At 48.0% G+C, this 142,659-nt stretch overlaps 2 protein-coding genes, 2 long non-coding RNA genes and 1 pseudogene across 12 annotated transcripts; 3 read left to right on the top strand and 2 right to left on the bottom strand.

Annotated features, from left to right (window-relative positions):
- Positions 1 to 15,230: 15,230 nt before the first annotated feature.
- Positions 15,231 to 15,359, bottom strand: LOC123365517 (annotated as a pseudogene).
- Positions 15,360 to 19,839: 4,480 nt separating this feature from the next.
- Positions 19,840 to 20,987, top strand: LOC123363484. Its single transcript, XR_006576777.1, has 3 exons — positions 19,840 to 19,954; positions 20,534 to 20,704; positions 20,844 to 20,987. It is a non-coding gene; the product is annotated as an uncharacterized LOC123363484 (long non-coding RNA).
- A 37,497-nt stretch (positions 20,988 to 58,484) lies between these two features.
- Positions 58,485 to 74,300, top strand: LOC123364150 (low molecular weight neuronal intermediate filament-like). The gene is made up of 4 exons (XM_045006001.1): positions 58,485 to 59,338; positions 65,451 to 65,768; positions 67,168 to 67,292; positions 71,508 to 74,300. Exons 1-4 carry the CDS (start codon positions 58,628 to 58,630, stop codon positions 71,761 to 71,763), a joined length of 1,410 nt encoding a protein of 469 aa, XP_044861936.1. The 5' UTR covers positions 58,485 to 58,627; the 3' UTR covers positions 71,764 to 74,300.
- Positions 74,301 to 79,332: 5,032 nt separating this feature from the next.
- On the top strand, positions 79,333 to 141,946 carry LOC123365036 (aldo-keto reductase family 1 member A1-A-like). Of its 9 annotated transcripts, none has more exons than XM_045007647.1 (12): positions 79,333 to 79,563; positions 92,495 to 92,524; positions 114,614 to 114,781; positions 116,697 to 116,813; positions 118,427 to 118,495; positions 120,499 to 120,615; positions 121,700 to 121,806; positions 133,828 to 133,915; positions 134,116 to 134,199; positions 135,124 to 135,212; positions 137,236 to 138,279; positions 138,485 to 139,580. In XM_045007647.1, the coding sequence occupies exons 1-10, from the start codon at positions 79,546 to 79,548 to the stop codon at positions 135,199 to 135,201; spliced, it is 876 nt and encodes a 291-aa protein (XP_044863582.1). In that variant the 5' UTR covers positions 79,333 to 79,545; the 3' UTR covers positions 135,202 to 135,212; positions 137,236 to 138,279; positions 138,485 to 139,580. The 9 variants fall into 9 exon arrangements, with proteins under 9 accessions (XP_044863582.1, XP_044863585.1, XP_044863584.1 ...); XM_045007650.1 differs by having other exon boundaries at positions 79,335 to 79,563; positions 114,698 to 114,781; XM_045007645.1 differs by lacking the exons at positions 79,333 to 79,563; positions 92,495 to 92,524 and adding exons at positions 102,626 to 102,745; positions 141,892 to 141,946 and having other exon boundaries at positions 138,485 to 139,399.
- On the bottom strand, positions 104,411 to 122,004 carry LOC123365037. Its single transcript, XR_006577401.1, has 3 exons — positions 121,881 to 122,004; positions 116,072 to 116,123; positions 104,411 to 105,102 (listed from the first exon to the last, which is right to left on the bottom strand). It is a non-coding gene; the product is annotated as an uncharacterized LOC123365037 (long non-coding RNA).
- Positions 141,947 to 142,659: the final 713 nt, after the last annotated feature.

Below are 142,659 nucleotides of genomic sequence, written 5' to 3'. Positions count from 1 at the left end.
CAGAAGAGAAGAGTGAGGGGGGATTTGATAGCAGCCTTCAACTAGTTGACGAGGGGGATCCAAAGAGGATGGAGATTGGCTGTTCTCAGTGGTGGCAGATGACAGAACAAAGAGCAATGGTCTCAAGTTGCAGTGGGGGAGGTCTAGGTTGGATATTAGGAAAAAGTATTTCACTAGGAGAGTGATGAAGCACTGGAATGGGTTCCCTAGGGAGGTGGTGGAATCTCTATCCTTAGAGGTTTTTAAGGTCAGGCTTAACAAAGCCCTGGCTGGGATGATTTAGTTAGGGTAGGTCCTGCTTTTAGCAGGGGGTTGGACTAGATGACTTCCTGAGGTCTCTTCCAATCCTGATATTCTATGATTCCTCCCCCTGTTTGGAATAGTAGCTGGAGATGCACCAAGAAGGAAAGTCACATGTTTATATTATGCTTCCTGCCCCCTCCCCCATCTGTTCTGGGTTAGGCATGCAGTTCGACTACGTGGATTCTCCACACAGCAGACTTCTAAACCCATGAGATCAGGAGCTTCCTGTCCAAAGATGTCATGCGGTGACTGTGAAAGGGGGAATGGATAGAGGCAGTTCTTCTTGAGAAACTGGATTTGTGTCACAATGATGTTGCAATGCCTGTTTGTGCAGCCCTTGGAAGGTGTGGCGCGTGTGACTGAGCTATTTGGTGTCATCTTGGGTTATAAGAGCAGCCACTGACATTCCTCCATGTCTGGTCAGTAACTATCCCTAGTGACTGCTGTGGTTCATTGGTGGAGCTGCCATATAGGTTGGAAGGATGGGTAAGGAGCTGGACTGGAGATCCAGGTTAAATTCCAAGCTCTGCCGCAGACTCTTGATGTGGCCTTGGGCAAGTAGTGTCCCCTTTCTGCCTCGGTTCTCCAGCTGTAAAATGGGTATAATACATACACCGCTAATGTTGTGATGTTAAAATATTGAGCTGCTCAGCTATTACAGGGATGTGGGTCTGCTAAGTACCTAGGGAAGTACTGTGCTCTTGTTTGGGATAAGCTACGTTTTCGACACAGTGTATTTGCCATGCAGGACAGTTGTACTTCTCTAAATTCCAAGTTCTCATGTGTCTTTGTCTAAATCATAAAGAAATTAAATCTTCAGGAATGATTTAACATCTTTAGTCACAGACTTATCTCCTTAAAAGATCCAATCAATTACCAGAAAATGTATACCCATTACACGTATTTCTGGTTTGGTGGCACTAGCTTTGTAGTTATTGTCTTGGTTTAAAAGTTTGTACAGGTCCAGACACAGTGTGGCAAAGTATAAGGGTGAGGGCAGCTAACCCTGGGAACAGCTTAACAAGGGATATGGTGGATTCTCCACCATTTGGAGTCTTTACATAAATCTTGGGGGTCTTTCTGTTCAACTACAAGCTAATAAGGTCAATGCAGGAATCACCCTGTGTGAAACTCTATGGCCTGTATTATGTAGGAGGTCAGAATATGGATTGCCAGACAGGATCGGACCCAAGGTCCATCTTGTCCCGAGTCATATCCCTGACGCAGTGGCTGGCACCAGATATTTCAGTGCAAGACTCCGACTGTGCATAAACATAGGATAATCTCTATCTCACAGTAGGTCTCATCCATATCTCAGATAGGCAGAAATTGGTTTAAGCCCTGAAGTCTGAGATTTAATATCCTTTCAAAATGTGTTAGCACTAACTGTTATATAACTTTGAATATTCATATTATCCTTCTAAGGGTCCAATCTTTTTTTAATCTTGCTGAATTCTTGGCCTTGTCTATTTCCTGTGGCAATGAGTTCCACAGTCTAATGACACATTGTGTGAGAAAGTTGCCATTTATCAGTTTCAAATTTGCGACCTCCTTAATTTCATTAGCAGTCCACTTGTTTTCGTGTTATGAGAAAGGGAGAGGAGAAGTTCCCTTAGGTGACTACAGATTAGATTCTCCCAGTAATTCCTTCTCACCTTGATCCATAAAACAAAGAAGTTTTCTCATCTCTTCTACATCCCCAGCCCTATCTGGACTCCTTTTTATAATGCCCCCAAGAGTCAATTGTACCTATCCCTCCATTTTGAAGTGTACTGGTTCCTGGATTAGCATGGGTGGGAAACGATTTTCCCATCCTTGTGCTAACTGTTGAGATTTTTTGTAAAAAATCCTGTTCTGCGTTAGGAAGAAACAGATCTTTTGAAATTTTTGAGATAGATGTACCAGAATAGCACATAGCCAGTTAGAGCATTTGCCTGGGATGAGGGAGATGCATGGACTCAAACTTGGGTCCCCCATGTCCCCAGTGAGTGCCCTAATCCCCAGTCTAGTGGCTATTATGGGGTAGGTGTCTTTCTGCGGTTTTGACCAGAAATCTCATTCTGAGAACCCTTCCCAGCAAAGGTTTAACTGAAACCAACCCTTTCCCCTGGAATATTTCTATTTTGATGCATTGACAATTTTGATGGAAAAACTGTTTCATTAAAAATCCCAGTTGATTCTAGTCCGCATCCTGCAGTCTGATCCATACGGGTGGACCCCGGTGCCGACGCACCATTCCATTGCTTCCATTTAATAGAACTCAACATGAGCAAAAGGACCTGCCTGCACAGAGTCCCATGAGAGTCCACAGGTCTCGACTCATGCCGGTTGTTGCCTGGGAGTGAAACTGAATAGCAGCACACTCTTCTTGCTGTTCCCTTTGTTTTTCCTCCGCTCCACAGACAGGCTGTGCCTTTCTGTCTCTAACGCACATGACAGCCCTGGGGTGTGTTAGAACAACCATCCTCGTCCTCTTACTACGTACTGGGCTAGTTGCTAAACCAAACTGCCAGTGAGCTTGTTGCGATCCAGCTGCCACTGAAATCTGTGGGAGCGCGGCCATTTCATACAGGGCGTGAGACCCTTGTATGAACTCACTCGGCTATTTTTGGTCCAGGTCTGTGTCAATATTTGCAGGGAGAGGGAGGCCAGGGCAGCTGGCTTAGGTACACACTGGTTTGGAGTGACATTCCATCTATTTTTTGCACGCTACTGAGGAAGGAGCTGTAATGAGTAGCCGGGCCACCTAATGACTCATAAAGGTGTTTCCTCCCATTAGGATAATGACATATAAGTAGGGTTATGGTTTCCTCATTTTATTTTTAAACCTGTACCTAGGCCCTCCCCACTAGATCAGCCCACTGACGATGGAGTGCTTTCTTTGTAGCCAGAAACAGATGGTGCCCTTGGATTGGCTAGTTCAGCGCTGAGGGATGAGGAATGTGGGTGGTACTGCTGCGGGGGGTGGAATAACTTGCTGCGCTATACACAGTGTCTGACCTGTTGCTGAGCAAAGAGATCCAGCATCTAATCCCTTTTCAGCTGCTGTATGACCTTGGGCAAGTTGCTTAAACCTCTGTGCCGTCTCAGCCTGTTAAAACGGGGGTTGGTGAATAGCTAATGTCAAAGGGCTCGGCGATTGCTGGCATCTTTCATAAACGCGCCCTGCTGTTGTATACAGAAGCTTGAGTTTCCATTAACTTATTTCAAATCTATCTTTGTACGGATTCTCTTTAGAGACCGAAGGGAGGTGGTGCACAGCAACAGGTAGCCCAGATTCAAAAAGCAAGCAGTCCTTTACATATCTTGTCAACCTGGGTATACCAATTGCAAGACCTGGGTTTCACAGCCATGCTAAGGCATCCATGGTGCACTACACAGACCTTTTGACTCGGGTCTGCAGCTTGAGTCCACGCTGCAAAATGACAGGGCTTGGACCAGAGTCTCAGCATCTGACCACCTCTTAGCAAGGTTCTAGGACCTGGGTCTTGAGTGCTTGCTGAACCGAGTCAGACTGACTAGTGTGTGGACAGAAGTGGGTCTTGCACTCAAACCTGAGTCAGAGCCTTGGCTTAGTGTGGGGTGTAGACACAGGGCTGCCCAGAGGATTCAGGGGGCCTGGGGCAAAGCGGGGAGCTGTGGCGCTTGTACTCACCCGGCGGTGGTCCGGGTCTTCAGCGGCATTTCGGCGGCGGGGGGCCCTTCAGTCGCTCCGCGTCTTTGGCAGCACTGAAGGGCCTCCTGCCGCTGAAATGCTGCCGAAGACCCAGAGTGCTGCCAGGTCAGGGCTCGCAGAGCCTCTGCGGGGCCCGGGGCCTGAGGCAAATTGCCCCACTTGCCCCCCCCCGGGCGGCCCTGTGTAGACATACTGTGTGTGTGGGGGGGGGTATTTCCCTTCCCCTCCTTTGTGTGCATGTCAGTATTTCCTTGTCTTCAGCTTTTAAAATGCCTCCTCTTAATGATGCAAGTTAAATGCCAGACCAGGTGACTGATAACATTTCCACCGACACACCTTGCTTTGGAGGGGAAGTGGTAGTCACCTGATGGTGTCTATTGCCTATGACATTACTCATCCCTCCTGACAGTCAGGACCACCTTCTACAAGAAACCCAATTAGCGTTTGGGCAAGACAGCCGCTGGATGAGGTAGTGTCTTGTTTGATTCACTTGCAGCACAGCGAGAGGGGAGAGACCTTAGCCTTAGTGTCTGGGATCATCCAGAGAGAACAGGTCATGCGTATGCACAAAGAGAGGAATACTCACCCCACAGTTCATGACAGCTTTGTGTACACACCCGACTGGATGGCATTAATCATCTGTCTGTCATGCATACACACGGCATCAACAGGATTTGAACGCAGATCCGAGTAGGCCTCAGGCTGCTTAGCGTGTGAGATGGGAGTGGGCCTGCTCAGTATTTGGTTGGGTCACCGAGGGAGAGGCTGAGTGTTTCTGGCAATGGTGTAAATCAGAGCTGGGCAAACTATGACCCACGGGCCACATCCAGCCCGCAGGACCATCCTGCCTGGCCCTTGAGCTCCCGGCCAGGGAGGCTTGCCCCCGGACCGTCCCTTGGAGCCATGCTGCCGCACGAGCATCACTCTGGACGGTGGGGCTGTGAGCTCCTGCCGAGCAGAGTGGCAGCATGTCTAGCTCCGGCCTGGCAGCGCGGCTGCCAGACATGCTGCTCTGAGCGGCATGGTAAGGGGGCCAGGTCGGGTTGGATAAGGGGCGGGGGATCCCGCGGGGCAGTCAGGGGACAGGGAGCAGGGGGCGATTGGATGGGGCAGAGCTTCTGCGGGGGTGGGGGGTGGTCAGCGGACGGGGAACAGGGGGGGTTGGATAGGCGTGGGGTCCTGTGGGGCCTGTCAGGGGGCAGGGGTGTGGATAGGGGTCGGGTGACTGGGAGCAGGGGAGGTAGGATAGGGGGTGGGGTCCCAGGGTGTCTCAGGAGGGGGCGGTTAGGGGACAAGGAGCAGGGGGGTTGGATGGTTCTGAGAGGGGCAGGAAGTGGGAGAGGGCAGACAGGGGACAGGCTGTTTGGGGAGGCACAGCCTTCCCTACCCGGCCCTCCATACAGTTTTGCAACCTCAATGTGGCCCTTGGACCAAAACGTTTGCCCACCCCTGGTGTAAATCATTCCGTAGTGGTGCTCTGCCCGCTAAGTAGGTGTCAGACCCTTACCTCCACTTGGTATCCTAAGGGTATAACTACATTGCAATAAAAAAAAAAAGCCAACACCAAATCTCAGAGCCCAGGCCAAGAGACAGATCCAGTCACAGACTGGTATAACACTGACTTCAGTGGGGTGATTTCAGCTTCACGCTGACATAATGGAGATGGGAATCTGGCACTTAAGGTGGCGTAAGAGGGGCATCTCCAGTGTGTGGCCTCTGGGAAAGGGCAGTACATAGCCTCTGGAAAAGGCTACAGCCAACAGCTTCCTATAACAAGCTCAGGCATAAACCCCAAGCTGAGCCCTGCTCTCTGCATTCTGGGAGCAGGCACAGACAGTGTGGCTAAGTGGGTCAGGGCCTAATGAGCATACTGGCATTAAGCCAGTCAGGGGTGGAGAACTCACCGATTCTAACCCTTACGACCTGGTTGGAAGAAATTTAGCTGTGAAACCCTCTTGTCTGTGGGTGTATGCGTATTATGAGAAGATTGTAGGTTTAGCGCCTACATGCTCTGAGGGGGTTTGCTGGGGGATGGACCTGTCTGAGAGGTTGACATGGATATTTGTGTGTGTTGTACCAGAAAACAATTTTGCCCTGTATAGGAATTGGATAGTCTCCTTTTAAATAGTCGTGCTCACCGTGTTCTGTTTGAGGACCTTCCAGGGCAGCAGTATGTATGTAGCTAAACCTTGCATGGTTATGTATAGCTAGTAAATGGTTATCTAGACACAGCGATGTCTGTGGCTTCTTCATATTTTGCTTGTGTAAAGAGAAAAAACCCCAACAATGGGTTACCAGGATGGGGTAAGGTGGAACAGAGTGGCTGGAGATGCCAAGTGAGACTGATCCAGTTGAAAATGATCTTTCGGCTCTGATCAAGGGAAAAGTCCTGTTGGAGACGCCTACCCTTGTTGTCTGGTGACTTTGGAAATGTCGTCTGTTGGGGTAGCGTGGCACTAATTAATCCTTCCATTGGCTGCCTCAGCAGAGACCAAAGACTTACGTAGGCTATGAAGGCTGAACTGCTTTTTCTATCCTTCTAGGGTCAGGAGCTGATTTGCAGAATCTCTTGTTCAAAGCTCCAGATGTTCTGCTCTCTAGAATAACTCGCCTCTGAGCTATGACTGTGCATGTATGTCTTCTTAAAAGGGCCAGATCCTTAGCTGGTGTCCATTGATAGAGCTCCATGGATTTCAATGGAGCTGTGTGCAAATTTATACCACTTGGGGCTCTGCCCTGAAGTTGGTGTTGGCCATATCCAAACTCTAGGTGGCTTTGTTCCTTTCGAAAGATGTTAAGCAACAACTGCCGTGACAGAGGATTGGCTGTGGCTTGTCGGATGAGACTGTTGCCTCAGTGTTGCAGATATTGCCCCACATGCTTTCAGAAGTGTTTTTGTTTTTCCTCTGACTCACTGATAGTTGGGTTGCAGAAGAGCGGCTGCTTTCAGTGAGCTCACTGTGAGTTCGAGGTGCCATCGGAGAGGTGGAGGGAGCCTGAAACAGCTGACTAACCTCCATGTCAGTTCCCCCGTTCTCTCTCCCCTGTCCCTCCACCAGCTTTCACATTCCTCCTCCAGACCAGTCTCCAATCCCTCACTCAGCCTGGACTCCAGAAAGGCCTCCACAGGGTCCGGGTCGGGGACAAGGTTGAGGGATGGTACATGGGGACTAGCAGACTCCTTTTGCCAGGGAGGGAGAGCCATGCATGGAAGTTCCTCTCCGTGCGCAGAGCTAGGAGTGCAAGCTGGTCCCATCTGCAGACCTCTCATGGATTCTTCTCACCCCATAGCTGCAGATGCAGCTCCATAACTTGGCCAGCTACCCTGCCTGTGACCAGTGGTCTCAGTTGTGTCCATGGCCATCTGCTCTGCACTAGGCTCTTGAACCTCTAATATCACCTCTGAACCGTATCTACCAGAGATACAGACAAGGGTTCCATCCAGTCTGGTACCCAGTGACTAATATGGGTTGTGTTAGAAAGGAAGACGTAAACATAGAAAACTGTGAAATACCTTATCAAAGGAGAAGATGGATTTGTTCCTGATCATCAGCTTATCCCTTGAAGCATGGAGACCAATAGCTCTTGGAAGTCTACCTAGCATAACTATTGGTGCCATTTGTATAAATGCTGAATCCATTCTTTTGAAAACTCATTGAGCCATTTACCCTCTGGCGTTGAGTGAACTGTTGCACTGGGTCTCTGAACGCGTCTCATAGTAAGACAAGAGATATTCCTAGTCATCATTTAAGAGACTGTATCCGGCACTTAACACAGTGGGGTCTTAGTCCATGACTGTGACTCCTAATAACTACAACAATACAAAAAACCTAAAACCTTGGCAGTGTAAGTATTATTATGGCCCACATCCTGAGATCCTTGACCCAGATATTCAAAAGGGACTAGTGACTTTGGGGCTCAACTTGGACTCTCTAAGGGGCCTGTTTTTCAGAGGGAGGATGCTTAGCACTTTCTGCGGAGAAGGCCTCTGTACCTCCAGTTGAGCGCCCAAAACCACGAGTCACTTTTGAAAAATTTAGCTCATTCTCTCTGGCAAAATGCCCAGTGGATGGACCCTGTTTTTGCTCTTGGTTAAATAGATAGAAGGAAACCTCCTGGCTTAAATACTTACTTGGGACTGACATCAGTGAGAATGAGAGAACGGTCTTGTCCTGCGGACTCCAAATGGAGTTGGCTGGAGTTGCGAATCGCTGGAACGTGGACGTATGAAAATAAACCTTTTGATCTCTCTGCTAGAAAGAGTGCATGCATACTGCTAATTAACTCTGACTTCAGTCAGCTGTGTTCAGAATTAAACGGGCATTAATGGAATGGCACAAAGGTTGTATACAGAAGAAACCTTTTGTTTTATTTACTATAGAGGTTCTGAAGCTTTCTGCAAGAGGTTTTAGTCAATTGTATCCAATGGGATTTCTTAACACTGACCCAGGCCACTCATTCAACTTCAGCATTGGCTCTGTTATCCTGATCAGTTATGCTGTTATGTAGTCAGGTTCTGGTTTGTGCTTAGGGCAGGATCTTTTAAATTAGCGAAAGGATCTCTCTGTAGCTTCACTTTGATCAATTGCAGGCATTTGGTATTTTTTCTTTCCCCAGAGGTACCAGCAGAATCAAAGGGGTGTGGACTAACCTGGGAGCCAGGAGCTAACAGCGCTTCTGGTACTGACTTTCCTTTTTGGCCAAGAGCAAGTCATTTAAGCTCACACTTCCATATCGGTCCATTCATTTTGATTGTCTCCCTTTCTGAGGACCCAACTTGAGATTCAATAAAGGGATTTCATATTGACCACCCCAAAATTGAGGGATCTAAACTGAGTTGCAATGGCAGAAAATGTTGGCCTGGATGCCCCTGCCTCAGTTTCCCCATCTGTAAAATAGGGGCAATATTGCTTGCCTACCTCACATGAGGTTGGCATGATGAATAGCTTTATGCTTTGAATTCTAGCCATTTATGTGGCTTCAAAGAGTTTGGTTGCCTCATGTGCTTGCAATATTTAGGATCAGAAAGTTACTGGTTTACATTTTTGTTGTTCTGAGGGACACTGGGTCCCCCCCCCCATCCCCACACACACCACTACTGGATCAGTTATTGGGGATCCACTGTTGGAGATCCACTATGCCTATCTCACATGATCAGCTGCCTGTACTTTTCATTGTACTCTGATCCCACTGAAGAATGTCCCTTGCCTCTACAAACAACCTACAGTCTGTCTGTGGGCAACACATCTGGAGGGAAGCTGGACTGAAAAGAGCCCTTGTCCTCCAACATTGGTTTATACCATAATCCCTGATGCTTTGTGGAGACATGCAAAAATACAGCTGAAATTGAAGGTCCCCGTCCCCCACCTCCCCGCTGCCGCCTGACACCATTGCAGTTAGCTCTGCTGAATGGGCAGTGAGATAGTTTAGCTGCAGAATGGAAATGTGCTGCTAGGGAAAGACAATAAGACAAGGTCCGGATAGGACATAGGAACACCCATTCTGAATCAGACTGGTGAGCTCAGTTTCTGTTCATCTTTTGTGGAGGAAGAATAAAACTGTTTGCAAATTAGATGTATGGGCGCATCTTGGATTTAAAGCTAACAGGGCTGGATCCGTGGTCAGTTCAGTACTGGCTTGGCTACACTGGTTTATGCCACTGCAGATTAGATCCCCCAATTTGCATGCGCATTAGCAAGCTGCCATGAAAGGCAGCATTGTCTAGTAGACAGAGCACTAGACTGGAGAGTTGAGTTCTATTCCCCATTCTGTCACTGACCATGGCTAAGTGATGTCCCCTCTCTGTAGCTGTTTCTCCCTTCTACAGCCTTTTTTAGACTGTAATCTCCTTGGGGAAGAGACTGTCTCCTGTGATGTCAGTACAGCACCTGGCATGATTGGGCTCTGGTCCTAGCTAGCGCTTCTATGCCACCATACGACAGATAAATTGCCAATGCAGCCATTGTTGCAAAGTTTCGGCCCCCCTGCTACATGAGTGAGATGATGCTGCTTCATTCGGTGACATGCATTCAAAGCGGGCCTTGTAGCAGTGAAGACACTTTACGCCCACTCTCGAGAGATCCAAACGTGGCAGCAAAGCTCCCCTGCTTTTGAAATGAAAACAAGCAGCAGCCACGTCTAAAGGAAACCCACATGTTGGCAAACCACCAGGCGGAAACACAAACAAAATGACACTGCAATTATCTGCTGCCAATCTCCTCCTCTACGTGCTGCGAAACTTGGCTCCCAGGCTGCCTCCCGTCCTGCTTTAAAACGTAAAACTATTTTTAAACTGGCTGAATCATTTTTCGAAGCTGGAGCTCAGCCCAAAATAGATCCAATTCTTGGAGTCCGAGACAACCCAAGCACGCTGGCCAAATTCCAGTCTGGGGAATCACATCGTGCCTACCTAAAAACTCCATTCCCATGGTTTCAACTTGAGAGGGTATTTCTCTGGCCTTGGGAGTTGTGTGGTGTCTGAGATAAAGGTGCGGTTGGGATGGTTGCTTCACAAATGCATAGTAAGATAGTGTTTGCACTGGCAACCTTGCAAGCTATGGGCTTGCTCCTGCAGACACTTACATTTGTACTTGTATCTTGCTGGAGACTTGCTCAGGTCCTGTGATCAAGAAAGCGCTTCTATGGGACATTAGCATGTGCCAGACAGAGATGCTTTCCTGCATCAGGGCCCAGGTGAACATACCTCTCCAGGCTCCAATGGGGAACACTGTGATTTAGACCCCAAATGACAGAGACGGACATTCATGCAAGAAAACGGAAATATTTGTGGGATTCCCTCTTCTTGCATCAATAACTCTCCACAGCTTCTGTTTGTGTCTCTTTCTGAGTGGGATGCCGGGGTGAAATCCTGGCCCCACTGACGTCAAGGAGAGGTTTTTTTTGCAATTAGCCTCAACGAGGCCCAGATTTCACCCTAAATCTGTGTGGGGCTTTGGAATGGCAAGACCCTTAAAACGAGGTTCATTGGAGACTCGTGTGGAAATGTGTACAGGATTGTGCCCTAATTTAAGACTGAAGGGTGTAACAAGCAATGCGGGAGGGAAGATTAGGGTAATGGAAATGGGAATTCATAGATTAGCCATGGGCCTGAGACGACGCTCATCGAAGTTAAGACTCCAGGAGCTCTGGATCAGGCCCCAGGGACACAACTAGTTAGTCTTGAATCACCTGAGTCATGAATCAAAAGTCAGCGGCATTTTGGGTCTGTGGATAGGATCTAGTCCCAGCTCTGCCACTGCCCTGCTGTGACCGTAGGTAAGTCCCTGCCCCTCTCTGCCTCAGTTTCCTCTCACACCCTTTATCTAGAGTATTACCGGTGATGCTGGGCAGCTAACGCCTTGAACGTTCAGGTGGGTCAAAGGCCGGAGGCCGGATCTGTGCACCCCCATGTACCAACTGATCCAATTGGCTTTTGAGGGAGATCAGCATTCTGCTGGGTTAGGTCAGTGTCCAATAACTCCTCTTGGTGTTGAGTCATTGAGAACACATTAGCAAGTGCTTATGCGGCAGGTAGAAAGGGAGAATCGCTCTGCATAGACCACTGGGCTGGAAAGACAAGAGGCGTGGGGTTGTGTTTGCAGTGGTGGCTTCGGGCAAATTGTCTTCCTTTTCTGCTAACCATCTTGGCCCACCATTTGGGTAGTGGTGTGAGATCGACAGATGGACAACCTGGATCAGAGCTGTGCACTATTAGTGTAACAAATGCGGGATATTAAAGCCTATCTGCGGATGCCCCTTTAAAAGAGAAGTAAGTAGGGTCAGAGCCGCCCGGTGGTAAAGCGATGGAGCACATAGCACGGATTTACAATGCATGAGTCACTTTTACAAGGGTTGTTTTTCACACCGCATCAGCAGGCCCCATGTGCATCTGGTATGCAATCAGGAAGTGGCGGTTTACAAGAATTGATGAGGCTTTTTCTTCTAGAAACAAACAGCATCAGCTGATTTCAAAGAAATGACTGAGGGAGGGCTGGGAGCCCTCTATAATGGCACAAGAGGTTGTTTACAGTAACAATACCTAGCTCACAGTCTTTTTCATTGGTAGATCTCAAAGCGCTCCACGAAGGAAGTCAGCATCATTATCCCTATTTTACAGATGGGGAGATTGTGTGGTCCAGTGGAAGGACGTGCAGTGAATTGGCCAAAGTCACCCAGCAGGAGAGCTGGGATTAGTTTCAGTCATGTGCATTATCCACTAGGCCAAACTGTCTCCCTTAAAAATGTCTTGTCCCACAGAGCAGGTGTGAGCGATGAATGGGCCATTTTTGCCTAGTCACCCTAGAGAAGCTCACTGAAGCCAAGTGGAACTTGGGTGGCACTTGTGTAACTAAGAGCAGAACATAGTCTAACGTCGGCCTTCGGGGGTGATAGTTACAAAGAAGCAGAGAGTCTTGCTCTCTCTTGACGCTCCTGGCCATGACTTTGGCTCATCCAAAGCCGAGACCCGAGCCCGGCGATATTTTTTGGCCAAACCTTTTTTTGCTGAAACATGCAAATTCTGGTCGTCTGAAACATTTCAAGAATTCATGTTGATTTTTGGCAAATGGGTTTTTGTTTTTTAAATGGGGCTAAGATCACAAAACAGAGCAGGTGGTGCGAGGGTATTCACCTGGGAGAGGCTCAAGTCCCTGCTTCAGAACAGGGGTTCAAACCTGGATCACCCCATCCTAGGCAGAGGTGGTGTTTGTGTCACAGCCACCAGTGGTGGGGGTGCCACCTCGATTTTATGAATCTAGCCCAAATTTTCATTTGTTTCATTTAAAAAAAAAGTTTTAAATGCCCAAAATTGAAACAAAACATTTTGGTTTTGACCTGAAATGAATTTTTTTCTCACATTCTGGTTCTCCGAAAAGTCTGAAATTTCAGTTCAGAGTTGAACCAAAGCAAACTTGATTTTATTTCATTTTTGTTTTTTCAGAACAGCTAGTGAACTGGAAACAAAAAACAGTTGTTCACGGAGCTCTAGTTAAGCCAGTTCCTAAAGAATCAGGTCAGGTCAGGGCCTTCTCTGGGGTAAGTCAGCATAGCTCTATGAAGTTAAGTGGATTTGCGCTCACTGAATATTTTGCCCTCCTTTTTTGAGTGACGTTTCAGAGGGCTGTTTTATATCCAATTTCCCTTCCCAAGTTTGAAGCAGACTGTATCTGGCTTGAATTACAGCTGTGAGATTGAGCCCATGTGCTGTCTGAGATCTTGGAAAGTCTTCCTGTTAAATTCTCCAAGCCTCTTTATAGCTTTCTATGGCACTAGCACTATCTATTAGTCAGACACATTCGGTACTGTTCCATCAGTCTATGAAAGATCTCATTTCGCCTGTAAAATCCCCAGCTGCATAAGCTACTTGGCCAAATGAAAACGAATCAGTGACATTTGGTTTGGTTTGGTTTGGAAAAGTTCCCACGAAGGCACTTAGATCTGGATCCACAAAAGTACTTACCCCCAGATGTAGGTGCCTAAGTCCCGTTTTTAGGCTCCATTGCTATCCACAAAATCTTGTAGGCGCCTAAACTCACTCGGCACTGAAACAGACAGAATAAAAGTTCCCTCGACGCCCGTGTTCCTGCTCGCTATGTATCCAGCACAATCATTTGCTAGTAACAACTTCTGGGGAGAGCTGGTCAGAAAACAGAATAGCAACCCTGTGGGGAGATTCTGACATTTTGAAATTTTGTTTTTGTTCCAAATTGTGTGTATATGTGTGCGGGGGGAGGGAATAATCAGAAGTTGGAAACATAGCAGAATGGGAATTCCAAAAATTTTTGATTCTGAAGCTTTTTGATAGGGTAAAACCATTATAAGAGCAAATATTCAATATATTTTATATATGGAACATGATAATTATTATGTCAGAACAATTTGTTTTTACCTTAATTAAACAATTAATTTCCATCTAAGCTGACGTGTTCCCCCGAAAGGGTTACATTTGAACAAAACTGCATTTTCCAATGGAAAGCAGCTCCATCGACATTTTTCGACTCTCTCTACTTCTGGGCAGGAATGATCCAGGCTACTAATCAAACTGGAGATTAGGGGTCAGATTCTTCTAATTTACATCACCATAATTCAGCTAATTTGGAAAAATGCTGGTGAAGGCAGAGCAGAATAAGCTCTTGGAGTTCAAACAATGGTTTGCACTCTTGGAGTCATAGAGTTTAAGTCCAGAAGGGACCACTAGATCATCTATTCTGACCTCCTGTCTGTCACATGCCACCGAAGCCACCCAGCACCCGTTCACTAACCCAACATCTGCAATGAGACCAAATTATTACAGCCCACAGGAGACTAGAAAATTATGTGCCACAGGCAGAGAGTAGGAGAGACTGAGGTGCCCCAGCGCTCGAGGATCCTGCAATGGCAAGGAAGTGATTATGAATCCTGGTGAGTGACCCACACCCAGCAGAGAAAGGTTAAAAAAAAAAAACCCAAGGTCACTGCCTGGGGGACAATTCCTTCCCGACCCCACACATGGTGATCAGTTAGACCCTGAGCATGTGAGCGAGAACCAGCCAGCCAAGCACCTCAGAGAAAGGATGCTCAGTGCCCCCTCAGAGCTCTGGCCCACCCCATCCAGCGTCTCATCTCCAGTCGTGGCCATCCCTGATGCTTCAGAGGAAGGAGATGGGGAACAAAACTAGAATACATTGGAGAGGGGGATACTTTCCTGACCCCTGCCAGTGGCCAGTGAACCCCTGAACACAAGACATGGCCTCAGGGTTCTCTAAGCACTCCTAGCCCTAGAGCTGGGTTGAGGAGACTAATCCAAACTAGTAAGACCCTGCTCCAGCAAAGTGCTTAAATTAAGACCAAGGATGGCATTAGAGGGATTGTTTTAGAGTGGTACGAGTGAGCGTATCTAGAAGCTAGGGGATGAAATGGAGCAAAGGAAAATGCAAACTGAACTCAACATGTTCTTGACAGTGAGATCTGCAAGGTCATAGAGCAGAATGCCAAGCACTTGGAAACCCCACTGCTAAGACATGCAAGACTAGACACGAGGACATGTACAATTTAGGGTGGTAGTATATATGAATAGAGTAGTATCTCTTTAAATAGTTTGAGTTCCTTAGTGGCATTCACCACTTACCATGTTCCGTGTTCTGGATGCCACCAGAAACTAGTCCAAGCCAGCTATATACATCATGCTGGCTGGATCGTGTTAATAATCATTATCAAACCAGCATCTTCACAGTGAAACTCTTTTTGTTTTTCTAACCAGAAGATTCTCCCCAAAAGGAGATGCACCATTCCCAGAGACACTGCAATACCAGGTCAATGCATGGGATGGACAGAGCAAGCTCCTATTCCAGCCCCCTGTTTCAAAAATCAATTTAATATACAGTCCTCAAATAAAGGAAATTTTTCTTTGTGTAGAGGAAACATGATTATTTGGGATCCAGCTCTGCCCAGGCCGTTCCTGCATATTGTTAGTTGTCATCTCTTGCTCTTTACCCAAAGGTGCAATCTTGCACTGTCCGAGAGAAAGATGGATGGGGGCTGTTAGGATCTAGTCCAGTTCTAATTCCAACGGCTGCTCATTTTTGTGTTTAAATATGGGGCCCGATGCCCAGAGCTGCAGCCCAGTCAACAGGGTCATGCCAATTTACACCATCTGAAGATCTGTCCCCTTGTCTCTGAGCCAGACTAAAAACTGAACCTCAGACATGCCCCTCTCCAATTACCCCAACCTTATGTTTGGCAGAAATTTGTTATCTGTCGTAGCTGAATGTCTGGATGAAACTGCTTTCAGAGGGAAGTGGTTAGGCCCCATGTACTTGCATTCAAATGAGCACAAGCAGTGCAGCAGTTGGTTTCCTGTGTTGCCTTTCGTGAGCGGATGGACAGAACCCCCATTTTCAAATTTGATGCTTTCCTGGTGAACTCTCAGCACCGCAGAGCATAATCTGACGACTGATCGCTCTGAAGCATGCACTGTGCAGTGCGGCGGGATTACGTAAGGAAAGAGGGCAATGCCAACCTACAGCCATCTGTCATCATTCTATAAATACACCGTATGCAGAGTAAATGCACAACACCCGAGCTGCTTAGAGATTCCCATCCAGTCTCGCCCAGTTCTCTGGCTGGCAGCAGCCTGTGGGAATGTGCCACAGCTCGGGTTATCTGGACCCCATTTGAGCTCTCTTCTTTGCCAGCTCTACAACGTTTCTGCATCCTCAGCTCCAGAAGTTGGGGGTGGTTTAGATCTGGGATTCTGATCCTGTCTTGCCTTTGTACCAACTTAATGGGCCCGAAATCTGGTCTTGCTTCATTTCAAATGGGACTCCCAAGAGAACAGGCCCAACTCTCTTCACCTACGGCAGGGCCACGTTCTGATGGCAGTTATGCAGGAGTAACTCTGTTGAAGTCAGTGAGGTCACTCTGGATTGAGATGGGTGCAGCTGTGAGCAGAATCTGACCTAAAGGCGGCACAGCAGGATACGTGAGATCAGAACTGGCCCTGGACGTATAGAATACAGAGGGCTGCATGGCAGCTGTATGATTGGCACTGCCACTGGCAGCTTTATAGAGGATGCCTGTACTTGCAAAACGAAGGGCTTTTCCAGCATAAGTGCCATCTCCTCAATGGGATTTAGGCCCATGCTTAAAGTTGGTGCTTTCCTGAATTGGTGCCTATATACCCCATGGAACAGCCAACCTTTTGTTTTAAAGAATGGCCATGGTAAGCAAAGTATCTGGTCACAGGGCAACTTGTTACCCCACAGAATTGTTTCCTCAATGGCATTCTGCTCTGACACTAGCATAACGTAGTCCCCTGCCTTGAGTGAGAGCTTCAACTACATCCACGCGCCCGATCCACAAACTGGAGACCCCTCTCCCAATTCTTCATGTGTGCCTGCGTGATCCCAGCGCCTGCAGCAAATATTGACCTGCCTTCCCCTGCTCACTCCTGGGAAGGGGGCACTATGGAGAGCCATGCATTTCTGGGGCTGCAAACGTTGGAAAATGCCCCTTTATCCCTTGGCAGCTGCGCCTGCTTTTTAATAAGCACTTGCCAGCCTCTGGCATTAATAACCCCAAGCATCAGCAGTTAAGGGTATCTGGGCAAAACATGAAATATGGCCAGGTTCTGTGATAGAAAAGACCTGAATGGAGCTGAGCACTAATGGGATTCAAGACTGAAAGGAAAGGTGACCAAAAAGCGGTGAGCACTCTATAAGTAGAGTAGGAAACCCACATAGAGTGGGAAAATGCAAAGCCAGAAGAGACCCTGTGATTTGCTCCAAGCAAAAATGTGTTGTCCTTTTGGCCCCGGCCACTTGTTAAATGCCTCTCTAGTGGTTTATTCCTGGCAACATGCCACTTTTCCACCCCTCATTCAGTGGGATGGTGCAACCCTTAGCAGACTCTGGAGCAGACCTGCGCCAAGCTCTCACTGCTGGCTAACACAGTCCCCTGGGTGACTTGGAAAGCATTGTGTGGTGGACTCTGTCCGTGCCCCTGCGCTGGGTGGGCACGAGCAGTGGATGGTATAGATCCAGCTTTGCACCATCCCATAATTCTCTGATGCAGGAAGGAATTGCCAGCTGGGCCTTTAAAGTTGTTTTAAGTCACCTTTGGGTCCTCAGTAATGTGGATCTGGCCTGTTCAAGGCAAGAAATGTTTCAAAGGAGAGAAATCTCTTGTAATGGGGTTGGGCATTTCCATTGATTTGTTGTAAGTTGGTATTTAAGAACTGTGCTGTTAATTTCCGATGGGGTCCTATGCACTAATAATATCTGCTTAGCTCCTGTGCGGTGCCTGAGCTGAGCTGAGAAATGACCTTATGGGCAAAAACAGCTGGAAGCTGACATTTTCTGATGGTTTTGCCTGATAAAGGTCCAGAGCTAGACAGACTTCAACCAGCTGATGGTCTGGCCCAGTGTGCTTTCTATGCCTTGCTCAGAGCCATGAAAATGTAAAGCCCTCTATGAAATGGTAAGCTTAAGCTCTTGAGTGTGGAAAAGTCTGTAAAGCCAGATTTGATGGCATAGCAAATGCAATAGGCTAGAGGAATAATGATGAGTTCTTTCCAAAGGTTCTAGCAAAGTGTTTACCCAGGGCTGGGTGAATACAGTGGCGTGACAAAGAAAACAGAGCCCTGCCCTGCACACCGAGTGTGTGGTGAGCTTGCCAGATCTGACCCAACCCCATCTTTTTCCAATTGCAGCAAATGTAGTAACCTAAAAATAATTGCTTCCACCACAGAATTAACTTCGCAACTCAGTATCCTGCTGCTTCTTCTGTGGAGAAGTGTTCAGAGTCACTTTCAATACTGGGCCAAATTCTGCTCTTTGTTACAACTGTGTGAATCTGGAGTGGCTTCTTTGGCTACCTTGGATTTACTTCATTCTAAATAGGAGCAGAATTTGGCACTCCCGTATAATATATATAATATCTCTAAAGCTACGGGGAGAGGGGAATCGCTCTGCTCTTCATGATCCAGATTCTGATCTCAGTTATACCAATGTGAATCCATTGACTGACATGAATCAATCAGGATTTACACCAATGTAAATGAGCTCAGAACTTGGCAGGGTGTGTGTAACTCCTCATCGATGTACCTTTGAATTTACACGTTAAAACAGAGGAGAACAGACTCCTGGCACACAACTGATTGCGGCTATATTCACTTACCAACAAAAATCTGTTGTTTATTAATGTGGTTCCATTCTTATAATTTGTGGGTGGGGGTGGGTTGTCTGCTTGTTTTTTCCCTTGAAGTGAAAACACAGTTCTTGCAGAGACCCCTGCAGATTTTCAAACGTGATAGCAAATTTGAAATTGCTGAGAGGACTGGGCGTGAAGTCCTGAAACTGCAGAATAGTTGCAGACTTTTGCATAATCCTGTGCAAAAACTCATGACAGCTCACATGTTGAGTGACTTGCTCTTCAGAGCTTTGAAGGGGTATTCCCAGCTCCCAGACTCCAAAACTGAGCCAGCACCCCCAAATTCAGAGATGAAAAATAATCTTTCATATGTTTTCTGGTTTTTAAACTTGAGGGTGCATTTGGGCACTGGTGCACTTTCAGTCCATCCTATTCTCTGCCTGTGGCACAGAATAGCCTAGTCTTCCGAGGGCTGTAATACTTTGGTCTCATTTCGGGTGGTGGGTTTAGTGTGCAGCTGCTGGGTGGGGTTGGAGGCCTTTAGAATCATAAAATCATAGAATATCAGGGTTGGAAGGGACCTCAGGGAGTCATCTAGTCCAACCCTCTGCTCAAAGCAGGACCAATCCCCAACTAAATCATCCCAGCCAGGGCTTTGTCAAGCCAGGCCTTAAAAACCTCTAAGGAAGGAGATTCCACCACCTCCCTAGGTAACCCATTCCAGTGCTTCACCACCCTTCTAGTGAAATAGTGTTTACTAATATCCAACCTAAACCTCCCGCATTTCAACTTGAGACCATTACTCCTTGTTCTGTAATCTGGTACCACTGAGAACAGTCTAGATCCATCCTCTCTGGAACCCCCTTTCAGGTAGTTGAAAGCAGCTATCAAATCACCCCTCATTCTTCTCTTCTGCAGACTAAACAATCCAAGTTCCCTCAGCCTCTCCTCATAAGTCATGTGCTCCAGCCCCCTAATCATTTTTGTTGCCCTCCGCTGGACTCTCTCCAATTTTTCCACATCCTTCTTGTAGTGTGGGGTCCAAAACTGGACACAGTGTTCCAGATGAGGCCTCACCAGTGTCGAATAGAGGGGAATGATCACGTCCCTTGATCTGCTGGCAATGCCCCTACTTACACAGCCCAAAATGCCATTAGCCTTCTTGGCAACAAGGGCACACTGTTGACTCATATCCAGCTTCTCATCCACTGTAACCCCTAAGTCCTTTTGTTTTACAGGAAGTCGGACCAGATGATCTGGTGGTCTCCTCTGGCCTGTGACACTCGGATCTGACTTTCCAGTTTTCCTCTGCAATGATGAAGGCTAGAATTGTGCTGAGATTGTCACATGGTAACATGACCACTGTAGCCAGGGCTTTAAGATGACATCAAGTATTATGAGCTTTGTGATAACATTTAGCCTTGTCGACACTGCTAGAAGGGCATTTAGTTCGCAATGCACATCCTTGCACTGTCAGTGCTTTGGTGTGGTTTCACTGAGTAACTACCCTGATTCTCATTCGGGTGAGAGCAGAATCCGGCTTTTTGTCTGCTTGTTTCAGTGGTGGGTGGTTCCTTGCATGCTGCTAGCTGTGAGACTCGGTTTCCCAAGTCAGGCTCTCATTATTGGGTGCACCAATTGCACCCCTAGCTCTTGCACACATGTCCGGATACTTGGGCACACAACTGTCTGCATAAGTTAGGCACTGCAGTCCTGTGCATGCAGTCATGGGCATCTGGCTCCGATATGGTTAGGGGCAGCAGTAACAGCACAGGGAAGGAGAGGTCAATCCTGTGAACCAAATGGAGTTGTCTAACAAGTTCTAAGTTCGACATCACCATGACTGACAACATTCTTCTTTTTACTGATGACCAGATACTGGCTTCCCTATTCTTTTAAATGCTGTCAGCCTCTTTGTTTTTCCCCCAGGATGTGCTCTCATGTGAGTAGTATTTATCAGATGGACACACTCAATCTGTGGTTTTTAGCCATGCATCTGTGGTCCATACTTGGATGGGAGGCTTCTAAAGGTATCCCCGGTTATTGCAGGAAGTGGTGTTGCTGACTCAAGCACAGAGAAATCTCCCATTGGAGTCTGAGGTGAGCCAGTGTCCTGGTGTGGTGGTGTGGGCATCCAGGTAGCACCTCCACTAAAAGATGGCAGAACTAAGGTCCTCCTGCCTGCTTGTGGCCTCTGGTGATGACTTTGGTCTATGACTCCTCTGTAAATTCTTCCCAGGCTTATGCTGGTTGGCCATCAAGGAATCCACCCACCCATGAGGAGGTGCTGAGCTGTGGACATCATCTCCAGTGTCACTCCCACAAGCCCTATTGACCATCAGCTGCAGAACACCAAGGAAAGTCGGCTGTGGCATTGGCCCGCATGACCACCTGCGAAGGGTTCATCCATCATCAAAAGCAGCTTCCACGATTGGCCCGCAAAGCTTGCACAGCATCAGCAACCTTGGAGAGCAACTTTTTTCTGTATGAGACACTTAAAAAGGCCAAAGTTTAAAGAATAGACTTATTGGAGACACTCTATCTTCTTCTTGCCACAGCAGGAGAGTGGGTGTTGGACTGCTTGGTTCACCGCTGACTTGCTCTGTGACTTTGGGCCAGCAGTTTCTTGTCCCAACTATTTAAGAGCTGCTCTGAAACTCAGGCTGCTAGCTTTGTCACTACTTCAGTCTCCCAATATTATAAAATGGGAACAATAAAATTTCCCTGGTTCAGAGGGAACCTGTGAGAAGGAGCTCAGTGATTTTTTTTTCCTGGCAAATAAACTATTCCTCTGAAAAATTTCATCCAGTTCTATTTCTGAGGCCAATACAATAGGTTTGCAGATGGCTCGGAGAAGTGCTAGAGAAGGACAGTGTCTGCTAAGCTCCTTGTCCACTCAGTATCCTGAGCATGTTATTCATCTACATGAAACGTGCCCAGTTCTCCTAGAAGGGATGAAAAAGCCTCTAATCTAAACAACTGGATGATGCTAAGTTGCTCTATTTCAGAGCAGGCCAATCAGATGCTACTTCCTCATACTGTCTATGCCTGTTCTAGTGACAGGAGATACCACACTCCTTGCAGCAATCACACTAATTATAGAAAATGGGCACTGCAATAAAACTTAAAGCAGAGAGCGCACAATGCCAGGCACGCCTTAATAACACACTTAGCTTTGGGAAAAAGCCAGACAGTTGAAGAGTTCAACTCAAACAAGCTGCCAGGAGTTATTAAAAAAACAACAACAGAATTTCCCACAGTGGGGAAACAAATATCAGGGTGTTCTTCAGTGAAGAAAGCAAATTCCTTTTATTCAAATAATGCCTGGAAGTCTTGACTTCATTAGTGATCTAGAAGGAGGAATAAAGTAAAACCTCAGAGTAACGAACATGTCGGGAATGGAGGTTGTTCATAACTCTGAAATGTTCATAACTGCGAACAAATCATTCTGGTTGTTCTTTCAAAAGTTTACAACTGAACATTGACTTAATACAGCTTTGAAACTTTACATTGCAGAAGAAAAATGCTGCTTTTAACCATCTTAATTTAAATTAAACAAGTACAGAAACAGTTTCCTTACCTTGCAAATCTTTTTTTTTAAACTTTCCCTTTATTTTTTAGTAGTTTACGTTTAACACAGTACTGTACTGTATTTGCTTTTTTTCTTCTCATCTCTGCTGCTGCCTAAATGCATACTTCCAGTTCCAAATGAGGTGTGTGGCTGACTGGTTGGTTCATAACTCTGGTGTTCGTAACTCTGGAGTTCTTCTCATATGGTGCACTGGCATCACTGATTCTTAACGAGGAGGAGCTGTAGAGAAATAATGCAAAGGGAGCTGGAAAGAATAGAAATTTAGTCAGTCTGGAAACAAAGTGATCTGAAACATGTCACTCCATGAAGAGGAGAAATCTGGGAAGAAGTTTCTTTCTTTCTTTCTATTACATGTGGTAGCACCTATAAGCCTTGCATTTAGGCACCACTCTTGCAAGAACTCATCCCTCTGTGTTCATTGGGCATTTGTACAGCTGTAGCTGCCAATAATTCTCTTTCCTGCTGGTTCGAGGTTCATGAGGGTGCAGGGCAGGGGTTCCTGATGGTGAGTCAGGAGAAAGCAGCTTATGAAGATCTGACCCCTAATTAGATGCCAAAACAGGAGAAGAGATCTTTGCCGACAGTGATCTGGAACGCACCCCTTCTTCCCTTTTGGAGCAGCGTCCTTTGGTTTGAGACATCTGCCTTTGCTGTTTTCCTTATGTTTCGGGTGAAGCACTTTCCAAATGCCAGGTGCGGAAGATGCGGCTGCTGCCCGGGGGCAGGAATAGGTCATGTCCTTGCCATTCACACCACTGGATGTGAGCTTTGGCTCTCACGCTTACCGTGCCCATCCACTGGAAGAAGTAGTGCTATTGTATAATGGGCACGAATACCCTTTAGACTGGGAACTTCTGGGGCTGCACCTTCCCTTCTCATGCACAGTAGAGATATGCAACTCCTCGAGCCCCGTGGTTGCATTGCAACTTGCAAAACGGGGCCTTGTGGGTGACACCTAAATGGGAATAGATAAAGGATCTGTTGATAGAAAAGGTCCAAGCCCGACAGCCTCTGACTTGATTTGCAAATATGTGGGGGCACGCCCAGAATTAGAGCTGGTCAAAAAACGTTGACAACACTTCTGTTGAAAAATGCTGTTTCATTGCACCTGAAATGTTTTGCAGACACACATTGGTTTTGATAATTTTTTTTCATGTCTAGGATGGAATGGAGAGGAGACACCCATTTCAGATTTGCCAGTACCCAAAAGGACTTGAACTTGGGTGTCCCCCATTCCGGGTGAGTGCCCTAACCGCTGGATTGCTGGGGTGGGTTAGCTCTCCTGCTTGTCACAAAAAATGTTGAAAGGTCGCTGTTTCATTCTGCATCGCAACAAAAATGCATTTCAAAACCTCAACATTTTTTGTGCTACGGAATTGTTTTCCAGCCAGTCCTGGCCACAACTCCCACTGGCGTTGGTGAAAGGAGCACAGGAACTTTTTGTGCCTGAGTCAAAGATGAGCTAGTTCAGATGATCCAGTCCTCTGTACACAACCTACGGAGCACCACTCCCATTCCCAGCATGGCTAGCTCCTTTGCTGCCCTGCCGGTGGTCATGCTTGTAGGACTCCTGCAATGGGATCATGGGTGAGGGAGAGGCTGTTAAAGCCGCTCAGGGTGTGATGGGGGGATGACGGTCTCTCTTACTGTAGAATGCTGTGGTGATTTCTTTAGTATGAGGTAGCATCGGTTTAAAGAAATCGGAGTGGAAGAGGGGAGGGGGTGATATCAGAAAATGGTTGGTAACTTAAGAGCATTTCCCAGAACCTTGTGATGTTGTCAGGCCAACTTCCCAGCTGACCACAGGGTGGATTTCAACAGGCCTGGCACGTTAGTTACAGCGCGTTACTCCACATCCCAGGAGTGATGCAACAATAATAAGGCTAGAAGGGGCCACCAGATCATCTAGTCTGATCTCCTGTACATCACAGGCCACCAGCCCCACCCAGCGAATGCACACTATAGTTGATAACCAATAGATTATAGCCCACAGGAGCCTATTCTGTACCATGGGCGGAGAATAGGATCATAGAATCATAGACTATCAGGGTGGAAGGGACTTTAGGAGGCCATCTAGTCCAACCCCCAGCTCAAAGCAGGACCAATCCCCCCAACTAAATCATCACAGCCAGGGCTTTGTCAAGCCTGACCTTAAAAACCTCTAAGGAAGGAGATTCCACCACCTCCCTAGGGGAACCCATTCCAGTGCTTCACCACCCTCCTAGTGAAATAATGTTTCCTAATATCCAACCTAGACCTCTCCCTCTGCAACTTGAAACCATTGATTCTTGTTCTGTCATTTCCAGAACTGAGAATAGCCGAGTTCCATCCTCTTTGGAACCCCCCTTCAGGTAGTTGAAGGCTGCTATCAAATCCCCCCTCACTCTTCTGCAGACTAAATAACCCCAGTTCCCTCAGCCTCTCCTCATAAGTCATGTGCCCCAGCCCCCTCATTATTTTTGTTGTCCTCCACAGTGGCAGGAATTGATTAATTCCCCTGATGCATCACAGTCTGTGATTTCTCTCTCTCCCCCACCTGTCCCAGAGAAGTGTAGGGGCACAACGAGCTACAGCAAATGCCAGCCGCTAGATGGCACTGGCAGATCATCAGCTTGCAGGGGTCTGTGTTTCTGTCTAGCGTCTCTTTAGAAGCCAGCTTTGTGCTGGAAAAGCTTCTAGGGGAGCCATCTCCAGCAGGGCGTCCTGCCTTTTGTCCCAAACCACTCCGTGTGAGCATCCATCAGTCCCTGGCCCGAGACCCTCGTGTCCCTAGTTGTCGGTAGTTCTCTAGCATCCTGGCTGGAAGCTAATGAAGGGACCAGGATTCTTAATGTGAGCTCCTGGTAATAGGTTCTTTTTCCTGGCCCTTCCCATGAGCCTCTTGGTTTGTCTATTGTGCCACATGCTGAAGAATCACATCCCTCTTAGGCAGAGATGGTTCCAGGCACCTCCAGAATCCAGCTACCTCTGGGAACCTCTGAAGGCTTCCGAAGGCTACTTCCACTCACCTTGTTGACCCCTCCATGTGGGAACCAGGCCAACTCATGTTCTTTGTTTCTTTCTCCTTTCCTGCCCCATTGTCAAAGGGAGGTGGTGGAGAAAGACATGTCACCTTGCAGGCCAAAGGTTATTGCAGCTTAAAGTCAACCATTTTTAGATCCCAAAGGCTGGGGAATTGGCATAGCATGAAAGGAGGAGTGAAAATCCAATAGAGAGGAATAGGAAGTGGGGGGGGGAAACGGGCTCAGGGTACTCAAAGTCTCCTGGCCTGGCTGGTGAATAGCCTGTATTTTTCACTTACCTGGTCTTGAATTATTGGGAGTAGAAACTCACTCCAGCTTCCCAGTGATGCGGAGCAGATTGTTCTAGCTGGATCAGCTCAGGAGATATTGGCCCTTCCAGTTAGAGCTGGCTGCAAAGTGCCAGTTATTAAGGAAAAAATTTCATTTTAAAAACTTCCTGCAAAACTGTGGGTTTTTTTTTTCTTACAAACCAAAATTTGGGGGTGAATTTTTGGCTTTTGAAAACACAACCCCAACTTTCTCCTGAAAACGAAACCAACACAATTAAGAATCTTAACCAGAATATTCCATTTGTTATTTTTTAATCTAAAATTTCAGCCATAAAGATGGTTTTCTGCAAAAAAAAGTTTGCAGTTTGTCAAGTACATTGATGACAGTACGTGAATCGTATTAGCTGAATTATTCCTCTGCATGTTTGCTTTGTCCTGTGCTTTTATAGAATAAAGTCTGAGCAGCTGGCCCAGCCGATAGCCCTGATGGACAGGGGGATGAAATTGATCACTGCAACTTTTCAAAGACAACTTGCGGGATGGTAATTTCCAGAGCTGCTCACCTGGTACCTTTCACCAGCATGTAGGGATTGATGCATAAAAAAGAGCTCCGCATCCTTCTGAAAATCTGGCCTCAGTCGCAGGTGCCGAGTGCTTGCAAACCTGCCCCTTGCGGTTCTCTTTTAGAACCGGAGCAGCATATGAAGCAGCACCGCAGACTTCCATGCGCTGCCCCATCAGCTGTGATCTTCCACAAAGTAGCTCAGCCTTTCTAGCCTCACAACTGAACTGCTACGGATGGACCTAGCGCAGCTCCTGCTGAAGTCGATGGGTGTGGGTTGCTATTGATTTAGATACAGTGTGGCAAATGATCTGCTCGCTAGAGAGGTGGGCAGGATTCTCTCCCAGGCCCCCAGCAAATCATCTCTGCACTGGGTGGGGGGGGATCCCTCTCAACACAGCCATCGTGGGTCCTCCTTTTGCACATCAGTCAGCAATACGGAGAAACCACGCTGGCACGTCTGAGTCCCAAATAACTATATTTACTAAACTATTTGAAGGGATGCTGCCCTATTCCTATTCTCCTCTTTGGTAGCTCACGCTCTTTGAAAGTATTTCATTGGTTCTGAGAAGTCTCCAGTTTTCCCCCCATGGAAATTCCCAGCTGAGAGATCTGAGTGTTTCATTTCTTCTTTGGAATTTCTCCAGCCCTGAGATTTCCCCTGTAAGCTCCTGTTCTTGGCAGGAACCTACGTTTCCATCGGGGACGTCCTTTTCCAGCTTCCATTTTTACTTTTGTTTTCATATTCTCACCTGGCTGACTCACTCGCAGCTGATGCATCTCACGTGGCATTTACTACTAAGATACTTAAACGAAACTTAATTGGGTAGGGCAAGGCCAAGGTAGGTACCAGGGCAGGGTAGTGACTGGAGCCAGGGGTGGAGTCAGGACTCCTGGGTTCTACTTAGTTAGACAGTTTTCTGACACTCCCCATTACTTCCCACAACTGTGAAAATTTAACTCAGTATAAATCAAAATGATGCTTAAAAACAAACCTCAACATTATAGAATCATAGAATATCAGGGTTGGAAGAGACCTCAGGAGGTATCTAGTCTAATCCCACTGCTCAAAGCAGGACCAATCCCCAACTAAATCATCCCAGCCAGGGCTTTGTTAAGCTGGGCCTTAAAAACCTCTAAGGATGGAGATTCCACCACCTCCCCAGGTAACCCATTCCAGTGCTTCACCACCCTCCTAGTGAAATAGTGTTTCCTAATATCCAGCCTAGACCTCCCGCACTGCAACTTGAGACCATTATTCCTTGTTCTGTCATTATATCTATTGAAATTATTTTAAAAAAAATGTGACGTCTGCCCAGCTGAGTTATACTGAGCTGAGATGTTGTTCCTTGGCACGCCCGCCTACGATAATCATAGGTTGCAGAGCTCTGTACATTAACTAATCTCTCAGTTGATTGACCAGGGAGATAGCAGTCTCTCTTCTTGAGTTTATACCTAAAAGCCGTGGGTCGCACGACTTCCACCGGAGAGATGCCGCTGTTGCAATGGCCCATGCTTGCCCAAGTAAACCTCGGGCTTCTGTTTGAGGCTGAAAAAGAAGGGGCCCTCTCCAACTCATGCCGCATGCACAGGCAAAGTCAACTCGTGCACGCCAGTGTGGCAAAAGCTAAGAGGCTGAAACGAAGTCTGCCAATAAGAGGCTGAAAGGAAGTCTGCCGATGTGGACCAAGGCTGAAGGGCTGCACTGCAGTCAGGAGGCGTGATTGCAGCCCGTGTAGACGGACCTGAGCTATCTTTGATCCAGCTAGATCAAAGCTCGCTCACATAACAATAGCAGTGAAGCAATAGCAGCACGGGCAGCTGCCTGGGCTAACCCTGCTTGCTCAGGACCCCGAGTCCATGCCGCGCTGCTATATCATCTAGACATACCCGAAGTTATGGGAGCTGTCTTAATAGACAGCTGTGGCCAGGGGCGGCTCTACAAATTTGGCCGCCCCAAGCAATCATGCCCGGGAGGCGCCCCCGAGCTGCGGGAGCAGCGGACCTCCCGCGGGCATGACTGCGGAGGGTCCGCTGGTTGCGCGGCTCGGCTGGACCTCCCGCAGCTGCGGGCAGTTCGCTGGTCCGGCGGCTCTGGTTGAGCTGCCGCAGGCATGCCTGCGGGAGGTCCAGCCGAGCCGCGGGACCAGCGAACTGTCCGCAGTCATGCCTGCGGGAGGTCCACTGGAGCCGCCGGCCGAGCGTCTCCTCCGCAGTCATGCCTGCGGCAGGTCCGGTCGTCCCGGGGCTCCGGTGGACCTCCCGCAGGCATGACTGCGGCAGGTCCGCCGGCCCAGCCTGCCGCCCCCCCGGGAAAGGGCCGCCCCACGCGCGTGCTTGCCCCGCTGGGCTCCGGAGCCGGCCCTGGCTGTGGCGACACTTACCCCTATGCAGAGAGCCCAGGCCTACGTGCCTCCAAATCCCACGTATGGCCCATTTAAGTGGGTGTAAGTTGTCTAGAGGCCTCGTGCTGGCTCTCTGCTGTCCCATGTGTATGTAGTGGAGGTTTTACAGCTCCGGGGCTCTGTTCCCATATAGGGCCGGATTTTACTGACTATGTGTCACAGCGGGAGCGTGCTGCGAGCTGAGCTCTCTAAAAAGCCTGGCCCTGACGGTGGGCACTGAGTGTTTGAAAATCTGGCCCCCCCAGTGACTGACTTGCACCCTGGGGACAGGGGTGGCTCCAGGCCCCAGCACGCCAAGCATGTGCTTGGGGCGGCAAGCAGCGGGGGGCGCTCTGCTGGTCGCAGCGGGGGCAGCAGGTGGGCTGCCTTTGGCGGCTTGCCTGCGGGAGGTCCGCTAGTCCTGCGGCTTCGGCGGATCTCCTGTAGGCACGGCTGCGGGAGGTCCGCCGAAGCCGTGGGACCTGCAGACCCTCCGCAGGCAAGCCGCCGAACGCAGCCTGCCTGCCATGCTTGGGGCGGCGAAATGCCTAGAGCCACTCCTGCCTGGGGAGCCCCTTCTGCCTGTGCCACGTGGCTGGAGAAGGATACCGTACCAATCCCCACCCACGCTGCACAGATATAAGCGACTCCCCGAGCTGCAAAGTGGGGGGGGGGGGATTTGCAGGCTACGGTGTGTCAGTTTCTCCACTGTGCTGGTACAAAGAGGTGAAGCTGCGCAAGCATCCTCCGTGCTACGGACCAGACCTCTGTGCTCATGTGAGCCACCCCACTCGCTTCAGTGGGTCACTGCTAGAGTGACCAGACAGCAAGTGTGAAAAATCGGGACAAAGGGTGGGGGGTAATAGGAGCCTATATAAGAAAAAGCCCCAAATATCAGGACTGTCCCTATCAGGGCCGGCTCTAGGTTTTTTGCCACCCCAAGCAAAAAAAATTTTGGCTGCCTCCCACCCCAGCCCTGGGCTTTCACCCCCCCACCACCAGTGCCCTCCCCCACCCTCACCCCCTGCTGCCCCAGCCCTGGGCTCTCTCTGTTCCCCCACCCGCACACCCCTGCTGGCCCAGCCCTGGGCTCCCCCCCACCAATGCTGACTCCACCCACTCCCCCCTCGCCTCCAGCCGGTCCAGTGCTGGCAGGGTTGGGGTAAGCAGCGGGGCTTCCAGGCCACGCCTCAGCCCAGGGTCCCTCCAGCCAGGGCTCCCACCTCCAGGACCGGCTGGGACCCAGGAGGGCAGAGCTGGGGGACTGCCCCAGCAGGGGGCTGAGGAGCCGGGGTAGGGTAGCCCCAGAGGGAGCGGAGCTCCAGAAAGCAGGACGTGGGCCCCACATGGCAGCGCCCCGCCCTCTACGGCCCTGCTGCTGCTGCTTCTGGCCGCCCTGCTGCAGTCCCTGGGCGGCTCGAGCCCCAGTTGTGGCCCTGGGGGGCGGCTGCACCGAGGCACCTGCAGGCGGCTCGTGTGCCTCGCGGGGCGGCCCCCAGCCTGAGTGTCCCCTGCTCAGAGCCTGCCTGGCCCAGCCACAAGGTGCGGGCGCTGCTTCCCCGCGGCACGAACCGCAGTCCCCAGGGCGCCTCCCGCGCTGCTGCTGCCAGGGCCGGCTCTAGGCTTTTGCCGTCCGAAGAAAAAAAAAAGGCCAAATGCCGCCCCTGAAAATGTGCTGCCCCAAGCATGTGCTTGGTTTGCTGGTGCCTAGAGCCGGCCCTGGTCCCTATAAAAATCAGGACATCTGGTCACCCTATCACTGCGCATCAGTGAGGCTGGACCCCGTCCAGCAGCCCTTAGCCTTGGAAGCGCCACCTTGGGGTGAGAAGTTGTCTCCATGGTCTCTCTGCTGAGATGGCCACCAACGGTGCCAGTTGGGATGGGCAGTTGCCTCCGTGGTTGGTAGGGTGACCAGACAGCAAGCATGAAAAATCGGGACGGGGTGGGGGTTATAGGAGCCTATATAAGAAAAAGCCCCAAATATCAGGACTGTCCCTATAAAATCAGGACATCTGGTCAGCCTAGTGGTTGGGTCACTTGCCTGCTGGGAATAAACAAGCTGATAAAGAGCCAGCAGAACCTCTCTGCTCTCTGGGGCCAGTTGTGCATGGCTCAGGGCTGCCCAGAGGATTCTGGGGGCCTGGAGGCCTCGGTGGCGGGGGGGCCTTCCACTCCGGGACCCGCCGCTGAAGTGCCCTGAAGACCTGCGGCGGGGGCCCCCCACCGCCGAATTACTGCCGAAGACCCGGCTGCACTTTGGTGGCGGGTCCCGTTGGCGAAGACCAGGAGCGGAAGAAGCTCCGGGAGCCCCGTGAGAGTTTTCTGGGGCCCCCAGAGCGAGTGAAGGACCCCGCTCCAGGGGCCCCAAAAAACTCTCGTGGGGGCCCCTGCAGGGCTCGGGGACTAGGGCAAATTGCCCCACTTGCGCCCCCCCCACCCCCCCGGGGCGGCCCTGGCATGGCTGACCTCAAGGCAAAGGGGTAACTTTTTGTGCGGCAGTCTGCATTTTTATTGCAATTGACCTCTCAGATTCCCCTGCTCCGACAGTATGCTAGCCTTGGAATTCTCCCTTGGAGATGGAGACAGGCAGAGCCCCTTGTTTCACAGGTGGGGAAACTGAGGCATGGAGGTGCAGTGACGTGCCTGTGGTCACCCAGGCCTTGTGAGTCCTAGCCCTTCAGAACACAAAACACAGTGAAACCTGTGGAATTCCAGCCGAACGTTTAGGCAGTTGGACTGATGAGGATTATAATAGACGGTACGGCAATGTGGCATGGAGACATATGATGCAATTCAGATTGCACATCTGCTTGGAGCCATGTTATAAATGACTGCAGCTTCCTGGCCCAGCTTCTGTCGCAGGAGTTTATCAGGTGAGGTAGAATAGCCTATCAGATTTCACTGGTTGCTGGGAGAAAGACTCCAGTGTAATCTACTGGGCAGGGCACAGAGTTGTTTGAGGTTCTCCTGGGCTCGCAATTAATTAAAGGAGGCCAGGGTTGCAGCCCGGGGCCAAGAGGGCTTGTTCTCCACCTGCACCTGGCTAGGAGGTTGCAACCTGTCAGATGAGGTGCTCGCCACTGTGTCTCTATCACTGCAGTGAGCTTCACTTGAAGACCACTCCGGAACTCCTGCTACCTCGTGACATGGCTGGCTGCCAGTCCAGCATTGCTCCTTCCCCTCAGCACATCTCCCCGTTGCTCTATAGACTCCTGGTTTCAGCCTCCAAAGGTGTCTGTGGTTTGTGCCTGGTTTATCTGAGGTCTCTCCTTTTTCTTCATGTTATGAGATAAGCTGAGGTCCTGCAGCAGGTGGACCCTGTATGTGTAAGTAGGGGGGGCTAGGAACCTGCCGTTCTCAGTGGAATGCCCTTGACTTTTGGGTATTTCTAAGACACCTACCTCCTTGGTATCTTAGACTCGACAAACCTCTCCATCCCTCTCAGTCCAAATGGATTTGTGGCCCTACAGTCTGCAGATGAGAAGAATGAGGGGGGATTTGATAGCTGCTTTCAACTACCTGAAAGGGGGTTCCAAAGAGGATGGATCTAGACTGTTCTCAGTGGTGGCAGATGACAGAACAAGGAGCAATGGTCTCAAGTTGCAGTGGGGGAGGTTTAGGTTGGATATCAGGAAACACTATTTCACTAGGAGGATGGTGAAGCACTGGAACGGGTTACCTAGGGAGGTGGTGGAATCTCCTTCCTTAGAGGTTTTTAAGGTCAGGCTTGACAAAGCCCTGGCTGGGATGATTTAGTTGGGATTGGTCCTGCTTTGAGCAGGGGGTTGGACTAGATGACCTCCTGAGGTCCCTTCCAACCCTGATATTCTATGATTCTATGTGGCAAAGCTTCTCTCCTAACTGAGGCTTGTAAAGACTGGGAAGGGTTCTAGTCTCCGTGGGATGGGCAATGCTTTCTCTGCTATTAGACTTTTCAGTTGAATGGGCCTGTTGAGCTCTCCCAAGGTGCATCAGGGTGAATTTCACCCCCAGAGCCAAGACCATGTGGTGCATAGTAGAGCTGGCTGAAAAATGCCAATTCGTCGAAAGCAAATCATTGGTGGAAACGTGTCTTTTTTGACAAATTTCTCATGAAAAAACACAGGCCAGGTCTGGAGGGAACTCTGCCTGCTAAGTTATCATTCGAAACTTGCAAGTTACGCAGGTTTTCATGCCAAGGCATCTGCTCCGATGCTCTGCAAGCTGCCTGAAGGACTCTCCTGGGGTCAGAGACCTCAGAGCTTCTAGGCCCCTGGTGTTTTAACCACAGGGTCATCCTTCTGTTCTGCTCCCACTTCTGTGAGTTCACCTCTGGATCAGTGTGGGGAATGACCTATCCAGGAGTTCTCCAAGCCACCACCCTCTCATTGCTGGACATAAGAGGGACATGACACAATGTCCATAAGAAGTGAACCAACCCAAAGTAAAATAGGAGGTCCAAGCAATACCTTTCCTGCAGTGCCCCAGTTCCATGTTGTTCTCTCTGGGTCTATCTTTGACCATAAGTAGCTATCACTGGGGACTGAACTTTGGGGTTTCCAAAACTAACATAGGACGATAAGAGGCCTCAAGACATCATCAAGTGCAGCCCCCTACGCTAAGACAGGACCAAGTAAACCGTCCTAGAGCATCTCTGTTAGGTGTTTATCCCCAATGACCAGGGATTCCACAGCCTCCCATGGGAGCCTATTCTAGAGCTTAATTACTCTTAGAGTTAGAAAGTTTTTTTCCTAATAGCTCATCTAAATCTCCTTTGCTGCAGATTAAGCCCATTGACATGGAGAACAATTGATCACTATCCTCTTTATAACACCCCTTAATATAGCTGAAGACTGTTATGTCTCCCCTCAGTCTTCTTTTCTCAAGACTAAACAGGTCCAGTTTTTTAACCTTTCCGCACAGGTCAGGTCTTCTAAACCTTTTATCATTTTTGTTGCTTTCTTTTGGACTCTCTCCAATTTGTCCACAACTTTCCTAAAGCAGGCCCCCAGAACTGGGCTCAGTACTTCAGCGGGGCCTCACCAGTGCAGAGTAGAGTGGGAGACTTATCTCCTGTGTCTTACATACAACACTCCTGTTAATATCTCCTGAAATGATGTTAGTCTGTTTTGCAACTGCACCACATTGTTGGTTCATATTCAATTTGTGATCCACTGTAACTCCCCGATCCTTTTTAGCATTACTGCTACCAACCAGTTATTCCCCACTTTGTAGTGGTGGATTTGATTTTTCCTTGTGACGTGCTTAGCACTTGTCTTTATTGAATTTCATCTTGTTGATTTCAGATCAATTCTCCAAATGACCAGGATCATCTGGACATTTTAATCCTCTCCTCCTAAGTGCTTGCAACCCCTCCCAGCGTTGTGTCAGCTGCAGATTTGGTAAGCATACTCTCCACTCCATTATCCAAGGCATTAATGAAAATATTGAATAGTACCAGACGCAGGACTGACCCCTGTGGGAGCCCACTAGATACGCTCTCCAAGTTGACAGTGAACTGTTGATAATTACTCTTAGCATGCACTGCTATGAGCCTGGGTGCTAATTCCCCCGGTGGGGATTTGTAGCAGGCTGTGTAGTGACCTAGAGGGCTTCCTGGGCCATGCATTGAACAGTGGGTTACAGTACGGTTTCTTACATCAGGCAGATGCATTTGAAAGACTGAATCATTTGGGAGCAAACCCGTGTCCAGTTCCGATTTCAGCCTGGAGCTCAGTTTATAGATTTGAGTTGAAAGTGCATGAAACTCAGCAGCTCTGAAAAAGCCTCTTGCAAGGGGAGACGTTGGAGAGTCTCTGAGCCAATGACTGCAAACCTCGACCTATCTCAGTCAGAGAACGAAGATCTCAGTGAGCCAGTCACCTGACGCACGCAGCAGCCTTTGCAGAGAATGGATCTAATAGCAGCTGACAAGACAGAGGCCAGTCTGATAGTCGATAGATGGAGAAAAATAACCCCTGAGAGAAACGCCTCTGATATAAGTGAGAACTGCTGCAGGGTGAGGGCGGGTGAGACTCTCGCCCTTTGCTGGGTTGCTGCTGATGGATGCTGCAGATGGGTTAGTTTGGGGCGTTAGCTTTGTGCTCTTAACATGCCCAGTACAAAGACTGTGTCCCCTTGGCACTGGCAGCCAAGAGATCTGCGATGTGTTCTCTGGGCCGCTCGGCTGTGTGACTCGGACACGTCACTTCACCTTTCTTCCCCTCCCACCCGTTGCTGCCTAGTTGAACCGACAAGTTCTATGGGCAGGGCCTCTCTCCCTTGGGGCAGTGTTTAGCACGGGCGGAGGGGCTGTTACGAGTGGCACAAAGCTCATTTGCAGCGCAAGGCAAAGCAGTACTCGGGATGTTCAAATCAGGAAGGGAACATGTCCACCCCCCTGTGCAGAGGGCCAGTGTAAGCGTCCCTGGTCCTGCAAAACCCAGGGACAGCCACATATCGTCGTGGCCCTTTATCCAGGAGCTCTCTACAGCCTTGACATTCCTGTAACAGGCCACGATCTGGGCTGGTTTGGGGGCAGGCGCTCCCATAATACAAACAATAATTTCATCAGGGTTGTCTTTGACCAGTATATAATGAGACCTGCTCAGTGAGCCAGGAGATCTGCCCAAGGATCCCTCCAGGTGAGAGGTGAGATGCTGCTTCCATGGGATCTGTAATCCCCCCTCTATCGGACCGGGCAGTCGTCACACTGGTGCATAAGGAAGGAATCTTCCCTCCCCCTTGTACTTTGCATTCAGGGGTCAGCCACTCTTGCACCCCATGCTCTCCTTAGTGCAGGTATTGCTGCCTGCTGCACCCCTGGAGCATGGGGAGAGGTAGCCCCACTCCCCCATCCGCACTGGCCAGCAGAGGGGTGTGCACTTGTGAGCTTCTGTGGGCACTGCAAACTGCTGGATCTCCCCTGGGGCGATACCGCTCTGCCCCACCTCCAGCCTGGGAGCATCCCAGGAGGCCTGTGTGAATTGCAGCGGTTGACTAGAAGAGGTGACCCAGCTAGAGGCAAACAAGCTGGGTTCTCTCCTGGCACTGCCTATGCAAACATCAGCGGGTGGCCTGGGGGGAGCCTGAAGCGAGGTGAATCCAGCCGAGGGTGAGTTTGCCTTCCCAGCAGCTTCAAGCAGAGCGGGCCCCTGGTTGAGCATGAAGCAATACAGAGACCCATGATGTCATTCTCAGGGAGTCACTTCTCGGGCCATCACTGCAGCAGCGGGCCTGGAGAGTCCAGCCGTGCTGCGTATGGAGTGCAGGGATGTTCTGGCGTGCGGCTGGCACTTGGTGTTCTGCAGCACAACCTGCTGGAGGGAACTGCAACCGGCTGCCTCTAACCCTGGTGTTTACTGCGGGATCTGAGCACGTGGATGCTGAGTGGAGGCTGGGGAGGGGAAGAGATGACGTAATCTATCTCAGGGAGAGCATCTTCAGACTGGAGCGTCTAGCACAACCCTAATGTCCTCCTGAGCTCAAAGGGTCTGTCTACACTGACCCTGGGCAAATCAGTCTGACTCAGATCAGCAAGTACTTGGGGCCCGGGCCCCAGGATCCCTCTAGGTGGGTGGGTCAGAGCCCGAGTCCTGCTGAGACTCGGGTCCAAGCCCTGTCACTGTGCAGTGTGAATGCAGCTCAAGCTGCAGACCCGAGTCACAGGGTCTGGACAGTGCGGTATGGACACGTTAGCTCGGCTGTGAGACCCGGGCCCGGCAATTGTAAACCCAGTGTAGATGCCCAAGTGAGGGCTTGGAAACCCTGAGTTCACAAGCCAGGTCCCACAGACCCGAGTTTACAATGCAGGGTAGATATACCCCATGTCTGCTGAGCGCTGGCTGCCCAGGGTCGGCTGGTTGAACCACTTCCTGCAGGCTCAGGCTACATGTCTTTCCTCTTGGCTCTGCTTTGTATTGCAGTAGGACCTAAAGACCCCATCTGATATCAGGCCCTGTTGCACTCAGAACTGTACATAGTTAAGCAGTCCCCGTTTCCAAGGACCTTCTGATCTAAACACACAAAGGATGGGAAGGGAAATTGAGGCAGCAGGGAAGTGACTTGCCCAAAGTGCCACAGTAGCCCAGTGCCAGAGTTGGGAACAGAGCCTGGAGCTCAGGTACCGGTCTAGTGCTCTACTCACTGGATCACACTGGGACGGGTGAAGGAACCCTCTTGGATGCTCTCTGACTCTCTGCCTGACACACTATTCGCTCTCTTGGGGTCACTCCTGAATGCTAGTACTGAGTCTAGCCTCCTTCTCTAACTCCCCTTTCCACACCCCTTGTCCCTCCCCTGGACCAAAACCACCTGGAAATCTCTGGATGTGACTCCTAGGAAGAGGTTAAGTGTGGAAACTCCTAGAGGGAGCAGCCAGCATTCAGGGCCCCCCTCTGCAGGATAACAGGGAGGTGATGGTTGCTCCGCAGGGCAGGCAGTGGGATAGGACGGGACGACCTGGTGCTGGGCCTGGTTTTGAAATGGATACATTAGGATTCTCACCTGCTGCTGCGAACTCACTCGGAGGAACTGTCTGGTTTTTGTCTTCACCTGCCCTCTTCCAGAGGCCACCAGCGAAGGGACCCACATGCACAGGACATGCTGCCAGCTAAAGGATCTAAAATTGGAGGTGTGGAGGGAGACTCAAACTCTGACACTGGAGTCTGATCCCCCTCTTCGTTTTGAGCTCAGGTCTCTGGATCCAAACTTGCTTCCTGTGGGCCTGGTCCCAGGTCAGATCTGAAACGGGAAAGGAGCTCAGTATTCCAGTGGGGGTTTGGAGGTGTCTGAAATCTCATGAGAGCTGCTGTTCTCCTAAGGCTTTGACCCAAGCTGGCTGCTCTCATTGTCAAAAACGTACTTGTGGTGATCACCCCTGGGCAGAGAGTCAGTGCCCAGGGGTGATCACCACACCCTGGCACCACTTAAGGCCTCAAAATAGCGCTTGAGTGTTGCATAGGTCTTGTGCTGCAGGATGAATTTCACCCTAAAAGAAGAATGTCTGAAAATGTTGAAACAACAGGTGCCTCCGAACCTTGGATTGCTGCTAAGCAAACAGTGTCGTGCAATGCCGTAGGTTTATGGGTAGATCCTCACTTGCTGTAAATGGAGTCAGAGCAGCTCCGCTCATTTTACACTGGCTGAGGAACTGCCCCGCTATATCTGTTAATAGTTGTTTTTCTGTCTATTAAACACATCCACTTTGTCCACGCTAGGTGCATGTGCAGGGGCCTTGATGGGGTCTGATGTCCGGATTGTTTCCTGCCTCTGTGGATACCAGCGTCAGCCTCAATGCACAACTCTGCTGCTTTTCAATAAACAGTGCAGTTTCCAGGCTGTCACCAGGAGGCACCATCCATCTGCCAGAACCAGCCTCCTGCATCATTCATAATCCTCCTTTCTCACCTGGTCTCCAGGGCTCTTGGCTACCTCATCAGTTCTTCTTTGCAAGAGGGAAGAGGAGTCAGTTGAGTTTTGTATTGCAAACCATGCATGGCAGTTGCCTTGCGTCATTCTGTACAGCCTCAGCGTCAAACAGGTGGATGGAAAGGGAAAAGTGACCTTGAAAAACCTGCTGTTTGCCAGATGCACATTATTAAACAGAGGCAAAGACTTTTCTCTAGGCTGGGGACGAGCTTTTCTTTTGTGATAAGAATATAACACTTTTCAGAGCCCTTTGAGATCCCTGGATGGAAGAAGCTAGTAAATTAAACCTGAAGAAAACACCCCAGTGAGGTAAGTAGATGCTTATTATTCCATTATACAGCCTGGGGAAACGGAAGCCTAGAGGGGTTAAAGTGACTTTCCTGAAGCTACAAAGTGAATTGGAAGAAATGTAAAATGTGAGGTTTTGATCGCTAACGATCCCACGGAATCTGTGGAAAGGAACAATGAGTTAGCTTTGTCTCCCTGGCCTACTGCCAAATGTGTTGCATTTGATCCGCTCTCGGGGGAGTTAACTGAAAGTGCATTTTTCACTTGAAAAAGACAAGTGAGTGCTATAACCTTGATCAGAATGGGGTCAACCAAAGTGTGCTCCCTAGATCTGCCAACAGGGGTCAGGGTAGGCTAAAGCAAGTGCCTCTGAGAGCCATAGGATTGCTTGAGGCTGAAAAACTTGGACTTGCTGATTTTCTAGAGATCTGGACTTTAGCCAAGTTCACGCATAAATGCCAGATATATGCTGCTAAAGTGACACTCCCAGACCAGGGACAGTTTTAAAACAGTGGTTTTATTGTACTTGGCATCCAAAACCAAACACACACAGCTTGCACAAACCCCATTGCTGCTGCGGCCTTCGGTGCACACCAAGGTATGCTGCTGCAGGCACATGTCTTCAGTGGCAGAGCACAGCCCAGCTAAATACAGCCCTGGCACTCCCTTGTGTGTGCTACACAAGCGTCCAGCACGCGTCTGGACTGTGCGGCTGGCCCAAGAGCAATAACTGATGTGATCAGTAGGCGTCCCTGTTTACAAGAGTCAGTCGTGCAGTTTTAACTTTGTGGAAGGGTAATGTGAATGCAGAAGCAGCTTTTAAATAACATCCAAAGGATAGAGCCTCAGCTGGTATAAATCTTCACTGCAGAGCAGCTGCATTAGTTTACACCTGCTGAGTGTCTGACCCTGAGGAGGGAAGAGATGGGGTCCCTCTGGGGCTGCCCTGCTCCTGGAGAACAGGGATTAAAAGCAGCCAAGCTAGGCTGATGGGGGAAGCAGCCACAGCTGGGGCCACGCCCAATCAGGGCCCAACTGGCCCTGATATGAGGGCTGGGGGTCAGAAGCTAGAGGAGTCTCACTCTAGGCCTGGAGTGGGAAGGCCTACACAGGCAGTGGGGCTACAGCGGTGCATCTTGGGCTTAGGCAGAGGCAGCCGGTCCGAACCCCTTGCCAATGAGTGGCCATTACAGGCTGCCCCAGGGAGCAGGGGCTAGACGATGACTGGTAGTCGCCACTGAGGCAAGGTGGGTTGAGAGGGTTGGGGGTTCTCCTGGGAGGGGAGACCCAGAGCGTGGCAGGGTACTGCTGAGGCAGAACCCCGAGGTAAAGGGCACCGGGGTCTGGGAGGGACACGGGGGCCAGCGGCAGGCAAGACACCAGCCATCAGGAGGTGCTCTGAGTGCTGGGGAGCTAATTCCCGAGACTACCAGCAGGAGGCGCCGTGCAGGTGAGTCTTCGCTTTGCTACAGGCAGGCATGAGGCATATTGGTAGAGGCCTTGCGGGGGTGGTCAGTAGCTTGCTGACACAGTGAGCATGCTGTACCTGCTAGGTGGCTAGAGATTTTCAGGTTCCCGGGCTGTCAATACAGCCCCACTGAACGTACTTACTCCTGCAAGACAAAGGGGGCTGAATCTAGTCGTCATCCGTGGCCAGATCAATGCCCTGACTCACACTGAGGCATATGTTACTCCTTTGAGTGATCCCTACGATTTCAATAGAGAACGCGGAGTCAGGGACTACCCAGCCTGAACAAGGCCCTGAGTACAGCCATGATTTAAAAGCGATTTGAAGCCATAACTGAGAGCGTTTCCAGAGTTCATAGGGCAGAGACACACATCCTGCAGTGGTACTGAAAGCAGCTCTCCCTCCATAACCCCCTTGCACCTGCAACACACAGCTTCAAACACGCCTCTGCCATTCCCCCAACAAGGGGCGGTGGAGGGAAGAGGCCGGGGGAGAAAAGCCGTGGCCTGCAGCGCAGAGCCCTGCTAATTGGCATGAAGCTTGGTCAGAACAAGGAGCAATGGTCTCAAGTTGCAGTGGGGGAGGTCTAGCTTGGATATCAGGAAACACTATTTCATTAGGAGGGTGGTGAAGCACTGGAATGGGTTACGTAGGGAGGTGGTGGAATCTCCTTCCTTAGAGGTTTTTAAGGCCTGGCTTGACAAAGCCCTGGCTGGGATGATTTAGGTGGGGATTGGTCCTGCTTTGAGCAGGGGGTTGGACTAGATGACCTGAGGTCTCTTCCAACCCTAATCTTCTGATTCTATGATTCTAGGGGTGGAAACATTGATCTGGCAGAGGTGTGAGGAGGACTTGAGGGAGTCTAGGCTCTCTACAAGGTGGGCGGAGTGCAGGAGCAGCAGTGACAACAGTAGAAAGGCCATGGGGTCACGCAAGGCGATGCGGAAAGAGGCCAATGGGCCAGATTTCCACATGCACGTTAGAGCAGGGAAATGTGAACTGCGCCCTCCCGTGCTAGCAAGGGGTACTGCACCGAGCTGGAGAGCCACCGCCAGGTGGCCTTTTTCCCCGCGGAAGTGGCTCTCAATGAGTGCAGCCCTTCCCACGTCCCCAACCCAGGGGTGGCACTGACACCTGCAGGCCGCCGCGTGGAAAGGAGGTTGCCAGCATGAAAGCAGAATGCAATGGAGGGAGGTGGCATCACCAGCCTGGAAAGGGGGCCGCAGCCGGGGGAGGGAATGCTGTATCCAAGCCAGGGGGGCAGAAGGGGAGCGCTCCTGTGCACTTTAACCCCGGCATTGCCAGCACTTTGCACTGCCCCAATGGAGATCCTGTCACAGGGCACGTACCGGCGTCTGCCAGACTAGACCCTGGAGTTAATCTGGCCCAAACATTTTCTCTTGTTTAATAACACTTCCCCTTCCCCGCCCGCCGCGAACAGTGTTGAATGAGGAAGGCGTGAAGGCTGTGGGCTAGTTAAACTCCAGCTGACCTACCAAGTAGCTCTATGAGCACCCGGCGTTGCCGTAATGGTGTGTCTGGCCACGTGGCCTTTTGCAGTGAATATTTTGCTTTCGAATGTCGTTGGCACGCAGATATCACAGCGTGGACGTGAGTGAGAACACTCGTGGGGGATAACAGTTCCTGGCCCTGTAGCCTCTGATGGAGTTTCCATCAGTTCCAGCCCTCTGCCTGGCAATCAATACTTGGCTGCGTGCTTTCTGCAGGTCCAAGCGCCGCATACATCTTTTACAACATGTATATTAGGTTTGCTTTGTTCATCCCCACCCCCACTTCCCCTTGTCGCTATGTAGGAGTTTATTCCCTAATAATCAATCCCTAAAACAACCTCCAGGAGAGCCTAGGTACTCCTAGGGCCAAATCCTCAGCTGGTATAAATAGTGTAACTCCATCGACGTACACCAGCCGAGGATCTGTCCACAAGCCTTTCGTGCGAACTGGCTATTGTATGGGACACAGCAAGCAAACTGGACAGGATCTCAGTCTACACGAGCAAAAGGATTTGAGCGCAGACACAGTTAAAGCAAGTAATTTCCTAGCGATGAGATGAAGAAAGCCATGATGAGGGCATTATTTTGCTGCATGAAAACATGGATTCAATGGTACTAAAGGCAGAGAGCAGGGATGTTTGAAAATGGGAATATATGGGCCAGATGGTCAGCTAGTGTAAATCTGTCTAGCTCCACTGACACCTTTGGCGCTGCTCTGATTGACCCCAGCTCAGGATCTGGCCTATTAAGGTTAGCATGGGCGCCAGGTTTGTATAATTTTTGGTGGTGCCCAGAACGGGTCCAAGCAGAGTCATCCCATCTCTACCGACAGCTCTGAAAATATAAGCCCAAACACTGGTGGAGCCAGGCCCACATTCCTGAATATTGGTGGAGCATGGGCACCACAGGCCCATGTAACTCACCACCTATGAAGGTTAGAACAATAAATCCCCACGATTGTGTGTCCTAAGATTGGCAGGTGTCCATGGGTCGATACAAGTAGCACATTACCAGCACGGTAAAACAATTTCAGTAGCAGCCGATAGCAATGTGAGTTTTCTAGTGTGCTCAGCGATGTGTTCTTGTGTCGATTCTACCGTTGTCCCCGGTCAGATGACTTCAGGGACAATGACAGAAATGCAGGGCTGGAAGGGACCTCCAGAGATCATCAAATCCAGCCCCCTGCACTGAGGACCAAGTAAACCTAGACCATCGCTGACAGGTGTTTGTCCAGCCTGTCTTTAAAACCTCCAGTGACGGGGATTCCACAAGCCTATTCCAGAACTTAACTCCCCTTAGAGTTGGAATTTCCTCCCCCCTAATATTTAACTTAAATCTCCTTTGCTGCAGATCAAGCTAATTACTTCTGGTCCTACCTTCAGGCAGGGCCAGCTCCAAGCACCAGCCCAGCAACCAGCTGCTTGGGGCAGCCAACGGTGAGGGGCGGCACGTCCGGGTCTTCGGTGGCAATTCGGCGGCGGGTCCTTCACTCCGAGAGGGACCCGCCATCGAATTGCCGCCGAAGACTGAAGCGGCGGTGGTAGAGCTGTAGATCGAGATCGTGGCTTTTTTATTTTTTTTATTTTTTATTTTTGCTGCTTGGGCAGCAAAAACCCTGGAGCCGGCCCTGCCTTTAGGGGACATGGAGAAAAATTGATCACCATCCTCGTTATACCAGCCCTTACACCCTTAAGGCGTCATTGATTGATTTTTAAAAAGGCATAATTTGCCATCTCATGAAAATGTACAGGAGAGTTAGGCTCGGTGCACTATGATGAACTAGTAACCATTTTAAATGGTAAGTGACGTGAATATGGACAAGACAGGAATTACTTAGTGAAATGATACGACCTGCGTTATGCAGGCGGTCGGACAAGACGATTGTTAAAAACTTAAGGATTTTGTTTAGTGGCAGTTAAGATTCCACCAAAACATTGCCCCCCCTTCTTCCCCTCCTCCCCCGCAAACCTTAAACTGTAAAAATACAACAACCACAAGGGAAACGTCCTGTGTTCCTCGCCACTTTCACATTGCCTGTAAACCGAATGGATAACACACTCCATAAGGATTTGCTTGCACCTCTAGCAGATAACCACAAAGCAATTTGCACCCTACCTTCAACCACACTCTTGGGCAAAACTTTAACAGTGACCTCAGCAGCATGACGCAGATCATGACCTCTTGTCACCCAACACGTCCAGTGAAGCGTCTAAGAAGGAGGAAAACTTGTGCAGCGTAAGCGCCTCTTTGTATTCACCATGGAGCTGACAATAGTGTCAGACACATCAATTATTCACCCCCTCTGCCCCTCCCATCTACCTTAGCTGGCCTGGGATTCATCAGTTATTTTCAGTTTCTGTTACCAGGGTGATGATGTATGCTAATTTAATACAAGTGGCAGTGATGATCTGCCTACATGAGCTCCTAGGTAGATCACTTTCTTCCTAATGTATGTTTCCTCCCTTAGGAATGAGACTCTTAACAATGTAGTTTTATCTAAGACCTATAAAATTAGACTGACTCCATATGGTACTAATAGGCCCTTACAAGGGGGCATTGTTCCTAGCGTGGCTTAGGCAGATGCGGCCTGATCCTGTGAAGGCTTGCTTACAAGTGCTTGTGCTGCAGGCAATGAACAGTTACTAAGGTGGGGATTTTTCAAAGGAGTTTAAGGGAGCTGGGCACTTTGCTCACATTGGATTTTCATGGGATGGGGGCGTGAATTGCATGCACCCCCTGGGGAAGAGTGACAGCAACTCAGATCCTTCGGCTCCAGAGCAGGGCAGTAGTTCCATTTCATGGAGGATTTTGAAATTTGGTTTCATTCCAAGTCAGAATAAAATCCCAACATTTCAAAATCCTCCCTGGGATGGGAGCCCCAACCTGGCAGGCTGCTGAGGATCCATAAGCTCCCAGGGCTTCCCAGCTCCCCATCAGAGGGTTCCAAGCAGCTGGGAGCTTGGACACCTAGGCTCCCCAGCAACATGCCAGACAGCTTGTCAAGGAGGTAGGCAGGCAGCAGAAACTTGCCTGGGGGCTCCAGTGTAATTTTGTCCAAATCAGCATGTCTCTGTGGAGTGTTTAGATTGAAACAAATCACCAAATTTGCCACCCCCTCCCCAAAAATGTTTCATCTAAATACAGGCCCTCCCCTTGAGTGGTAGCAGGTCCCAGGTCCTCGCTAGTGGGTGCCCTCTGAAATTAATTCATGCACTCGAAGGCAGTGAACTTGCAGACTGGGCACCCCAGTGATGGCTGAGGGTGCTGATCACCTTACAGGATACAGCCCCATTGTAATGCAGCAAGCCATGCCCGTCTGCTCTCTAACAGGTCTCTTTTATATTCCCTTCCAGTAAAGTGTTGATTGCCTTACAAGCATCTTGCCCTCTAGAGAATGAAGGATATAAGTTGCATAACCTCCCACCGTGAATCATTAGTGGGGAGAGAGCCCTGCAGCTTCAATTTTAGAGCACAAGCCTCTAAACTCTGAGCTAAAGGAGCATCTCCCTTAGCTGGCGGTAGTTGTAGGTTCTTATCCTCTGATGACCAGCCGTTAGAGAGAGAGAGATGACACATTTAGCTGATAGGTTGCATACCCACTTTTCACCGTCTCTTGAAACATCTGGAAATGGCCCCTGTTCTGAGCAGGATGGCTTGGTATGGTATGACAAATCCTCTGCACTATCTAGAGCTAAGACTGATTTCTCTTTCCACTCAAGAGAGAGAGGCCTGTAATTTTGGATTCAACAGCTATGTATTTTGCTGCCAAGATTGCATCTACATGGGTAGATGAAGACCCTGCTGTCAGCCATGAATCATTCCCTGCACTGTGGGTGGGGATGGCTAGTGGAGGAGACAGCTTTGTTCTAGCTGAATATTTGCCTAATGGAATGGAGTTCCCAATTTGGTAGCTACAGCCAGATTCCAACCCCTTTGCACAGCTCGGGCATCAGAACGGGGCCAGAGAACCTGGCCCAATGGCTCAACACGGGTGCAGCTAATCAGTGTGCCGTGTGTGCATCCCAAGAAAAAGCTGCATCCCACATTCAGCCCTAATTAAGACTGGGACACTGATGTGTTCAAAGAAGCCAGAGAAATTTGTCATGAAAGGAAAGTGGCTCTCGATATGATGCTCCAACTCAGCTAGTCGAATTGGAATTGGAATCATTCAATTTTGGGGGCATTTTTGCAATGTAAATGGCTGCTGCTGTGCCTAATTGAATCATTCTCCATAACATATCTCATCTCTTCACACACAGAATAATCCTGGATTTATTTTACTCTAATCCCAAACAGATAAAAGTCCTGTCTTGTATTCTCTTCTGTGTTTTTTCTCATCCCCTTCCTTGCTGCTACTAGCTGCTGGGAAGCACTGAGACTCTCCCTTGCAGTCACAGGAAATTGAGCATGTTGGATGCTCTGCTTCTGATCCTAACTGATGATTCAACAGTGTGCCCTTGTTGCCAAGAAGGCTAATGGCATTTTGGGCTGTATAAGTAGGGGTATTGCCAGCAGATCAAGGTACGCGATCATTCCCCTCTATTCAACATTGGTGAGGCCTCATCTGAAGTACTGTGTCCAGTTTTGGGCCCCACACTACAAGAAGGATGTGGAAAAATTGGAAAGAGTCCAGTGGAGGGCAACAAAAATGATTAGGGGGCTGGAGCACATGACTTATGAGGAGAGGCTGAGGGAACTGGGATTGTTTTGTCTGCAGAAGAGAAGAATGAGGGCGGGATTTGATTGCTGCTTTCCACTACCTGAAAGGGGGTTCCAAAGAGGATGGATCTAGACTGTTCTCAGTGGTGGCAGATGACAGAACAAGGAGTAATGGTCTCAAGTTGCAGTGGGGGAAGTTTAGGTTGGATATTAGGAAAAACTTTTTCACTAGGAAGGTGGTGAAGCACTGGAATGGGTTACCTAGGGAGGTGGTGGAATCTCCTTCCTTAGAAGTTTTTACGGTCAGTCTTGACAAAGCCCTGGCTGGGATGATTTAGTTGGGGATTGGTCCTGCTTTGAACAGGGGGTTGGACTAGATGACTCCTGAGGTCCCTTCCAACCCTGATATTCTATGATTCCAGCAACCACTCTAACTGCAGCACTGTAGCAGGGTGGACCCCTGCTCCGGCCCTGAAGGGGTTAAAAACTCCCCTGGGAAGGGGCAAAGGCTCGAGAAAGCAGCTTAAAAGCTGGGCTGATTGGGGAAGTGGGCTGGCTGCAGCTGGGCCACACCCAATCAGGCCCAGCTGGCCCCTATAAAAAGAGGCTGTAAGCCAAAAGCCAGTCAGTCTCTCTCTGCATGCAGAGGGAGATGGGCCTGGCTGCAGGGGCTATAGGCAAGGTACCTAGGGTGAAGCAGAGCTGGGGAGCTCCAGCCTAGAAAGCCCCAGGCTGCGGCCTAGCGAAGGGCCAACAGGTACTGGGGGTTGCAGAGGGCAGCCCAGGGGTAGGCCAAGGCAGCAGGTCCAAACCCCTTTGCCTGTGATGAGTAGGCTGATACTGCAGTCTGCCCCAGAGTGTGGGGCTAGACAATGACTGGCAGTAGCCAATACTGAGGCAAGGTGGGGCTAGAGGGTGGGGGTTCCCCAAGGAGGGGAAACCCAGAGAGAAAGGGGTTACTGCCAGGGGCAGCACCCCATGTGAAAGGGCACCGGGTCCAGGGAGGGACACGGGGGCTAGAAGACAGGCAGATCACCGGCCTGCAGAGAGCGCTCCAGCGGTGGACTGAGCTAATTCCAGGAGTCACCAGCAGGAGGCGTCGCAGGAGTGAGTCCTGACCCGTTACAAGCACTAGCTTCTGCACTTTGGATTTGACTGTATTGTGGTCGCAGAACTCTTAGTCCTGATTCTAAATCAGCATAAAGCAGTGCAGCACTTCTCGCTAAGTGTGGTTTCTCCACTTGCCATGCGTGGTGCTCGTCTGTAGCATGTGGCTATCCAGCAGGAATTTTTGAGAGTCCCGCATGTTGGATGTATCCCTGAAGTTACGGTCTGTCTTCTGGATGGTGCTTGGTAGAATCTGTTTGGTCCTTTGTGCAAATGTCTCATTTTTGCAACACCAGCTGTCAAAAGCATCATCTAATCTATATGTTTCCATTGCCGTGCCTCTGCTTTGTTCAGATGCATGAAGATGACAGTGCTGACATTTGCATTTAGTTTTTTAATCTTTCTGCTCCACCAAACCCTTAGATAGCTGCCAGAATCTATTGCTGCCTCTTCCCATCCTGGAGCTAGAGTTTGTCTCGATGTAACTCTATTGCAGGTAGCAGAGTTACACCAGGGATGAGTTTAGCTAATGGGCTTTAAATTTGATTAACCAGATCCAGTGCTGATGTAAACAGGTCTGACACCTACAGATGTGTCTGGGACAAATTGAGCGGTTACCTGAACAATCATGTACAGTTACATTGCTGGGTGTGAGTTGGTTGGAAAACTTGTGTAAGTGGGGAAAATGGTGACTTCTTGTGCCATGGTGGTGCAAAACAAGTGTAACTTAGGAAGCAAGGGGTGGATACGGGATAAGTTAATGGCACTGCTAACTTAGGAGCTGGAGTACACTTCATCCCTATGTGATAGATCCAGGCCAGTTGGAAACAGCAGAGTAGTAGAAGGGAGATATACTGGCCACTGGATAAGCAGTTTTCTGTTCCCTGACTGACCAGAGCAGGGGCTGCTCCAGGCTAATGAGAACACCTGACTCTAATTAACCTGCTAAGTGTCAGGTGAGGCTGTTAAACACCTGACTCTAATTAAGGCCCCTCTGATGCTATAAAAGGGCTCACTCCAGTCAGGCCAAAGGGAGCCAGGGAGCCAGAGGAGAGGAAGTGCGTGTGAGGGAGGAACTGGAAGCGAGAGGCATGCAAGAAGCTGAGTGTGAGTAGGCACACTGCTGGAGAACTGAGAAGTACAAGTGTTATCAGACACCTGCAGGAAGGTCCTGTGGTGAGGATAAAGAAGGTGTTTGGAGGAGGCCATGGGCAAGTAGCCCAGGGAGTTGTAGCTGTCATGCAGCTGTTACAGGAGGCACTATAGAGAGCTGTGATCCACAGGGCCCTGGGCTGGAACCCGGAGTAGAGGGCGGGCCCGGGTTCCCCCCAAACATCCCAACTCCTGATCAAACACAGGAGGAATTGACCTGGACTCTGGCTTCTACCAGAGGGGAAGGTCTCTGGGCTGTTTCTTGACCCACAGGGTGAATCTGTGAGGCAAGCAAATCTGCCAATAAGCACAGGACCCACCAAGGTAGAGGAGGAACTTTGTCACACCTACTAAAACTTGGGGGCAGACAGGGCTGTAAGTTAAGGATAAAGAACAATCATCCATACAAAGATGTGCAGAAAGGGGAGGCTTAAAATTATAAGGGGATAGAATCCTCGGCCATTCTCAAACAAGCTATTGCCTAATTGGAAGATTCAAATAATGGGTAGATCTCTTACTGAAGCGATTAAAAGCATCAGATCTAAAAGGCTCATGGAGACTTAATGAAACCCCAGAGTTCCCCAGTCTTATTAGCTATATTTTAATTATCCTTCAAGACATATGCAACTGCTGGGAACAGCTTTGTTCGTTACCATCCGTTGCTGCTCAGGAACGTATGATTGGAGTTGCAAAGTTCCTGTTCTCTTTGGTCCTGATCGAAAACCCACTGAAGTTAATGAGGATCATTCCTTTGATTTCAGTAGGCTTCAGATCAGCCTCTTTAAGGTGATAGTGGCTTTTACTCCATGTAATATTTAAAGCAGGAAGCTCGAATCACATTAATCCATCTTCTTTGGTAACCCATGGATGCATGAATGTGAAATGAGCTTAGAAACAGCCTTTCAGTAGCGATGCCATAAGACACCCAAGAGTTCTGAAGGAACTCAAATGTGAAATTGCAGGACTACTAACTATTGTCTGTAACCTATCATTTAAATCAGCTTCTGTACCAAATGACTGGAGGATAGCTAATGTGATGCCAATTTTTAAAAAGGGCTCCAGAGGTGATCCCAGCGATTACAGGCATAAGCATGACTTCAGGCAAACTGGTTGAAATGATAGTAAAGAACGAAATTGTCAGACAAACAGATAAACATCATCTGTTGGGGAATACTCAACATGGTTTTTGTAAAGGGAAATCATGCCTCACCAAACTACTAGAATTCTTTGAGGGGGTCAACAAGCATGTGGACAAGGGGGATCCAGTGGATATAGTGTATTTAGATTTTCAGAAATCCTTTGACAAGGAGAAAGTAAATAAGGAAGTGTTTACTCCTTCTCATAACACAAGAACTACAGGGTCACCAAATTAAATTAATAGGCAGCAGGTTTAAAACAAACAAAAGGAAGTATTTTTTCACACAACGCACAGTCAACCTGTGGAACTCCTTGCCAAGGATGTTGTGAAGGCCAAGACTATAACAGGGTTCAAAAAAGAACTAGATAAGTTCATGGATGATAGGTCCATCAATGGCTATTAGTGAGGATGGGCAGGGATGGTATCTCTAGCCTCTGTTTGCCAGAAGCTGGGAATGGGTGACATGGAATGGATCACTTGATGATGACCTGTTCTGTTCATTCCCTCTGGGGCACCTGGCATTGGCCACTGTCTGAAGACAGGATACTGGGCTAGATGGACCTTTGGTCTGACCCAGTATGGCCGTTCTTATGTTCTTATGTAAATGAGATTCGGGCCCAAGAAGCTTCCCCACACACACACACAGCAGAGCAAGACACTCTTAAGGAATCCTCCCAGATGACTTCTGTTCCAGTGAGTCAGTGTTAGCTTATAACAATGCCCAGCAGTATAATTACTCCTGATACAATGGCTCCTCATCCATTTCTTAGCTTGCTCAACTGTTTCTTTCGGAGCAATACAATCAGGACTTCTCAGCTGCCTTGTTGCCTTGGAGGCAATATCAGGATGTGCAATGCTGTGAAAATGGCAGGTGTCTGGGTGTACAGATTGATATCCCCTTCAACCATGTGGTCTCCAGCATGGCTGAACAATCCAAGGGGACACGGATAAGCCACTTGGAATATCATATTTACGGATAATGGAGTCCAACATGTCCAAGCTGCTGCCTTCGGATCTGCAGGATGGACCTGATTCTCATCTCCCTAGTGCTACGTACACCTAAATCAGGTGTAACTCCTTTTGCAGTTGGTGGCATTACACGAATGTGAAAGGGATGTGAAATCTCCATCTGTTCAAAGCACTTCAATGTGCAGTTCATGCCAGCATCATTGTTCAGACGGTTATTGGCATAAAACAGAGAATGCATGTTAAATGCAGCTAAGTACTGTACCTGACGGCACTGTCACCTGTGGCAAAATGCTGTTTGCCTGCTTTCAGGTATCGCCTACAGCAGTGTTTCTCCACCTTTTTGATACCAGGGACCAGCTTGCTACGTTCCTTATCTGCATCAGGGAAATCTCAGGGAGTGGCAAGGAGGCTGCCACGGATCCACGCCAGTCATGGAGAAACAGTTGCCAAGTAGCCAAGGCCCCGTTGTGCTCAGCACTGAATAGATATAGAACAAGGACAGTCCCTGCCCTGAAGAGTTTATAATCAAAGCATTTCTTGGATGGTTATCAACTGTAACCTTGTTCCATTTCAGTGTACTGTGCTCTGGAGGGTATGTGAAGTGTAAAGGTAGCTTTAAAGGCAATTATTGCCCCCCAAAAGGACCCGATTACCTGCCCTAAAGGTTAACATCCTCTCTCCCCATCACTGGTGCAAACCAGATTCCAAAGGATCCGGTGATCCTGTCTTAACCCTCCCTGCTGTACCCCAAGGAAATAAGTGCAATGTGCCGTCAGACACAGATGGTGTCTTGTTCTCAGTAATAAAGGTGCAATGGAGAGAGCCCTTCCCTGGGATCCAGAAGTGCTCTGCCACTACCCCATTCTGTGACCTTGAGCAAGTCACTTCACCTCTCTGTGCCACCATTTCCCCTCCCCTTTTATCTATCTGGTTCACTTGCGCTGTAATCGCTTAGGGGCAGGGACTGCCTCTCACTGTGTGTTCACACAGTGGCCAGTACAACGACCTCTGATCTCAGCTGAGGCCCGTAGTGCAAATAATCATAATCCGTACAAGGAGGTGCTACTACCAGGTCCAGTCTTGCTGGTCTTCTTCATCCCTTCTTCCAATATCATTCTCGGGGTGAAATTCACCATGTGCAGGGAGATGGAACAAGTTCCGTGCACCACTTAAGTCCCGCAAAGGCCTATGCACCACTGGCTTGTGCTGACTCTGTAATTTAACTCTCACCGCTACATGCTCTGTCTGTTCCTTTAACCACTGCAATGGGGTAGGGTTTTGTCCTCCCACTGGTACTCTGAGTCCCCAAGCACTTGCCCTGCCTTTGCTGGCTGTGTGGGAACAGCTTGGCTGAGCGTTGAAGTAAATATTAAAAAGGTCTGACAAAGCTGAGAGAGTTTTCTTTAGTAACTGTTCCCAGGAGGCACAAATGGATGCTTTATGAAACTGACACTGAGTGAATATGTGTCTATTAGCAGTGACACAGAGGTCACAAAGTTCTTGGTTGGCAGCAGTGGCGGGTTTGACTTAATATCCTCCCACTGGGTAGTTTAATCTCTTCTGTTACTCTGTTGCCACTGCCCCTACTTGCTTCCACTGTCTGAGATTCCCACTGCACACACACACACTCTCCTCCAAAGCCCAAGTTCAGTTAGAAATTGTCTCTTTTTCATCTCCATGTAATTGCCCTAAACCACTGTGTAGCATTGCCTTGAGGTCTTACACACTTACCATGTTCCACCCCAGAGGTAGCTGCATTTCATGGATGGTGACGTGATTCTTGCATTTACTGGCTATTACTTTTATAGTGCAGTAGCACCAAGAGGCTTTATGTGCCTCGGATATGCTAGTTAGGTGTCTTTATATCCCTTCTCGTGCCCCCTTCATCTCCACTGCTGGGGCAGCCAGGGCTTGGTGCAAGCTGGAGCAGCCTTGGGACTACTCTGACTTGCTCCTGCAGTAACCGCCCCACAAAGGGGAAGGAGATTTGGATCACAGATGGTAAAACTCTTTGGGATCCCTTGGGAGTTAGGGGTCATGAATTAAGATATAGGATAATATTTTCAAGAGTGATGAAGACTGAGGACCCTAAATCCCATTTTCAGAAGTAACTTAGACACTTATCTGTGGTAGCCGTGTTAGTCCGTATCACCAAAAAAACCAAGGAGTCCTTGTGGCACGTTAGAGACTAACAAATTTATTTGGGCATCTAGCCAACGAAAGCTTATGCCCAAATAAATTTGTTAGTCTCTAAGGTGCCACAAGGACTCCTTGTGGTTTTTTAGACACTTATGTCACTTCTGAAAATGGGACTTAGGCACTTTTGCAAATCTTATCCATTATCTAAGGCAGTATTGAAAGACTGAAAATGAAATGCAATCTCTAAAGCCAAAAATAGGAATAGAATTCTGACCCGTACTAAGTGGGTAAGCTCTCTGGGGTGAGGACTGCCTCTTTGTTCTGTGTTTGTACAGCACCTAACACAACAGGGTGCTGATCCCTGAGTGGACCTCCAAGCTGCTACTGCAATAGGAAAATGTAAAGTTTTGGGAGACATCCTGCTTCAGGGGATAAGCTAACCACTAGTTAATGGGAATTAAGAGGAACTTGGGGGGCAGGTTATTCATCATTGCTTGTCGCAAGGTTTTCTTGCACCTTCTGCTGAAGGTGAAGCTAGAGGCAGGATACTGGATTAGATGGATGCTGGATCCAAACCAGTGTTGCAATTCCTTTGTAAAAACTTCAGCCTTGTTTTGCAGTGCTGCAACAAAATTCCCTACCTAGGTGTATCTCATCTTGGTGTGATTGATGTCCGTGTTTCAATGATGACACCCTATCTGCTCCAGGTTTGGGTCTTCCTGAGTGCCCTCTTAACCGATTCTCTTTACTCTGATAATTTCTTGGCTGGACTCTGATAAGTGTCACTGCAGAAAAATCCCCGTTACCCCAAACAGGTTGAAGAGAACAGTAGAACGGCCAGCCTAGCTCCATAGGAGAGCTCGGGGAGTTAGAGGACTGGATGGCCTCGGAGAAGGGGTAATGGACTATTCAGACTTTTCAGCCTAGGTTGCTGGCTGTCATGGAAGCTCATTACCATTCAGTGGCAGTTTGGCATCTTACGTGAAGGGACTTGGTGAATCCCCAGTCTCATTCCTGCAAGACAAGGTGGCATTTTCCAAAGCATTCGGCCTCGACTTACCTCAGATATCTTTGGAGCCTATGGGGCACTTAAGCCAGAGCTGAGTGCTTTTGATTATTCCATAACCTAAAGCCCACCTGTGCAAGCAGCACCTAAAATTGGCAGTCTCAGCAAAGAGGCCAAAGACCAAATGGGACAGATACACTGGACTCCCACTTAGTCATAGAGAATGGCTCTTCCTGGTCATGGGTGCAGCACCCTGGTAGGTCATTCTGGGCCAGTCTCTACCTGTACTGTAGATAAACAGGGGACTTCTGTCAGCCTAGAAACTTTTCTACGGTCATCTTGACAGTCACCAAAGATTGAACGTAGGACTCCAGAGATAAAGCTTGAGCTTCTGCAGCTTGAGCTAAAGGGTTAAATCCCCCAGCTGGCAGCTGTAGTAGGCTCTCAACCTCTTTTGATCCAGATGATAAACAGAGCTGGTCAGGAATTTTTTGATTAAACTCTTGTTTCATCAGAAAATGCTGATTTGTCAAAACTGAAACCTGTTTGTGGGGAAAGGCTCGACTTTGACAAATCTCTTGTTCTGAAAAATTTTTTGGAAAAAAAATCAACTTTTGAAATTGTCGAATGTCCTGGTTTGACACTTGTGAAATGAAAAGTTCTGGGGTTTAGTTGGGAATGACATTTTGTTTCAAAATTTAAGTTAATTTGTAATTTAAAAAAAATGAAAGATGAGAACGAAACATTTCAATTGACACTAACCGGTTTTGGTTGTTTCGGGGGGATTTTCGGTTTGTGAAAAATATTTTTTCCCAGTTGCACCAGGAATGAATTTATTTATTTATTTTGAAATTTTGAATTTTTTTCTGGGTTGGGAAAACAGTTTGCTGCCTACTCTAGTGCCAAATAACATGCACTGGGCAGGGATCCACACTCTTGCCAATGCTGAATTCACCTTTTTGGACAGAGATTGCAGTGTGTTAATGCTCTGCTGGACATTTTGAGAGAGTGTAACCTTCCATCAGATCTCCAGCATCCCACCTCCCCAGCAATATGACACAACACACACATGTGTTAACACTGCTTTGAGAATCGAAGGCCAGATTTTCTAGCCAGGTTGTTCGAGAAGCTTTTCATTTGCTTCTTCCTGCTTAGGAGGAAAGAAGCCACGTGCTCAGGGTTTGTCTACACTACAGTCGGAGGTGTGGTGGCAGCTTGGGCAGACGTACCTATGCTAGCCTGACTAAAAATAGCTGTGTATACAGGGAGGCACAGGCTAGCAACACAAATCCATACCCAGGGGGCTCGTACTCCTTACACCACCATATCTACACTGCTATTTTTAACCATGCTTGGGTAAAGCTGCCCAAGCTGCACTCACACCTTGGATTGCAGTGTAGACATTATACCCTCCATCATCTAAGACCATGGGCCATGCCTTTGAGTTAACAGTGATGGTTTCCTCTCTGTGAAATCTCAGTCAAATTCCCACATAGCCAAGTTCAAGAGTTGCTTTCCTCTCCAGCTGATTTTTTTCACCACTGAATGCAGTTGCTTTATGCATTTGAAGCTTTTTAAAAACATTGGTCTGACAGCAAGCGGGGTCATGTCTAGTTGCTGGCGTCTCGGGCAAGAGAGCTGTAGGGTTTTTTTTTCTCCTCTTTTTAAAAAACGCTTTGCTCAAGCAGTATGAAGAACTCGTTCTCTGAAATACCCCCCAGCTTCAGTCTTTGGGGCTATGGGGGCCAGATATTTGGTAACGGGCTCTCCAACCTGGCAGACAAAAGAATAACAAGATTCAATGGCTGGAAGCTGAAGCTGACAAATTGAGACTGGAAATAAGATGTAAATTTTTAACGGGGAAGGTAATTGGATCCATTTTCCAAGGGTTGTGGTGGATTCTCCATCGCTGGCCATTTTTAATCAGATTGGATGTCTTTCTCAAACAGATGCTCTAGTTCAAAGACATTATTTCGGGGAAGTTCTTTGGCCAGGACAGCGCATTAGATGATCATAATGGTCCCTCGGGCTTTGGAATCTATAATCTAGGTTGTGCACCTGTCCCACAGCAGAAAACTCAGAACAGTCTTGTTCAGAGAGATGGGGGCTGATGCTCGGCACCTTGCAGGATTCAGGCCTTAAATAACATGAGAGTCCTTAGCTCTTCTTCAGGTCTGTGTGGCTTGAAAGCTTGTCACTTTCACCAGCTGAAGTTGGTCCAATAAAAGATATCACCTCACCCACCTTATCTCTCTAAGACGCCCTCTTCTCCCCGCCCCCCGGTCACAACAACACTGTAAACAATATTGAATCCTTCTCCTCTAGGTCTTCTCGCAAAGGTGCCAAGGAGCACCAGTCATCTAAGTGCTGTGGATATTTGCCATCTAAGACCCAACAACTCAATTCATGTAGATCACCGAATACCCATGAGATCATAGAATCATAGAATTTCAGGGTTGGAAGAGACCTCAGGAGGTCACCTAGTCCAACCCCCTGCTCGATGATAACAGTTTTTGCTCACTGCCAGTTTGGGCTGGCTCTGAATGAGCAATAGGCATCTCATTCTGCTGCTAATCCCCTGAGGCTGCTTATCCAGAATAACACCAAAGATCTGAAATGGAACCAAACCTACTTATCAAGGCCTGATCTAATGGAGACACATTTACTCTGGTGGGCTTTGACTCAGGCCCTAAGGGACATAGTAAGTGTGCAGAAAGGTGGCTGAACATCCTCCACAGTGGCTTTTGGCCACTTCCACCAGAATCTGGCCACAACATGCAATTCACAAGTGCTAGTGGTTTTGACATGAATGCAGGAGTTATATTTTTCTGTGTTACCTAGCAGTGTCTTTATCCTTATGGGACTCTATATCTATTTTATTAAGACCCAAGCTTGTACTTGTTGAAGGCAATGGCAAAACTCCCATTTGATTTCAATGGGAATAGAATCTGTTATATTAAGAGTGGCAAGTGCCCCCGCCCCCCACTGATGTATTACTTGGGTGAAATTCTGATCTCATTTCCAGGTCTTTGAGTAGCGGTAGAATTTAGCGTCTTGCATTTAGCTTTGTTTTGTGCAATTCTGTGATCATTGTAGAACATGAAAGCAACAACACTAAGAAATGTTTTGTTCGTTAAAGAGGCTATAAATGAAAACTCCCCTCCCTTAATACATCATGGATTTGGCCCATTCCCCCTCCTGTTTCCTCCATGTAAAGAGACAATGTGGATTCTCTACAATCCAATCCATACAGGGCAGCATCTCTCCTGTTTTTAAATCCTATGCCTCATCTAAGGGGGGAAAGGTCAATCTACTACACAGGTGCAGCAAATATGCCTGAGTCAGCATCAGTTGATGACTTCGGTTTTACCCCCTGGACATAGTCTGCATAATGGAACATTGATTTATGGAATAAAGGTGAAGAAATTAATTGGAAGCAGCCAAGCAGCTGACAAACAGAATGCTCTGCAGGGTGGGGACAAAGCAGGATGAGCAGTGAAGTGTAAGAGAGGGTGAGTGAATCCTTTCTCTATATATTTTGCAATAACTCACTTCAGTTTCATGCTGAATTCAGCTAACTTGCATTTAAAAACCTTCTGTCCTTGAAAACCAGAAATGGATTCGAAGCGCTGCTCCTGCGCTTTCCTCGGCCATCAGGTCCCGCACCTCCCTTCCCCCAACACAGAAGATACCACCTTTTAAAAAAAAAAAAAAAGGCCTGGCTGCTTTTAAAGCTGGATCTACTCTGACCTGCACCAGCATGAATTGGGCATTACTGCACTGAAATCAATGGAGTTATATCCATGTAAAAGTCAGGCTGAGTTCAGAATTGGGCCTCTTTTGTGCCGGGTGCCCCACCAGCAACAGACCCGTGCCTTTGTAGCTCTGCTTGTGTACCTGCCACGCTGTCCCACTTCTCTGCTGCTCTGCGCTAGCAGAGTACTAGTAAATGTCAGTAAATCTTACAAAACAGAGTAACAAGGCTGGTCCTAACAGCTGTGTGTATTCTGGTGTTACCTGCAGAAGCAGGCAGAGCAGCCAATCTGCACAGCACATGCACAAACAGAACAACTGCAGGCTTGACCCTCATTGACATCTGTGTAACCCTGTTGGACCTGGAGGTCTCTTTAAAGCAGAGATGGGCTGAAACGACACTATTTCAAAAATCATGATCTCAAACTAACCCAAACTTCAAGGACTTAACCCTGGGATTTTGGTTCAGCCCAGTGTGAAAAGATCGGTCATTTAAAGAATTCCAATTTTTCAAATTTATCCCTGTTCTAATGCAAAGCTTGTTTCAGTCTGGGTCTCATTCTGTTGCCTCAGCAGATAGCCCCGTCTGCGTTTAAGTAACTGCCGCTGAAAGAGAAGTTGGTCCTAAATGCATAGGCCTACATTTTAAGTGACTGGTTGTTTTGATTGCCTCTGCCTCTGGTTTTGGATTGCACCAACACAAGCCACCTTTTAAAAGGGCCTGATTTTTCAGATGTGCTGTGCCCTGCCAGGGGACAGTTCCTGCAACTGCAGTTCTGGGTGGAGCCGCCATTAAAGTGGTTCAAGTTGAACACTCAAAACCACTAGCTGTTTGGAAATCTTGGGCAATTAAGATGACAGGTCAGTGATTTGTTGGGGGAAGAGTCAAAGCTAGCCTCATATCCCCTCTTCTTGGTCCTCCTTTTCCCATTCCCATCCCCAAGGATGGGGAAAAAACCCACCACATATGTTCACTTGCCCAATATGGTTGCATTTTCCTACTCCTCACTTTTGTCAGGGCTCTGCCTGGTCACTTGCGGACTCTAGTAGCCTTCACTCTTTCCCTGCATGCGCCCCCAGCTCTGAGACAGTGGTGGTGTCCTACTGGCATCCCTTCCAGCGATCACTGACAGCCTTGCCTACACCTTCCCTGTTCTTTCCCCACACCCCACCCCTCCTTTGTATCCCTCACCCTTTCTGGTGATTGTTGCAAGCAGCTGCATCCTCTGCCAGCCCCAGGGGGCCACCTTGCCTAAGCACAACCCTTCCCCTGTCAATCCTGGGGATAGGCACACATTGATTCGGTGGCAGCTCCCAGCTGCAGCCAGCACTTTGCTGATCAAGCGAATCTCAGGCAAGGAGAGAGGCAAGTGCCTCCCTGTCAGCCTCCCCCCTCCGCTGCGCTCCCTCCTCCCTGCCATGCAGATTTGCAGTTGTCTGGGCGTTGTTCATTTCCAGGAGCAGGAGGAATAGGATTGGTGTTTGCGGGGCTATAAAAGGGGAGAGCCAGGCGCATTGCCCTTCCCCACACCTTTCTGTGCATCACCCACCCAGCCTCGTCCCTTCCCTGCCTGCATCTCCCTCGCAGCCTCACCATGAGCTACAGCAGCGACCTGCTCTACCCACCCTCCTCCTATAAGAAGATCTTCGGGGACACCTCTCGCCTCTCCAGCAGAGTCTACAGCAGCTCGTCCGCTCCCCGGGCTGCCGGCTACCGCGCCCACCATGCCAGGGACTCCTACCCCTCCTCCTATCGCAAGCTGGCCGTGCCCAGCTCCGTGGACCACCTGGAGCTGCTCTCCCAGTCCAGCGCGGTGAGCAACGAGCTGAAAATCGTGCGCACCAACGAGAAGGAGCAGCTGCAGGGGCTCAACGACCGCTTCGTGACCTACATCGAGAAGGTGCACCAGCTGGAGCAGCACAACCGGCTGCTGGAGGCCGAGGTCTCCCTGCTGCGCCAGCGCCAGGCGGAGCCCTCCCGCCTGCAGCAGCTCTACGAGCAGGAGATCCGCGAGCTGCGCGCCAAGGTGGAGGAGCTGCGCCACGAGCGGGACGAGGCGCAGCTGGAGAGCCAGCAGCTGGAGCAGGGGCTGCAGCGCCTGCGGGAGCAGTGCCAGGAGGAGGCGCGCCGGCGGGAGGAGGCCGAGCTGGCGCTGCGCGAGTACAGGAAGGACGTGGACCACGCCACCCTGGCCCGGCTGGAGCTGGAGAAGAAGGTGGAGTCGCTGCTGGACGAGATCGCCTTCCTCCGGAAGGTGCACGAGGAGGAGGTGGCGGAGCTGCAAGCCTCGCTGCAGGATGCGCAGGTACCAGCGCCCTGCCCAGCCCTGTGCTGCCCTCTCCACCTGCCCCAGCCCAGCATCCCCCGGCCCTGACTGCCCCGCCCTGCGCTCCCCATGTCCCTGCCCAGCCCTGCGCTGCGCTGCTCACCTGCCCCAGCCCAGCATCCCCCGGCCCTGACCGCCCCGCCCTGCGCTCCGCTCCCCGCCTGCCCTTGCCCAGCGCTGGGCTCCCAGTTCTGTATCCCCCTGACAAACGCTGAGCTCCCCTCCCCACCTGCCCCTGCGCTCCCATCCCCTCCCCACCTGCCCCTCCTCAGCCCTGTTCTCTCTTCCCCTCCCCTCCCCTCTCCCTGCCCAGCCCCAGCCCTGCACGCTCCCTGTTCTGTATCCCCCCAGCCCTGCCGCACGGCTCACCCCACTTGTCCCTGCCCAGCACAGCACTCCCCTTTCTGCATCCCGCCTTCCCAGTGCTCCCCTCCCTGCAAGATGCCCAACAGTAGCCTCCCCAGGGTGGCACATAACACCCCCAGGGCTCAGTGTTCCCTCTGGGATTCAACCACCCAGCAATCCCGTTCCACCGCCCGCATCCCCAGGTGCCCAGCGCCCTTCTCCCCCCCACATGCCACGTGGATGGGGTGTGCCTTCACTCACCCCCAATATCCATCTCCTCCTAAGGAGTATTACACACACACACAAACCCCTCTTCCTGTGTGCTGGATAAAGTGTGTGCTACACACACGCAGCCCTGTGTCTCTGTGCTGGATAAAGTGTGTGCTACACACACACAGCCCTGTGTCTCTGTGCTGGATAAAATGTGTGCTATACACACATACGCACCCTTCCTGTGTGCTGGATGAGGTGTGTTATACGCACTGATTACCCCTCTTCTGTATGTGCTAGATGGATAGGGTGTGGCACACATGCACCATACTGCCCTCCTCCTCTATGCTGTGCATCACAGCACAGCCCTCACCCCCATCCCATAATTTTAGACTTCCATAGGCTGAGCATATAGAGAGTGTTACATACACTCCCCCTATTCTCTTCCTCTTGCATATGCTGAATGGATAGATACTAGAGCCTTTGCACTGGGCACAAAGCTATTGCAGTCGGTCATTGGAAGGTTATCTTTGTTAAGGTAGACATTTGACTGGCTCACCTCATGGTGTTGGATGCCTGCACACAATGCTTTTGCATCCTGCAGCTATGACCCCATCCTCCTTCCCTATATTGAATGGGTAATAGAGTACTTACATATTCTGCTTTTTTGATTACATTGTTTTCGGCATAAAGTCATCTGGAAGGTTAAATCAGCGCCTCATCTTCTTTTGCGTTGAGTATTGGATTGGCTCACACTGGACTGCTGGAAGTGTGATTCAGTTCCTTGAATACCACAGCAAACTGTACCTTGATTACATTATTGCTAAGCCCTGCTGGGAAGATAGCATCCTGCTGCTATACTGCAGTGCCATTGGTACAATAGGTACCTAGCACCCACCCTGCAGAGCGCACACAGTGACAATCTATTGTGCCTGAGCCATGTGCTAGTGGAATGAAAAGACCGAAGCTTAGAAGAGAAGGAAAGCTCAATCCTGGCTTCATTCATCAGTCTGGGTTTCAAGTGAAGTTGTGGGACTTTTTCTGTACATGTTGGGAGGAAAAAATGAAGCATGCTTCATGCAAAAGGTAGCTAACCCACGTTAATTCTTTGGATGTACATGAGAATAGCGGTTATCCTAATGAGCTTGTTATGTGTAGGTTTCATGGGCAGCTCAGTGACAAATCTTTTGTCATGGGGGTTTCGTTATTGTCCACTTTGCAAGGTGTTGTCAGACAAATGTTAAAATGCACGTAAAGGTATTAAAACACCAGATCCGTAAGGACAGACCCAGAGCAGCTAAGTGAAGCGGCTGCACAGCTGCAGTTGCATTATTGATGGAAACGGATGAATCTCCTGAGCATTGAAATCAATAGCTGGTGCAGAGGTATTGTAATGCAGCCTTGAGTATCCAGATGGAATCATAGAAACACAGGGCTGGAAGGGAATTAAGAGGTTATCAAGTCCAGCCCCCTGCGCTGAGGCAGAGCCAAGTAAATGGAGACTGTCCCTGAGAGGTGTTTGTCCAGCCTGTCCTTAAAACCTCCAATGATGGGGATTCCACAACCTCCTTTGGAAGCCTGTTCCAGAGCTTAACCACCCTTAGAGTTAGAAAGTGTTTCCTACTATTTCCCCTCAATCTCCCTTGCTGCAGATTAAGCCCATTATGTTTTGTCCTGCCTTGCACACAGAGAACAGTTGATCACCATCCTCTTTATAACTGTATTTGAAGACTGTTGTCAGGTCCCCCCTCGTTCTTCTTTTCTCAAGACTAAACATGCCCAGGTTTTTTAACCTTTCCTTGTAGATTAGGTTTTCTAAACTTATTATCATGTGTGTTGCTTTCCTCTGGACTCTCTCCAATTTATCTGCATCTTTCCAAAAGTGTGGCACCCAGAATTTGACACAATGCTCCAGCTGAGGCCTCACCAGTGCCGAGAGGAACAGGACAATTACCTTATGTGCAACGCTCCGGTTAACTGCATCACACCATTGTCTCATGTTCAATTTGTGATCCACTACAATCCCCGGACCCTTTCCAGCAGTACTGCCACCAAGCAGTTATTCCCCATTTTTGTAGCTGTGCATTTGATTTTTCCTTGCTAAGTGTAGTTCTTTACACTTTTCTTTCCTGAATTTCATCTTGTTGATTTCAGACCAATTTGTCAAGGCCACTTGAATTCTAATCCTGTCTTCCAAAGTGTTTGCAACCCCTCTCAGCTTGGTGTCATCTGCAAATTTTATAAGCATACTCTCCACCCCATTGTGCAAATCATTAATAAAAATATTAAATAGTTTCAGACCCAGGACTGACCCCTGCAGGACCCCAGTAGATACACCCTCCCAGTCTGACAGTGAACCACTGATAACTATTCTTTGAGTATCAGAGGGGTAGCCGTGTTAGTCTGGATCTGTAAAAGCAGCAAAGAATCCTGTGGCACCTTATAGACTAACAGACGTTTTGGAGCATGAGCTTTCATGGGTGAATACCCACTTCGTCGGATGCAAGACTTTCTTTGAGTATGGCCTTTCAACCAGTTGTGCACCCACCTTCTAGTAATTCCATCTAGACTACATTTTGCTTATGAGAATGTCATGTGGGACAGGTCAAAAGCCTTACTAAAATCAAGATCTATCGCATCTACTCCTTCTCCCCATCTGCTGGGCCAGTAACCGTGTCAGAGAAGGAAATTAGGTTGGTTTGGCATGATTTATTCTTGATAAATCTATGCTGGCTAGTCCTTATAACCCCATTATCCTCGAGGTGCTCACAAATTGATTGTGCAATAATTTGTTCTGGCATCTTTCCAGGTATTAAAGTTAGGCTGACTGGTCTATAATTCCCAGGGTGCTCTTTGTTGCCATTCTTAAAAACAGATACTATGTTTGCCCTTCTCCAGTACTCTGGGACCTCACCCATCCACCATGGATTTCCCCTGAGATGTCACGAGGGACGCAAAGTACATTCAGATGACCAAAGCTTTGGCTAATGAAAAGGGATTTTCATGTAATTTATGCAGAGGAAGGTTGGTGTTGTAGCTAACGCACTGGATTGGGATTTGAGATGAGCTCTGCTACAGATTTCTTATGTGACTTGGCCAAGTCGCTTAGTCTGAGCCTGACCCAGTTTCCTGTCTGTAATATCAGGACACTACTCTCCCATTCTTTGTCTCTCTCGATCAGAAACTGTTAGGGGTGGGGAGGGACTGTCTCAGTCTTTGTACAGCACTTAGGCCATTGGGGCACGTAGATATAATTGTAATAATACCACAAATAGATTTTTTTGGTGGGGCAGAGAAGGGTACAACTCTGGCTATAACCGGGAAATTTGGCTATGGCTGCAATAATCAAGGTTGCGCTGTATTCTCAGAGTTCGTTAAACCTAGAAATATGACTCTGCTTCCGCTTTGTTCTCACTTGCTTGCTTGTTTCTCTGACAGCGGCTTTCAGTCCCCCCTTAACTATGCTACTTGCAGCAAATATATATGTTTTAGTGCTTTGCTAGATTGGAGCCAGGGTGCTGTGCACCTTACAGGATCAAGCCAGCATAATGAGACCACTTCAGCCTTGGAGTTGCATCTGCTTACACTACAGCTGACTTTGACCCAGTACATTCCTGAATACATGAATATTTGAACTTCTCCTAGACTAGGAGCTGAAGCCCATTTCATTCAAAGCAGGACTTTCCCCTGCATTAGAGGTCTGATTTCACGTATGACCCCCCTGTGTAATGAGGTATAATGATACCAGCAAATGCCATTTCTTTTGCATATTTGCTACAATGTCCTTTGTTTGCAAGGTTAAACTCTACTTCTGGAATGCCATTCATTTTGCATCATAGAATCATAGAATATCAGGGTTGGAAGGGACCTCAGGAGGTATCTAGTCCAACCCCCTGCTCAAAGCAGGACCAATCACCAATACATAACTTATCTTCATATATAGGACTAAATCCATTGCTAGAGTTGCACTTGCATATTCCATATTCCTCAGTGAGGAACTCCACTGGTTGTATTATAATAAATATGTGCAGGACTCTGATGAGCAAACCCTAAAATGAGCTCTTTGTATCATGGCTACAATCCACCATCTGTATGGAAATTCACTGAAAGACCAATAACTTTCTGGCTTTCCTAATATTTTTCAGCATAAGGCCAGGTTGTGGAAAACTCTTTCAATGTGTAAAATCTGTAATCTGCAGAGCTCCAAAGAATACAGCAGGCCCCAGGGGCAGGATTGAGAAGGCAAAGCATTCTGTTTGCCCACAATGCTGTCATTTTTCTCCCTCAAATGGGTGAGCAATAAACCAGTTACATTTACACGTTTAGATTCAGATTGAATTGTGACTGAAGGCCAGCACTGTACAGAATTATGCAGAAACACTGGACAACTTAAATAAATGAGTCATTTCACTCTTGGGTGGTGTTACGGTAGCAACACTTAGCAGAGCTGTGTGTAGGATCAAAAAGGACTTGCTAACCAATCCTGCACAACTCACATGTCTAAAATTAATGCTGTACCTGTCAAAGTCTTTGCTCCTCTGATGCATTTCTTTGAACCCAGGTTAATTTGCTATGTTAACCTTGTAATTGTTGAGATATTGACTTTTAACATGAGTCACTATCTAATCTATCCATCCATCACCATCCACCCCCTCTATCTATCTATCTATCTTCATACACACCCTCTCTGTCACTGTCTATGCACAAATACACGTAGAGAGAATGTCTGTCTAATGCATCTATACGTATCCATCTATGTGTCCTTTGCCTATCTGGTCTTTCTGCCTACATATTTACTCACCGTGGCTATAGACGGGGCACGGTGGCTGGTCAGCTGGTATAAACTGACATTGCTCCACTGAAGTCAGTGGAGCAATGCAGATTTACACCAGCTAAGGATCTGGTCCCATATAATTTGTATTTTATAGCTTTAGCATATCATGCATGTGGAGGCGAGGGTCCTGCAATGTTCCCCCAGGCTATGTGACATTCTGTCATGCACCAGTGACTGCCCGCTTCATGTCCACCAATCCACTTTGTTAGGACTTATTCCTGCCCCAAGTATCTGAATAATTTGGCTAGCTGCTGGGGAAACCTCACATCTCCCCCTGCCCTCAGGCCATCCCGTGACGGCAAAGGAGTTCCAGGACCGTGCATGCCTGTGGAGAGAACAGCCATGTAGCACTGAATCCCCTGACTTCATTTCTACCTTTTCCTTAATTCAAAGAGCCTCTGTATTGGGACCTCGTGATGCTGGGCTCCACCACTCGTAAGAGGTCTGGAGCTCAGTATGGGAGCCATTTGTCCTCCAGCTTGCTTCGTGCAGAGGAAACACAGCTGTTCCACTGTGTCTTGAGTGCTCCGGCTCTGCATGGGGGACAAGGGGAAGGATCTGGGCCATCATTTGGGGCATTCAGCCTAGGATGTCAAGGAACAGCCCCGAGCAGCTTCAGTGTCTTTGTATTCCTCTCCGTTTCCCCATGCTTCATGCTATCTGTGTGTGGGATGGGATCCCTTCCTTCTGTGCCCTCTCCAGGTCTCGGTGGAGGTGGACGTGAGCAAGCCTGATCTCACGGCTGCCTTGAAGGAGATCCGCATGCAGTACGAGGTCCTTTCCGCCCGGAACCAGCAGTCCGCCGAAGAGTGGTACAAATCTAAATTCGCCAACTTCACTGAGGAGGCAGCTCGCAGCAGTGACAGCATCCGCCAGGCCAAGGAGGAGATCACGGAGTACCGGCGCCAGCTGCAGGCCCGTAACATCGAGATCGAGGCTCTGAGGAATGCCAATGAGTCCCTGGAGAGGCAGCTGCAGGAAGCGGAGGAGAGGAGCAATGGGGAGATCCATAATCTGCAGGTAGAATCATAGAATATCAGGGTTGGAAGGGACCTCAGGAGGTATCTAGTCCAACCCCCTGCTCAAAGCAGGACCAATCCCCCAACTAAATTCCCAAATGGTCCCCTCAAGGATTGAACTCATAACCCTGGGTTTAGCAGGCCAGTGCTCAAACCACTGAGCTATCCCTGACACTTGCCAACAGACACTGGCTTCTTATTTGTTTCCAACTCAAGAGCACACTCGCAGCCCTAGGAATCAGAGACTCAAGTGGCAAAATGCCAGATATGCATCTAGCAAAGATTATCCTGGGCTTTTGTCTTTCCTGATAGCTTTTGGGCATGTTTGCACTGGGAAGAAGACAGTCCTTACACAGAGATGGGATGTACACCTCTACCCCGATATAACGCTGTCCTCAGGAGCCCAAAAATCTTACCGCGTTATAGGTGAAACCACGTTATATCGAACTTGCTTTGATACACCGGAGTGTGCAGCCCCGCCCCCCTGGAGCGCTGCTTTACCACGTTATATCCGAATTTGTGTTATATCGGGTCGCGTTATATCGGAGTAGAGGTGTACTTAGCAAACCTTGCCCTGAATGGGAGGAGGAGAGACTATGATAGTAACATTTCTATATGTCCCACCTGTGATCTTCAAACACTTTGAAAACATTCATTCACTACCCTGGGTGAGGTAGATTGTAAGTATTATTAGCCCCACGTCTCAGCTTGGGAAACGGAGGCACAAAGCATTCATTGATCTTTGGGGGGCCTCTGTTTTTTGGGTGTCCACTGAGGGGCTGATTTCCAGAGGTGCTCGAATTCCAATTGCACCTCCCAAATGGTTCCACTTTTTTGAAATTGTAGATCTAAGTGACTTGCCCAAGATCAGGCTGTGAGCCAACAATAGAACCTAGAAGTCCGGGCTTCTAGTCTTCTGATTTGACTATTAGATTAGATAGAAAAAATAATAATCACGTGAACTCTTTTGAGGAACAGAGCTCATTTGCTAGAACAGCAGACGTCTGATATGCTGGGGAAGGGACCAGCCCAAACGAATGTCTGGTCGTATTAGTAAATGTATAGGATCACTACTGAGATTTGGGATATGCACTGTATAAACACAGAATAAGACAATCCCTTCTCTGAGGAGACTGCAGTTGAAATAAACAAGGCAGAGGTGGGAGGGAAAAGAGGTGAAATGACTTGCCCTGCTCAAACAGCAAGTTAGTGGCATAGCCAGGAATGGAAACCCAGTCCAGTCTGGGTCCCAGTCCAGCACTCTGCTCCACTGGACCACACTGATATCGCCTCCTGAGATCGGTTTGAACAACACATCTGGAAGGAGGGGCACTAAAAGCAAATGAGAGGGACCTATTGACATGATCAGAATGTTCTCCCTTCCACTTCTTTTTCTGCAGGAGACTATTAACCAGCTTGAAAATGCTCTAAGGACGACCAAGGGAGAGATGGCTCGTCACCTCCGAGAGTACCAAGACCTGCTGAATGTGAAGATGGCCCTGGATATTGAAATAGCTGCATACAGGTAAAACGATACCAAGAGGCCTTCTTCCCCGATGGCTTTGGGGATGTTTGATGCTGGCGGTCACACCTCTCCATTTGCATAGAGAGAAACAAATACCCAGAAACATTATATCCCTGGATATTCTGTAAGATTGTGTATCAATCCAGCTGCGCAGTTCTGTAATGAGAAAAATTGCAGCAGATCCCCAGGTTCAGCTCAGGGTTAGAACTGGTCAAAAGCCCCCATCCCCCCATTGCTCCTATTTTGACTCCTGTCCTCCTCATACGCATACGCATTTTAAAGTTTCCAGAGATTAATAGATTCTAAGGCCAGAAGGGACCACTGTGATCATCTAGTCTCACCTCCTGCATAACACAGGGCAGAGAAGGTCCCCAAAAATAATTCCTTGAGCGGAGCCTTTAAAAAAACATCCAAAAAGGAATCCATAGCAATATGCATTAGGAAACCTAGATCAAAATGCTGTACAGCAGCCATCTGTCTGTCTAGATCTTCAAGCTGGGATTTTCAAATGACCTAAAGGAGTTAGGTGCTCAGATCCCATTTAAATAGAAATATGGTATCCAGCTCCCTTATTCGTCTTTGAAGATCCCTGACATATATCACTGTCATCACCAGGGGCGGCTCTACCTTTTTGGCCGCCCCAAGCAGTCATGCCCGGGAGGCGCCCCGGAGCCGCGGGAGCAGCGGACCTCCCGCGGGCATGACTGCAGAGGGTCCGCTGGTCACGCGGCTCGGCTGGACCTCCCGCAGCTGCGGATGGTTCGCAGGTCCGGCGGCTCTGCATGCCTGCGGGAGGTCCAGCCGAGCCGCGGGACGAGCGTCCCCTCCGCAGTCATGCCTGCGGCAGGTCCGGTCGTCCCGGGGCTCCGGTGGACCTCCCGCAGACATGACTGCGGCAGGTCCGCCGGCCCAGCCTGCCGCCCCCCCGGGAAAGGGCCGCCCCACGCGCGTGCTTGCCGCGCTGGGGTCTGGAGCCGGCCCTGGTCATCACCATGTTGCCTGGACACTCATCTCCATGGCATCATTGATGTCACGTAGTTGTGACGCTCTCGTCAGGGAATCCAGAACCCTAAGCCACCGTGTTACCTCTCTGCCTCGAAAAGTGAGAGCTTTGCGGCTGCTAAACTGTGCATCAGCTCCCTGATGCTCCAGTGTGTCTGCCTTGCTAATGAGCTCCTCCAGACTCTGCCAGTCCAAACATGGCCATGCAGGTAAGAATCAGTGAAGCCCAGGTCCTGAGTTCCTGAGACATCTCCCTGCGGTCCTTCTCACCGGACACGCTTAGAAATTATGAAGTTTACTGCTTCCAAAGAGACAGAGCACTCACCAGCCTGTTTGGCTGAGGACTCACGCATCAATATAACAGCGCTGGGGTGATTTTGTATAAAACAAGAACAAGTTATGTGATATGGCCATGAAAAAAGCTAATGCGGTCTTGGGATGCATCAGGCAAGGTATTTCCAGTAGAGATAAGGAGGTGTTAGTACCGTTATACAAGGCACTGGTGAGACCTCATCTGGAATACTGTGTGCAGTTCTGGTCTCCCATGTTTAAGAAGGATGAATTCAAATTGGAACAGGTACAGAGAAGGGCTACTAGGATGATCCGAGGAACCTGTCTTATGAAAGGAGACTCAAAGAGCTTGGCTTGTTTAGCCTAACCAAAAGAAGGTTGAGGGGAGATATGATTGCTGTCTATAAATATATCAGAGGAATAAATACCAGGGAGGGAGAGGAATTATTTAAGCTCAGTACCAATGTGGACCCAAGAACAAATGGATATAAACTGGCCATCAGGAAGTTGAGACTTAAAATTAGACGAAGGTTTCTAACAATCAGAGGAGTGAAGTTCTGGAACAGCCTTCCAAGGGGAGTAGTGGGGGCAAGAGACATATCTGTCTTCAAGACTAAGCTTGATAAGTTTATGGAGGGGATGGTATGATGGCATAGCCTACTTTTGGCAATTAATTGATCTTTGATTATTAGCAGGTAAATATGCCCAATGGTCTGTAATGGGATGTTAGATGGGGTAGGATCTGAATTACTACAGAGAATTCTTTCCTGGGTGTCTGGCTGGTGAGTCTTGCCCACATGCTCAAGGTTTAGCTGATTGCCATATTTGGGGTCGGGAAGGAATTTTCCTCCAGGGCAGATTGGCAGAGGCCCTGGGGGTTTTTTGCCTTCCTCTGCAGCATGGGGCACGGGTCACTTGCTGGAAGATTCTCTGCACCTTGAAGTCTTTAAACCATGATTTGAGGACTTCAATGGCTCAGACACAGGTTTGTTACACAGGGCCGCCCAGAGGGGGGGGGCAAGAGGGGCAATTTGCCCCAGGCCCCGGGCCCCACAGGGGCCCCCACGAGAGTTTTTTGGGGCCCCTGGAGCGGGGTCCTTCACTCAGCGAATTACTGCCGAAGCAGGACCTGCCGCCGAAGTTCAGCTCGGTCTTTGGCGGTAATTCGGCGGCGGGGGGCCCTTCCATTCCGGGACCCGCTGCCGAAGTGCCCCGAAGACCCGCGGCGGGGGAACCCCCGCTGCCGAATTACCGCCGAATACCGGGCTGCACTTCGGCGGCGGGTCCTGTTTCGGCGGTAATTCGGCGGCGGGGGGTCCCCACCGCGGGTCTTCGGGGCACTTTGGCGGCGGGTCCCGGAACGGAAGGGCCCCCCGCTGCCGAAGACCCCAGGCCTCCGGAATCCTCTGGGCGGCCCTGTTGTTACAAGAGTGAGTGGGTGAGATTCTGTGGCCTGCGTTGTGCAGGAGGTCACACTATATGATCATAATGGTCCCTTCTGACCTTAAAGTCTAAGTTTTTTAATAAAGAGCACAGATTTAAGTGATATCAGGCAAGAATAAAAGAGGATAAAAGGATTAAACAATACAAAAGTAACATGCTTTCTAGTGCCTAAAGCTTAATTCTAGGAAGATATATCTTTGCTGAAAACAGTTTCTCATTTGTAGCAAATTATCAGCCAGGATCTACCATCAGGGCCGGCTCCAGAGCCCAGTGGGGCAAGCACCCGCCTGGGGCGGCCCTTTCCCGGGGGGGCGGCAGGCTGGGCCGGCGGACCTGCCGCAGTCATGCCTGCGGGAGGTCCACCGGAGCCCCGGGAGCAGTGGACCTCCCGCAGGCATGACTGCGGAGGGGATGCTCAGCCGGCGGCTCCAGTGGACCTCCCGCAGGCATGACTGCGGACGGTTCGCTGGTCCCGCGGCTCAACTGGACCTCCCGCAGACATGCCTGCGGCAGCTCAAGCAGAGCTGCCGGACCAGCGAACCGCCCGCAGCTGCGGGAGGTCCAGCCGAGCCGCGCGACCAGCGGACCCTCCGCAGTCATGCCCGCGGGAGGTCCGCTGCTCCCGCGGCTCGGGGGCGCCTCCCGGGCATGACTGCCTGGGGTGGCCAAATTTGTAGAGCCGCCCCTGTCTACCATTCACAGGCTCAGAGGGTGCTGTACCCTGTGTTCCCAAGTGATGGATAACTAAGGGTTCTTTCCCCTTCTTTTTGTAGTCCTGTGAACCTTTGAAGTGTATCTCCATGTAAAGTTTTTCTCCCCTGCTGCTTGTGCAGATGCCAGGCTGTCTCCTTCCTCCTCTGGTCAATCTGTTTCTCTGCTTGGCTTAATCACTTGCTTTCCTTCGATGTAAATGTCTTTCCATTGTCTCTGGCCTCACCTTGCTCAATATGCATTGGGGATGCAGGCAAACAAACAGCCAAGACAGCATTCCTTTGTCAAGGGCAGAGTGCCTCCAAAAGCCTATTTTAAGAACATATTTCCATCACACATCTGTAGTGCTATATACGCGACCTGGACACGCACCCCGCGATGATATTCATCACCAGCGTGTCGCCAGTTTTTCTCTGATTTCTTCCACGACACGGTTTGGCTGGATGGTCTGAGTCGCAGGGTTTGGCTGGATAGTTTGTCTGGGGTGTGCCCGTGAAGTAGCTCTTCAGGTCTCAGTAGCCTTTGATCGATAGCGCTTAGTGGAATGCTGAGCCTGCCATAGAGGCTGTTCCTTCCTGGGGGCAACGTGCTGATTGATCGCTTGCCTGCTTTCCCATGGGTGTGGGGGGGGGGAAGTTCCCCGTTGCCACATCTCGATGAAAACTGATCTGGGGAGGATATTTTAGAAAGGAGAAGGCAGGGATCTGAAATCTTGCTCCAGCAAGCAGCTTCATTGCACCTTTCTTGGTGTTTCCCTCTCCCCCTCAGGAAATTACTGGAAGGGGAGGAAACGCGGCTAAGCACCGTCAGCAGCGGGAACACCTTCGGCCTTGGCTACACGTTCTCATCTAGCCCTTTCTCCGGCGCAAAAGCCTTCTCTACCAGCACAGTCACTGTCAGGAGGGAGGAGAAGCGAGACCTGCAGGAAAGCATCAAGGATCCCAGACTTTCAGAGGAGCCGAAGCCTGCTGAGGAAGGTCAGCCCGGAGAAGAAAAGGCTGAAACCGTCCCAGCCAAGAACTAAACTGGAGTGAAGTCACTATGCGCCTCCCCAAAGGGAAAAGGAGTCCCTCACAAGCGAGAGATTACGTTGTGTTCTAATGTAGCCAATTACAGTAATACTGAGCGGCAGCCTGGTCCAGTGGCTAGTGCTCCGGACTGGGACTCAGAGTCCTGGGTTCTAGTCCCAGCTCTGCCACTGGCCTGCTGGGTGACCTTGGGCAAGTCACTTCACCTCCCTGCGCCTCAGTTTCCTCTCTCACCTTGTCTATGTAGATTGTAAGCTTCTCTGGGCAGGGACTGTCTCTGGCTATGTGTTTGTACGGCGCCTAGCACAATGGGACCTTGATCTCCGTTGGAACCTTTGGTGCTGCTCTAATAATGCTTGTAGAACAAAGGTGTATATATATGTGTGTTCTGTGCCCTCTCCAGGCTCGACTTCCAGGCCCTCATCCTGCTCACACTGCACATGGTGGTAAAACATTCCAGTGACTTCAGCGGGGTCAGAGTTGGGTCCCTACATAACAGTGTCCAGGGCTTCAGAGCCCTGACCCCTCCCTCCCACACTCTGCAGTGCACCGTTAGCTGCTCCAACCCCTATTCTCTCCATTGCGGTTTATAGAGTGGACTCAGTTGAATGGGAGGTTGGCTGGTGCAGCTAGATGCTCAGAACCAAACCTTGGCCCCTGTTGAAGTAAATATTGAAACGCCCATAGATTCTAGGGGACCATTTTATTGGCCCAAAGCCTGGCAAACTTGGTCTAGTTTCTGAAAGGATTGGGAACCAAAGCCACTAAATACCCTATGGAAACCAAGTGAGAATGAGGGTGTAAATGGTTTCTTGAAAGGCCCTTAGACACACCTATTATTCGGCAATAGCTAGAGCAGTGTTTCCCAAACTGCGGGTCACCGCCCTGAATGGGGACAGGCCATCAGCAGATGGCGTCACAGTGATCCCTAGTGTTCAGAGGACACCATTTTGCGCTGCACAGCGTAACCTCGCATGTATGGTGCGTGCAAGGTCACAATGCCTGGAGGGCGCCATTTTGCTCTACAAAATGGCTGCCTCCGCACAGTGAGCCCTCGTATACACTATACGGATGAGGTCACGCTGTGCGAAGGATGCTATTTGGCTCTTCAAAATGGCATCCTCCATGCTGTCTGGAGTCCCGGGAAGAACTAAGTCATTAAAATGGGGTCGTGCCAGCAAAAAAGTTTGAGAACCCCCAATCTAGAGCAATGCTGGTCCGGCATATTCATAGATGGTCAGCCAGTTTCTTCCATTCCCCCTTTCCCTCGTCTTTGTTGGGAGTAGGGTGACCAGACAGCAAGTGTGAAACGGGGACGGGGATGAGGGGTAATTGGCACCTATATAAGAAAGCCCCAAATATCGGGACTGTCTCTATAAAATCGGAATTTCTGGTCACCCTAGTTGGGAGTTGTCTCAGCACTCAGCCCCAACCTCCTCATGAGACTCCTTCCATTCTTAACACCTTGCTCTGCCTTTCCTGGGTCATCTTAGCTATACCAACAAACCCTTTCTAGTGTAGATAAGGCCATGCACGACAAGAGGAGAGATAGAAAAGCTCTGGTTTAAGGCCAGTTTTTGATGCATTTATTCACACTGAATAGCACCTTACTCCATAAGTGGTCTCACTGGGGTACTAGCAAGGGTCTCAGTGTAAATAAGGGTACTAAGAAATCTGGCCCTTTGAGATGGATTTTCACAAGAGCACACTTGGTGTGTTTGGTGTTGAGCCTTTCTGCCAATCTGGCCAAGATTTTGGAATTTGCAAATTTAGCCCTTCCTGATTAATAGTGGATTTATAGCTCTTCTTTAAAAAAACAGCATTACGGGAGCGTAGGGCAAATTGCATCAGTAATATTTTCTTGGAATGGCAATCTGAAGATGTCATGGAAATTCAGGTGCTGTAATTATGATGCAGAAAGGCCGTCTGTAAACACAGTCTGATAACCTTCAGTTAACATCCATATGTTATTTGTCTGTTTCTCTTCCAACCCACGAATGTACCCCGGGGGAAAAGAATTGTATCATGAAAGTGAATGTTCTGTAGAAAGAATTAGCTTGATATTCTGAATGTAGAGCAGACAGCGATTGATCGCTGGGAACATTAGAGTTCTGTTAGAGGGCTTGAGGTAGGTTTAAAACTTTAGTCTAGAGCTGGTCAAAATGGTTCGAATTTCAAAACATTGATGATTTCAGAATTTGCCATTTGAAGGGGGAAAAAATTGGGGAGAAACTTTATCCCCATTTTTCAATCAACTGGAGAACTTTAGACTGTTACTGAATGCAGATCCATGGCCTAATCTAGAGTGTGTATGTATAGTGGAATGTAGACTGGTTATAAGACAATGGTTATTGCAAGTGCTCTTTCTTTAATCGATATGACATTTTGGATCGAGGTATCATTTTGCATGAAGTTATCTGTCAGATAATTTGAATGTGACTTTCCTCTTTTTCCATTAAAATATTCTGTGTTTATTTGGAAGGCAAATGAATAGAAAACCGAACCCCCAATAAACAGTATGTTGGTGTCTGAACAAAAATGTTGTTTGCAGCTTGTAAACTCATCTGCCTGGCATCCTAGTCCTAAATCTCAGCATGTATCTCCATCTATGTCTATGAAGCTACATTGATTTCTCCCAGCTGAGGATCTGGTCCTGTATTTCTAAGTCTCATTTGTTTAACACATGTGCCATACTCTAGTCCAGGGACCATGATTTGGTTGTTGGCTTCAGCATTTTTAGTTCTCTGTGCTTTATTTTTATCCGTTTCTTTCCCCCATTGGAAATACTGGGCCAGATCTTTAGTTGACGTAAATCGGCATAACTCTGCTGAAGTCAGTGGAAAGACACTGATTTACACCAGCTCAATATCCGGTTCTGTATTTAAAGCCCATTGCCAAGTGCCTGTAGGGGACGCAGTTCAGACAGCGAGTGCAAGGCCTATGCACTGGTTAAGCCTTCAGAATTGGACAGATTCTTTGCAAAGGGACGAGTTTCACCCCTAAGCAACGGTTGTGACAAAGGAGTTGGGGTGGGAGGGAACAGCATTTAAACAGCAGATGAACATAGTCACAATCTATATATTGTAACACAGGGCATTCACTTGCGCCAGCCAAGCTTTTTAGGGGTGGGGGTGGGAGGCTCTCTTCTCCATAATACAGATCACAGGTTGTGGTGTAGTTAGAAGAGCATGTTTCGGTCTTGTTTTTAATTGAATCACACGGGGTTGGAGCGGGGAGCGAGATATAATTTTAAATCACAGAGGGTCGGGTGGAAAACAGATTCATGAATTCAAACTAGTTATTTTAACCCCAAAAAATAATTCGAGAGGTTCTGAAAACTTCTAGTTCCCCCGGGGCTGCCTTTCCCTAGCTGCTTGTGCCGCTTTGTTCTTTAAACTAGAGCCGATGATCGCATAATGAACTCATAGAACTGCCTGGGCACCCAGCAGCGGGCTCCTAGGTTGAAAGGCCTGGTAAATAGCCTCCTCTGAAATCTTCAATGGCTGGATCCAACTCCTCTTGAAAGTTTAATGCTCGGGGGCACGTCCAATTCAGAGTTAATGGAAAGACTTCCAGGGGCAGATCCTCAGCTGGTGACAATGGTCCCAGTGCTATTTGGGAGGCAGTGGGGCCTAGGAGATAGAGCACTGCACTGCAACTCGGGAGACCTGGCGTCTATTCCCTGTTCTGTAGTTGTACCTGTACAAAAGCGTGTGGGTAGCCCAAGCCTTACTCAGGCCGAGTATTACTTAGAACCCTAAATCTCAGCGCCGTTTCTCAGGATACAAAGCCAAGGGCACAGGCCCTCTGTTAAATTTGCCACCGTTGGCTCTCTGCTGTCAGCTCTTCTTCCAAGACTGCTCAAAGGCCCACTATGTGTGTCATTTTCCCCCACTTGTAGAAATGGGAATCCTGATTTTGTTATTGTTTTGCCCATCTTGGGAAAGCACTTTGAGATCGTCCGGTGAAAAGGACTCTCGGTGGAAGTTTGGCTAGTGCTACAATGGCACTTTATACATTGCCGACACATTACTAGGGCTTGGGCCTTGCACTGCGATGCACCGTAAGTGGGATTTCAGTATATATGATCCCACTGTATTCCTCTCCCCATAAAACCTCTACTCCGTCATTTACCGCTGCTGGTCACACAAACTCTTTGTCTAGATGTGTCCTGGGTATGAACAATGGCAATAGCCTTTCCTTGACCTCTTTATTAGTATAAGTGACTATTAACTGTATTAGATTAAAAACACAGGCTACATGAATAAAAAATCCCTTCCATGGAGAATTTACTTCCAATAACAGTCATGGCACTGGGCTCGTTAATCCCCAGGAGGTTATTGCTAATATAATCTGAACATGGGAAAAAAAGTCATATGGATTTCTTAGTGGGTGAAGCAGCTTGCTAGGTGTTTTCAGGGCCTTTCTAAAGAATTAATGCTCTTTACAGTACATTGTCCAGTCTGATCAATTGAATCATCTCCCAGTAATCAGTTAAATTAACAATTTCTGGTAGCAGTTATCTTTGGGGGTGTTTATTGTTTCCTGTGCAACTCAATAAAAAGGATGCGGAACTTTCTGTTAATTAGGTCAGTGATTAATTTCATCCTCTGTTTTATTGGATTAAAAGCCTCAGATACCAAACCATTTCTATTAAAAACTATATGATTATTACCCTTTATACAGGTTGGTTTTGATTGCTCTAGGCAGTTAGCAGTGGGTAATGCTATAGAAAGTTGCTGTTAGGGGTTTGGAACGGGTCCCATATGAGGAGAGATTAAAGAGGCTAGGACTTTTCAGCTTGGAAAAGAGGAGACTAAGGGGGATATGATAGAGGTATATAAAATCATGAATGGTGTAGAGAAAGTGAATAAGGAAGTTATTTACTTGTTCCCCTAATATAAGAACTAGGGGCCACCAAATGAAATTAATGGGCAGCAGGTTTAAAACAAATAAAAGGAAGTTCTTCTTCACACAGCGCACAGTCAACTTGTGGAACTCCTTGCCTGAGGAGGTTGTGAAGGCTAGGACTATAACAGGGTTTAAAAGAGAACTAGATAAACTCATGGAGGTTAAGTCCATTAATGGCTATTAGCCAGGATGGGTAAGGAATGGTGTCCCTAGCCTCTGTTTGTCAGAGGGTGGAGATGGATGGCAAGAGAGAGATCACTTGATCATTATCTGTTAGTTTCACTCCCTCTGGGGCACCTGGCATTGGCCACAGTCGGTAGACAGGATACTGGGCTGGATGGACCTTTGGTCTGACCCAGTATGGCCATTCTTATGTTCTGTTTACCCTAATAACAAGAAAGGCCAGAGCGGTGAGTTAAAAAAAGCTTCTGTGATAATGAAAGTTGCCTACATTGTGTTATTCAAACATTGCTATTGAGATTATAAGCGCTGCCATGTGCTAGAGATGTTCAGATGGATAAGATCAGCTGTTTATTTTAAAGTGATAGGTAAGCATTTGATTTAAATTAGATGGCACTACACTAATAATAGTACTAATAATGAAGTCTGAGATTTTCAAAGGAGACCAGCGGAGTTAGGCACACACTGAAAGTCAATAGGAATTGGGTACCTAAAGCCGTTAGGCCCCGGGGGAAGCCCTAACCCTTTGCATTTCTAGCAGCACTTGTCAGATCTCAATGCTTTGGTTTTCCAATGGCTTTGTTCTTGTCATTTAACTGCCTGTTGGTAAAGCCTGCAAACATGCAATCAGTCAGTCGGGTTTTCCCCCATATCCACTTTGGAAAGTTGCAGAGTTGAAAACCCTTAAAGAGAACATCATGTTCAAATAAAGGAGGGGGGAAATTGCACAAAGGGTCTCTGCAAGCCAGCTCTTCCCAAGAAGGTAATTCGTATGAGAGCCGAAAAACAAAGCTTTGCGGATGTTTTAAAACACACAGGCCCACATGCACAAAAGTAGTTCGGCTCCTGATGTCCAGTGACTTTTTAGGAATACAGCAGAGCCTGCTTATAACTTGGTCATAGTGAAATGCTACTGTATAGTGATGTCCCATAGTGCTTCAGGGCATTTCAATGGCCTTTGGCCCAAATCCTCAAAGGTACTTTGATGCCTAATTCCCAATGGGGAGTTTGACTTTGATGCTCTGGTTCTTTCATTCCGCTGTGTTCTCATTTCACTCATATTCCACTCTACTAATTCCCTTCTAAGAAAGTCATTGGGCAGATCCTCAGGTAAAGTCAATGGAGCACTGTTGACTTATATCAGCTGACAATCTAGCCCATCATCAGCTAGTTTAGCAGTGAAAGGCTACATTTGGAGGGGTCTCTCTTCCTGTGAGCTGGCCAGAAGGACTCCTAAGCTTCAGGTTTGTCTAGAGTTGCTCCTAGACCTGATCAGACTGGTAATGTTTTCAATCCACATTGCACAGGAGTGAATGGCTGCACCAGGTACAGGGTGGGGGAGAATCTGCCTCAGAGAAGTTTAGGGAATTCCTCCCCCACCACTGTAGCACAGGTGCCTGTTGGAGTAAAACTGCCCAAGCCCTGTCTGTGCTCATGCTCCTAACTGTGGTTTGCGTTAGTAAAAGATTTCTGTAAAATTCTCAGTGTAGATGCAGCGCTGGGGAGAGGACCAGGTTTTGTTACAGCTGTTCTCCACTGGGAGTGAAAACATGGTCCCCCAGAGATGTCTCTACAGCTGCCAGCGCCCCTTGAAATCTCAAGGAGCGATGAAAAGTCCTGCTACTACTCCCAGTATTACGAGGTAGGGCTGGTTTTGTCAGGTAAGGTCTTTCTTGTTACAGTACTATAATCTCTAAGGATCTCTTCAGGGGAGGAGGGATAACTTAGTGGTTTGAGCATTGGCCTGCTAAACCCACTGGGGGCCATTTAGGGATCTGGGGCAAAAAATCTGTCTGGGGATTGGTCCTGTTCTGAGCAGCAGGTTGGACTAGATGACCTCCTGAGGTCCCTTCCAACCACAATATTCTATGATTCATGGATAAATGCCATCTCACCATGCAGATGCCTATGGCTCTAATTCTCAAACCCTTAAGTATGTGCATAACTTTGCTCTCCAGTGGCATGCATGAGGGTTATTTACATGATTAAAGTTACCTATAGGCTTAAGGGTTTGTAGGTTCAAAGTCTGGGGGCCAGATTCTCAAGAGTATTTAGGTGTCTAACCCCCATTGATTCCAATGGGAGTTAGGTACCTAAATACCTTTTGAGGATCTGGACCTAAAGCTTCTAATGTTAGCAGAGCATTTGCTACCTGGAATGGATACAGTGGGAATGGAGGAAAATAATTGAATTGGCTGGTGATTTATTTTATGTCTGGGATATAAAATTCTAATTATTACTGGCCTGCACTTAAAACAATCATGGGTTAAAACCCTTTCTGCATATCAACAAAACTGTGAGCACTAAAATGGATTTGATTAAATGTTTTAGTGGGGGCAGGGGCAATCTAGGAAGATAGTTGGAGACTTTGGAAGCAGTGGGGGAAATGCCCTCCGCTAACATGCTGCTGGGTGCTGTGCAGGAGCCATGGCGTAATGACTTGGGAGGCTGATCAACATTGGCAGCTGGGATTATTAACCTGATTAGGCTCAGGTGCATTTTGCTGAGGCTAGGGCTGTCTGCAGTAATCATGTAGTCAAGGAGCTGAGCTTAACTCCTGGTGAAGAGAAGGATCCAGCTTGGCTGGTGAGTGAGCTGTAATGCTGAGTAGTCTGTGTCTGTAGAAGTTTGGCTAGAAAACCCATATGCAAAGAAGAGCAGTCACCTAATGCAGAGGAGCCTACCAAATGGCTGGTGGAATACAGGTATGCTCATTTATTAGTCTTTTGCTAGAAGGGTGAGATCAGGGGTGTTCTGCTTCTGTCTCTACCCTCCTCTCCTCTCCTGTGAAATATTAGCTAGTGTGACTGTTGCATCAGAAGTAGTACAATCCTCCTGCACACCAGGGGTGGGCATGACTGATGTGGCTCCCATAGACAAATGTATCATTGACACCCCCATCTACCCAAAGCTGACCCTCCCATGTGCTCCATGCAGGCAGACCTATGCTTTGCAGATCCCCACTGATGTCAATGGGGCTGTGCATGGCTGCAGGGGGCTGTATGTATGTGCCAGAGCAAGGCTTTAGCTGTGTTCAAGGGGATATTTCCAGGGGCTGGTACCTTCCACTGCATGCAGCTGGCTCTGGGGTGGAATAGAGTGGCTATTCAGTGATGCACAGCAATGCTACGCAACAGCTGAGGATGGGAAGTCAAGAATACAAACCATCACCAGTGCAAACTGCATGGGGAAGTCCTAGATTCCAAGGCAGAAGGGACCACTGTGATCAGCTAGTCGGATGTGCTGTATAACACAGGCCAGAGACCTTCCCCCAAACCATTTCTACAGCAGATCTTTTAGAACAACATCCCCTCTTGATTTAAATATTATCAGTGATGGAGAATCCACCACGACCCTTGGGAACTTGTTCTGATGGTTAATTACCTTCCCCATTAAAAATTTACACCTTAGTTCCAGCCTGTATTTGTCTAGCTTCAACTTCCAGCCATTGGATTGTGTTAAACCTTCTTCTGCCAGACTGAAGAGCCCGTTATGAAATATTTGTTCCTAATGCAGGTGCTTATAGACTGTGATCAAGTCACCCCTTAACCTTCTCTTTGTTAAGCTAAATAGATGGAGCTCTTTGAGTCTCTCCTAAAGGATGTTTTCTAATCCTTGTTGTGGCTCTTCTCTGAACCCTCTGTAATATATCAAGATCCTTCTTGAATTGTGGGCACCGGAACTGGACACAGTATTCCAGCAGTAGCCGCACCAGTGTCAAATACAGAGGTGAAATAATCTCTCTGCTCCTACTTGAGATTCCCCTCTTTATGCATCCCAGGATCTCATTGGCTCTTGAGCTCCCAGCATGACAGTGCAGCCACAAGTTCAGAGTCACCACTTCCCAGGATAGTTCCCCATCCTGTAAGCATGCCTATGTTCTTTGTTCCTAGCTGTATGTGTTTACATTTAGCCATATTCAAACACCCATTGTTTGCTGTGCGCCCAGTTTACCAAGCGACCCAGATCTCTCTGAATCAGTGACCTGTCCTCAATTCTAGGTGGGCAGGATGAAAGAGGGATTTGGTGAGGGTGTGACGATGCAGTTCTGGCGGGACCCGACTGAGAGTGCCAATTCAGGACCAATTGCTCAAACAGGGCAGTCTCAGCCCTAGGCTGGGGTTTTTCCACCTCTAAGGCAAACCAAACCAGCCAGACAAAGAGGACTTTGGTTTCACCCCACTGGCTAACCACAAGTCACACAAGCAATTCCCTTAGACACTCCAGTCTCCCAGTATCACCACCAGTGCACTCGTCCTGGGGATGAATGGTTCTGAAAACCAACACCCCAGTAAAAGAAAAAGGTTCTCTCGATTCCAAAGAATCACGCCCCAGACCCAGGTCAATATACACATCAGATCTTACCCACAAATCACGCTGTTGCCAATCCTTTAGAATCTAAAATCTAAAGGTTTATTCATAAAAGGAAAAAGGTAAAGATGAGAGCTAGAATTGGTTAAATGGAATCAATTACATACAGTAATGGCAAAGTTCTTAGTTCAGGCTTGCAGCAGTGATGGCATAAACTGCAGGTTCAAATCAAGTCTCTGGAACATCCCCCGCTGGGATGGGTCATCAGTCCTTTGTGCAGAGCTTCAGTTTGTAGCAAAGTCCCTCCAGAGGTAAGAAGCAGGATTGAAGACAAGATGGAGATGAGGCATCAGCCTTATATAGGCTCTTCCAGGTGCAAGAACCTCTTTGTCCTTACTGTGGAAAATTACAGCAAAATGGAGTCTGGAGTCACATGGGCCAGTCCCTGCATACTTTGCTGAGTCATAAGGCGTGTCTGCCTTCTCTCCATGGGTCAATTGTGTAGCTGATGGTCCTTAATGGGCCATCAAGCAGGCTAGGCAGGGCTAACACCAACTTGTCTGCGGTGTCACCCAGAAGCAGAGCACAATACAAAATACAGACAGTACAGAGCCAATACTTATAATTTTAACTACAAAATGATACACAGACATACAGACAGCATAATCATAACCAGCAACCCATAACCTGGTCTTAGACACCTTATATGACCCCCTTTACATCAGATTTGGTGCCACTGCAGGACCTTGGTTGCAAACCATGTTCTATATGGTCCCAGTTTATGTCAATAACGTCACAGAGGGCAAGAGGGGTTAAGAGCTTGATGCTTTTTATAAAGGGTGCTGTGGGATCTTGACCAAATGAGTGGGTCTGGGGACCTTTGTTTTTGGTCTCTTTCAGTAATGATGCTGAGGATTTACCCAACACTTTTTATCAGTTGATAAATGCTTCACCAAGGATTTATGTTCTACTGCTGGGGAAACTGAGGCATGGAGCAGTGAAGTTACTTGGCCAAGTGGCAAAGCTGGGAATGGCACCTGGGTCTCCTGAGTCCTAGCTCAGTGCTCTATCCACTAGGTCACACTGCTTCCCTGCTGCGCAGAAGAAAGCAATTTCAGTAGTACACCAAACCACAATGCCATGCTGGAGTACTCATTCACTGTTGACTGAATGGCTAGACAGTTCCTTACTGAGGCTGGGACTTTTGATGAAGCCTGGAATTCCCTTAAGCTCTCTTGCAATTCCCAGCCTGCGACCACAACCCTGCTTCCTGAAACAAACTTCAAATTAAAATGTAAAAGAGAATGTGCGAATGGAGCCAATGTGACTCGGCAAGATTTGTGGATATAAACGGCCACCTAATCTGGTAGGCTCAAGAGTTTAACATGTGGGTGAAATTGCTGGAAAATAAACTAACAGTAGGGTGGGATCTAGTCCAGAAAATGAGATCTTAAAAGGTTTGTAATTATCAGATGTGAAACAACACTAGCTCTCTGATTTTGTCTCTGGCTAAGAAATCCTGTCTGTAGGTCAGACAGATCTGATGCTTGTGTTAATGATTACCAGGATGTTAAATACATTGTGAAATTAACCTTACAAAGTGGTTGTAAGGAAGTGTGGTAGAAGGCTTAACTGCTACAGTAAATCTCTCTATGCAGAAGCAGGATGCTAGGAAATCATTAGCAATGTCCATAAAACAGGATCCTGTCCCTATTCTATTCTAGTGCTACTTTATTGTCCTTTGAGTCACATCTGGGTGATGCTAAACCAAAGTAAAGGTTCCTGACTCATGAAATAAAACTGATTTTTGCTGGCTCGCAAGATTTCTAGATTCTATAGGCTATTTTCTGACTCATGGGAATGAGAGGTGGGATAGGTTAATGTCTTTTTCACGTAGTCCTGTAGCACCAAGTCTAGCTACCATAACTTGACTTCAGGTTAAGGAAACCAAAATACAAAGAACAAATATAAAACTTCTATGAGAGAGAGTGTGAGTGTAGATAGATAGAGGGGTGTGTATGTAAATCAGGGTTGGAAGGGACCTCAGGAGATCATCTAGTCCAACCCCCTGCTCAAAGCAGGACCAATCCCCAAATCATCCCAGCCAGGGCTTTGTCAAGCCTGACTTTAAAAACCCCTAAGGAAGGAGATTCCACCACCTCCCTAGGTAACCCATTCCATATATTAAAATATGCATACAATGATTCAGTTTGCAACATTCTGCATCTGAACTGCTTCACAAAATGGCAGGGAAATTCCTCCTGTGTCTAAAGAAGCAGTAGCCAGAAAACACCCAGGCATCCTTTTTCAGTTACATAGCTGCCTGCAGCTCAGAGTCCCTCTAATCCATTCATGAGGCTGCTGGACAGCTGTTCTCTACGGTGTTTTCTCCAGAGCTCTGTCCAATACAGCTGTAACAGTCCCAAACAATAATGCTTCCTCCACTTCCATTAGTGAAGCTGTTCCATAATCAAACATTCTCTGGCTATTTTGTTTCAGGTATTGAGCCTAAAACCTTCTTTTTTTCTTCAAGTTCTCCTTGTCATTTCTAATTCAGTCCCTTTGATTCCTTAGGGTATGGCTAAACTGCATTCTAACCCCAGGCTCTGACTCGGGTTTCAGCCAAACCTGCCTTCCATCCACACACACATCCGCTTGATTTGGGTCAGCAAGCACTAGGTCCTGCAAGGGGGTAGGTCAGCACCCAAGTCTTGCTCTGACTCTGGTCCATGCCCTGTTGTTTTTGCAGGGTGGATGCAGCTGAAGCTGAACATCCTAGTCAAGTCTGCCTAGTGCAGTGTGGACGCATTAGCACAGCTGTGAGACCTGGGTCCAGCAATTGTAAATGCAGATTTACAATGCAGTGTGGACACTCAAGCGCAGGCTTGGAAACACCAAGTCCACAATCCCAGGTTCCGCAGACTGGGTTGACATAGCAGTGTAGACTAAAATCAATCCCTTTCTGATACTTCTATTTGTGTATTTAGTATGCTTCAAAAAGAATAATCGAAAAGCACTTTCTCTTGAAGTGCTTTGAAGAAAAGAAGCTGTTCGCAGTTTTGGAAAATTGACATCTGTTTAATGAGAGGCTCGTAGATCCTTAAAGCCTGAAGGGACATTTGTCTGACTTCCTGTGTAACACACAGGCCAGCAAATCCCACCTTGTCATTCCTACAGTGGAGACAATTATTCCTCTCTGCTAACTGCAGTTGTTTCACCCACAGCCTTTCAAAAAGGTGTTGAGGATCAGGTTGTTTTGCAGATAAGAGGGGGCTTTGATATTTATCTCATTTATAATTTTGTTTTTAAAAATACAAAAACTGATTCCTTCTGAGCAAGATCAGGGGTAGGGGGGAAGAGTGGGGGAGGGAGAAATATCACTGAAAGGTAGAAACAATTACAGAGGTGATGAAATAAGGGCATGCGGATAATTACACCATAAATCACCAGATCACCGCAACAGTGAATGGAAATACTGTTCCAGTGTTAAGCAAATGTTCCTTAGGCTAAATGGGATTCTGTTGGTCAGAAGATTGGAAAGTAGGAGATGAGGCAGGATGGTCTTGGGGTTAAGGCACGGGAGTGGGACTTGGAAAATCTAGGTTCACTTCTTGTGTGATCTTAGGCGAGTCATTTCATCTCAGTGCCTCAGTTTCCCCACTTAATGGAAATATTATGCTCATTTCTCCCCGTCTGTCTGTCTTGTCTATTCAGATTGTGACCTTTTGGGGGCAGGAGCGGTGTCTTATTTTTGTGATTATACAGCACCTCACACAGTGGGCCCCTGATCACAGTCGGATCCTCCAGATGCTACTGCCATAGAAATAATAGTCGATTTGTAGAATATCTGCCTGCAGACTTTAGATTTGTTCAGGTGGGTCCAATCCTGCTAGTGCAACTCCCACAGCAGTCAATGGGAGGCCTGCGTGTGGAGTGATTGCAACACAAAGTGGGAAGAACTAGGCATGTGTAACCCCCTGATGAACGTGTGTGTTTGGCAGAGAGGGGTAACTGAGGATATGAGTTGTTACAGCCCCAGCTTTGTTCTGTAGCAGTTCATGCTTTTAGCTCTGGAAGTCCCTAGTTCGGTACCCAGTGTCTTGGCCAAGAAGACAGATGTCTCACATGGAATGTGAAATAGAGTCCGTACCTTGGTATGGTCCATTGCACCAACTCATCATGAATCCTCAAATCATCCATTCATGGCCCTTGTATTTCTGCCTTTGTGAGAAACATCTGGCCCAACAGATGTATGTTGACTAAGGGGTTTTTGTGTACACTACCCATGTTACCTTAGTGCAGCCGGATTGGAAAGGGAATTGTGTTGTCTAAGTAAGCTTACTAACTGCTCTAGTATCAATATAGCAAACGCATTTCTCTCATTCATTTATAATAATCTAGACTATCAAAAACTTGAAAATAATCCACTGCAAAAGGAAGTGTAAATATTTTTCTGCACAGCACAAAGATCCTGGTTGCGATACATGAAACAGAAGTCCTGCCTCAAACTGCAGATTATTTGCTGCTAATGCAGGGAATTCAATTTTATAAGGCGCCACCAATGAGATCATCCTCTAGCACTGCACCAAAAAAAAAAAAAAGTGTTAGCAGCAGCAGAATTAGATCACAAATTCAGTTTTGAAGCCCAGCAAATGGTTCCTCTGAGTCTGCGCTAATGGCTAGGAAGAGCAGGCTAACGAGGTTAGTTGAGTATATTCTGTTCCCCATTTTTAGCTTCCTGCTTTCCATTCTCTGCCATTTCTCAAGTTACGCTCAAACAGTGATTAGTTCAGGAAGAGATAGCAGAGCGCCAGCTGTTTAATGATTTATGATGCATGCAGCATAGTAGCTGCGAGGAATATTTGGAAATGGAACAGAGCAGACTTTCTTTCCCTTCCTGTAGTCCAAGGCTTGATGCTTCACTATGGTACCTCAAATTTCATGCTGGAGGGTCTCCACTGAAATGATTCCTGCCTCCCACAGGGGTTGTGAGGGTAAATTCTTTCCTGTATGGCACTTGAGGATCTGTACTATATTCCACAGCTATTTGGATTTGTTTGTAATGTTTCAGCATTACAGTAACTAGGCCGCGTGCTTTAGAAGCAGATGCAAACCTATCAAAATGCAGCCTTAGGAAAGACATCTGGGCAGACGATGAATCGGAGGAAACCAAATGCCAGGTAGTTCAGAGTTATTCGGCAATTCTGTAGCACTTTCTGAGGTTCTTGGGTGATGGGTGAAAGTGCTGTGACGGGTTGGATCACAGAAACCCTCTTGAGAGCTGCCACCTGATGTACCCCTGATTTCCCTGTCAGCTCAGGACTCCAGCACCCTGTCTTGCTGAGCTAGACACTCCCGTCTGCTCCAGCACAGACCCAGGGTCTGAATTACTTGCCCCAAAGCTGCAGGTTTACCTGAAAGCAGCTAACAGAAGCGTTCCTGTCTTTAACACTCAGATGCCCAATTCCCAATGGGGTCTAAACCCAAATAAATCTGTTTTACCCTGTATAAAGCTTATACAGGGTAAACTCATAAATTGTTCGCCCTCTATAACACTGATAGAGAGAGATGCACAGTTGTTTGCTCCCCCAGGTATTAACACATACTCTGAGTTAATTAATAAGTAAAAAAGTGATTTTATTAAATACAGAAAGTAGGATTTAAGTGGTTCCAAGTAGTAACAGACAGAACAAAGTAAGTCACCAAGCAAAATAAAATAAAATGTGCAAATCTATTTCTAATCAAACTGAATACAGATAAGATCCTCACCAGTTCCAGAATGCTCCCTTTTACAGACTAATCTCCTTTTTGCCTGGGTCCAGCAATCACTCACACCCCTTGCAGTCACTGTCCTTTGTTCCAGTTTCTTTCAGGTATCCTGGGGGGGGGGGGGGGAAGTGCTCTTTAGCCAGCTGAAGACAAAAGGGAGGGGTCTCCCAGGGGTTTAAATAGACTTTCTCTTGTGGGTGGAGAGCCCCCTCCTCACTCCTATGCAAAGTCCAGCTCCAAGATGGAGTTTAGGAGTTACCTGGGCAAGTCACAAGTCCCTGCATGACTCACAGTTTTTACAGGTAGCATCCATTGTTAACATCAGGGGTTCTCAGACTTTTGTATTGGTGACCCCTTTCACACCGCAAACCTATGAGTGCGATTCCCCCCTTATAAATATATTAAAAAGTGTTTTTAATGTAACACCATTATAAATGCTGGAGGCAAAGCGGGGTTTGGGGTGGAGGCTGACAGCTCGTGACCCCCATGTAATAACCTCGTGACCCCCTGGGATGTCCCGACCCCCAGTTTGAGAACCCCTGGTTTACATGCTACCTTGAATGTCTGCAAGTAGACTTCTTATGTGGATTGGGGCATTCCAAGATACATTGTCCTTTAAGTGTTTCTTGATTAGGTACTTAATTTCAACATTCCTTTCTGCAGGAACTGACCAAATGCTTTACTAAGGTTATTTAACCTTAGTACATAGCCAGTACATAGCCAACATTCATAACATCGAATACAAAAATGATACATGCATGCAAATAGGATTGATACATTCAGTAGATCATAACCTTTACGGAGATATGTTACATGGCATATGTAGCATAAAACACATTCTAAGCATATTTCCATAGAGCCTTATAGGAGGTACCGTCACATGTGCTTTGCAAATATTAAATCCTCACCTTCCAGAGGAGGTTGGTTATTAACCTCCTTCTCTATGGACAGGCAATGGTAGTGCAAGGAGAGGATTCTTGAATCCTAATCTCCTAGTACTGTGCTCTAACCACTAGATTGTACTAAGGGCCTGACTCAGTGGCGCAGGATTGGACCCTAAATGACTAAACACAGGTCTACTGTCTCTTATTACAAACCTTAGTCTAGTGCCATCTTGGGTAACTTCGTCTTTATTATTTGTATGGGAGCATAAGCTTTCGTGGGTGAATACCCACTTCATCAGACGCATGCGTCAGTAAGTCAGGCATGTGTCTGACGAAGTGGGTATTCACCCATGAAAGCTCATGCTCCAATACATCTGTTAGTCTATAAAGTGCCACAGGACTCTTTGTTGCTTTTTACAGATCCAGACTAACATGGCTACCCCTCTGATATTTGTCTTTATTATTGTAATTTAGGCTACAGAGAACTTTATCCATGCTGAAGAAACTGCTTCCATATCATTTGCAGATGCCCTTCTTCCACGCTATGGGTCTAACTGTCCTCCTTTCACTTACACCGTTGTGGATCAGAAGTCACTCCAGTGACTTCAATCCCCACACCCTCTTCCATATTCAAGTGGATGTAGGATTCTTCACTTCTTTTCCTAAACTGCTGTGTCCTGTTAAAATAGTTGCCATGGTGCATCTCAGAGGTGGCTGCTGTCCAGTGGTAGACAAAGCAAATCCTATATTGTGCCTTTGTAGAGTGCTTTGACATGAAAGGCACCATACAACTGTAATTAAGTAGCTTTACGCTGGTAGTTCAGTAATTCAAACATGAGCCTTGTGCCTTCCATTGGAACGAAGACAGCCAGGCTCCAACCTTGTTGCTGGACAAGGCTGAGCCATAATGACTGATATTTCATTAGCAGAAATTCTCTAGAGAGAGGCTTTACAGGAGCTATAGTTACTCTGTATATTAATGGAGACCGGATTTGCAAAGGGGCTATCTACATTGCAGACTGAGCTTTTAGGAAATCCACAACAACCCAATTTAACTTGATCTAAAACAGCCGTCACCATGGAGAATGGATAGACTGGGATCATACCTAGGGATTCAAATTTGAATGATAATGAACCTATTTCATCTCGCTCAATAAAAAGGAGGAAGAAGAACAAAGGGGAAGAGAGAAATGAATTGGCCTGAACATGCTTGCTGCAGATTAAGTTCTTTTTGATTTTTCCTTCTAGTTCTGGTTGCATCTTAGAGATGGCTCTGCCACCAGAGAGACTGGATGCTGCTGAAGGAGAGTAGATATTGAGAGAATAGCTGGCACTAAGACATGTTTATCCTTAGTGTAGGGTGGGAGGTGGTGGTAGCTGAGATTTTCAACAGTGGACAAAGTATTATTTTATCTTGGAGCTGTCTGAATGTTGTTCTGGTTCTCGAATAATCACTGTGGTAAAGGAAGGCGTTTAGGAATATTTCTTGGCCAAATATATTACTTATTTTTCTGGTAGCACCTGACAGCCCTACACCCAGGTCCTGTACAAATACAAAACCAAGTTTGAGACTTCTTTATGGAGTTAAAAAATTCTTGCTGCAGATCCTTGGCCATAAATGTAACACACTGGCCAAATATATTTCTCTCCCTCTAGTGTCTGGACTAACTAAAGAATAGAACTGGTTGGAAAACAGTATGCATATTTCTCTGAAAAACTTCAAAAGAAACACATTGTTTCTTCTGAAAACTTTAATGGAATTTTTATTTAAATTTTGTTTTCAGGAACCAATTTTTTTAAATGGAAAAACTTCAACCATCTTGAACCAAGAGGTTAGAGTCTGCTACTGCCTCTGAACAAATGGAGCTAGTCTTTTAGCTCAAACAATAGAGGCTCTGGCCTTTACATCCAGAGCTCGAGGATTCAGTCCCCAAAGGTGGCCTGCCCAGGGCATTGTTACATGAAGAGGTGTGTGGGTTTGTGTTCTTTTTTTAAAACCTTGCATAAATGATCTCTCTCATTTGAATCCAGTCTGGTGTCCTATTCATGTCGAGTGGGACACTGCGATTGGGACAAAAGGAGTAACTCTGGCCTAACACGTAATACCCCCCTCAAAGCAGCATTTAAGGAATATAACGCTATTGATGACTTTTTTTTGCAAAAGTGAGCAGACTGTTGCTAGCAGATGGGTTTTTAAAAGATTGGGCCCTGATTCTTGGCTGGTATCAATCTGCTCTTGGTCCGTTGGTTTCAAAGGAGGTACTCCGCTTTACACCAGCGAAGGAATCTCCTTTGAAGTCAATGGACCAAGAGCAAATTGATCACAGCCAAGGACTGGGCCCTTTCTGTGGCTGGACATGCAGCCTTGGAATTAGATCACTGCAAGAATTATCACTGCAGTGGATATAGTGTGTCCCAAAGTGGCTACTACAGGAACGAACGTGCCCATGCTGTGTTGATTATTTACCCTTTTTCATGCTACCCCGCTGAGCCGTTGAACAGCTTCTCTGCAGGAATGCAGTTTGAGACTCTGATGCAAAAGAAAAAAGGGCTTTGAACAGCCCGATAGATGGTTTCTGTGGGCTAGGAATAGGTTATGCTGCTCCTGACCTTGCGAGCCATTGTGCCCCCCGCAATCTCCCCCGTGTTCATTGAAGCTGTTGAGATGACATGGCAAGAAATCCAATTATTCACCCACTAAATCAAACAGCCAGTCTAGGAGAAGGAGTATTTCCAATCAGAATGTGTCAGAGCAGTGCACCCTGGGGACCGACTGCCAGGGAGCGATAGCAAATACCAAGGACGCTGCTGGGCCTCGCACTTTAGACTGCTCAAAAGTGACTTTTCAAAGGAAGGCCTCTTCTTTTCTTGTGCAAACAGGATTAAGTTAAAGGGAGATGGTTTTAGCACAAGTAACCTAAATAGCAGCCCATTGGGGAAGGCAGTTTGGCTTAATGGACTGGGCTCTAGAGTGGGACTTGGGAGCCTCAATTCTAATCCTGGTTCTGCCACTTACTCGCTATGTGACCTTGGGCAAGTTACGTCTCTCTCTGCCTCGGTTTCCCCATCTTTAGAAAGGATGGGGATGATATTTTGTAATGAGATCAAGGCATGAAACAGGTTTATATTATTAGAGGTCACTGTATCTTAATGTCCCTGAACTTTCGGTGGTGGTATCAATCCAGATCCAAACTCTGTGGCTTGTGCCAGTCTCTATGGGTATATCTACAGTGCATTGAAAACCAGGGTCTGAGAGACCTGGGCTTGTGGACTCTGTTTTCAAGCCTGTGTTTGAAGGTCCAAACTGCATTGGGTTTATAGTTACTGGCTCTGGGTCTCTCAGCTGTGCTAATGCATCCATACTGCACTACGCAGATCTTCTGTCTCGGGTTTGTGGCTTGAGCTGCATCTACACTGCAAAATTAAAGCATTTGGACTAGAGTTTCAGTGGGACTTAAGCCCTGACTCACCCCTAGCAGGGTCCTAGGACCCCAGCTTTTAGTGCATGCTGACCTGAATCAGACTGATTTGTGTGTCGATAGAAGTGGGTTTTAGGTCAAACCTAAGTCAGAGCCTTGGTTAGTGTGTAGTGTAGACAGACCCTATGCTCTTCTCACTCAATAGGTCATGGTTATCAAAGAATCATAGACTATCAGGGTTGGAAGAGACCTCAGGAGGTCATCTAGTCCAACCCCCTGCTCAAAGCAGGACCAATCCCCCAACTAAATCATCCCAGCCAGGGCTTTGTCAAGCCTGACCTTAAAAACCTCTAAGGAAGGAGATTCCACCACCTCCCTAGGTAACCCATTCCAGTGCTTCCCCACCCTCCTAGTGGAAAAAGTTTTTCCTAATATCCAACCTAAACTTCCCCCACTGCAACTTGAGACCATTGCTCCTTGTTCTGTCATCTGTCACTACTGAGAACAACTGAGCTCCATCCTCTTTGGAACCCCCCTTCAAGTAGTTGAAAGCAGCTATCAAATCCCCTCTCATTCTTCTCTTCTGCAGACTAAACAATCCCAGTTCCCTCAGCCGCTCCTCATAAGTCATGTGCTCCAGCCCCCTAATCATTTTTGTTGCCCTCCACTGGACTTTTTCCAATTTCTCTACATTCTTCTTGTAGTGTGGGGCCCAAAGCTGGACACAGTACTCCAGATGAGGCCTCACCAATGTCGAGTAGAGGGGAATAATCACGTCCCTCAATCTGCTGGCAATTCCCCTACTTATACAGCCCAAAATGTTGTTAGTCTTCTTGGCTACAAGGGCACACTCTTGATTGACTTACTGAACTGGTATATGTTCTTAGAAGTCCCAAACAAATTCTTTTGATACCCGGTCTTGAGTGTCGCTTGCTTCCTAGCCTGTCTTTATGCCTTCTCTTTCTTTTCTATTCGCTTTGGTAACTTTTCAGTAGCAAGTAAAAATAACCAGTCACATATACAGGACTGAGAGACACTGAGTGCTCTGCTTAGGGTTAAATTTTTATTTCATCTGAAAATGATGAGCTAGAGAGTTCAGCCCCAAGTCATGCAAAGTAAGGTATAAAAGCTACCAGCTCCAGGCTTGCGCACACCCAACCAAGCCAAGGCACTGCAGTTTGAAGCCAATCAGTATATTTAACCGAAATATGGCATTATTTCTAATTGTTCTGTGATTATTTTTATTATTTCAGGAAGAAACGGATCATGAGAAGTATGAAAAGGTAAATGACTTACAACGTTTTTTGTTTCCAAATGGTTTGCCAATAGAATTATGCAATTTTACAACTTGTCAAAGCTGCAAGATCAGATAATAGTACAGAGACACATTAGGGGGCGTAAGGGGGGGAGGGTAAAAGTAATAAAATACCTACATGAACAGGAAGCGGAGGGGACGGGGAAAAGAGGAGGGTTAGTGGGGAATGCTGAGATGGCTCAAATAATTCCAGATCTCCATTTTTATCCAAATGTATCTAGAAATAGGGTCCAGATTTCTTCAGAGTAATAGAATTGTCCTCTCTGGAATTAAGCTGTTCGTTCTTTGGGTGGTAAGTCGGACAAGTGTGAATACCATTGCTCTGTTCTGGGCATAAGCGTTCTCTTCCATTTTTGTAAAATCATGTGCCCTTAAGAACTGTGGTGGAGTTAAACCCAGCTCAGCAGGTTGGAAAAAACCCTAGGATATAACTTTTGGCAGAGGTTTGGCTGCTGGAGCCGAGCGCTGTTTTCACTTTTCTGTCCCCCTCTTTCCGCAGCTGCCTGATTGTTGGACAATCCTACAACACATGCCTCGGGGTTTCTTTTTCTTTGTTACAGCGCCCACAAATATCCGAGGATAAGGTCTTTATCTTGTCCCATTTTAAGGGACGACTTCTTCTTATTATGCTCTGCGGTTCTCTAGCACTTCAGAGCCAAGGAACTCAAAACACTTTGTAGTATGGTCTAAATTGCAGGCTTGGTATTTGTGCTATGTCACGAGGGGAGTGCGTTCTAGTGATGGAAGCAGGGGACTGGGAATCAGAACTCCTGACTGTTCCATTGTTCTATCAGTGGCTTGGTTGCTTCTTAAGGAAACCAATTCAATGCATGCAGCAAATGTTGCTGGAACATGTTTTTCATGTCAAGGGCACACGGCGGCTTTCTTGCTGCAGAATACTATATATTGACAAGGTCACAGTCCCTCCTGCTTAATTTGATTTCCATTTCTAAAGTGCTTTAACTGTGATGGATGGCAGTGCTGAAGAATGAAATAACATGGTACTGACCCTTTGCAAATGGGAAAGCAAGCCTCAAGGTCATTGCATCTGAAGCTCTCCCCTTCGTGCACTGAACCTGCTGTGTGTATGTGACGCTGACAGACTCCGGGTGTCAGCAGGCAGGATCAAACCTGGGACCTCTGGAGCTTAGTGCATTGACCTCTACTGCATAAGCTAAAAGCCAACTGGCTGTTAGCAAAGACTGTAGAACAGACTCATTTTATCTTTCTCTTTAAATGGTCTCAGTGCCACTAGATAGGACAGAACACCACACCGAGGAGGGGTGTGGGTTACATGTAGAGAACTGCAATGGAATATTAACCAAGGTCTGGGAAGATCGCTGGGTGTGAGAGCAAATTGGAAATGAGTTCAGTATGCGGTAGGGCTGCAAAGAAAAGTCCATGCACTGTTCTGCTGCCAGGACCTGATCCAAAGCCCACTGACCTCAATGAAAGTCCTTCAGATGACCTCAGTCGGCTTTCACTCTGGCTCTAAAATGCAGAAGCGGCACAAATGGATGCAGGGATCCAATAGCCTCGCTCACACCGCTGGGAAACTGCATCTTGTTCTGGGATCCTCGTTACTAGGAAGATACTGGTGAGTTGGACCGAATTCAGAGAAGGCCAACAACCATCTTGATAAGCTGATTTATGAGGTGCTATGAACGGGTCAGGTTGTTCTTGTCTAAGTCAGAATCAGGCTGATTTGCATAAATGGGTCTGGGTTTGGATCATCTCCTGGAATACACAATTAGTGCAGTCATCTTGAAATGGAGATAAATCTATGTGGGCATGCCCATCACTTAAACAAAGAATAGTTTCTTGACCAAACACTGGGCCAAATTCCTCCCTGGTTTAACTGAATTGGTTACATTAGTAAGAACGGTCTCAAGCTGACAGATTTGGATCCAGCCATAGAACACACCAGCTTGGAGGTGTTTGGCCCTAGATCCTGTTACAGGATTAAAGGCCTTATTTTCGGTCTACTGGTTTTATGACAGAGTAACTTGTACGGAATACATCAACATGTAACCAGTGTAGCAAAGTGGCTAGTCGGGACCGTGCTTCATGGGTCTGAGCCTTAGTAAAGGCAGGCGTGCCGTGAAGTAAGCTTTCTGGGGAAGGTCGATCTCCTATTTTGTGACTGTATAATGTTGTTCTCTTGGCTGGTCCCTAGACATTACCATAATAAACATGTGCAAGCAACTGCCTGCCTTATTTGGATGCACAATTAACATATTTGCATGTAAGGCTGGCTGAAATAATTTCAACAGAAGAGCTTTCCGGCGTGCGCCCAGCAAGCCTGAATCAGCAGACACGGGCAAGCCGTAGGTGTTTGGACATACCCTATATTCCACAGGCCCGAGCGCAATCGGCATCAGGGCCATTAGGTGTTACATGGATGCAAACAATATGCAGATGCTTGAGCACGCTTGGTTGGGAGGTCTTGTAAAGATAATGCCCTTCATCAGCTAATCACGCACCTACCTGTGATAGGTTTTTGAAGCATTCTCTAGAACTGCAAATTCATCTCAGACAAACAATTGCTGAGTCACTTAATATCTCTGGAAATCTTTCTTTGGGAACCACAGGGTTTCAAATCAGCAGGCGCCAGTGCCCCTAGTAACACAAATGAGTGTTCTGCTAATGAATTTCAGCTTGGAGTGCAATTATTAGTCTTATTATCAAGCCCTCACACAGCTTGACTGAAGAATTTTATCTTTATAATTTATTTCTGCAGGTTGCTCCAAAGCACAGTCCCGTTAGCTGAAAATAAACAATTTAACCTTTTCTCTGAATGCGCCTTGGGCCAGAATGGAGGGGAAAGGATGCTAATGACTTGCATTTCTTAGCAGCACCTCTCAGCCTAAAGGCTAACCAGAAGCACGTCACAAAACAGGAAAGCATTGCTTTGCCCCCTCTGTGAAGTGTCCCCACTTTTCAAGGCGGGGCATGGTTGAAGAGCGCATGCAGAAGCATTCCTACTGATTAGGACAGGAAAGGAAGAATGTTATTGAAACTGCAGAGGGAATTGAGAGGAATAAAAAGTCTTGTGGTTAAGGCACTGGATAGGCATTTAAGACACCTAGGTTCAAATACTGGCTCTTGGTGTATGACCTGGGGGGTGTGTCTGTGTGCCAAAATTCCCCATCTTCAAAATGGGGATAATAATTCTTAAAAGATCGTAAGCTCTTGAGGCAGGCACTATATCCTTCTGTGTGTGTACAGAACCTAGCATGCTGGGGCCCTGATCTCAGGCAAGGTCTCTAAGCGCTGTCATCAAGCAAATAATAAATGTAAGCAGTAAGAATGAGGCTACCTAACTTGGAATTTGGCTTTTCATATTAATAGGAGCTGTACATGTATATGGTCAGCAGAATCGTTACATAGGTGCTGATTCAGGAACATACTTCACAGCTTTTGCATGCATTAAAGTGCTTTAAGTGCCTTCCTGAATCAGGGCCCGGAAGGTCTTTTTTTTCCCTAATATATATAAATTTATATTCTGTAAAAGAGCCTTTGTAGTAGTCTAAGAATACTGCTGTGCAACCTAGTTAGAGAGAAAAACTATATAACTTGTATAAGCATTCCAGTATCCCAATATATGTCTATCAATTCAGTTGGAACAAGCTGGAGAGCAATGGTCCGAAGTACGAATATTCAAGCACACACTTGAAAGACAATGGGGGAAGCTATTAGCTTCGAGCATCCTACTTCTTGTTTGCCAATGCTGAGAACTACCAGATCAAAGGATTATAAGCAGTTTAAAAGTTACCCTTCGTGGGAATCGAGGGGTCAGTTGCCAGGGGCTGGCCAGAGAGTTGTCAGTTATCTTTGGCATTGACAAGTTGATGCAGAGAGAGGCTCAGCAAGGAGTTTATGGGGAGTCAGACTTCCCAGGGATCCCATGTGCAAGATGGTTAGACATCTGGTAAACTACACACACACTCTCTGTTTATTGTGCTAAGATCTGTTTTGTCCTAAATAAATAATACTTGGTTTAGAGAGAGCTGTCTGGTCACTGGTTACCCCGTCATTGCTCCGGGAAAAGAAATGCAGGGTCTGGGCATAAATCAGGTCTGATTTAGGTAATTGCAGTTGCTACACTAGATGTCTGCAACCAGAATCCCTTCACGTGACCCTCCCCCAAAGAGGTGACAATTTGAGGCCTGAAGGGTGGGGGGTGCCCTCTGAGACCGGGAGGGGTCAGCAGTCCAGTAAACCCAGTACCAGTTACAATTTCCCATTACCCCAACCCTGTGTGTGGTGGGAGAATCCCTATTGAAAGGGATAATGTAATAGAGAATGAGAACTTCACTCAAGGGTTTTTAACCATCCTATATGATTTAATCAAGAGAGGTCTCTGCTATAGATTTCTACAGGGCAGTTCAAAATCCTATAGAGCGAATCCTATAAAAGTCACTCTAAAATCCTAAAGACTTTTTGAGATACTTCTGTAGAATCCTCTTTTTTCCCCCCATCCCTGTTAAGCTCTATAGGGCTTTAAATAGGGAAGTGGCTCAGCCCTCCAGCAGAGGTGAGGAGTGCATAGTCCAATTTGGGAGACTGAAGGGGTAGAAAAGTATCCATAATCATGGGACCATCAGTCTGGGCCCTGGTGTTAATTAGAGTAGTCTCAGGGCTGCTCTACCTTAGCCTGCTTACACCGAGGTTGAATGTTGCTCAATAGACTGCCATTTTATTTCAGTCTATCAAGAATCAGTCCTGGGGTATCAGCGACTGTCACCACTGAACAGCAAATGTTACATTCTACCCAGTAAGTACTGCAGCGCTTGGCCTCATCTCCCTCAGGACCTCGCTTCAGCTGCTGCTAAATATAGACTCCTGCATTGCAGACTGTCTGGTCTGGTTTGAAAGTAATTTTGTTTGAAGTCAAATTCACTTACTAAACTGACAGTCCCATTGGCAGGAGCACTGTCGTGACTAACCCACTGCTGGAATCCCTTTAATCTCCCTCGCTGTTGCTCACCTGGGTCTTATTTAGTAAAGTCATAAGTGGTCTTCAGTGCCTTCCTGAGTTCTTCATGACTGCTCTGGGTGAGAATTGAACTCTGCCGCTAAAGGCTTTCTGCCTAGGCACTAATTGGTTCATCACTTCTGGCTCTGCAGCAGAAAACAGCCAAAAGATTTGGAAGGTTAGGAATATTCTGGTAATACCGAGCAGGTTGGGCACTGTGGCACTGGGAGATGAGATGAGATGCCACACAGCAGATCTGGGAGCTGACCCCAAATCCCAGACCTATGCTTGAACTACAGAGAGGAAGGATGGTCTTTTGGTTAAAAAGGAGAACACCTGCTATCAGATTTTAAGTGCTGGGGAGGGGAAGCTGGGTTTGCCCCCAAACCAGCGAACCATGATTGGATCACCTTATTTCATTGTGCGTAGAGATGTGGCTTAGATCAGCATTAGTAACACCCGAGTATATTTGGGATGGGACAGAATCTGAGATACCTCTGAACTCTAGGGAAAGTTCATACCCAAACCTGGATTTCAAATCTTCAAATTTGGAGGCAATTGGATCTGGAGTTTTGGATCAGGACTCTGCTCTAATGTCTTCTCTTCCACTTACGGTGATGGAAAAGGACTTGGAACCTAGTTCTCCTCTCTTACCTTCATATAAACGAGAGGACGTTGGGGTCCTGATCCACAGTTTGAGAACCGCTAGTTTAAATAAAAGAATTATGCGCAAGATCTTTCATTAGGATGTGGAACTCTTTGCCAGAGGATGTTGTGAAGGCTAAGACTATAACAGGATTCAAAAAAGGACTAGATAAGTTCATGGAGGATAGGTCCGTCAATGGCTATTAGCCAGAATGGGTAGGGATGGTGTCCTTAGCCTCTGTTTGCCAGAAGCTGGGAATGGGTGACAGAGGATGGATCCTTGATGATTCCTGTTCTGTTCATTCCCTCTGGGGCACCTGGCATTAGGGTCACCAGATGTCCCGATTTTATAGGGACAGTCCCGATATTTGGGGCTTTTTCTTATATAGGCTCCTATTACCCCCCACCCTCTTTCCTGATATTTCACACTTGCTGTCTGGTCACCTGGCATTGGCCACTGTTGGAAGACCGGATACTGGGCTAGATGGACCTTTGGTCTGATTCAGTATGTCTGTTCTTATGTCACCTACTCCAAATTCCTAGTCTGGCCTAAGGCTGCCTTCCTATATTTGACCTTCCTAAACCCTTCTTGCCATTCCTTCTCTTTATAGCCCCAAGCCTAATATATCTATCTGTGGTCACAAAATCCCTTGCACGGAGCAACATTCGGCTTTAGTTCTTTCGGAGTGAGTTGGTAGGTCTTGCACATGCAGCTTCTTGGTCTGAGGTGGAACACCAGAACATTACCTGACTGTACATACAAATATAACTCAAAACATGGTTTTAGTTGAATAAATTCAATTTGACAAGTGATTAATCTATAACGGGTCTAATTACTTGTGGGATTTAAAAAGCAAACAAATGGAAACATCTGAGGCATTTAATGCCAGCAATCAGGGGCTGAGCACGCAGGGTAATTAGCTTTCATCAGGAGTTCCACCACGGCATTCTAATCTGTCTTCCATTGCAGGCTTAAATATGCATCTATACTAATTGCTACACCAGAGGAGTAAATAATAGCTTGCTTTTTGCTTTTTTCTCTTCAGTTTTGTGTGTAGGCTGGAAATTACAGCTGGTTGGGAAATAGTGGGTTGCTTTTTGGGGGGATGGGGGGGTTGGTTGTCCCCGCCTCCATCAAAAATCCTTCCTGCCAAAATTTCCGACTTGACCAAAAAACCACTTTCCATCATGAACGTTTCAACCAACTCTGCTATGAATGCAGCACTGGGTGAGGAGTCGAGCTGGCTGGCATTTTCCATCAAACAATTCCCAGTGTGTTGAAACGAAAACTCATTGTAGGCACGTACCAGAGCTTGTGGAACTGCCATGAGAAAATGGTTTCTCAGGTCCAGGATGGAATTTTGAGAGCCATCTACCCCAGAACAGCCGTGGGGTGAGGGCACACACCTGGGAATATGGGTCCTCCAGGTTCTGTTCTGCCTGATTCAGACCATGGACTTGAGCTTGTTTCCTGCATCTGCAGGGAGTGCTCTGACCATTGGGACACAGAATCCGTGTGTGTGTCTCTCTCTCTCTTCCCTTTTGGCCCAGTGAATATATAAATATTTATACAATGCAGAACAGCTCCAACAGGAGAGACTAAGACAGATGCTATTGTCTGGTAGCTAACGCACCTATGAGGGTTATGTGGGAGAATGGAAGGGCAGGGATATGAACCTCGATTGTCCCTAACCATTCAGCATTGCAGCGCCTGCGTCTCCATTTTCAGACGTGCCTCGGGTACCCTGAAAGTGAATGTGGGCCTGCTGCGACTTTGGTGCTAGCTGCCTGAGTCACTTTTAAAAATGAGACCTAGGAACCTAAGTCGGCTGGGTGTTGCAATGCAGAGTGGCACAAGACCTAAAAGCCTTTAATAAGCTGGACCTTAGCAACATACCCAAGGACACCCAGGAGGTGTAGCAGAGCAGCGAATTGAATCCCAGTCTCCAAGTCCCAGACTGATGTCCTTTCTCTAAGAGGCCAGCCATGTTCTGTTCCTGACTCTGCCGCTGATTTGCTGTGTAACCTTGGGAAAGTCACTTCACTTTTTACTTTCCTGTGGGTCAGTCTTATCATTAGTGAATCATAGACTTTAAGGTCAGAAGGGACCATTATGATCATCTAGTCTGACCTCCTGCATAACGCAGGCCACAGAATCTCACCCACCCACTCCTGTATCAAACCCCTAACCTATGTCTGAGCCATTGAAGTCCTCAAATCATGGTTTAAAGACTTCAAGGTGCAGAGAGTCTTCCAGCAAGTGACCCGTGCTCCATGCTGCAGAGGAAGGCGAAAAACCTCCAGGGCCTCAGGCAGGGCCGGTGCAACCACTAGGCAAACTAGGCAGCTGCCTAGGGCACCAAGATTTGAGGGCACCAAAAAGCAGTGCCCAAAATGTCTGGGATGCTCACCCAGCACTGGCTAAACGTGTAACCTGCTTCCTGCCCTTGTGCAAGGAGGCACTGTGGCTTTGATCAGCTCTGGCCGGTCAGGAAGCGTTGTCATTCCTTCCCCGGCCGCCAGGGGCACTGCGCTGCTCTGGCTCTGCCACAGGGCCCCTGCCCCGCCCCCACTCCCTTGAGCTCTGCAGCAGGGCTGGGCCTGCACTCACTGGTGGGGGGGAAGTGCAGAGACCCGGGCCCAGCCGCCCTGCCAGGGAGTGCTGGGGGTTGTTTCCCCCCTGCCTCCCAAGCCAGCCCTGCCCCCCCCCCCACCTGGGGCCCCCCCGCTCCTCCCACAGGGGGGCGGCGTCGGGCCCCAGAATATCTAGGGACAGCCCTGGTACCCGCCACCCTGCCTGCAGCCAGCCCCTGCCACACCCCCTGCCCTATCCGCAACCAGCCCCACACCCTGTCTTTAGCCAGGGTGGTGAGATAGCTCAGTGGTTTGAGCATTGGTCTAATAACCCCAGGGTTGTGACCGCAATCTTTGAAGGGGCCACTTGGGGATCTGGGGCAAAAACAGTACTTGGTCCTGCTAGTGAAGGCAGGGGGCTGGACTTGATGACCTTTCAGGGTCCCTTCCAGCTCTATGAGATAGGAATATCTCCATATATTATAAACCCTGCCACATCGCCCTGCCTGAAGCCAGCTAGCCCCACACCCCCTTGTTTCCAGCCAACCCCCACCACACCCTCCTGCCCGCAACCAGCCCCGCGCTCCCCTGTCTCCAGCCAGCCCCTGCCACACCCCCTGCCCGAAGCCAGCCAGCCCCACACCCCTGTCTCCAGCCAGCCCCTGCCACACCCCCTGCCCGAAGCCAGCCAGCCCCACACCCCTGTCTCCAGCCAGCCCCTGCTGCACCCCCCTGCCCGAAGCCAGCCAGCCAGCCCCACGCCCTGTCAGGTTATTCATTTATTTTCATGAAATATGTAGACTAAATAATGAAATTAATAAATTTTCAAGCTGAACGTGTATTAATTCTAATGAACAATGCCACATTATGCAGTATTCGTTTTTTGAAAGTTTATAATAAGCGATGCTCTGGGGGGGGGGGATGGGGGGCGCAATGTGGAAGTTTCACCTAGGGTGCAAAACAGCCCTGGCCTCAGCCAATCTCCTTGCACCAGCCCTGGCCTCAGCCAATCTCCAGTAGGGGCAGATTTGCCCCTCGCTTGGGCCCTGTGCATGTCAGGAATAATTCCACTGGTGTTATGCTGGCTTAAGAGTGATCTGAAAGAAGACTTGGCCCCAGAAAGTAAGAGGGCAGCTACCAATGTTGAGGGCTACCTAGCTCACATTGACCAGGCTGCATTAATAAATAACTTGTTTCTAAAATTTTCATGAGCCAAAACTAAATGTGAAATAAATGACTCAGACCTATTGAAACATTTTGTTTAACTTTGGAAGTGTTTGGTGTTTGTTTCTGACTGGTTACGGTACTTTTAAAACTCCTTTTACTCCAAATGAATTAGATTTCTAAACAAAAAAGTCATTTTGAACCAAAAAGCAACAAACTTTTCATTTCAAAAATGTCAAAAGGGGACAGCTAGACCATTTCAAAATGGGAAAATCATGGAAACTGACCTTGTCTTGCAAGACGTTTAGATTTTTGATGACTCAGTATTCTTCGACTGAAAGGCGTCTTCTCAGAAAATTCCTCGACTGTGTCTAGTTTCAGAACCTTCAGCTGTAGGCATGTCCAAAGGGTTTAGGTGACTCTTCCCTTCCCCTCCTACCAACTGTTAGCATTGCTTCTTGTCAGGTAATCTCCCTGTCTGGATGCTTCTGGAGGAGGTTTATTTTTTTGCAGGACAGAATTTTGTTTATTTAGCTGCTCCTATAAAGACTTTAATTCCAAGACTCTCAAGGCTGCAAAATATCCTTAAGCTTTCCCATTGGCTGCTAAGATAACCAATGAAGGGTGTCGTCATTTTATCCCCTGACCTGTGGGCATGTCTAGGCTGCGTTACCCGATGCATAAAAACTCCAGTGCCTTGAAACGGTGCCTCCGTGTGAGAGACTGGAGCACTGAGATTGAAATATTGAAAGCGTCGTGATGAGTTCGAAGGCGGTAACGCTGCCCTCTGGGGGAAGCGTGCCTTTACTTGGCCTAGGGACCTGGCAGGTAAGCTCCATAGCAGCAATTCTCTGGTCTCATTTTCTTTCCAGACTAAGAAAACATCGGTAGCGTCCTGGCTCCCAGGGAACTAGGCGCCCACCCAAAGTTAATCTCATTGGAATGTTCCGCACTTGGGGCAGAGTGGAGTTTCTGGTGAGGTGTATCTGATGCTGTGGTGAGCAACTGAAAGCTGAAGGGAGAAAAGCGCTGTGGAAATACATCCTTGGCAAGCTTTCTGAGCAGTTAAGAACAGCCCGGGCCCCACAGGTGGCTGGATTAAACAGGGTGATTGTTGGGTTTTTGTGGGGTTTTTTTAATTTTTATTTTTTAAATCCTCCATTTATGCTCTTCTAATTGTTCTTTAATTCCTGAGGCTGATCACTTGAGTGCGTATAGAGCAAGGGTGGAAATCTGTATGAAAGCAACGGGAAGCTTAAAAATCGAAACCCCTAAAAGCCCCTAAACACTAAAGCCATGTCACAGGGTGGCCGGCCCCTTTAAACGAGGCAGGTCCAGCACACCTGTTAGAACAAGGGCTCCCAATTAAGACTGTGGGGCAGCAGCTGGGACTACATAAAAGAGCCAGACTGTCCCTAAGGAAGGGGGAGAGGGAACTATGGGGCAGAAAGGTCCTGCAGGGACAAAGCCATGGGAGGTGGCGCTCAATGAAAAGGGCAAGGAAGTACCCAGCAATAGGCCCTGACGCTGGGACAGAGAGAGTCAATGGGAGACTTCTCCTGGGAGCTGTAGCCCAGGGTGGGCTGAGGAACTGTTTGTGTGTGTTTGGCTTAGGAGGGGAGAATAACACTTTGTCTGGCAACAGACTCTGGGTGGGGCTGGCGATTCCCAAGCTCGGTGAGGAAGGCAGCGTCTTACAGGCCACTTTGTGTAACTCTGGCCATGCCAGGGGCTGGGAATTCAGTGTCAATATTCACTGCCACTGCCAGGCCGCCTTACCCTGCCAGCGTGAAGCAAAACGGCCTCCATGTAGGTCAGACTCAGACAGACAAAAGCAAAGGAAAACAGTTGACAGTTCTCGTTCCAAGGTTAATCCGCCTACATGGCATGTATGTACAGTCAGGGAGGGAATGGCCTGAGCTGGTCATCTTTACTTGGGCAATTTTCCTCCACATTAATGGTTGTGCTGCCAAAGTCTGCAGCTCTGGATCTAACATCGCATGCTTTAATATTAAAGCTGGCCAGGAAGTTCCCCCTCCCCAAAAAATGCTGTTAATGTCCCTTAAATATTTTCTGGGGTTGCACTAGGAAAAAAAATATTTTTATATAATATATAATCTTTTTTTTTTTTTTTTAACAAAAACCTAGATTTTCTGTGAACACTGATTTTTATTATGATTATTATTTTGGTCAGGAAAAAATGTGATGGCAGATACTTGGGCGGCTCTCTCTAATGTACAAGATGCAGGGCACACACGGGTGGGCAAGTCAATATTGCAGGAAGAGTTTGTTGTGGGAGCGGGGGAGAGTCTGGGAGCCACTCCCATTAAAGCAGGTTTGTGCCTTTAAGAGGCACTTACGGCTATCTAGCTCTGCTCAGAGGAGGTCTAATTGCCGTGGTGCTTAAAAGGCTGGTGGGTCCGTTCTAGTAGGGGGTCCAATTTTCCTAAGAGCCCCATTCTCCTTTAAACGGGTAGATGGAGAGAGGAAACAGGAGCTGCTGTTTGCTGAGCTCGCCTTAAAGTCAGACCCTGGGCTTCCACTGGAGCCAGCTGGTGAACGTGTGCCAGGTGGGTCCATCTTTCTGCTCAGTCTACACAGCATAGAAAGCGGTTACGCCTGCAGTTAGCAAATCGGGCTTTCAGCTCTGGCTGTTGCAGTTGATGCTTTTCAGCTCACTCCATTCCCCGTGCATTGGCCAAATCAGCAGCTGTCGCACGCCCAGCACTCTTGGAAAATAACCCTCGTGCAGACCAGATCTTGGGCTAATCACTTAAACTTTCTCCTTCCTGTTTGGGGCAGGGAACGTATTTTTATGATGTTCGTACAGTGCCTTGCACAGTGGGGTGCTGATCCTGGTTAGGGACTCGAAGTGCTGCTGCAAGACGAATCATTCTACTTGCCCGCTAGCTATTAAATAACAGCAAACAGCTGCATATCAAATGGCTGTAAAGCTGCTGGAGATCTCTGGCCAAACAGGGTTCTTATGGTACAAAATATTATCTCTAACAAGGGAACCCAAAGTCCTCTTTCCCCTGCTGTTCGTGTTAGAACACTGGGTGTTCGGTTGGTGCCTGGCTTGTCTGGCACCACGCTGGGTAGCAAGCAGTGGGCAGTGTGTGACCGTGTCTTTGTCAGACAGGCAAGATAAGATCGTCTGCTTAACTGGAGATTTTCAGGGTGCACTGGATTTTTAAAAAAAAAAGTTAATTACATGAAAATAATTCAAGTTCACATGGTCTCCTGTAGCTCAATCCATTTAAATTTCCCGACCACGGTGCCCGTGAGAGCTTGCATCGCAAACCCAGCATTGCTCTAAGACAAAATCGTCTTCCAACAAGCTATACGGACTTCTCATTGAAATCTCTTGAGTAGCACCTACCGAAAGAACCCTGTTATCATTATTCAGAAGGGGAAGGAGAAAATGGTGCCACTGAAACAACACCCCTTCTCCCAAAATAGCTGGAGGCTTCTGCTGAAATGGACAGCGCTGAATTAAGGAGCAAATTGGCATTTTAGTTGGTCAGTAGGCTTCAGAGTTAACCCACAATTGAACTGAATGGGGCATCCACACCTCTTGAAACTACTGCTTTAGAAATATTGCTACCTGAAGACTCAGGAAGTCAGCACTGTGGAGGATCAGGCTGGGAAAAATTTCTTCAACTATAAGGGGTTAAGTATCAGAGGGGTAGCCGTGTTAGTCTGGATCTGTAAAAAGTGACAAAGAGTCCTGTGGCACCTTAACAGATGTATTGGAGCATAAGCTTTCATGGGTGAATACCCACTTCATCAGACGCGTGTAATGGAAATTTCCAGAGGCAGGTATAAATATGCAGGCAAGAATCAGTCTGGAGATAGCAAAGAATCCTGTGGCACCTTATAGACTAACAGACGTACTAACACGTCTGTCAGGGCTTGGCTACACTTACAAATTTGCAGCGCTGCAGCAGGGTGTGAAAACACACCCTCTGCAGCGCTGCAAATTGCGGCGCTACAAAGCGCCAGTGTAGTCAAAGCCCCAGCGCTGGGAGCCGCGCTCCCAGCGCTGTCCGTTATTCCCCACAGGGAAGTGGAGTACAGACAGCGCTGGGAGAGTTTTCTCCCAGCGCTGGTGCTTTGATTACACTTAGCGCTTCAAAGCGCTGCCGCGGCAGCGCTTTGAAATGCAAGTGTAGCCAAAGCCTTAGTCTATAAGGTGCCACAGGATTCTTTGCTGCTTCTACAGAACCAGACTAACACGGCTACCCCTCTGATACTTGAGTCTGGAGATAATGAGGTTAGTTCAATCAGGGAGGGTGAGGCACTCTTCTAGCAGTTGAGGTGTGAACACCAAGGGAGGAGAAACTGCTTTTGTAGCTGGCTAGCCATTCACAGTCTTTGTTTAATCCTGAACTGATGGTGTCAAATTTGCAAATGAAGTGAAGCTCAGGATTAAACAAAGACTTCTGGAGATGTTTTATTTTTCTGAGTAAAAATCCAAACGTTCACTGGGGATGGGATCCAATTCCCAAATAGCTCTAGTTAATAGAGCAGCAGCTCAGGTCCTAAAGGCAAAATGGCTGATTTTGGATACGTGGGACAATCCATGCTGTATTAGCCCATTGTTCTACCTTGTCTCAGACTTGGCATTTTCCCACTAGCTATTGGCTCACGCTAAAATCCCAAATCCACCATCCATGAGTTTTGGAGACCAATCCAGACTGTGTGGCTTGGGGTCATTTCTTGGCACCGCTTAGATATGTGGCCCTTTATACATTTAGCTGGAAATCTGACTCACTATAATGAGGAAGAGGAGGGGCAGTGGTTAGCTTGGGTTGTGGCAGACCTAGGTCCAGTGCCTGCTCTGCTGCAAACCTCCTGTGAGAACCTGGGCAAGTTGGCTTAGCCTCTCTGCCTCAGTTTCCCCCATCTGTACAGTGGGAGTAATAACACTGCCCTGTCTCATAGGGGACTTGTGAGGCTAAAAATATGAAAGGTTGGGAGGTGCCCGCACCCTACAGTGTTGGGGATCAGATAACTACCTCACCTAGATAGCCATGGAAGTCACAGCTTCAGCAGTTCAGGCGTTTTTGCTTCAGCAGTTTTTGCTTGGGGTGACAAAAGTGGTAGAGCCGGCCCTGCTTAACATACTCCCACACAAAGACATCTAATCTGCCAGTGGTACAAAATGCGCCCTGTTAGAATTAACTCCATATTTGAGTTGCTTAATGTGCAGCACTGAAATCGCCTGCGGCTTGTTCCACTGAGTGCGGGGCCAGTAGTAACAACATTACACCCATGAAGATCAACTAAGGAAGGCGGGTCTGCTCCGTGATTGCTGGGTCTGTGTCCAGCCCCTGCCGGGACTGGGCGGCTGGCACAAGGAAAAGCAACAAAGCTAATGAGTAAATGCCGCTGTCCCCGTCTCACTTTGATTTGCTCCCCTCTCTCCCCTTAGCTAGTTACGTCTTGGTGAGTTTACATCCCGGCTTTGGCTAACTTCCATCTTGTGTCTCCTTGTCAGTCATTAGGGATTCTCCACATTTAAACATTAGCCCAGCTAGTTGGATCTGAGTAGCAGCTCTCTGGCGGCACAGAGTGTTTGAATTTCCAGTGGCTGCCCCAGACGAAGGGACATGGGGTGCTCCCCCCTTCTTCACTGAAATATTGAGAGTGGCAAATTCCTCCTCTGGGGCTTCTGTTCAGCCACGTGCTCCCCCCCAAGAGCCAATGCATGAGCAGCTCCTTTGAGAGATCCGTGATGGGTAACACTTCTCTAGGGCACAAGCCGGCAAGAGGCTCGAGCTCTCCAGCGCAGGGCTGGTTTCACAAAAGGACTTAGGTGCCTGAGTGTCTCTTTAGGTGCCAAAGACCAACAACTCAGCACCACAGACCTTCACAAAATCACGGCTCAGCTGCCTCCTAACCTTGTAGGTGCCTACATTTCTGCCAATGGCATTTGCAAAGCCAACTAAATCCTGATGCCACTCCAGGGCTAACAAGCTGCTTGGAGCCCGCGCTCATGCCTAAACCCCAGTGGGATTCTCCAGCTAGGAGTTCCTCAGCCGATCTCGCCTGCAGGGCCAGATCCAGTAGATCTGCTCCAAGCATGCCAGACCCACACACAAGCCAGTCAGGCCGCGGTGTGTGTCTGTCTCGATCAGTATCCAGTAACCCAGTGGCCGGGGCACTCACCGGGGGTGTAGGAGACCCAGGTTTGAAGCCCTGCTCTGCCCGACCTGGAGCGAGGGCTTTAACCTGACTATCCCACCTGCCCTGTGGTGTGGGTGCGGGGTAGGGGGGAGCTTTTCTCTTTGTTTTTTCCTGAGAAAGGGCTCAGCTGGTTTAGGCATTTAACTCCCAGAGAGGGTTTACAACTGAGGATCCAGAGTGGAGAAAGATCCCGCCCTCTGGCCTGTCAATCAAGTGCCTGAGACCCAGACCAATGGGAGTTAGGCACCTGGCTTGCTTTCTGGATCTGGGGCCTCTCCTTTTCCTCTGCATTTCACTCCGAGCGTCTGTAGGCTGCTCCCTGCTCAGCACGTTCGCTTCTGAGAACCCCAGGGTAAGGTGCCCAACTTTCACCTTGCGATGCGTGAGGAGCCCTGGCACCTAGCAACTCGCTCCCTAGGCCTACTGTGAATCTACCCCAAGTGCTCTCAACTCCAATGAAGTTGGTGAGGCTTGCGGGTGCTCCACACAAGCTGGGATCGGGGCCTGAGCCTGCAGCGTGCTGATTCCACAGCAGCATCCTCACAGTGAGTTGAGGGTGCAGAGTATGTTCCAAGGGGCACGTGGCCCCTTTCTGGATGAGGCCTCTAGACCAAATCTAAACCAAGGTGGCTTGAATTGAAAGGAACTGATTTGTCAGGCAGGGGGCTCTGGTTTGAACAAAGCTGAAGCTTAGCACAGAGACAGGTTGAAAGCAGAACCACTGATCCAGACCATGCCCCACTGGGCTCTTGGAACTCCGACCGAGCCGACATGAACACATCAGCCTTTGGTTCAATGTAAACTTAGCCCGTTTCCTCCTGCCCTCTCCCTTTGTGCGTTTAAAATCAAAGCTGCCAAAACAAGAGTGAACACAAACCCAGAAGCCCAAGGGCCTAATGACCAAGGGGCGTTAGAGACTGGCACAAACTGAATTTCAGTGCTATTGCTGGAGTTCAAATAGAGTTTAAACCCAGCGTGGCATCTCACTGTCTTTTCAGACAGCAGACTCACGTCAGCTCTGGCAACACAGGCTCTCACAGCCCAGCGGCTAGAGCTGTCCCGTCCCTGCAGATTTGCTAGAGGTTTGATGAGGATCCACCGTTGTATTACCAGGCAGGGAAGGCAGCAGCGTTCTGGGCTGCAGTTGGGTATTTCTGGGTCTTTGCATTGCCCAGATTCTGAACTGCCCCTTGGAAATCTTATTTATTTATAACCCGCTACTAATTCCTTAGGCTACGGACACTCCCATTCTCAGTCACATCTTTGCTAGACTTTTTCAGCTCAGGGTCACTGACTCGCTCGAGGTACAGAACGCATTTGTAAATACTAGTCAGGATGTTCCCCTCACACTCGATCCGGGTGGCACATGGTTGTAGTTTACCGTCAGCTGATCCCTCAAGATAGTTCTCTTGAAGCAAAATCCTACTGGAGACAAGGCAGTGGTAGCTTTTATCTCCATGTAGCTAGTTGGGGGTCAACCCTGTTCCCCACCCTTCATCCATCAGGAGCTTACTTCATTGGAGTAAAAAAAATAAAGCCCTGTGCCATGTCTCTACTTGGAATTTACATTGAAGTAGTGATCTCTGCGTAAATGCACCTCTTCTTGCAGTGAAGACATAGCACCAAGTAAACCACAAACATGCAGAGCCTTGATTAGATGTGTGGGGAGTGTCCATACTAGCCTTTACAAACATGTTAAGTACCATTGCCCCCTTGGTCCCTGCTGTGAGGCAATTTTCAGAGTCCCGCAAGTCTCTTTCAGTTAGGAAAAGAAACTGACGATAGGTATTTGGTTGGTTGGATCCTATTTTGTTTACAAAGAAGGCACACACACAGTTTGCTTGTTTCCCTGAACACAACAGAAACAAACAGCAAGCAGTTTCCTGGCTTTGTCTCCAAGCCTACCTCTCCAGCAATTCCAGGCCACAAAGAGCTCTCTCTCTGCTCCCCCACACAACTGCTTCTCTTGCTGTCTGCTTTCTTTCCACCACCACCTCCCCCTCCCCCCCCCACACACACAATTGCTTAGGCCTAGCCTCTATGTTTGCAATCAGGGAAGCCCACATGGCTCAGCTTCTGATCTTGCCATTGACTTGGGTGGTGGCACATGCTTTGGCTTTAACCAGGGCTGTGATTGTCTATAGATCAAAGATCCTTAACATCCTCCTCATTTTTTAGTTCACTGGCAGTCAATTTACAGGAGGCAGATACTCAAGGACCACATTCTAGCCCACTGAACTATTGACTTCAGTGGTCCTAAGAAAGAAAAAGGTGTTATGCATTCATTCTGCAACTTCCAATGTAAGGTGCTGGCTTGCCAGTGCTGAGAAGCGCTGTCCTTTGTTTGTTCTCATTGGGTTCAATCAAAGCTGTTAAAAAAATCAGCATTTACTGCAAAGACCAAGGGGGAGATGGCCAAGGTGGTCCTACAACTCTGGCAATCCTGACAGCCAAAGTGGCTCAAATGGGGTGTGGGCGGGTAGTGTGCAATTTAGAGCAAGCTTCAGTGCAACTGTAACCTGCACAGGGGGCAAAGAAGCCTGAGTATAAGGGAAGCACTAAATCTGTCGTGTGATGAGTGGAACTCGAGAAAGAGGGTCAGGTTTCCAGAGGGATCTGATTTGGGGAGGCACCAGGGGCTTAGCAATGCATACTGGTGTTGCCGGCACAGAGGGCCCGAGGGGGCAACAGCGGGGTTCGTTGCCCAGTGTGCTTCGCGCCAATGAACACACCAGGGTGGAGAAGCAGACAAAGTTTATTTGAGATCTCAAAGCGGTGCAAGGAGACTAGCACGTCTCAAATCAAGCGCGCAGATACAAGCAGCTTTCCCTTCTTATACTCAAGGTGTTTGCTTCAGCTTAGATTCTCCCCCTTTCTCCCCCCTGCTTCCTCCCTCCTTCCCCCCGTAGCAGCTACAGTAAGCAATCCTTGGCTGCAACATTCGCAGCTTGTTAGCAAACTCTCCCAGACCTGTTATCTTGTCCTTCACAGAGGCATGTAGGCTTCCCTTATCACTACCGCTTCAGACTGCCTTGAGCTGTAAGCTGACTGTTACACATTCTGTTTTGCAGCTACTAAGGTTGGTTAAAGTTCATCATGGAGGAGCCTTGGTTCACTTAGGCCTAGAGCAGGGGGGCTTCATTGACACTCGTGGTCTTCCACCCCCACGAGTTACCTAGAGTTATGCCTAGTGACACCAACACTGGGGCTAGGCTGCTGGTGCACAAACACCGCAGCTTCGGCATGTAACACTAGCCTCTTAGGCATGTTTGATAAAGTCTTGTCTTTTGCAACTGTGCCTGCCTTCCTCCTCCCTTATTGTTAATGACACCCCCGGCCCTGGTCAGATCTTATTTACAAACTGTGAACCGATTTGAGCTAGAATCACTGCAAGCCGATAAACCGGGCAGCTCCTGGTGCCCTTTCGGTCACTTTTCAGAGCACTTGAGCATTTTTGACATTGAACATCAGTATTTCTTTCCGCGAGCTGGTGGATCTTCTGCTCTTCCCTGAGGCATGAGGCTGAATAAGTCTCTTAACCTGAATCCTAGCTGGTCCAACTGCAGATGCTCTTTGTGTCTAATTCTTCCCTGAATTGTGTCAAGTGTTTGATCCTTCAGCAGTGAGTCCTACAGGCTAATCACGTACAGGACTTGCCTATACTACAAAATTGTGCCAACCTGAACTATCCTGGTACAATTTTGGAGTAATACAATTCCCCTCTAAAGCTCAGGGCAGCTTATTCCTTTTCAGTGTGGTTTTAACCACACTAAGGTAAAAGGCAAAGCCACATCTTTGTCCGGCCTGACTATTTTGGAACAAAATTGCACCAAGCAAAATAGTTTGACTGGTCTCACTTTCAAGTGTTGATGAGGTCTTAATGGGTGGCCCTTCTGCAGCGATAATGTTAGCCTGAACCAAAAAGAGGAGCCAGGAAAAACGGGGTGGGGGGTTGGATGAGAGGGAGAAAATAAGAGAGAAGGGACTGTAGGGGGCGGGGGGGGGGGAACCAATTCCACTGGGCCCACACTGCTTTTGTTCTGAAACTTTTTTGTCAGAGTAGACCTGTTGGCAAATACTTGGATGTTATGTTCTATGAAAAAGCTAAGGTCAGCCAACCAACCAATCAACCAAATGTTTTTCACTTACGTTTTTTGGATTTTGATTTTTTTTTTAAATCCCGCTGTTTTTGTTGCTCAACAAATTTGACAACAGTGGATTTTTTTTCTTGCAAACATCTCCATTTCATCCCAAAGGCATTTAAAACAAAACACAACAAACTTCAAACAGCTGACCCAAAGGCCACTGAAGTCAATGGGAGTTGTTCCATTAGGAGCAATCCATGAAACTATGTTGGCTACCGAAGTGTAGAAAGTGGCCAGCAAAACCGGTCCTTTTGGTAGCCCACTGGGCGACTGGGGCCACAGGATAGATGTCTTGCATCCGAAGAAGTGGGTATTCACCCACGAAAGCTCATGCTGCAAAACGTCTGTTAGTCTATAAGGTGCCACAGGATTCTTTGCTGCTGCTAGGATAGATGTAGCTGCTCCCCAGGTCTGGTCCTTATTTTCACAAAGGATCCTGGGTCCCCGAGGCGGTTTTCATGTCTCCGTGCCAGGGCAGAGCTCTGTGGTGGAGGGAAGCAGCGTCCCATTGAGGCCAATCGGGATCCGTTTGCTTTGTTGTGCAATTAAATAATCATTGTTGGTTTAATCCTTTAATAAACTTCCCTGGGACACGGGACACTCGTGAGGTGCCCCGGGGCTTTTTCAGCCTTGTCTCAGGCATCTGCTGCCAGCTGTGCTCAGGCGACCTGAGAAAGTGATGGGAGAGGTAATTATCTACCTTAATTTCCTTTCAAAGATGTCTTTGTTGGGAACTGAATTCTGATGAAAAACTGCTGGGTTGGCAGCCTTCGAGATGGGATGTTCTGTCAGTCCCATGGGAGAGGTACAGGGCGGGCGTCATCTGCACCAACGCACCATGCCATCCATGGCGCAAGCCCTGATCTTGTTGAATTGGTATTTTGGGATGAGAGGGGGCGAATTTCCAACCAGGACCTGAGATCTAAAGCCCAGCATTGGCACGCTAGAGTGCGGGAGACGGGAGAGGACAGCTAGAGAGAAGAGCAAGACATTGGGAGAACAGAGCTGCGGGTGCATGCAAAGTCTTGAAAGCAAGAGGATCTGGAAGTAGAGATGCACAGCAGGATGCTGGCGAGCGGGTGGGAGCTGGGAAAGGAGGGGTCGCTTGACTGAGGACTTTAGCAATGTTTTGACTAGATGGGAAAGGGAGGCAGGGAGCCTACCCAACTACGGGCTCTATCATGTACTGATCATCCGATATCGAGCGCAGATTAATCACTGATCGTTTTCAAGAACAAGAGAGCCCTGGCACTACAAGGGGTGGGTGCAGCTGTGTTCAATCCACCCCAGGGATCCTGCCTCTTGGCATAACTCCTGCTGGGTCTACACTTCTCCCCACCTGCTTTCCCTTTGTTCCAAGGCAGGAACAACCGTGCATAAGTGCCGGTTAATCGGTTTGGGTCAGACGCCGCGTTTGCTCTTTGTCTCTATGTTCTTTGCAGGCAGGGGCATGCTGGCCTCCACTCTTGGGTAAACACTTTAATTAAAGCAGGCTTGGTACAGAGAGGACTCTCAGGGGCTCTGTTTCTCACCCAGCCAGGGTGTGGCTGGGTGTCAGCAGGATGCAACGGCCCAGAGCAGATGAACATGTTTACAAGATTGAGTTAATGCTCAGGCAGATGTTAACAGCCCAGGAAGTTAGTGGAAAGAGACCCATTGAATTCAACGGACGTAGGATCAGACTCTTTGTTCGAGAGAGAACGTGATAATTCTCAAAGGCTTTGCTGGGGCTGGTAGCAAAGAGAGAGGCAAAGAGTCTTAGCCTTTTAGATGTGCGTGGATGTTAATTGCAAACCCATGAATGGCAAGAGCACGTTGAAACTAATGTTTGAAGTGCCTTTGAGCCTATGGATGTTGGTAGTTTTGGCGTATGAGCCCCCAGGGACCGGTGCAGCAAAGGACGACCTTGTTACCCCCGTCTATGCATCTACCCAAAGCCCTTTTAGTCTCCAAGGCAACAAAATATTCCATGAGGCTTGGCTCTGCAAAGTTGCAGCTGAAGCTCTCTTGTCCGGGGTGCCGTGGGACCCTTTTAACAACCGAATGTGGGCTGGAGTGCCACTATACACCATAGCTGAAAGGTGGCATTGTGGGCACCACTGCGCCCCCTAGCGCCATGCTGGGGCCTTGGTTTAACACCAACTTGGAAGGACGATCACCACGTGTGGAGTTTGCAGCACCCAGCCGTTGCCTGGGGGTACCTCCTACCCAAGTGTGGACAAGGCCTGGCCCTGGGTTTGGCTTGACAAGTCCCAAGCTATTGAGCTGGTGTAAATCAGTGTAGCTCATTAGCCCCAGGAGCGTGGCTCTGGGGAAGATTAGATAGCAAGCGGTGGTGCGTCTATTGCTTTCTTTGCAGTCTCCCCCGGGGGCAGTTCAGGAAGCCGTGGAGGTAGCTTTAGATGCTGGATATCAGCACGTCGACTGTGCTTATTTTTACCAGAACGAGACCGAGATCGGAGCAGCCTTTCAAAAGAAGCTCGGGGAAGGGAGGCTGAAGAGAGATGAGCTCTATGTGGTGAGCAAGGTGAGCCCCGTTTTCCTTCCAAACAGAAGCCCAGGATTGCCAATTCTTTCTAAGTTACCCCAAGACTTGGGATACTGGGCATTTTTTTTTCTCATGGCCTCTGCTCCTGGACTCATGATATGGTGAAAATTTCAGCCTCCACTAAATAAAAAATGATTTCCTAACCCTTTTGGTTATTCACAGAAGCTGCAAAATGAGACCCCCTAAAGGCCAGAAGGCAAATAAGACCCTATGGCTTTTTAAGCCAATCTCATGGATTCTGGGGGGCCTGACTCATGAAGGCTTGATGTTGGCTGTACTGTATGCCTTGTGGATTGAAATGCAATTGTCAAACAGCTGCCACTCCCAGTGCAGAACAACAACTTTATTAAACTTTCTAACTTACTAGAGATGATCAAAAATGGACAATGGGACAGGTTTCCATTGGAAAATGCAATTTTGTCGAAATCTAAACCATTTTGCAGAAACATCTCAATTTTGGTGAAATTGTGATGGAAAAATGTCAAAATACATTGTTTCGACTTTCTTGTTTCATTTAACTTCCACTTGCATATTTTTGTGGTGTTCCAGATTGTATTATGTTGACCTTAGCAAAATGAAAAGTTTCAATGTTTCCAAATAAAAACTTTTCAGAATTTTCACCCTACTAGAAATTTCAATTTGTTGGAATTTTCCACAGGATTCAAATTCAGTTTTTTGCCCAGTAGTGCTCCGTGTTCTCATATGCCATTCGATAGTTAATAGAATTAGTGCTATCTACATTTCACTTTTGTGGAGCACACCCATAGCTACTATAGAATCACAGAAATGTCAGCCTGGAAGGGACCCTAAGAAGTTATCAAGTCCAGTCCCATGTACTGAAGCAGGACCAGGTAAACCTTGACTGTCCCTGACAGGTTTTGTCCAACCTGGTCTTAAAAACCTCCAGCAAGGGGATTCCATGACCTTCCTTGGAAACCTGTTCCAGGGCTTAAGTGCCCTTAGAGTTAGAAAGGTTTTCTTAATATCTAACCTAAATCCCCTTTGCTGATGGTTTAACCCATTACTTTTTGTCCTACCTCCAATGAACATGGAGAACAATTGATCACAGTCCTCTTTATAACTGCCCTTCACATATTTCAAGACTGGTATCAGGTCCCCCCTCAGTCGTCTTTTCTCAAGACTAAGCTATACTTACGATATTATCTCAGACTTTGTTTATGATGCAAGTAACAAAGGCCCATGGTAGGTTCCTACAACAATAAGCAGCAGTGGAATGCTAAATAAAAGAGATTCCCGAACTGGGTGTACCTGAGAGCTGATTGGTCATCACATGGTGCTGGCTCCTCCTCCTGCTTTCTTGCTGAGAAGAGCAGACCAATAGGAGCAAGGACATGGAATGAAAAGTAACATTTGACTTATTGCTGTAAGGCCCTAAGGACACATCATTTGTATAGAGTAAAATGCTGGGGAAAGGGATGTTGGTTTTGCTCTTAGAGAGGAAGGATGGTGCTGGGGTCAAGCCGCTGGCCTGGGATTCAGGAGATCTGGCTTTGGTTCCTGGCTCTGTCACACCCTCCCTCTCTGTGTGCCTCAGTTCCCCATCAATACAGCTCATTATACTCCCGTTCTCCTGCTCTTTGTCTGACCATGCCCCCATATGACAGAGGCAGCCTGGTCCCGTAGAACAGACAGTGGATTGGGAGTCTAGAAACCTGGGCTCTATCCCTAGCTTTGCCACTGACCTGCTGTGTGACCTGGAGTAATTCCTCTCCCCTCCACATTTCTCCTCCCACCCTGGGTCTGTTTCTTCTATTTAGACTGAGCTCTGCAGAGCAGGGACTGCCTCTCTCTATAGTGCCCAGCATAAAGGGCCCTCACTTTGGTTAGGTGCTCCTGGAATACAACTAATAATGCAACTATCTTCTCTGGGCAGCTGTGGAACAGCTTCCACGCCCCGCAGGATGTGAAGCCGGCTTTCCTGAAAAGCCTGATGATGCTGAACCTGGATTACCTGGATCTCTATCTCATGCATTCTCCAATGGGCTTTCCGGTAAGGTGGATTCTCTCTGAGCTGATGGCATTTATTTCCCTTTCTTCCCCATAGCCACACAGCAGTTTACATGGCGATGAGTCAGTTGAGGACAGAACTGGGTTTCCATTTGCAATTGTCAAGAGGCAAAACAAGGAAGGCTGGGTTGTCCCTCTGTGGCAGGTCGATAGCCCCTGAGTGTGTTGTCTGGTTTCCTTTTGCGCATCTAGGAAGCATGTTCTAGTGGCTAACATGCAAAGCTGGGACTCAGGATTACTAGGTTCAACTCCCAGTTTAATCACAGACTTACAACGCAACCTTGGACGAGTCGCTTGATAGACCCTGGGCCTCAGTTCTTCCTGTGTGATGTGGAACTAACAGCACTGTCCTGCCTCACAGGTGCGTGAGGCGCTCAGATATTATGGTGATAAGAGCCTAGATAAAGGTTCTGTTGCACCTTCCATCCAAGTAGCTACAACGGCTTTAGAAACAAGGAATAACTGGGCCCCATTGCCTGACTTCCATGGATGGATGGCATAAGCCGACAGAGAACTTGGATCATGCAGTCACAAGGTGCCCATGGGAGACAGACAAAGGATAGCTTCCGTGGCAGCTGGAACGCTGCCACCTCTGGGGTGGAACACAGCAACTATTTAACAGCAAAATAATCTAGGCTGGGAAATGAAGAAAATGAGAGGATCCAGTTGAACTGTAGGGAAAATAGAGGGTAATCTGGTGTTGGGCAGTGTGTTACTGTAGATGGGTCTTCTGGATGGGACATAGAAGAGTCATCCTGACCAGGCACGATCAATGAGGATCTCTTGGCAATTTTGGTAAGAGGAGGGGGACTTGTGAGAACACCAGGGCTAAACTCTATTGGGGTAATTACACTTACTGCTGCAGGGACGGCTCTAGGTATTTTGCCGCCCCAAGCACGGCAGGCAGGCTGCCCTCGGCAGCTTGCCTGCGGGAGGTCCCCGGTTCCGCAGATTTGGCGGCACGCCTGCGGGTGGTCCGCCAAAGCCGCGGGACCAGCGGACCCTCCGTAGGCATGCCTGCGGGAGGTCCCCCAAAGCCGCGGCTCTGGTGGACCTCCCGCAGGCATGACTGCGGAAGGTCTGCCGGAGCCGGCTGCCGCCCTGCTGGCAAAATGCCGCTCCAAGCGCGCGCTTGGCGTGCTGGTGCCTGGAGCTGCCCCTGTACTGCTGAATTGGATGTGCACTGACTCAGCAACACCAGAGCAGGGGAGTCTCCTATCCAAGTTGTGACCCAGCCTCGTTCTCCTTTGAGCTCAGGAGCCTGGACTGCCTCCCTGTGACTGGAATAGTGGGAGCAGGGTCAAGCAAAAAGGCTGGGATATTCACTCTCTAGAAAAGCCCCATGCAGACTTTGCTGATGCTGCATCATCCAGCTAAAAAAATCCAGTGCCCCTGCCTTTCTTTAGCACTTCCTCCTATTGCAATAACTCTGATAGAGGTGGTGGGCATTCCCTGGGGATGAATGGGCCAGCTGGGGTGTTTGATGCCTCACCACTTGTTAATTCTTGGCAAGTCAGGCCAGGACTCTCAGCAGTTCCAGAGATGCACATGGCATGCTTCCCCCTAGAAAGTGGCTCTTGGTCTTTTCCCCTGCAGAATATCAGCGGGGAACTCATGCCTCAAAAGGACGGGTTGCTTCTGCAGTCGGATGTGGACACCTGGAGGGTAAGAGGCAGCACATCAGGCCAAGTGCAATGATGTTCTTTGGGGGTCATGAGCAGGAACAGAACCTGGGACTTTTTACATCTCAGTCCAAGCTGCTACCACATGAGCTAAAGACGCAGTAGCCAGGGCCGGCTCCAGACCCCAGCGCGCCAAGCGCGCGCTTGGGGCGGCATTTTGCCAGCAGGGCGGCAGCCGGCTCCGGCGGACCTTCCGCAGTCATGCCTGTGGGAGGTCCACCGGAGCCGCGGCTTCAGGGGACCTCCCGCAGGCATGACTGCGGAGGGTTCGCTGGTCCCGCGGCTCGGGTGGACCTCCCACAGATGTGCCTGCGGAAGCTCCACCGGAGCCGTGGGACAAGCGGAACCTCCGCAGGCACGTCTGCGGGAGGTCCCCCGGAGCCTCGGGACCGGCACCGCCAGAGCGCGCCCTGCGGCGCGCTGCCCTGCTTGGGGCGGCGGGATTCCTAGAACCACCCCTGGCAGTAGCAATGGGATATGGCACCTGAGCCACATGGAGGTATTTAGGATGGAGGGGGTCTCTCTAGGGTTCCTTGAAGGGGTTCCTTACCAGAGGAAGCCCTGATTCCCACCTCCTGCATGCCTGGGTGACATGCACCATTGATGGATGCCATAAGCACACAGGGCCTGATTCAAAGCCCTTTGCAGCCAGTGGAAAGACTCTCATTGGCTTCGATGGGCTCTCCCACAGCGCGCCGTGAGGAAACAGCAGCATAGGCTGCCCATCCCCCTCCAGTCGTAATGATCTCCATGGCTGGCTCGCGTTCCTCGCATATATTTCCCATCAGCAGCCTCTGCTGTCTGGCTGCAAGAGACCGAGAGACAGGCTGAACGCGCCTGCCGCCGTAGCAACTGGTAATTACCAGCAAGGTTAAGAGCCACGAGCCGGGGCAGGTTTTTAGTCTGGCTGGAGATAATGGAATGGCCTCATTTAAAATGTACAAAGGCTCCGAGAAGGAGCTAATTAGTCACGGGAGGAGACAGGCCACGCTCACGTGCCGATGGAAATATTTTTAAACCTGTTCCGAAGGGGAACTAGAGCTATGATTCCAGTCAGCTCCCTTTCACCTCAGTTGTTCTGGGTGTGTGCAGAAGGCCGAATTCAGGCACATCACTGCAGCTTGCATGGCAAAGCTGTGCTGTGTGGGCGCCCGAGGCGGAGGCTGCGTTTTAAAGCGCTCCATTCTCGGCACTGCCTGAAGGCCCAACCAAAGTACGTGGAGAGATGGAGATCCGCCACTTGAATCTGATTGATCACAGTCGTCCCAGGAGCTGCACGCCTACCCTGGGTGGGTATGGAGGACAGAATGGTGGGAAGGACAGTTGGGACCCTCTTCTGCCAACGTAAGCACAAGGGCAAGATCTTCTGTGGCACATGAGAGCACCAATCGCTGGGCCTGGTCCATGCGCCTGGGCCCACCTCCTCAAAGGTATACAGGCACCAGTGCCTCACTCCCTTGGAGGATCTGGGCCGACGTCCCTAAGGAGGTGGTGGGCTTTGACACAGGTGCTGAGTGCCCACAGCTCCGGGTGAAGCCGGTGGCAGCTGCAAGCGTTCCAGCACCCCAGCAAAGCCAGCCAGTGCATTGTCACTCGCCTGTTATTCCAGCAGCCTCCTGGGTTTCCCCAGCTGTGTGGGCCCAGCCCATGACCTGCTGCACAGAATCCTAGAATATCAGGGTTGGAAGGGACCTCAGGAGGCAGGGCCGGCTCCAGGGGTTTTGCCGCCCCAAGCAGCCAAAAAAAAAAGCCTCGATTGCGATCTGCGACAATTCAGTGGGAGGTCCTTTGCTCCGAACAGGAGTGAGGGATCCTCTGCCGAATTGCTGAAAGTGCCGCCCTGCTCCGGAGTTGCCGCCCCAAGCACCTGCTTGATAAGCTAGTGCCTGGAGCCGGCCCTGTCAGGAGGTATCTAATCCAACCCCCTGCTCAAAGCAGGACCAATCCCCAACTAAATCATCCAGCATCTCTTTGTTTTCCTGGCAGGCGATGGAGAAGCTGGTGGACGAAGGCCTGGTGAAATCGGTGGGGGTTTCCAACTTCAACATCTCCCAGCTGGAGAGGCTGCTGTCCGTGTGCAGGATCAAGCCTGCCGCCAACCAGGTAAAGGCTTGTGATCGGGCAGCGTATGAGTTACACCTGTAATGGTGTCATTTGCCGTGGTGGTGTAGGCTGGTCCCCAGATATGAGAGAGACAAGGCAGGTGAGTCTCTTTCAGCTCTGTGCAGCTCGAAAGCTTGTCTCTCTCACCTGCTCTGCCTGTAGCAATGGTATCTGCGCTTCGGGCAGTGCTTATGCTACCTTTGCATCGGGCTGCTTATAGTTGGAAATAGTAATTGGGAAGCTGCCGCTGTGTCGTCCTCTGTACTGTGCTAAGCAGACTTTTGAGTGCTGGGTTCACAGCTTGGGCAGAGCCAGAGAGGTTGTGCTCCTTCTTTGAGGGCTTGGCCCCAAAAGGGCTTCTTTGTATCCCAGAAGCACAGAGCCCAACCAAGCTTGGGGCCCCACTGTGCTCAGTGAGAGAGAGTCCCTGAACTGAAAAGCCAGCAGTCCAAACAGACAAGCCAGGCGAAGGGGAAACAATCATGGAGAGGGGGAAGTTACTTGCTCAAGGTTAGTGGCACAACTGGGAATAAACCCCAAGTCTCGTGGCTCCAAATCGCCCCTAACTAGGCCAAACTGCATCTTAACGTGAGGTCAGGGCATGGTGTAGAGAAGGCTGAGAACCACTGGCCTAATCAATTAGGTCATGTGTCTGTTCTCCAAGCCAGCCGCTGTCACTGGCCAATAGCTAACACTGCAGGAGGAGGCCCTGGGGAATGCTGTGAAGCGGGATTGATCGGGCCTGATCTGGCAGAAAGCTGCAGCCTGAGCCTTGCTTCCCCTCTCTTAGGCCAGGGTGTGGAGGAAGGAGGCTGCATCTGATGCTCGGTCCAGCATGCTGGGAGAGGCATGTGGGATTGGGCAGAGAAGAGAAGACTTGCCCAGGGCAGGAGGGAGGCTCATCTGACTCTGGGGCTATGGAGGCTCCTAATATTCAGCAAACCAGGCCCCAGCTTTGGGCTTTCCAATGAAAGCTGCACCTGTCCCTCCTAGGGAAGGACTTCCCGGCACTTCAGAGCCCACTCATGAGCACCTTGAGGCAATGGGACGGAGCCATGAGATACAATAACTGTTTCTCCACCAGGTGGAGCTGCACCCCTACCTGACCCAGCCCAAGCTGGTGGAGTACTGCAAGTCTAAGGGGATTGTCCTCATTGCATACAGTCCCTTCGGCTGCCCTGCCCTGCCTTGGTAAGTCAGCCCTAACATGCGCCCTCAGAGGGTAGATCTAAAGCAGTGGGCTGTGCTGGAGGGTGAATACACACAGGACCCAGGCGGTGCTGTTGTCAGTCCTGTCTGCTTGTTAACGTTCAGAGATCAGTGTTTCCCCCCGCCAGGGAGCCGGATTCCAGTCTGGCTCAGGTATCCCTGGGGGAACCGCCACCTGCATTCCAGCAGGAGTGTTGTGTATTTGGTTGTCATGGTTTTTGTTCCTATGGCAACTGAGTTAGATTATTAGGGGATAGCCCAGCCAGCTTCACCTGGTTAGGTGAGCTCTGTGTCTGTAAATAAATGGTAGTTTTGTTAGCTGTCTGCTGTCTGGCCTCAAGTGATTTCTTCCTAAACTGGCTGCCCCCAAGGATATAACAAGGAGCAACTGCCTTGTGAGCGTGGGCGCCGGAAGGAAGCCAGGGTGGCTCTTGGATCCCGGAGCGAGGTTTGCACGACTGTTAGAGGAACATGGTACGTGTGTGATCTGGAGTCACAGACTCCAATGATGTTGGTTTCTCAGAGCGGAACCGTGCTCCAAAAGTGACCTATAAAGGGAGAATGGCCAGTGTGTTGCCGGCTCAAAGAGCCCGAGGCGGAGCAACAGCAGGTTCGTTGCCTGGTGTGCGTCGCACTAATTATCACACCAGGGTGGAGAAGCAAAACCAGGTTTATTTGAGCCCAAAGAAAGGTGCCAGGGAGAAAAGCATTCTCAAATCCTGCACACCCGCGCGCAGGCGGGGTCCCAGCATTTATACCCCCCTTGTTTGTGTAAGCCTTTTGTTCGGTTTTCCCCCTCACCCCTCCCTTCCCAACAGCAGCTACATTAGGCATTACATTTCAGCGTGTTAGAAAAAGTTCTCATCCACAAGCTTATCTCTGGCCTTGACAGAACAAACGCATACAGATTTTCCTCCCCCCTCTCCCCCTCCTCCCCGCCGCTTCTGCAGTTCAAACTCCTACATTTGCAAGCTGAGATTGCTGACAGTTACACATTTTGCTTGCAGTCTGTTAGCATCTTAGGCTGGTTAAAGTTCACAGCATGTAAGAACTTTGGTTCACTTCAGGCCCAAAGTCACAACTTTGGTTTACTCAGGCCTAGTGGCACCAACAATTCCCCCCTTTGAGAATACTCAACAAACTTTTGGCGAGTTTTCTCAAACTTTAAAAACACAACAATTCTGGCCACAAGACAAACACCACAAGACAGAACATAGAACACAAAACATAATTGTTACTCTGTCAGTAAATGCATGATATGTTGAATGCTGTTCAGCTGGCATTAGTTTTCTTTGATTATCTGAAAGACAAAAACAGAGGTCTACCCCTTCTGGGCAGTCAATCATTACTTAAAATATACAAATACTCTTGTTAATTTTAGGCAAAACAGGAGAATTACTCCATATTTTCTTTGCCTGAATTTATTTACAAACATTTCAAAGACACCAAAAACTTTTCTCTTTAGCATTTTTACAAAGTTCAACTGCTGTTCCCTCCAGCAACTAAAGAGTTAACTTTTCACTTTCCCTTAAAAATCACTTGCTCTCCCCTTAAATCACTTGCTTTTTCCTTCAGCAGCCACTTACCAATTCAAATCACCATTCCAAATATCCTTCTGAGTATTTGAAATTTCCATGCTTATACTCACTTACTCCTTCTTTCCACTACACCCTTAAAAGTTTCCAACCTGTTTTCCCATCTCTCTGTTGCCTGCCCGCCTGGGCCCGATCCTGCTTTTCTCGCTGAATCGTCCCTATCCTGGACAAAAACTTATTCCACTACCAGTTTAGCTAGGAGGGTGGGCTTCACAACTAGCCCCCACCCTTCTGGTCTTTTCCCTAAAACATTTTACTCCCAAAACTACTTGTGTCCTCCCTAGTAAGGCTTGCCACCTGGCAAAAATACATGGCCATTGGGTAAAGGCCATTTACTTAACACATAATCCAAACCCCTAAAGGGGGTCTACCCAGAGACCCACCCATTTGTCTGCTGACACTTAAACAGAAAAGAAAATTACACAGAGAGCAGAGAAAATTACAGTCTAAGCCAGATTTTTCCACTTCTATTACATTGTCCATTACAGGGGGGGCAGGACAGTAGGATCTCAATACAACCTCAGAGCTTCATCGCACACATGGCTTCCACCCTGAGGAATTACGAACGAGAAGTTAAGTTCCGCCCACACACCTAACGCCCAAATGAACAGAGCAGAAAAACAACAGTAACCGGTTAAACAGAACAGAGCCAAAACTAGATAGTGCACCAAAACCAAATAGTGTTTCCTTATTCTATTAGGGCTCACCTTTAACCATACAATCCTTATCATATAACACCAACAATACCAAACAAAGCAAACATAAAATAACAAGGGTAAAACAGATAGATGGTGTAAATTCTGCAGGGCTTCCCCATTTTCTATTGCTCATCAAACTGTGACAAATTTCTGTTATCAATTTATTCCTCATGTCAGGTGATCAAACTGACACTGCATATAATCAAATTTTAAAGCTTCATTAAAAATAATAAAACAACAATGGAGAGTGTTGGGAACACTCCCACATCACTCAGGAAAAATATGAATGCCCCAAGCCTTAAGCCACTTTAATACTTACACATATCCAGACTGGCCACGTCTGTGTATAATGTTCAGAGAAGGGAAATAGGTGGACGGGAGATTATCCTGTATACAGCTTGTCCAGAATTTCCAACATGCTTCCACTCTTGGGATGGCTGTTCTTTTACACCCTGAACTCTCCTGCGGCGTCTCTTTCAGAGATTCCAGTTCAGGTCAGCTGCCCTATGGCTTTTCCAGTGTCACCGAGCCATACCAGATACAGGGTTGCAGAAGCACACTGTTGGATCTCACTGGAGAATTAAGCTTTGCAAATGTAATTTCAGTTCTGTAACTTGTATTGCCTTTGGTTTGCCTCTGTCTCTATTTTCCACAACCAGCTGGGGCTGAAAGCAGTTTTACTTAGCATAGTCTGTGCAGGTTCTTGACCTTGTACGCAGAGCAGCTCTCTCTTTATCTCTGGGGTTAGCCGAGTTTCAAATTAACCCGTTCCTAGACAAATTGCTCACACTGTGTCAGAGGCTTTTCTTTGTGATTAAAAGCTCCTCTGAGATATATGATCTTATCTAGATTGAAGATACCTTCTAATGGGCACTGTTTAGATGGATTTTCACGCATGTGAAGATTCCAATTCTCTAAATACCTGCAGGTTTTAGGACCATAATGTACGTACATGTACTATGCTGGGGAACCCTTAGGGGGTGAGGTAGAATTTTTAGACTGTCCCTTACCCATTTTACATTTACACACACAGAGAGGGTGCCCTGTCCGCGCTAGCGGCTCATAAACTAAGGATCTCTCCCTACAGGACACTCACACAGGAGAGATTAACGAGGATGACTGACTCTCCCACACCTCCCTTCAGCAAAGAGCGTCGGCTAGTCTCTGGGAGACACGGCGCCGCATACTCTGATTGCATCCAGTGAGATGATCAGACTGTCAGTAGCCCACACGGAGAGGAAGGGGGGGAGGGAAGATGGGTTCACACATTCCTAGACCCAGGCAGCTTCCTCGCCGGACGATGCCAGGCCGAGTCAGCCCACCGTGGGTCGGATCTCCTAAAGATCCACTAGTTACCGGGCTTGCGTTAGACTACTCCTGATCATTAGCAATCGCTTCACAGGGTAATCTGGGCGTCTTCCAGTAACGAACACTCACACTGGTATACACACACACACACACACACACACACACACACACACCAAGGCCATTATTTCCTACTACCACGATGCATCTTATCTTGCTGCACAGTCAATAAATTCAGATGGCATGAGCCCAACAGAGATAGACATTCCCACGGACAGTTCTCCTCCCAGTGCAGCTCTGGGGCTTATGATGAGGGATTTTTACAAGAGCTCTACATACAAACAGCTTCAGAAGCTACCCATTCGCTGACAAAACAGAAGTAATTGAAGGATCATGTTGTAATTAAGTGATCCTTCTGGTGGCCACCTTTCCTGGCTCTTTAACTGATACTGAGGCCAGTCTACTGTATAAAATCTTTTCAGTTTACTCTTAGTCATTGGATCCAAACCAAATACCTTCCAATTTACTAGAATGCATTCTAGGGGCGTACACCTTGCCCTACTAACCTTACCCTGTCCTTGCCCCATACCACGGGCTTGCCCTTGACCCACTATAGGACGCTCTCTCGTCTAGTGGGAATTACAACGGCTGGGCGTCCCCAGCCTCAGGCAAAAGTCCACACCACTGGACTGTTCCTACCTTGTCCACAGGACCGGTTCCTCACCGTCGCCCGCAACTGCTTCTCCACTATCTGAGTGCGTTGCACCGTTGTGTCCTCCAAGGTCAGCCTGACGCGTCTCTGCCGAGGCCCCCGGTAAAGGCACCAGTGCGCGCTGGGCGTCGGCTGTGACCATCGTCCACCGGCCATTGGAGGAGTCCGGGCAAGGCACAATTTTGCCTCGAGCCCACCCAGGGACGCCAAAACTGTTGCCGGCTCAAAGAGTCCGAGGCGGAGCAACAGCAGGTTCGTTGCCCGGTGTGCGTCGCACTAATTATCACACCAGGGTGGAGAAGCAAAACCAGGTTTATTTGAGCCCAAAGAAAGGTGCCAGGGAGAAAAGCATTCTCAAATCCTGCACACCCACGCGCAGGCGGGGTCCCAGCATTTATACCCCCCTTGTTTGTGTAAGCCTTTTGTTCGGTTTTCCCCCTCACCCCTCCCTTCCCAACAGCAGCTACATTAGGCATTACATTTCAGCGTGTTAGAAAAAGTTCTCATCCACAAGCTTATCTCTGGCCTTGACAGAACAAACGCATACAGATTTTCCTCCCCCCTCTCCCCCTCCTCCCCGCCGCTTCTGCTGTTTCAAACTCCTACATTTGCAAGCTGAGATTGCTGACAGTTACACATTTTGCTTGCAGTCTGTTAGCATCTTAGGCTGGTTAAAGTTCACAGCATGTAAGAACTTTGGTTCACTTCAGGCCCAAAGTCACAACTTTGGTTTACTCAGGCCTAGTGGCACCAACAATTCCCCCCTTTGAGAATACTCAACAAACTTTTGGCGAGTTTTCTCAAACTTTAAAAACAAAAAACTATGAAGCTTTACAGATATATGTACAACTGCTCTTTTGAGCTTAGTCACCCCCAACCCAGGAATGAACGCATGGACAAAAGAGTGGAATGTTCATTTAACAACTAAGGGATTGGGACACTGACTATAAATCAGGTAGGTATACCAAGTGGTTTAATTTCCCAGATGTCTTGGTGAATAATTTAGTTCCACATGCATCCTCCCCATGGACCCAGCAGGATTCGGTATGTGGAAGCCACACCCACCCTAACCGGTCCATATGCTTGGAAGGAGCACTGTGAATGTCCACACTTCCATCCAGAAAGTGTCCAAGTATGTCTTCATGACCACAGATCAGATGGTACTCCTGACGCATCTGTAAGGGCAGTGGGCCAAGTCTAGTCTAGATCCCACTGCAATGCCTTCCCAGGCTCAGTGATATTCAATACCATCTCTGTCAGTAACTTCTGGGTCATAGAACTAAGGACTGAAATGACATGTAACTTACCAACTCCAGCCTGTACTTAAAATAGCTGAGTTTCAAGAATAAGGCTAGTAGCCTTTTCTAGTTGGCCCAATTTCTTATCATGTTCTTGGCTTTTGAGATATTGGCCCTAGCCCACAGGGATCTGCTTAATTTTCTTTCTTTCCAGAGGAAATAACCCAGGCCCTCTGTTGTGCTAATCTAATGGCAGCCCCTTGTGAGCAATCTGGGTATGTAGAAGTGATTTGAAAACCTGATAAGGGCAATGTCATTTAAAATCCAATTAGGGAGGGCAATACATACTGAAGGATTTATCCAAAACACAGGGCACAGCCTGTAGATTAAACCCCAAAATCCAATTAATACCACATTCCCAAGCATGGGTCCCACAAATTTCTTCCTTGCCAGTGTACAATTCTTTGTTTCTTCACCAGGGTCAGTTTTCAATGTCCTTTCTAGTCAGGAATTCCTGGACTTTGGCAATGTCAGTGGAGTGAGTGTTTCTTCTTCTTTCCCAAAACAATTGTGGTTTAGCATCCTACAGGGGAGAGGTTGCCAGCACATATCACCCTGTAATGGCTTTGCTTTTTCTAGAAAAGTCTAAAGGCACAGTTGGTCTGTCAGTGGACAAGGGAGAGGTTGCCAGTACGTCACCTTGTCCTTTTTCCCTGCTGTCCAGAAGCACAGTAGAACTAGAAGAAAGAATAGGCTAATCATCAATAGGAAAATTCTTCTGATGTGGAGGGGTCTTTTTGCAGTGAGAATCCTGGGTCCAAGCAGTCAATCTTTGGCACTTCACAGCAGTGTTGGTAGACAGCAGGACTTGGAAAGGGCCTTTCCAGCGTGGAGCCAAGGCAGTCTTTCGTTGATGGATCTTTATGTAGACCCAGTCTTCTGGTTCCAAGAAGTGGCAGGGCTGCTAGGATCTTTGGGTTGTTTCTTCTTTACCTGTGAGAAAAGAAACCTAACACATTGCATTAGTGTCTTTGCAGATTTTACAAATTTTATAGTTGCATGGGCAAATTTAAGTCCCCCCTTTTTCTGGTTTTTAGCCAAGTAATGGTTCTTATACTTATCAGTGCCAAAGGAAGGGCATCTGGCCACTTTAAGTTTGTCTCAGCACAAATCTTGGCCAGTTTATTTTTAGCATGTTAACTATTCTTTTTTTCTCAGTTAACTCATTCTTTTTCCTTTTCCTATTTTTTCTTTAACCTATAAAGGAAACTCTTACTTATACACCTTTTGTTAACAATAAACACATACACAGTACATTAGTCTTATTTAATGTATGCCACATATACCCTTTCACTAAAATAACCTTATTACAGAGCTTTAGAACAACAAGCCAGGACAAGCACACCCACTTTGATGAGTTCATTTAATATAACCTCTAGTCCAATAGCTTTCCACCATCCCCAGCCCTCTGGCTAGAAGTCTGAGGTAGCCAGAAGGATCCCATGTACAATATGGGGAGTGGGTTAACTTTCCATGTCCTTGCTTTTAAAGACTGTTAGTATGCAAATTTTAATAACAATTCTCAATTAAAAGATTTGGCTAATAAAGTTTCTTTCTCTTACTTAGGAAAATGTATTAGACTTTAGTATATCACATTTTTCTGATATATCCAAACACTTTGTATTCTAAATTGAACAAAACAAGTATCTGCATTTCAATTTAACACTGCCACTTGATTTTAAATCAGACCATCCCATAAAAATATTAAACACAACAATTCTGGCCACAAGACAAACACCACAAGACAGAACATAGAACACAAAACATAATTGTTACTCTGTCAGTAAATGCATGATATGTTGAATGCTGTTCAGCTGGCATTAGTTTTCTTTGATTATCTGAAAGACAAAAACAGAGGTCTACCCCTTCTGGGCAGTCAATCATTACTTAAAATATACAAATACTCTTGTTAATTTTAGGCAAAACAGGAGAATTACTCCATATTTTCTTTGCCTGAATTTATTTACAAACATTTCAAAGACACCAAAAACTTTTCTCTTTAGCATTTTTACAAAGTTCAACTGCTGTTCCCTCCAGCAACTAAAGAGTTAACTTTTCACTTTCCCTTAAAAATCACTTGCTCTCCCCTTAAATCACTTGCTTTTTCCTTCAGCAGCCACTTACCAATTCAAATCACCATTCCAAATATCCTTCTGAGTATTTGAAATTTCCATGCTTATACTCACTTACTCCTTCTTTCCACTACACCCTTAAAAGTTTCCAACCTGTTTTCCCATCTCTCTGTTGCCTGCCCGCCTGGGCCCGATCCTGCTTTTCTCGCTGAATCGTCCCTATCCTGGACAAAAACTTATTCCACTACCAGTTTAGCTAGGAGGGTGGGCTTCACAACTAGCCCCCACCCTTCTGGTCTTTTCCCTAAAACATTTTACTCCCAAAACTACTTGTGTCCTCCCTAGTAAGGCTTGCCACCTGGCAAAAATACATGGCCATTGGGTAAAGGCCATTTACTTAACACATAATCCAAACCCCTAAAGGGGGTCTACCCAGAGACCCACCCATTTGTCTGCTGACACTTAAACAGAAAAGAAAATTACACAGAGAGCAGAGAAAATTACAGTCTAAGCCAGATTTTTCCACTTCTATTACATTGTCCATTACAGGGGGGGCAGGACAGTAGGATCTCAATACAACCTCAGAGCTTCATCGCACACATGGCTTCCACCCTGAGGAATTACGAACGAGAAGTTAAGTTCCGCCCACACACCTAACGCCCAAATGAACAGAGCAGAAAAACAACAGTAACCGGTTAAACAGAACAGAGCCAAAACTAGATAGTGCACCAAAACCAAATAGTGTTTCCTTATTCTATTAGGGCTCACCTTTAACCATACAATCCTTATCATATAACACCAACAATACCAAACAAAGCAAACATAAAATAACAAGGGTAAAACAGATAGATGGTGTAAATTCTGCAGGGCTTCCCCATTTTCTATTGCTCATCAAACTGTGACAAATTTCTGTTATCAATTTATTCCTCATGTCAGGTGATCAAACTGACACTGCATATAATCAAATTTTAAAGCTTCATTAAAAATAATAAAACAACAATGGAGAGTGTTGGGAACACTCCCACATCACTCAGGAAAAATATGAATGCCCCAAGCCTTAAGCCACTTTAATACTTACACATATCCAGACTGGCCACGTCTGTGTATAATGTTCAGAGAAGGGAAATAGGTGGACGGGAGATTATCCTGTATACAGCTTGTCCAGAATTTCCAACATGCTTCCACTCTTGGGATGGCTGTTCTTTTACACCCTGAACTCTCCTGCGGCGTCTCTTTCAGAGATTCCAGTTCAGGTCAGCTGCCCTATGGCTTTTCCAGTGTCACCGAGCCATACCAGATACAGGGTTGCAGAAGCACACTGTTGGATCTCACTGGAGAATTAAGCTTTGCAAATGTAATTTCAGTTCTGTAACTTGTATTGCCTTTGGTTTGCCTCTGTCTCTATTTTCCACAACCAGCTGGGGCTGAAAGCAGTTTTACTTAGCATAGTCTGTGCAGGTTCTTGACCTTGTACGCAGAGCAGCTCTCTCTTTATCTCTGGGGTTAGCCGAGTTTCAAATTAACCCGTTCCTAGACAAATTGCTCACACTGTGTCAGAGGCTTTTCTTTGTGATTAAAAGCTCCTCTGAGATATATGATCTTATCTAGATTGAAGATACCTTCTAATGGGCACTGTTTAGATGGATTTTCACGCATGTGAAGATTCCAATTCTCTAAATACCTGCAGGTTTTAGGACCATAATGTACGTACATGTACTATGCTGGGGAACCCTTAGGGGGTGAGGTAGAATTTTTAGACTGTCCCTTACCCATTTTACATTTACACACACAGAGAGGGTGCCCTGTCCGCGCTAGCGGCTCATAAACTAAGGATCTCTCCCTACAGGACACTCACACAGGAGAGATTAACGAGGATGACTGACTCTCCCACACCTCCCTTCAGCAAAGAGCGTCGGCTAGTCTCTGGGAGACACGGCGCCGCATACTCTGATTGCATCCAGTGAGATGATCAGACTGTCAGTAGCCCACACGGAGAGGAAGGGGGGGAGGGAAGATGGGTTCACACATTCCTAGACCCAGGCAGCTTCCTCGCCGGACGATGCCAGGCCGAGTCAGCCCACCGTGGGTCGGATCTCCTAAAGATCCACTAGTTACCGGGCTTGCGTTAGACTACTCCTGATCATTAGCAATCGCTTCACAGGGTAATCTGGGCGTCTTCCAGTAACGAACACTCACACTGGTATACACACACACACACACACACACACACACACACACCAAGGCCATTATTTCCTACTACCACGATGCATCTTATCTTGCTGCACAGTCAATAAATTCAGATGGCATGAGCCCAACAGAGATAGACATTCCCACGGACAGTTCTCCTCCCAGTGCAGCTCTGGGGCTTATGATGAGGGATTTTTACAAGAGCTCTACATACAAACAGCTTCAGAAGCTACCCATTCGCTGACAAAACAGAAGTAATTGAAGGATCATGTTGTAATTAAGTGATCCTTCTGGTGGCCACCTTTCCTGGCTCTTTAACTGATACTGAGGCCAGTCTACTGTATAAAATCTTTTCAGTTTACTCTTAGTCATTGGATCCAAACCAAATACCTTCCAATTTACTAGAATGCATTCTAGGGGCGTACACCTTGCCCTACTAACCTTACCCTGTCCTTGCCCCATACCACGGGCTTGCCCTTGACCCACTATAGGACGCTCTCTCGTCTAGTGGGAATTACAACGGCTGGGCGTCCCCAGCCTCAGGCAAAAGTCCACACCACTGGACTGTTCCTACCTTGTCCACAGGACCGGTTCCTCACCGTCGCCCGCAACTGCTTCTCCACTCTCTGAGCGCATTGCACCGTTGTGTCCTCCAAGGTCGGCCTGACGCGTCTCTGCCGAGGCCCCCGGTAAAGGCACCAGTGCGCGTCGGGCGTCGGCTGTGACCGTCGTCCACCGGCCATTGGAGGAGTCTGGGCAAGGCACAATTTTGCCTCGAGCCCACCCAGGGACGCCAAAACTGTTGCCGGCTCAAAGAGCCCGAGGCGGAGCAACAGCAGGTTCGTTGCCCGGTGTGCGTCGCACTAATTATCACACCAGGGTGGAGAAGCAAAACCAGGTTTATTTGTGCACAAAGAAAGGTGCCAGGGAGAAAAGCATTCTCAAATCCTGCACACCCGCGCGCAGGCGGGGTCCCAGCATTTATACCCCCCTTGTTTGTGTAAGCCTTTTGTTCGGTTTTCCCCCTCACCCCTCCCTTCCCAACAGCAGCTACATTAGGCATTACATTTCAGCGTGTTAGAAAAAGTTCTCATCCACAAGCTTATCTCTGGCCTTGACAGAACAAACGCATACAGATTTTCCTCCCCCCTCTCCCCCTCCTCCCCGCCGCTTCTGCTGTTTCAAACTCCTACATTTGCAAGCTGAGATTGCTGACAGTTACACATTTTGCTTGCAGTCTGTTAGCATCTTAGGCTGGTTAAAGTTCACAGCATGTAAGAACTTTGGTTCACTTCAGGCCCAAAGTCACAACTTTGGTTTACTCAGGCCTAGTGGCACCAACAAGTGAGCTAATCAGAGAAGAGGGGGAGGTAGAAGGGGTGGGGGTCTTGCTACTGCACATTCCATGCTGATGACTCAGAAAGCACCTTCTGGGGACAGTAGATGCCCACAGCACACAGCTGTAGCATAAAGGGGCAGTTCTGCCCTGAACTGGCATTGCAGGGCTCTGTGTTGGCTGTCTGGCAAATGGAGTGAGTGTGAGCTGGAGGCCTGAGAGGTGTTTCTGTAGCCTGGGCTGGCTGTGAGATACAAGCTGGGTCCTCTTCCTTCGTGGCTGGTAACCCTGGCCCACCCAGCCAAGGTCTGGCTGAGATCTTCGCTAGGCTAACTGGGCCGGATTCTGCTGTCACTCCGGTTTGATTTCACTGACATGGGTGGAGATGCTTGGCCCAATAGCATTTACTGGATTCTTTTATCTTTATCAAGAGCCTGGCCAACGTAACAGGGGTCCCCCTGTGTGATGAGTTCTGGGGTGCAGCCCCGCCGCACGGTGACAAAGCAGGGGAGAGGCTGAGTGAGCTGGGCCAGGGAGGGGTCCTGGCTGTTGTTAGCAGCCGGTGTTTGCGCAGCAGCACCAACGGGCGTTTGTCGACCCTGTCGCTGGCTCAGGGGGAGTGACAGAATCCCTCAGTGCCTTCCCTTCCCCGTTTCTCCAACCAGCAGCAGGAGGCTTTGCTGCCTTCCAGCGGTGCTGGGAAGGCGACTCTCCACCAGTCTCCTGTTTGCAAAGTACTGCCTGTTCGCCGAGAGCAGCAGCCGCCGTTGTTCAGGACTCTCCAAATCCTCTTCCCTTAGCCCTTCGGGGGAGAACAGCCCTGTGCCTCTCCTGGAGAATCCCACAGTGAATGAGATCGCTCAGAAGCATGGAAAAACCAGCGCTCAGGTGAGGGGGGGGACAGCACTGGCCCTAGTGGTGTTTCTCTATATAGACGTGCAACATCCTATCTAAGCTACACAGGGGGTGGGGAGGTTGTGGGTGCAGTGTGGAAAAATGGGTCTCTCCGTCTCTTCGCGCTGGCTGTGCTCCCCCGGCCACCGCGCCAGCCACGTATCCTGGCTCACCAGCTCCTGCCCTCTCTGCAGGTTCTCATCCGCTTCCACATTCAGAGGGGCATCGCCAACATCCCGAAAAGCATCACCCCGGCCCGCATAGTGGAGAACGCAGAGGTAACAGGGATGGCTAGCGAGCCGGGAGCCCTCTTCCGCTCCTGGCCAATGGCTGAGGTGTTACTGTCACCAGAGCAGGGTGAGACGCTTCACACAAGCGACAGCTGGGGACTTGTACCAAAGCTGAGCTGTACCCAGCAGGATTTGAATGGCTAGTTCAAGGGACCCTTAAGTATTGCTAGCCTGAGGGTTAGCCCCTCTGTCCGGGGATACGCTTGTAGGCCCTCAGCTTGGAGACCTAAGTGGCTTTGCTCCTCGTAGAAGACACAACACAGAGCGAGGTCTGGCTGTTAAACAGCCTGGGTTGGCATGCACGCTCCCCCCCCCCACTTGTGAGAGGTGGCGTGACGCAGTACCTGGGAAGCCCGTTACCAGAGTTTTTTGGAAGCTGTCATAGCGATTCTTGTCCCGGCTCCAGCTATGACGATCTGGATGAAAACACATCCAGCCAGGGAAGCGGCTGTGGGAATAGATTGTGGCCCAGACATCTGGGGTGGGATTTTTGTCCTTTCACTGAGGAGTTGAGTGAGTGGCCATGCCCATTTGGTAGAGCTGTGCTGAACAAATCCTCAGAGCTGGGCCCCCAACAGAAGATCTGCCCTTAGCCTCAGAGAGAGAGAGAGACACACACACACAAAATGTCTGGGCCTGTCTGCTGCGGAGCAAGGCAGAGGGTGAATTTCTGCACAGCAGCTTGCCACACAGTAACCTCCCATGTGCGCGCTGGGGAAGTCCCACACCCACACCCTGCCATTCCCCATATCCAGCCTCCTGGTACTGCTCAGACTCCAAGGGCTGCATTTCCCAGCCTTACAGAATATCTGCCCGCGTCTTCCATGCTTTGCTGTGGACTTGCATCTCCCTGTAGACCTGGGAGCACAGAAAGCCCTGGCCTTGGATTCAAAGGCTGTTTCTTCGGCGTAGGTATACGACTTTCACCTGACACACAAAGAAATCCCGACGCTGGAAGGACTAGACTACAACACGCGATTTATTAAATAGAACCTGCTGGGGTGAGTGGTTGAAACAGGCTCGTCTAACTAAAAAAACATAGCCTTCAGAGCCCGGCTAACCATATTACACAGGGAAGCTTGCAGGCTAGGAAGCAGTGGGTGCTTTCAGTCATGTGGCCCAGGGGCTGGTGCACTGGACAGGGATGCAGGAGACCTGGGTTCTATTTCTAGCTTTCCCTCTGGCCTGCTGGGTGACCTGGGGCCAGTCACTTCCCATCCTTTGCCTCAGTTTCCCTCAATGAAAAATGGGGATCATGATCCTTTGCTTGCCTTTGATAGGCGGTAGATATTCAGTAGCATCTACTCTTTAAGGATCTCAAAGCACCTTCCCAACATTAATTAACCCACAGTGCAGTAGGTAAGGGACCAAACCCAGCAGGGATTGTCCCCGTTAGCTTCGGGTGGGGTTGTTCCCAAGCCAGTGTGGGTCTCACCTGTTATAAAGGGAGCTGTTTCCTCTCTGATGCTAACCCATTCAGAGGCAAGGGATACATCACAAAGGTTTGAGCAGCACATTGACGCTCCAGTGTAATACGCGCGGAGTGTTGCTATTGTTTGTTTAAGCACTGACGGTAGGCTTGGCCCCCGTGCAATACACACAATCAAATCTTCCCTTGGGGCAGGGCTCGCAAATAAGGCCCCGATCCTGAAATCGGAGAGGCCAGCATGGGACCCAAAGTGATTTCATCTGGGTGGAGGGCCGGGGTTAGTAGAAGCATAAGCCAAGCTAGGAGCATATGGATTTGATGCTCTCTAGTGACTGGTCCCCAGAGATGTTTCAATCTGCTATAGAGCTGCTTAAAATATAAAGCTGTGTCTGTCTTTCTGAAAATATGAACAAAATGACCCCCACCCTGAAAACCTTGCTACAGAACTTCTGTCTTTTGACTATAGGAAACTTGGAAAAAAATTTGCCTTCCTCCTCTTCCCTGTTTCCACTGAAAACAGGGAATGGCCCCCAAAAAGAAAACTTCTGCTTTTCAACTGCTGAAAATTTTCAATCAAATTACATTTTCATTTTGATCAAAGCTATTTTTAATTGGGGAGGCAGCATTTTTGGTGAAAAATGCTGACCAGCTAAGGTGTGGGTTCTCAAGCTTTTCCCTACTGGGTCCCCTCTACCATCTAATCAAATCTAGCTCCTTATATAACACTTTTCAGCAATAGATCTGAGAGGTCCAGATTCATGAAGGTGCTTAAGCGTTCCAACATCTAAACCCCCCCATGGGGCCCTGCCAACAAGTGGAATTCTCAGCCTGGAGCTTTGTGAATCTAGTCCAAAGTGACTTGCTTCAGAGTGATCCAAGCAAAACCCACATCTCCCGTGTCCCAGTCCACTCGGCCGTGCTGCAGGAAGGGCAGGGGTTTCACAACCAAACTCTGTTGGCAGTAGGGTGACCAGACAGCAAATATGAAAAATTGGGACCGGGGTGGGGGATAATAGGAGCCTATATAAGAAAAAGACCCCAAAATCAGGGCTGTCCCTATAAAATCGGGACATCTGGTCACTCTAGTTGGTGGCCCACTAAGTTGAGCCTCTTTTCATCATTAGAGGTTGATACTGCACAGGGGAAGCTAATGGGAGTTTTTCTATTGACTTAATTGGGAGCAGGATCAAGGCCCTTAAGTCTTTGAATGCAACAGGGGCTAAAAAGCAGGATTGGGTCATCCTTTTAGTTGGAGAGATTCTGGGTTTAAACACCTCTGCTGGTGCAAGGTATCACTAGCAGATCCAGTTGCAGGATGGGCGCCTGACGGAACAGAATGCACCGGCAAATCCAGAGAGGGATGGGCTTAGTTTACTTGTGTTTCTTTTAATTAAACTCATGGGTTAATGCATTTTAAATAAAAGGTTTGAATTCCAGTAAAATTCCCTATTTTGGCTATTCCTATCACATGTATAGAAGAGGTGGCTGGCTGGCTGGCTACCTGCACTGTTTGCTTCTTGAAAAAGCTTCTACATGGAAGATTCTGAATGGTTGTGATAATTATTTACTTAGGATGTATTTGTCTTTTATTCCAGGATGGAGAGACACAAACACTTCCCATTCGGTGACAAGTAACTATTGTGGCCTAAAGAAATGGCAAGTCAATCCTGGAAGGTCCAGTTCCCAATCAACTGCATGTTTTGGCAAGTTTTTGAAATGATCCATATCAGCCTCTCAAAATCCTTATGAAAACATACTAGGCAAGGTAAACTAAAATCTACTTGCCTACCTGTACGCTAGGGCTAAAACTAATTACGTTTTATTTCCCATTTTAAATGATGTGAGAATGGAGGAGAAGAATTTTACAAGGGTGATTTTAAATATTTGCTCAGCAAAGGGTAAGGGGGGAATCTTGATAAGCTATTTGTTCTCTGGAGACAGTTTCTAGATATGGGGGTAAACGATTAGACCCTTCTGTAATGTTCCCCTGATTTTCTTTCAGTAGCACAATAAAAACCAGCTTCCCAATGACAGCATTTAGCATTCCCAGGGCTCCGGTTCATGTGTTCATTTTTCAGGGGACATTCACCATGCACTGAACATACTGGGATTTTGTTAAATAGCAAACTGTACCAACGCGCCTTTAACTTGATGCAACATGGGATTTGTAGTCTCCTGTTGAAAACCTTCAGCAATGTAAATGCTTCAGCTATAGTCTGCACTGCCGTGAGTAGTATACTACATGATAGCATTCATCACTGTGCATTTTTGACAGGTTTCCACACCCCATTTAGGGCTTATGTCCTACCCTCCCACCCCGTTTCCGTTGGTGCCAAAGTTTGGCGCTGTCAGCCATTTTGAAAAAAATTGCGTGTGTGTGTGTGTGTTTGACTAAGGGAAGTGGTGTGTATCCAAGCACAAACACACATTGAGAGAAAAAGGTTGAAAGAAGAGAGTGAGAGAGTTTAAAGATGAAAAAAGAAAGTTTGAGTAAGGTTTAGAGGGAAAAAAAGGAAAGAGAGGTTATTGGATGTGATTGAGTAAGGAGAGAGGATGGTAAAGACCTTGTTTGGTAGGTTATTTAAGAATAGAAAGATAGAACTTAAAGAAAAAAGGAATTTTTTGTTTTTAAAGGGTTAGTTTAAGAAGAGTTTAAACCTAGTTTTTAATATTATTTAAAAGAACAGATATAGCCAAAAAAGGGAATTTATTAAGGACAGCCTGTTTAGTAAGCCCATAGCCAAAAACTATAAAGGGTGGCTAATAAAAACACAATTAAACTATTTACTATCAGGGTAGGTTAAGAAAAAAGCCTTTAAAACATTAAATAATATTAAAAACTAGGTTTAAGAAAGGAATTTACTTAAGGCGGAACCTGTTTGGGAAGCACATGGTAAAAAAGTGAATAAAAATGCATTTAAACTATTCAATACCAGTGTAGGTTAAGAAAAAAGAGAGGCTAAAAGAAAGAACAGGACAAAAAAGGAGATAGATAGGATATGGTGGAATCAGAATGAGAGAGAATAAGAAAGAAAGAAGCAAGCAGAGTCTGTTTAGTAAGCACATGGTAAAAAAGTGAATAGAAAAGCATTCAGTATCAGAGTAGGTTAAGAAAAAAAGAGAGGTTAAAAGAAAGAACAGGGCAAGAAAAGGGAAAAGAGAGCCCCTTTGCAAAGGGCAAAAATAGACAGAACATGGTTGAATCAGAAAGAGAGAGAGAAAATGAGAGAGAGAGAGAAAATTTTTATCTTTCAAGTCTTTCTGTAGAATGAGGCAACTTCCCTGGTTCAGACCCTCTCAGACTTGTTATCACCGCCTTTGGATCGGCCCAATCAGAGTTTGTTCTACAACAGCATCATAGAATTCATTTTCCTGAACCAATCCTAGAGTCCCAAGATTTTAAACAAGAGCCATCTCCCTCCTCTTTTCCCTCCCCTCCTCTCCCCCTCCCTTTTAACTGTTTTATTCTTATCTAAAGAAACAGACCCCCAGCATTTCCCCTGCCATGTAGCCCTTTTACAGAGGGGTTTTTATAAAAGTTAAAACCATAAGCTTTTAGTAATAAATTTTAAAAGTTTTCCCCTAGGTTTTAAACTAACGGGTTATTTTTTTCTTTATTTTAGTAAAAACAATGTGAAGCCGCAGCAAAGTGCCTGTTAGCAAAGCAGCCTCTGTGAGTCAGTGGATCAGAGATAAGAAGGCTGCTTCTTCCCCAAACTTTTTAACAAACAAGTAAAAGTTACATTACGTTTTGCAAAGGTATAATTACTTGAAAAGACAAACCTAAGACACATCCCTTTTCTATGTGGTGTTGTAATAAAAAAAGGAGCAGGCAGAAGCACTCCAGGTTTAAAACCTCAAGTTTTTAGTAACAGACAGTTTATATACCACTTATTTTGTAAACAAGTGGATCAGACAGAAGAAGTTTGTTTCTTTTCCCACTTCTTAACAAGCAGAGGTGAAAGGCTTGTAAAGGAATAAACACTTGAAAAGACAAGTCTATCTAAAGACACATTTCTTCAGGGCCGCCCGGGGGGGGGGGGGCAAAAGGGGCAATTTGCCCTGGGCCCCGCAGGGGCCCCCATGAGAATTTTTCAGGGCCCCTGGAGCAGGGTCCTTCACTCACTCTGGGGGCCCCGGAGCTTCTTCCGCTCCGGGTCATCATCATCAATTTGGCGGCAGCGGGGTCCTTCCACTCCGGGACCCACCGCCAAAGTGCCCCAAAGACCCGCGGCAGGGGTCCTTCCAGCACTTCGGCAGCAGGTCCCGGGGTGGGTCTTCAGCGGCAATTCGGCGGCGGGGGGTCCTTCCACCCTGGGACCTGCCGCCGAAGTGCCAGGCTTTCGCCGGCCCCCTGAATCCTCTGGGCGGCCCTGCATTTCTTTATTTAGCCCCCTTGACATAAGTGTTTTAATAAAGAAAAGAGCATGCAGAAACAACCCCGAGTTATAAAAGTAATGTATAGTGACAAAAAAGTTTTAGACTAACGTGGGTTATTTTTTAGTAAGCACAATTTGAAACAGCAGGCTTTTTTAGCAAAGCCATTGTCAGCAAAAACGTCTGTGAGCCAGTGGATCAGAGATAAAAAGGCTGCTTTTTCCCCAAACTTTTTAACACATGCAAGTAAAAGTTACATTAAGTTTTGCAAAGGTATAATTACTTGAAAAGACAAACCTATATGAAGACACAACCCTTTATTTACAGGTGTGTTGTAATAAAATAGAGCAGGCAGAAACACCCCAGGTTTAAAACCCCAGGTCCTTAGTAACAGCCAGTTTATATTCCCCTTATTCTGTAAACCAATAGATTAGAGAGAAGAAGTTTGTTTCTTCCCCCACTTTTTAAAAAAGAGAGAGGTGAAAGTCTTGTAAAGGTATAAACACTTGAAAAGCCAAGCATATATGAAGGCACGTTTTTTATTTAGCCCTTAGGCATAAGTGTTTTAATAATATGTAAGCATGCAGAAACGGTTAAGGGTTTAAAAACACAAAAAAACTGTTTATAAAAGTAATGTAAAGTGATAAAAAAGTTTTTCCCTAGGTTTTAGACTAACAGGGGTTATTTTTTAGTAAAAACGGTGAAGCTACAGCAAAGCCCTGCTCTGCTTTTATCTAAACAACCAAGGACCCTGTAACAAAAGCTGAACAACACATACTCTAACACATTTTAAAATGAGTTTTTTAAAGTAATGACTGACCCCCCCCCCTTTTTAACTTATTAAATAAACACATGAAATAACAAACCTACCTGAAGACACATTCCTTTATTTATAGGTGTGTTTCAATAAAAAAAGCATGCAGAAGCACCCCAGACCTAAACCCACAAAACCTTTACTAAGAAAGTTTTTCCCCAAGGTTTTTAGAAAGAACCACTTGAAACAGCCTTTTGAAGGTAGTGGATTAGAAAAGAAGATGACCCCTTGAAAACAGGCTACCTGAAGACACTTTTTTTTTTATTTAGCCCCATTGGCATAAGTGTTTTAATAACATGTAAAAGCAGGCAGAAGCACCCCTGGTTTAAAACCCCAGGTTTTTAGTAACAGTTTATATACCCCTTATTTTGTTAACCAATGGATTAGAGAGAAGAAGTTTGTTAAAAAGTGGGAAAAGAAACAAAGAGAGGTGAAAGGCTTGGAAAGGAATAAACACTTGAAAAGCCAAGCCTACCTGAAGACCCATACCTTCATTTAGCCCCTTAGGCATAGGTGTTTCAATAACATGTAAGTCGGCAGAAATAACCGAGGCTTAAAAACTCAAGCCTGGTCTACACTAGGCGTTTAAATCGGTTTTAGGAGCGTAAAACCGATTTAACGCCACAACCGTCCACACTAGGAGGCACCTTATATCGATTTTAATGGCTCTTTAAACCGGTTTCTGTACTCCTCCATAACGAGAGGAGTAGCGCTAGTATCGGTATTACCATATCGGATTAGGGTTAGTGTGGCCGCTGATCGACGGTATTGGCCTCCGGGCGGTATCCCACAGTGCACCACTGACCGCTCTGGACAGCAATCTGAACTCGGATGCAGTGGCCAGGTAGGCAGGAAAAGCCCCGCGAACTTTTGAATATTTCCTGTTTGCCCAGCATGGAGCTCCGATCAGCACGTGTGGCGAGGCAGTTAAAAATCAAAATAAAGAAAGAGCTCCCGCATGGACCATGCGGACGTGATCGCTGTAATGGCAGGCAAATCTGTTCTATCAGCGCTCCGTTACAGAAGACGAAATTCAAAATCATTTTTTTTAAATCTCCAGACAGACGCCATAGCAGGGGCTCAGCGCACTGCTGCGTGACAACGGAAAGCCAAAGAATCAAATGGACGCTCATGGAGGGGGGACTGGAGGTCTCAAGCTATCCCACAGTTCCTGCAGTCTCCGAAAAGCATTTGCATTCTTGGCTGAGCTCCAAATGCTTCTAGGGTGAAACACCGCGTCCGCGGTGGGTCAGGGCATAGCTCGGCAATTTACGCACCCCCCCACCCACCCCCAGAAGTGAAAGGGAAAACAATCCTCTCTTGACTCTTTTACATGTCACCCTATCTTTACTGAATGCTGCAGATAGACGTGATGCTGCAGCCGTCAACACTAACATCCTCACTCCCCCCCCCCGCCATGGGTGACTGATGGTGCAATACGACTGATACCCGTCCTCGTCATCAGTCTGTTGGCACATGGGGCAGTGCAAAAGGGCTGGTAACCATGCCGACTAGCATCAGTGAGGTCAATCAAGGGCGCCTGGCCCTAATTTTTCCTTGTAGATGGTGCAGTATGGCTGGTAACCATCCTCATAATAGCAACAGGGGGCTGAGCTCCATCAGCCCCCACCCTTCATGTGTAAAGAAAAGATTCAATTGCCCCTGGACTAGCAGAGGGATGCTGGGCTCCTCTTCTCCACACTCCTTACTGTCCTGTCTGGACTATCATAGCAGCTGGAAGCTGCCTTCCACTCATTTCTCACTAACAAGTCACTGTGTCTTATTCCTGCATTCTTTATTAATTCATCACACAAGTGGGGGTGCAATG

The sequence above is a fragment of the Mauremys mutica genome, chromosome 2, assembly GCF_020497125.1.
Source record: "Mauremys mutica isolate MM-2020 ecotype Southern chromosome 2, ASM2049712v1, whole genome shotgun sequence".
NCBI classification, from domain to species: domain Eukaryota; kingdom Metazoa; phylum Chordata; order Testudines; family Geoemydidae; genus Mauremys; species Mauremys mutica.
This window is presented reverse-complemented; position numbering and strand designations above follow the sequence as displayed.

Coding starts and splice junctions, on each gene's coding strand:
- LOC123364150 (XM_045006001.1), top strand. CDS start 58,628: ATGAGCTACAGCAGCGACCTGCTCTACCCACCCTCCTCCTATAAGAAG. Junction 65,769..67,167: donor GGGAGATCCATAATCTGCAG/GTAGAATCATAG, acceptor CTTTTTCTGCAG/GAGACTATTAACCAGCTTGA. Junction 67,293..71,507: donor ATTGAAATAGCTGCATACAG/GTAAAACGATAC, acceptor TCTCCCCCTCAG/GAAATTACTGGAAGGGGAGG.
- LOC123365036 (XM_045007645.1), top strand. CDS start 102,677: ATGAGTTCGAAGGCGGTAACGCTGCCCTCTGGGGGAAGCGTGCCTTTA. Junction 116,814..118,426: donor ATTCTCCAATGGGCTTTCCG/GTAAGGTGGATT, acceptor TTTCCCCTGCAG/AATATCAGCGGGGAACTCAT. Junction 120,616..121,699: donor TCAAGCCTGCCGCCAACCAG/GTAAAGGCTTGT, acceptor TTTCTCCACCAG/GTGGAGCTGCACCCCTACCT.